The sequence below is a fragment of the Staurois parvus genome, unplaced genomic scaffold (assembly GCF_062004578.1).
Source record: "Staurois parvus isolate SC_StPar_1 unplaced genomic scaffold, SC_StPar_1.0 ptg003284l, whole genome shotgun sequence".
In the NCBI taxonomy this organism is placed as follows: domain Eukaryota; kingdom Metazoa; phylum Chordata; class Amphibia; order Anura; family Ranidae; genus Staurois; species Staurois parvus.
Window position 1 is genome coordinate 1 of NW_028321080.1, and position 101,738 is coordinate 101,738.

General features: G+C 54.7%; 2 protein-coding genes across 3 annotated transcripts; one reads left to right on the forward strand and one right to left on the reverse strand.

The window, feature by feature from the left end:
- Nucleotides 1-6: 6 nt before the first annotated feature.
- LOC149428377 (uncharacterized) lies at nucleotides 7-26,325 on the reverse strand. 2 transcript variants are annotated; one of them, XM_089667485.1, is made up of 9 exons: nucleotides 26,232-26,325; nucleotides 17,355-18,795; nucleotides 15,433-15,461; nucleotides 15,284-15,351; nucleotides 12,816-13,503; nucleotides 9,234-9,336; nucleotides 8,716-8,813; nucleotides 2,009-2,080; nucleotides 7-985 (listed from the first exon to the last, which is right to left on the reverse strand). In XM_089667485.1, exons 1-9 carry the CDS (start codon nucleotides 26,285-26,287, stop codon nucleotides 730-732), a joined length of 2,811 nt encoding a protein of 936 aa, XP_089523611.1. In that variant the 5' UTR covers nucleotides 26,288-26,325; the 3' UTR covers nucleotides 7-729. The 2 variants fall into 2 exon arrangements, with proteins under 2 accessions (XP_089523611.1, XP_089523612.1); XM_089667486.1 differs by lacking the exon at nucleotides 9,234-9,336 and having other exon boundaries at nucleotides 818-985.
- A 32-nt stretch (nucleotides 26,326-26,357) lies between these two features.
- On the forward strand, nucleotides 26,358-99,257 carry LOC149428378 (RUS family member 1-like). Its single transcript, XM_089667488.1, has 10 exons — nucleotides 26,358-26,451; nucleotides 27,650-27,824; nucleotides 29,246-29,323; nucleotides 30,062-30,176; nucleotides 30,259-30,304; nucleotides 30,579-30,611; nucleotides 34,397-34,502; nucleotides 95,460-95,561; nucleotides 95,892-95,962; nucleotides 98,972-99,257. The coding sequence occupies exons 2-10, from the start codon at nucleotides 27,696-27,698 to the stop codon at nucleotides 99,240-99,242; spliced, it is 951 nt and encodes a 316-aa protein (XP_089523614.1). The 5' UTR covers nucleotides 26,358-26,451; nucleotides 27,650-27,695; the 3' UTR covers nucleotides 99,243-99,257.
- The last annotated feature ends 2,481 nt before the right edge of the window (nucleotides 99,258-101,738 follow it).

The following is a 101,738-nucleotide window of genomic DNA, read 5'->3' on the forward strand; positions in this document are numbered from 1 at the left end:
GGTGGATAGGTGACTGCCATGTCAATCGGCCCCAGAGGATAGACAACTAACATTTCTACCGGCCCCGGAGGATAGGCAACTACCACGTCAACCGGCCCCAGAGGATAGGCAACTACCACGTCAACCGGCCCCAGAGGATAGGCAACTACCACGTCAACCGGCCCCAGAGGATAGGCAACTACCACGTCAACCGGCCCCAGAGGATAGGCAACTACCACGTCAACCGGCCCCAGAGGATAGGCAACTACCACGTCAACCGGCCCCAGAGGATAGGCAACTACCACGTCAACCGGCCCCAGAGGATAGGCAACTACCACGTCAACCGGCCCCAGAGGATAGGCAACTACCACGTCAACCGGCCCCAGAGGATAGGCGACTACCACTTCAACCAGCCCCGGTGGATAGGCGACTACCACTTCAACCAGCCCCGGTGGATAGGCGACTACAATTTCAACCGGCCCAGGAGGATAGGCAACTACCACGTCAACCAGCCCCGGTGGATAGGCAACTACCACTTGAACTGACCCAGGAGGATAGGCGACGACCACTTCAACCAGCCCCGGTGGATAGGCGACTACCATTTCAACCGGCCCCGGAGGATAGGCAACTACCACTTCAGCCGGCTCCAGGAGACAGATGACCACCAGATATGGCAGCCCCAGAAGACAAATGACTACAAGATGAGCCGGCCCCAGCAGAACGATAAGGCCGTAGTCGCGGTGACATCATCTAGTGCAGCTCCACCTCCTCCTCCTGTAGTTCCGCCTCCAGCTGCTCCAGTTTGTGTTGCAGTAACAGTTCGAAGTTCACACTTTCTTTGTTGTCCACACAGCTGCGGGTGCGCCCACCTCCCCGCCCTTTCTTCTTCCTCCTACGTGGGGCGCTGCTGTCCTTAAACACCATAATCCTCCTCAGCGGGCGCTGGCTTGTAAGGATGAGAGATCCACCCTTCATTACCGGCTCCTCGAATATGGTCTCAAATTTTCTGTATGGAGGGAAGAGACACGGATCATTCTACCGCAGCAACATACGTGGATCATTCCACCGCAGCAACACACACGGATCCTTCCACCGCAGCAACACACACGAATCATTCCGCCGCAGAAAAACACAGATCGTTCCGCCGCAGCAACACGCGGATCGTTCCGCCGCAGCAACACGCGGATCGTTCCCCCGCAGCAACACGCGGATCCTTCCCCCGCAGCAACACACGCGAATCCTTCCCCCGCAGCAACACACGCGAATCCTTCCCCCGCAGCAACACACGCGAATCCTTCCCCCGCAGCAACACACGCGAATCCTTCCGACGCAGCAACACACGCGAATCCTTCCGACGCAGCAACACACGCGAATCCTTCCACCACAGCAACACACGCGAATCCTTCCACCACAGCAACACACGCGAATCCTTCCACCACAGCAACACACGCGAATCCTTCCACCACAGCAACACACGCGAATCCTTCCACCACAGCAACACACGCGAATCCTTCCACCACAGCAACACACGCGAATCCTTCCACCACAGCAACACACGCGAATCCTTCCACCACAGCAACACACGCGAATCCTTCCACCACAGCAACACACGCGAATCCTTCCACCACAGCAACACACGCGAATCCTTCCACCACAGCAACACACATATTGGTCCATCTCCTCTGCTGCTTCCAAATTTTTGTAAACTGTACTGCCCTAGTGACTGGGCTCATACCTCTCAACCCCTGACCACACTGGTGACTGGGCTCGCACCCCTCCCCGACCACACTGGTGACTGGGCTCGCACCCCTCCCCGACCACACCGATCACTGGGCTTGCACCCCTCCCCGACCACACCGGTCACAAGGCTCACACCCCTCCCCGGCCACACCGTTCACTAGGCTCGCACCCCTCCCCGACCACACCGATCACTGGGCTCGCACCCCTCCCCGACCACACCGGTCACAAGGCTCACACCCCTCCAGCTTCCTTTCCAGAGACCATGGTGACATGAAGGCCATCTGCTGACCTCTTCTCAGTGGGTGTACGGTAATTCTTGTTGGTGTAGATCTCTTCCAGGCTGAAGTCGTCTTTTTGCAATCTGTAGAAGACAGACAGACAGACATCAGATTGCAGATCTAAGACCCTCGCAGGGGTCCCGGTGTATGAGGCCGTGTTTGGACCGCAATGTAAACCTGACAGAGACTGTAACCTTTCCACCCAGCAGGAGGTCACAGGTTCCCATGTACATGGGCAGCCTGGGAGGAGGTCACAGGTTCCCATGTACATGGGCAGCCTAGGAGGAGGTCACAGGTTCCCTCGTCCATGGGCAGCCTGGGAGGAGGCCGCATGTTCCCTCGTCCATGGGCAGCCTGGGAGGAGGCCGCATGTTCCCTCGTCCATGGGCAGCCTGGGAGGAGGTCGCATGTTCCCTCGTCCATGGGCAGCCTGGGAGGAGGTCGCATGTTCCCATGTACATGGGCAGACTGGGAGGAGGTCGCATGTTCCCTCATACATTAGCAGCCTGGGAGGAAGTCGCATGTTCCCTCATCCATGGGCAGCCTGGGAGGAGGTCGCATGTTCCCTCGTACATGGGCAGACTGGGAGGAGGTCGCATGTTCCCTCATACATTAGCAGCCTGGGAGGAAGTCGCATGTTCCCTCGTCCATGGGCAGCCTGGGAGGAGGTCGCATGTTCCCTCGTACATGGGCAGCCTGGGAGGAGGTCACATGTTCCCTCGTATATTGGCAGCCTGGGAGGAGGTTGCGTGTTCCCTCATCCATGGGCAGCCTGCACACTGTAGCACACACTGCTCCCGGACTCCATACTACATGGCGGGTGTAGAGGTATATCAGACAATGTAGCGCACACTGCTCCCGGACTCCATACTACATGGCAGGTGTAGAGGTATTGAGGATGTTTCCCTTCACCTCCTTCCCCAGAAACACAACAGGAAGTTGGAGGACATCTCACAAAGTGAGGTGGAATTCTCCTCTTCCCTCACTTCCTGTTCTGGGGACAGAAATGTTGGATTTCCTCTCTTTATTTCTCAGTCACAATAGCAGATCGGGGGAGGGGTGAATCTCCCCAATGGGGACACACAGCACTGAAGGTCTAACCTTCCCCAAGTCCTGGTGATTCTCCGTGACACCAATGTCACCTACCATTGTACCAGGAGATGCCAGTCTGACCATAAGGAACGGCCCGGAATGTAGGACTTCTAGCTGACCTTCCAATTCATCAGAAGGAAGGATTTCCCGGTATCCAGCATCTGAATGGATATCCACCACTCCAGAACCAATCCGATCTTAGGAGTCGGACACACAGGCAGATCCAAGGACTCCCGATGTTTGTCCCACGCCGAGATGATAGGAGACCACATCTAACACACCAACCACGTTCCCCCATCTTGTGTAACCATACAGGATGGTAATGCCGATCAATACCCAAATATGTGCTGATAATAATCAATAAATGAGAAAAATATATATCCAAATTGGTGATAAAAAAAAACAAAAAAAGTCTGTGCAAAATTATTCAAATGTGTGTCCTTCGATCATTAAATAAATATTCAATAAAATAATAAATATCAAAAATAAAAATCGAAAAAAAAAGGTAAAAATTCAATGAATTTTGTGCAAAAACGCAAAACAAACTTGGTGCAGAGGTGAGCGGGGATGAAATATCTGAGTGCTCTCCGTCCAATCAGCCGGAGGTGATGCAGGTGAAGGGTGCAGATAGATGGCTACTATGTGAGCCGGAACGGTCCTACGGATCTCTCCCTCCTCAGATCTTCCCTTGATCCCGCCCATAAAGCATCCCTCATACGGATCTCTCCCTCCTCAGATCTTCCCTTGATCCCGCCCATAAAGCATCCCTCATACGGATCTCTCCCTCCTCAGATCTTCCCTTGATCCCGCCCATAAAGCATCCCTCATACGGATCTCTCCCTCCTCAGATCTTCCCTTGATCCCGCCCATAAAGCATCCCTCATACGGATCTCTCCCTCCTCAGATCTTCCCTTGATCCCGCCCATAAAGCATCCCTCATACGGATCTCTCCCTCCTCAGATCTTCCCTTGATCCCGCCCATAAAGCATCCCTCATACGGATCTCTCCCTCCTCAGATCTTCCCTTGATCCCGCCCATAAAGCATCCCTCATACGGATCTCTCCCTCCTCAGATCTTCCCTTGATCCCGCCCATAAAGCATTCCTCATACGGATCTCTCCCTCCTCGGATCTTCCCTTGATCCCGCCCATAAAGCATCCCTCATACGGATCTCTCCCTCCTCGGATCTTCCCTTGATCCCGCCCATAAAGCATCCCTCATACGGATCTCTCCCTCCTCAGATCTTCCCTTGATCCCGCCCATAAAGCATCCCTCATACGGATCTCTCCCTCCTCAGATCTTCCCTTGATCCCGCCCATAAAGCATCCCTCATACGGATCTCTCCCTCCTCGGATCTTCCCTTGATCCCGCCCATAAAGCATCCCTCATACGGATCTCTCCCTCCTCGGATCTTCCCTTGATCCCGCCCATAAAGCATCCCTCATACAGATCTCTCCCTCCTCAGATCTTCCCTTGATCCCGCCCATAAAGCATCCCTCATACGGATCTCTCCCTCCTCGGATCATCCCTTGATCCCGCCCATAAAGCATCCCTCATCCGGATCTCTCCCTCCTCAGATCTTCCCTTGATCCCGCCCATAAAGCATCCCTCATACGGATCTCTCCCTCCTCGGATCATCCCTTGATCCCGCCCATAAAGCATCCCTCATCCGGATCTCTCCCTCCTCAGATCTTCCCTTGATCCCGCCCATAAAGCATCCCTCATCCGGATCTCTCCCTCCTCAGATCTTCCCTTGATCCCGCCCATAAAGCATCCCTCATACGGATCTCTCCCTCCTCGGATCATCCCTTGATCCCGCCCATAAAGCATCCCTCATCCGGATCTCTCCCTCCTCAGATCTTCCCTTGATCCCGCCCATAAAGCATCCCTCATACAGATCTCTCCCTCCTCAGATCTTCCCTTGATCCCGCCCATAAAGAATCCCTCATACGGATCATGTAGAGAAAAGTGCAGAGTGCTTTATCGTGGATAATAATCAACACTCTAATATGCGCTCACATTGATTAGACACAATCTGCACTTTGTATAAAGCGGTGGAGAGCAGCCTCTCGGGGGCGCTCACATACACTACCAGTGCTCGCCGTGTAAGCGTGGTGACGTCACTGCCCCTCCCCAACACGTATCTCCACAGGGATTCCTGGCTTCGTCCGGGGGATGTAGTATGACAATCACAACACCCAACTCCCTATATAGTGTTAGGGCGCCATTTTCTTGTAGTTCTAACTGGTTCCTCCATCTTTTTGGGGTCATAACCGTTTATCTCTCCTGAGAGCTATTAATGACAATATAACTCTTTTGTAGCAATGACATGTAATTTATCAGAGTGTATCATGTATCAGATACCGTGTATGTCCCAGGATCCTCATGTAGCATGTACTCTCCACATGCTCTATATCAACATATGACAATACAAACATCATTCAAATGACAAATCCATTGTAAACAATCCATGGATGATGGACCATTCATTGCTATAGAAAATGATACATCTGCAGAAAATTTATTGTAACAAAATAAGAACAATGAAAATATCTCATCAAAATACCCAAAATGACCTAAATCTATTGATGATAAATGAATTGCTGCCTTCATATCATAAACTACCCGATACAAATCTATTGTGTGCCATTGTAATAACATGCGTCTATCAGCAACGCATGTCAGAAAAAGAGACCTTTCCAAATATACTCACCTGACTGTTATCTGAGGGACATTGTAGATGGATTGAACCTAGAATGTATTAGAGACCGGCATTTCTCCTGTGGAAGAAGTTCCTTCAGACCTGTGCCATGTCTTGGTCGAAGATAAAATTGTGTCGGAACCCGAGCGAACTTCAGAAGGTTCAGCACATGACTGAATCTTTCTAGGACCTGTCCCATCTGCTGGGCATTTGAAGTCCATGTCTGAGCACTTTGCCATTTAGGTCCCCCACAATGGGAATCTCAACAACCCCAGAGCTGGGGCCTACACATAGAAAAGTGACAGCAGAAAAAGACCGAGTGCTCCATCGAGGCCGCCCCTTTTTTTTTGGGTGGGGAATAAATATGGAAAGGCCAAATATCAACCACCACATACTGGTAGTGGCGACCCTCCATGGAGACCTGCAGAATCCATTGGTGAGGCTGGAGAACCATAGTGTGTGTCATCCTTGATATCCACGGACACTAGGAAGTCCCCCTAATGAAGCAAAGAAAACACGGACTGGGTAGATCCCACCCGGAATGTTTGTCCCAGGCCAGAAGTCCCTGTTAGGATTCAGGTTGGAGTAGAAGCCGTGAGACCTCTTCTCCTCCAGCACGCGAGCAGGGACCCCCTTGGACAGCCTCAGAGACCATCAGACGTCCCCTCACCCTACCTCATAGAAGGACTAGGAAGTCCTCCTCTCTGCCATGGCTTTCTGAGGGACAGGAGGCCTGTAACCCAACAAGGAAGCAGCCAACCAGCTCAGAGGAGTCTTTGCCAAGGCCAGACAGCCAAGTGACTCCTGGTCACCCCCGACACCCCCCAAGTCACTCCCTGAACATGTACCCCAATACTTGAAGAGACTGCGGCTGTGCCCAGAGGCTGCAGATTGCATGTTTTCATGACTGGGGGATTAAACATGGCTGACCAGTGTGAAGAACCAAGGGAAACGGCCAAATATTCCACCATCGAGGACCACCATTCCTTACCAGCAGACCAAAAGGCCACACCCTCATACAGGAGGGTCTTCAGGTACTCCATCCCCCCCATCCCCAGGTGACCATCACCCTGGACCTGTGGAGCACACTGACAGCGAGTACCCCGGGGGTCTGCAGGATCAACATTAGAGGCTGTCCCCACTCACATGGGGTCTGGGTACAGTTCCTCTCAGACTCAGGTGACCAATCAAGGCAGAAGAGACCATGAACTGTGACTCACACCATGAAGTGGGACTGAACAGACCATGAAGTGGGACTGACACCATGAAGTGGGACTGAACAGACCATGAAGTGGGACTGACACCATGAAGTGGGACTGAACAGACCATGAAGTGGGACTGAACAGACCATGAGTGGGACTGAACAGACCATGAAGTGGGACTGAACAGACCATGAAGTGGGACTGAACAGACCATGAAGTGGGACTGAACAGACCATGAAGTGGGACTGAACAGACCATGAAGTGGTCTGAGAGAAATCTTCAGAGAGTCATCATGGACACATCTATCACTCAAGGACACTACCGAAAAACAGAGCCTTAGTGGAGGTGGGAGGGGCTATGTGTGGGCGGGGATTCCTGCCTTTTCCTGGCCAATGTCCATTCACCTGAAGGTGGCAGCATAGCCCAAGTAGTCATACATATGAAGCACTTTGTGTCCTGTGACGTGTAATGTGTCCCCCGTGACGTGTGACCTGTGACATGTAACGTGTGACCTGTGATGTTCGATTGAGAAATCACACAACTTACATGATAACAGCCGCAAAATGTGCTCCTCCACCTCACTATTCATCCCAGTGGGGGCCCCGTCAATGTGGAGTCATTGTGGAGGCCCCGTCAATGTGGAGGACCCGTCAATGTGGATTCATTGTGGAGGCCCCGTCAATGTGGAGTCATTGTGGAGGACCCGTCAATGTGGATTCATTGTGGAGGCCCCGTCAATGTGGAGTCAATGTGGAGGACCCGTCAATGTGGAGTCATTGTGGAGGCCCCGTCAATGTGGAGGCCCTGTCAATGTGGATTCATTGTGGATGCCCCGTCATTGTGGAGTCATTGTGGAGGCCCCGTCAATGTGGAGGACCCATCAATGTGGAGGACCCCGTTAATGTGGAGGACCCCGTTAATGTGGAGGACCCCGTCAATGTGGAGGACCCCGTCAATGTGGGGTCATTGTGGAGGCCCCGTCAATGTGGAGGCCCCGTCATTGTGGAGGACCCCGTCAATGTGGAGGACCCCGTCAATGTGGAGGACCCCGTCAATGTGGAGGACCCCGTCAATGTGGAGTCATTGTGGAGGCCCCGTCATTGTGGAGTCATTGTGGAGGCCCCGTCAATGTGGAGTCATTGTGGAGGCCCCGTCAATGTGGAGTCATTGTGGAGGCCCCGTCAATGTGGAGGACCCATCAATGTGGAGGACCCCGTTAATGTGGAGGACCCCGTCAATGTGGGGTCATTGTGGAGGCCCCGTCAATGTGGAGTCATTGTGGAGGCCCCGTCATTGTGGAGTCATTGTGGAGGCCCCGTCAATGTGGAGTCATTGTGGAGGCCCCGTCATTGTGGAGTCATTGTGGAGGCCCCGTCATTGTGGAGTCATTGTGGAGGCCCCGTCAATGTGGAGTCATTGTGGAGGCCCCGTCAATGTGGAGTCATTGTGGAGGCCCCGTCATTGTGGAGTCATTGTGGAGGCCCCGTCAATGTGGAGTCATTGTGGAGGCCCCGTCATTGTGGAGTCATTGTGGAGGCCCCGTCATTGTGGAGTCATTGTGGAGGCCCCGTCATTGTGGAGTCATTGTGGAGGCCCCGTCATTGTGGAGGCCCCGTCATTGTGGAGGCCCCGTCAATGTGGAGGACCCCGTCAATGTGGAGTCATTGTGGAGGCCCCGTCAATGTGGAGTCATTGTGGAGGCCCCACCTTTGGCATTCTCTTACCGGAGACGTTTGGGGAGGCCCATCGGCGTGAGAGTCCCTTCTTGCCTCGCCACTCTCTTCCGTATCTGAATGTTGGACACTTTGCACTCCTTGGTCTCCTGTAAGAGAAGTCAGAGCTCGTTGTGACTCCCTGAAAGTCCCGCAAGGTCCAGCATTAAAGGAGAACTCCAGGCCAGAGATCGGGGATCCCCATTACACGCCTGTCCTACCAAAGAGCCCCCCAATGGTCCATATGGTGGGGACTACAGGAAGAGACGCTGAAGTTCTGCTCCCTTGGTCCCCCCCCCCCCCCCACACTAGGAATAAAGTACCAGCAGCATATTGGGGGGTTCCGGGGTACACCATCCTCTCTGGTAGGTTTCCCCCCATTGGCCAACACTGAGAGGTAACAGAGCCCCAATTTCGCCTTCCAGGTACAGGGGAGTGCAGGAGGGGAACATAGAGACACATGGGGGCAATTATCCATTTCACTGACTACTGTCTGCCTGGAGTTCCCCTTTAAATGTCCATCTTCTCACCTTACACTGAGAGAGAGGATCAGATTCCCCTGCAGTGTCAGCGCCCCCGAGATTCCCCTCCTCCGTCCCTGTCACTGCATCCAAACACCGGCCAGGCGGGGAGCTGGAGGGAAGGAAAACATGACAAGCGGGATGAGGGACAACCATGAGGAAGGAAGACAGCCACACTGAGGGACCCCCGCACCGAGAGAGACCCCCCGCACCGAGAGAGACCCCCCGCACCGAGGGAGACCCCCCGCACCGAGAGAGACCCCCCGCACTGAGAGGGAGACCCCCCGCACCGAGGGAGACCCCCCGCACCGAGAGAGACCCCCCGCACTGAGAGGGAGACCCCCCGCACCGAGAGGAAGACCCTTGAACCGAGAGACACCACCCCGCACTGAGAGGGAGACCCCCCGCACTGAGAGGGAGACCCCCCGCACCGAGAGGAAGACCCTTGAACCGAGAGACACCACCCCGCACTGAGAGAGACCCCCCGCACTGAGAGGGAGACCCCCCGCACTGAGAGGGAGACCCTTGAACCGAGAGACACCACCCCGCACCGAGAGAGAGACACCACCCCGCATTGAGAGAGACACCACCCCGCATTGAGAGAGACACCACCCCGCACCGAGAGAGAGACACCGCACCGAGAGAGAGACCCCCCGCACTGAGAGGGAGACCCCCCGCACCGAGAGGAAGACCCTTGAACCGAGAGACACCACCCCGCACTGAGAGAGACCCCCCGCACTGAGAGGGAGACCCTTGAACCGAGAGACACCACCCCGCACCGAGAGAGAGACACCACCCCGCATTGAGAGAGACACCACCCCGCACCGAGAGAGAGACACCGCACCGAGAGAGAGACCCCCCGCACTGAGAGGGAGACCCTTGAACCGAGAGAGACCCCCCGCACCGAGAGGGAGACCCCCCGCACCGAGGGAGACCCCCCGCACCGAGAGGGAGACCCTTGAACCGAGAGGGAGACCCTTGAACCGAGAGGGAGACCCTTGAACCGAGAGACACCACCCCGCACCGAGAGACACCACCCCGCACCGAGAGAGAGACACCACCCCGCACCGAGAGAGACACCACCCCGCACCGAGAGAGAGACACCACCCCGCATTGAGAGGGAGACCCCCCCGCACTGAGAGGGAGACCCCCCGCACCGAGAGGAAGACCCTTGAACCGAGAGACACCACCCCGCACTGAGAGAGACCCCCCGCACTGAGAGGGAGACCCCCCGCACTGAGAGGGAGACCCTTGAACCGAGAGACACCACCCCGCACCGAGAGAGAGACACCACCCCGCATTGAGAGAGACAAAACCCCGCACCGAGAGAGAGACACCGCACCGAGAGGGAGACCCCCCGCACCGAGGGAGACCCCCCGCACCGAGAGGGAGACCCCCCGCACCGAGAGGGAGACCCCCCGCACCGAGAGGGAGACCCCCCGCACCGAGAGGGAGACCCTTGAACCGAGAGGGAGACCCTTGAACCGAGAGGGAGACCCTTGAACCGAGAGACACCACCCCGCACCGAGAGACACCACCCCGCACCGAGAGAGAGACACCACCCCGCACCGAGAGAGACACCACCCCGCACCGAGAGAGAGACACCACCCCGCATTGAGAGGGAGACCCCCCCGCACTGAGAGGGAGACCCCCCGCACCGAGAGGAAGACCCTTGAACCGAGAGACACCACCCCGCACTGAGAGAGACCCCCCGCACTGAGAGGGAGACCCCCCGCACTGAGAGGGAGACCCTTGAACCGAGAGACACCACCCCGCACCGAGAGAGAGACACCACCCCGCATTGAGAGAGACACCACCCCGCACCGAGAGAGAGACACCGCACCGAGAGGGAGACCCCCCGCACCGAGGGAGACCCCCCGCACCGAGAGGGAGACCCCCCGCACCGAGAGGGAGACCCCCCGCACCGAGAGGGAGACCCCCCGCACCGAGAGGGAGACCCTTGAACCGAGAGATACCACCCCGCACCGAGAGAGAGACACCACCCCGCACCGAGAGAGAGACACCACCCCGCAACGAGAGAGAGACACCACCCCGCACCGAGAGAGAGACACCACCCCGCACCGAGAGAGAGACCTCCCCCCGCACCGAGAGAGAGACCCCCCCCGCACCGAGAGAGACCTCACCAGGGGCAGACAACGACCCCACCGTACACACGTGGGCAGACAACGACCCCACCGTACACACGTGGGCAGACAACGACCCCACCGTACACACATGGGCAGACAACGACCCCACCGTACACACGTCGGCAGACAACGACCCCACCGTACACACATGGGCAGACAACGACCCCACCGTACACACGTCGGCAGACAATACCTCACCGTACACACGTGGGCAGACAACGACCCCACCGTACACACGTGGGCAGACAACGACCCCACCGTACACACGTGGGCAGACAATACCTCACCGTACACACGTGGGCAGACAACGACCCCACCGTACACACGTGGGCAGACAACGACCCCACCGTACACACGTGGGCAGACAACGACCCCACCGTACACACGTGGGCAGACAACGACCCCACCGTACACACGTGGGCAGACAACGACCCCACCGTACACACGTGGGCAGACAATACCTCACCGTACACACATGGGCAGACAACGACCCCACCGTACACACATGGGCAGACAACGACCCCACCGTACACACATGGGCAGACAACGACCCCACCGTACACACATGGGCAGACAACGACCCCACCGTACACACATGGGCAGACAACGACCCCACCGTACACACATGGGCAGACAACGACCCCACCGTACACACATGGGCAGACAACGACCCCACCGTACAAACATGGGCAGACAACGACCCCACCGTACACACATGGGCAGACAACGACCCCACCGTACACACATGGGCAGACAACGACCCCACCGTACACACATGGGCAGACAACGACCCCACCGTACACACATGGGCAGACAACGACCCCACCGTACACACATGGGCAGACAACGACCCCACCGTACACACATGGGCAGACAACGACCCCACCGTACAAACATGGGCAGACAACGACCCCACCGTACACACACGGGCAGACAATACCTCACCGTACACACACGGGCAGACAACGACCCCACCGTACACACATGGGCAGACAACGACCCCACCGTACACACATGGGCAGACAACGACCCCACCGTACACACATGGGCAGACAACGACCCCACCGTACACACATGGGCAGACAACGACCCCACCGTACACACATGGGCAGACAACGACCCCACCGTACAAACATGGGCAGACAACGACCCCACCGTACACACATGGGCAGACAACGACCCCACCGTACACACATGGGCAGACAACGACCCCACCGTACACACATGGGCAGACAACGACCCCACCGTACACACATGGGCAGACAATACCTCACCGTACACACACGGGCAGACAACGACCCCACCGTACACACATGGGCAGACAACGACCCCACCGTACACACATGGGCAGACAATGGTTCTGGTCTCGGTAGCAGATCATAGGCATGGACTGTGAGTCGTTCAGATGAAGGGACCGATCTATGGTGGATTGGTGGCTCCATACCTAATGGCATACTGCAGAACACTTTCCGGCTGGCAGTTTGTCCAGAGGGCAGACGGGTGCTTCTCCTTTTTCAGGCAGGATAAGGAGATGGGTGACAACGGCAATTTGCGGCATTCCTCTATGGTGCCCACACTGTGCCTCCTTTTCCTGGAGACCTTGGCTTTGCAGGAACACACTGGGACATCCGGCTCTGCTGCCTCCAGGCTGTACCTCCGTGGCCGATGGGGCAGTAAGGGGCAGGACAGACAGCGCTGGAGGGGCGGGCGGTGCAACGTGGAAACAGGACTGGAGATCTCAATCTTCAGCTGAAGGTTCATGTCTGTTCTGGAGGCCGGAGAAAGGGACTTTCCGTTCTCCTCGGCCTGATATCGGGATGGAGTGTCAGAAGATCTGGAAGGATGTCCTTCAGAGTGCAGAGACTGATGGGAATCTCCATCTGCAGCAGAATTCTCCTCTCTAGTGGAGACACTGGGTGACTGAGGCTCCTCCACATTTTGTGTCTCCGGACGACTCTTCTTGGGGGAAAAAAAAATTTCAGCAAAGCTCTCCAGCTTAGTACGGACGCTCTGGAAGAGCGGGACCAGGCCCCATCTAGGCACCTTCGCAGGAGGAGACAGAAGAGGTGGTGCAGGACTGGAGGCGAGAAAATCAGGTGGGAGCTCTGTGGTTCCTGACAGGATGGGAACATCTGTAGACAAGGAAATAAAAGCAGTGACACGGAGAACGTCTGGAATTTACCAAGCAGAGAACACCCTCTGACACGGAGAACGTCTGGAATTTACCAAGCAGAGAACACCCTCTGACACGGAGAACGTCTGGAATTTACCAAGCAGAGAACACCCTCTGACACGGAGAACGTCTGGAATTTACCAAGCAGAGAACACCCTCTGACATGGAGAACGTCTGGAATTTACCAAGCAGAGAACACCCTCTGACACGGAGAACGTCTGGAATTTACTAAGCAGAGAACCCCCTCTGACACGGAGAACGTCTGGAATTTACTAAGCAGGACACACCCTCTGACATGGAGAACGTCTGGAATTTACCAAGCAGAGAACACCCTCTGACACGGAGAACGTCTGGAATTTACCAAGCAGAGAACACCCTCTGACACGGAGAACGTCTGGAATTTACCAAGCAGAGAACACCCTCTGACACGGAGAACGTCTGGAATTTACTAAGCAGAGAACCCCCTCTGACACGGAGAACGTCTGGAATTTACTAAGCAGAGAACCCCCTCTGACACGGAGAACGTCTGGAATTTACTAAGCAGAGAACCCCCTCTGACACGGAGAACGTCTGGAATTTACTAAGCAGGACACACCCTCTGACATGGAGAACGTCTGGAATTTACCAAGCAGAGAACACCCTCTGACACGGAGAACGTCTGGAATTTACCAAGCAGAGAACACCCTCTGACATGGAGAACGTCTGGAATTTACCAAGCAGAGAACACCCTCTGACACGGAGAACGTCTGGAATTTACCAAGCAGAGAACCCCCCCTGACACGGAGAACGTCTGGAATTTACTAAGCAGGACACACCCTCTGACACGGAGAACGTCTGGAATTTACTAAGCAGGACACACCCTCTGACACGGAGAACGTCTGGAATTTACTAAGCAGAGAACACCCTCTGACACGAAGAACGTCTGGAATTTACTAAGCAGAGAACCCCCCCTGACACGGAGAACGTCTGGAATTTACTAAGCAGGACACACCCTCTGACACGGAGAACGTCTGGAATTTACTAAGCAGGACACACCCTCTGACACGGAGAACGTCTGGAATTTACTAATCAGAGAACACCCTCTGACACGGAGAACGTCTGGAATTTACTAAGCAGGACACACCCTCTGACACGGAGAACCTCTGGAATTTACTAAGCAGGACACACCCTCTGACATGGAGAACGTCTGGAATTTACTAAGCAGGACACACCCTCTGACATGGAGAACGTCTGGAATTACTAGGCAGAGAACCCCCTATGACATGGAGAACGTCTGGAATTACTAGGCAGAGAACCCCCTCTGACATGAAGAACGTCTGGAATTACTAGGCAGAGAACCCCCTCTGACATGGAGAACGTCTGGAATTACTAGGCAGAGAACCCCCTCTGACATGGAGAACGTCTGGAATTACTAGGCAGAGAACCCCCTCTGACATGGAGAACGTCTGGAATTACTAGGCAGAGAACCCCCTCTGACATGGAGAACGTCTGGAATTACTAGGCAGAGAACCCCCTCTGACATGGAGAACGTCTGGAATTACTAGGCAGAGAACCCCCTCTGACATGGAGAACGTCTGGAATTACTAGGCAGAGAACCCCCTCTGACATGGAGAACGTCTGGAATTACTAGGCAGAGAACCCCCTCTGACATGGAGAACGTCTGGAATTACTAGGCAGAGAACCCCCTCTGACATGGAGAACGTCTGGAATTACTAAGCAGAGAACCCCCTCTGTCCTACCTTGGACATCAGGCTGGCCCGGAGGACTGACACGGCTGAGCACAGCACAATCGGCAGTTACCGGCATCCTGAAATCAAGCAGAAAACAGAGGAAAGAACAACGGCCATTCACACACAGCATGGATGAGCCAGCATATCTGTGTACATACCGGTCAGTGGGCGGAGCCTGTGTACGAACCTACAGAAAGGAGAACCACAGAAAGACGGTTAGTCACAGGAGAAGTGTTGTGCTACTGCGACCTCCTCCATTCACCAATATTACTGTCAGTCCTGACACTGTGCAACCTCCTCCATTCACAGGAACCACCCTCACCCCTGACACTGTACAACCTCCTCCATTCACTAATATTACTGTCAGTCCTGACACTGTGCAACCTCCTCCATTCACAGGAACCACCCTCACCCCTGACACTGTACAACCGCCTCCATTCACTAATATTACTGTCAGTCCTGACACTGTGCAACCTCCTCCATTCACAGGAACCACCCTCACCCCTGACACTGTACAACCGCCTCCATTCACAGGAACCACCCTCACCCCTGACACTGTACAACCTCCTCCATTCACTAATATTACTGTCAGTCCTGACACTGTGCAACCTCCTCCATTCACAGGAACCACCCTCACCCCTGACACTGTACAACCACCTCCATTCACAGGAACCACCCTGACACTGTAGAACCTCCTCCATTCACAGGAACCACCCTCACCCCTGACACTGTACAACCTCCTCCATTCACAGGAACCACCCTCAACCCCGATACTGTACAACCTCCTACATTCACAGGAACCACCCTCATCCCCAATACTGTACAACCTCCTCCATTCACAGGAACCACCCTCACCCCTGACACTGTAGAACCTCCTCCATTCACAGGAACCATCCTCATCCCTGATACTGTGCAACCTCCTCCATTCACAGGAACCACCCTCACCCCTGACACTGTACAACCTCCTCCATACACAGGAACCATCCTCACCCCTGACACTGTACAACCTCCTCCATACACAGGAACCATCCTCATCCCTGACACTGTACAACCTCCTCCATTCACAGGAACCATCCTCATCCCCGATACTGTGCAACCTCCTCCATTCACAGGAACCATCCTCATCCCCGATACTGTGCAACCTCCTCCATTCACAGGAACCACCCTCACCCCTGACACTGTACAACCTCCTCCAGTCACAGGAACCACCCCCACCCCTGACACTGTACAACCTCCTCCATTCACAGGAACCATTCTCATCCCTGACACTGCACAACCTCCTCCATTTACAAGAACCACCCCCACCCCTGGCACTATAGAACCTCCTCCATTCACAGGAACCACCCCCAAACCTGACACTATACAACCTCCTCCATTCACAGGAACCGCCCCCACCCCAACACTGTACAACCTCCTCCATTCACAGGAACCACCCCCACCCCTGGCACTATAGAACCTCCTCCATTCACAGGAACCACCCCCACCGCTGGCACTATAGAACCTCCTCCATTCACAGGAACCACCCCCAAACCTGACACTATACAACCTCCTCCATTCACAGGAACCACTCCCACCCGACACTATACAACCTCCTCCATTCACAGGAACCGCCCCCACCCCAACACTGTACAACCTCCTCCATTCAGAAACCATTCTTACCTCTGACACTGCACAACCTCCTCCATTCACAGGAACCACCCGCACCCCGACAGTATACAACCTCCTCCATTCACAGGAACCACCCCCACCCCTGGCACTATAGAACCTCTTCCATTCACAGGAACCACCCCTGGCACTATACAACCTCCTCCATTCACAGGAACCACCCCCACCCCAACACTGTACAACCTCCTCCATTCAGCAGTCAATCCTGATCAGCTTGGAGTGTAATCTGCCGATGTGGACCTCCAGTTCTGTACGGAGTACTATGGTTCAGTTGGGTGGTCCTGCTTTCACCTCAGATCACGGAGTCTGCCATGGTGGGGGGATTTGTGTCAATGTGACCTTCAGGAAATATCTGCTGTTCTGCCACCCAGTGACCCCAATCCTGCACTGCGGACTGCAATACTCCTCCACTCACCTGGCATGCAACATCGTGGAGTTCCACAAACAGGACCCTGTTAGCCGTCCTCTCCAAAGGTGATGCCAACAGACAAGCAAGATCCTCATTCCGAGGTCTGCAGTATCTGGATGGAGTGGTCTGGAACTGGGGTCCATGCTGGGCTCTAGACCTGTGATTTCTGCAAGTGGGAGTCTGTATTGGGGGTCCTTGCTGGGCTATTACCCCATAATCACTGAAAGGAGGAGTCTGTATTCGGGCTCCATGCTGGACTGTGTCCTTGTGAGTTCTGAAAGAAGGGGTCTGTAATGGGGCTCCACGCTGGGCTATTTCCTTGTGGTCAGTGAAAGAAGGGGTCTGTAATGGGGCTCCACGCTGGGCTATTTCCTTGTGGTCAGTGAAAGAAGGGGTCTGTAATGGGGCTCCACGCTGGGCTATTTCCTTGTGAGCTCTGGACGGGGAAGTCTGTAACGGGGCTCCACTCTGGGCTATTTGCTTGTGGTCAGTGGAAGAAGGGGTCCATAATGGGGCTCCATGCTGGGCTATTTCCTTGTGGTCAGTGGAAGAAGGGGTCAGTAATGGGGCTCCACGCTGGGCTATTTCCTTGTGGTCAGTGGAAGAAGGGGTCAGTAATGGGGCTCCACGCTGGGCTATTTCCTTGTGACCTCTGGACGGGGAAGTCTGTAATGGGGCTCCATGCTGGGCTATTTCCTTGTGGTCAGTGGAAGAAGGGGTCCATAATGGGGCTCCATGCTGGGCTATTTCCTTGTGGACAGTGGAAGAAGAGGTCCATAATGGGGCTCCATGCTGGGCTATTTCCTTGTGGACAGTGGAAGAAGGGGTCCATAATGGGGCTCCACGCTGGGCTATTTCCTTGTGGTCAGTGGAAGAAGGGGTCAGTAATGGGGCTCCACGCTGGGCTATTTCCTTGTGAGCTCTGGACGGGGAAGTCTGTAATGGGGCTCCACTCTGGGCTATTTCCTTGTGGACAGTGGAAGAAGGGGTCCATAATGGGGCTCCACGCTGGGCTATTTCCTTGTGGTCAGTGGAAGAAGGGGTCAGTAATGGGGCTCCACGCTGGGCTATTTCCTTGTGGTCAGTGGAAGAAGGGGTCAGTAATGGGGCTCCACACTGGGCTATTTCCTTGTGGTTAGTGGAAGAAGGGGTCAGTAATGGGGCTCCACGCTGGGCTATTTCCTTGTGACCTCTGGATGGGGGAGTCTGTAATAGGTGCTCATTCTGGGCTACATTCCCCCGATCTGCAGAACGATTGGTTCGTATCAGGGGCTCACGCTGCTGTACTTTGATCTGTCCTCTAGTAGGCGTGCTCCTTAACCAAGGATTGTGCTGGAGTGCTCTTCCTTGATATCCGGAAGCAGAGGTCTGTGAGGAGGGCTCAGTGTCTGGGGTCACCTCTTTCTCCTGGAGGGGCGGTGTAGTCTGCAGCTCATTGGGCGAAGGACTGCAACACAAAAAACGGTTAATGTGATATTTGTGGGTATGAAATGATCCCATTCCTGAGCTCCATCTAATCCCTCCTGAGAGATCTGCTGCCTCAAGTACAACCACGTGCCACGGTACAGGTAGGTGTGAATGCAGACACGGGGACAATTCATTAAAGGGTATGGCATGCGTTATGCCGGTCACGTGCCCACATAATGCATGGGATGCTGAAAATGCCGGTCACGTGACCACATATCGCCTGGGATGCTGAAAATGCCGGTCACGTGACCACATATCGCCTGGGATGCTGAAAATGCCGGTCACGTGCCCACATAATGCATGGGATGCTGAAAATGCCGGTCACGTGCCCACATATCGCATGGGATGCTGAAAATGCCGGTCACGTGACCACATATCGCATGGGATGCTGAAAATGCCGGTCACGTGACCACATATCGCATGGGATGCTGAAAATGCCGGTCACGTGACCACATATCGCATGGGATGCTGAAAATGCCGGTCACGTGACCACATATCGCATGGGATGCTGAAAATGCCGGTCACGTGACCACATATCGCATGGGATGCTGAAAATGCCGGTCACGTGACCACATATCGCATGGGATGCTGAAAATGCCGGTCACGTGACCACATATCGCATGGGATGCTGAAAATGCCGGTCACGTGACCACATATCGCATGGGATGCTGAAAATGCCGGTCACGTGACCACATATCGCCTGGGATGCTGAAAATGTCAATTCACTATTGCTAGTATTGCTGTTGAAGGCAAGCAGCCCAGCAGGTCAGAAAAGGGGAAGGGATGAGGTGAGTGCCTGCCAAACCCCCCCCCCCCCCCCGAACCATGTCAGGTCACATGCCCTTAATGGGGGGGATACTTTGGGGTAGGGGGGCTTTGTCCCCCCCCCCCCAAAGCCCTTTGTCCCCATGCCCTTGGCCTCTCCCCCACAATCCTGGCCAGTGGTGAGGGGCTGTGATGAACCGCATGTCACCCCACCTGGGTGCTTCTGTTGGAGAACCACTTCCTCACGGCTGAGACCCAGGACTGAGCTATTATAGCCGGGCATCGCACCCCAGACTAGACGGGAAGGGACGGGACTAGATGGGACTAGACAGGACGAGAAGGGACTAGACAGGACGAGAAGGGACGGGACTAGACGGGACTAGACAGGACGAGAAGGGACTAGACAGGACGAGAAGGGACGGGACTAGATGGGACTAGATGGGACTAGACGGGACGAGAAGGGACGGGACTAGACGGGACTAGATGGGACTAGACAGGACGAGAAGGGACGGGACTAGACGGGAATGGACGGGACTAGATGGGACTAGACAGGACGAGAAGGGACGGGACTAGATGGGACTAGACGGGACGAGAAGAGACGGGACTAGACGGGACTAGATGGGACTAGACAGGACGAGAAGGGACGGGACTAGACGGGAATGGACGGGACTAGATGGGACTAGACAGGACGAGAAGGGACGGGACTAGATGGGACTAGACAGGACGAGAAGGGACGGGACTAGATGGGACTAGACAGGACGAGAAGGGACGGGACTAGATGGGACTAGACGGGACTAGATGGGATGGGACGAGAAGGGACGGGACAAGACTGGACGAGAAGGGACGGGACTAGAAGGGACGGGACGAGAAGGGACGGGACTAGACGGGACGAGAAGGGACGGGACGAGAAGGGACGGGACGAGAAGGGACGGGACGAGAAGGGACGGGACTAGACGGGACGAGAAGGGACGGGACGAGAAGGGACGGGACGAGAAGGGACGGGACGAGAAGGGACGGGACGAGAAGGGACGGGACGAGAAGGGACGGGACGAGACGGGACGAGAAGGGACGGGACTAGACGGGACGAGAAGGGACGGGACGAGAAGGGACGGGACGAGAAGGGACGGGACTAGACGGGACGAGAAGGGACGGGACGAGAAGGGACGGGACTAGACGGGACGGGACAAGAAGGGACGGGACTAGACGGGACGAGAAGGGACTAGACGGGACGAGAAGGGACTAGACGGGACGAGAAGGGACGGGACTAGACGGGACGAGAAGGGACGAGACGAGAAGGGACGGGACTAGACGGGACGAGAAGGGACTAGACGGGACGAGAAGGGACTAGACGGGACGAGAAGGGACGGGACTAGACGGGACGAGAAGGGACGGGACTAGACGGGACGAGACGAGAAGAGACGGGACGAGAAGGGACGAGACTAGACGGGACGAGACGAGAAGGGACGGGACTAGACGGGACGGGACTAGACGGGACGAGACGAGAAGGGACGGGACTAGACGGGACGAGACGAGAAGGGACGGGACTAGACGAGAAGGGACGGGACTAGACGGGACGAGACGAGAAGGGACGGGACGGGACTAGACGGGACGAGAAGGGACGGGACTAGACGGGACGAGAAGGGACGGGACTAGACGGGACGAGAAGGGACGGGACTAGACGGGACGAGAAGGGACGGGACTAGACGGGACGAGAAGGGACGGGACTAGACAAGACTGGACGAGAAGGGACGGGACTAGACGGGACGGGACGAGAAGGGACGGGACGAGAAGGGACGGGACGAGAAGGGACGGGACGAGAAGGGACGGGACGAGACGGGACGGGACTAGAAGGGACGGGACTAGACGGGACGAGAAGGAACGGGACTAGACGGGACGAGAAGGGACGGGACTAGACGGGACGAGAAGGGACGGGACGAGAAGGGACGAGAAGGGACGGGACTAGACGGGACGAGAAGGGACGGGACTAGACGGGACGGGACTAGACGGGACGAGAAGGGACGGGACTAGACGGGACGAGAAGGGACGGGACTAGACGGGACGAGAAGGGACGGGACTAGACGGGACGGGACTAGACGGGACGAGAAGGGACGGGACTAGACGGGACGAGAAGGGACGGGACTAGACGGGACGAGAAGGGACGGGACTAGACGGGACGAGAAGGGACGGGACTAGACGGGACGAGAAGGGACGGGACTAGACGGGACGAGAAGGGACGGGACTAGACGGGACGAGAAGGGACGGGACTAGACGGGACGAGAAGGGACGGGACTAGACGGGACGAGAAGGGACGGGACTAGACGGGACGAGAAGGGACGGGACTAGACGGGACGAGAAGGGACGGGACTAGACGGGACAAGAAGGGACGGGACACCATACAGTGTTTCACCCCCCTGTAGCCGCCTCCTCCTCTCCATACAGTGCTCCACCCCCCCTGCAGTCTCCTCCTCCTCTCCATACAGTGCTCCACCCCCCCTGCAGTCTCCTCCTCCTCTCCATACAGTGCTCCACCCCCCCTGCAGTCTCCTCCTCCTCTCCATACAGTGCTCCGCCCCCCTGTAGCCACCTCCTCCTCTCCATACAGTGCTCCACCCCCCTGCAGCCGCCTCCTCCTCCTCTACATACAGTGCCCCACCCCTCTGCAGCCTCCTCCTCTCCATACAGTGCTTCCCCCCCTGTAGCCTCCTCCTCCTCTCCATACAGTACTCCCCCCCCCTTGTAGCCTCCTCCTCCTCTCCATACAGTACTCCCCCCCCCCCCTTGTAGCCTCCTCCTCTCCATACAGCGTGCCACCCCCCTGTAGCCGCCTCCTCCTCTCCATACATTGCTCCACCCCCCTGTAGCCTCCTCCTCCTCTCCATACAGTGCTCCACCCCCCTGTAGCCTCCTCCTCCTCTCCATACAGTGCTCCACCCCCCTGTATTCTCCTCCACCTCTCCATACAGTGCTCCACCCTCTGTAGCCTCCTCCTCCTCCTCTCCATACAGTGCTCCACCCCTCTGCAGCCTCCTCCTCTCCATACAGTGCTCCACCCCCCTGCACCCTCCTCCTCTCCATACAGTGCTCCACCCCCGTAGCCTCCTCCTCTCCATACAGTGCTCCACCCCCTGTAGCCTGCTCCTCTCCATACAGTGCTCCACCCCTCTGCACCCTCCTCCTCTCCATACAGTGCTCCACCCCCCTGTAGCCTCCTCCTCTCCATACAGTGCTCCACTCCCCTGTAGCCTCCTCCTCTCCATACAGTGCTCCACCCCCCTGTAGCCTCCTCCTCTCCATACAGTGCTCCACCCCCCTGTAGCCTCCTCTCCATACAGTGCTCCACCCCCCTGTAGCCTCCTCTCCATACAGTGCTCCACCCCCTGTAGCCTCCTTCTCCTCTCCATACAGTGCCCCACCCCCTGTAGCCTCCTCCTCCTCTCCATACAGTGCTCCACCCCCTGTAGTCTCCTCCTCTCCATACAGTGCTCCACCCCCCTGTAGCCTCCTCCTCTCCATACAGTGCTCCACCCCCCTGTATTCTCCTCCAACTCTCCATACAGTGCTCCACCCCCCGTAGCCTCCTCCTCTCCATACAGTGCTCCACCCCCCTGTAGTGTCCTCCTCCTCTCCATACAGTGCTCCACCCCCTGTAGCCTCCTCCTCTCCATACAGTGCTCCACCCCCTGTAGCCTCCTCCTCTCCATACAGTGCTCCACCCCCCTGTAGCCTCCTCCTCTCCATACAGTGCTCCACCCCCCTGTAGCCTCCTCTCCTTACAGTGCTAAACCCCCCTGTAGCCTCCTCCACCTCTCCATACAGTGCTCCACCCCCCCTGTAGTCTCCTCCTCCTTCTCTCCATACGGTGCTCCACCCCCCTATAGCCTCCTCCTCTCTATACAGTGCCCCACCCCCTGTAGCCTCCTCCTCTCCATACGGTGCTCCACCCCCTGTAGCCTCCTCCTCTCCATACGGTGCTCCACCCCCCCTGTAGTCTCCTCCTCCTCTACATACAGTGCTCCACCCCCCTGTAGCCTCCTCCTTCTCTCCATACGGTGCTCCACCCCCCTGTAGCCTCCTCCTCTCTATACAGTGCCCCATCCCCTGTAGCCTCCTCCTCTCCATACGGTGCTCCACCCCCTGTAGCCTCCTCCTCTCCATACAGTGCTCCACCCCCTTGTAGCCTCCTCCTCCTCTCCATACAGTGCTCCACCCCCCTGTAGTCTCCTCCTCCTCTACATACAGTGCTCCACCCCCCTGTAGTCTCCTCCTCCTCTACATACAGTGCTCCACCCCCCTGTAGCCTCCTCCTTCTCTCCATACGGTGCTCCACCCCCCTGTAGCCTCCTCCTCTCTATACAGTGCCCCACCCCCTGTAGCCTCCTCCTTCTCTCCATACGGTGCTCCACCCCCCTGTAGCCTCCTCCTCTCTATACAGTGCCCCACCCCCTGTAGTCTCCTCCACTCCATACAGTGCCCCCCCCCCCTGTAGCCTCCTCCTCCTCTCCATACAGTGCTCCACCCCCCTGTAGCCTCCTCTCCTTACAGTGCTAAACCCCCCTGTAGCCTCCTCCTCCTCTACATACGGTGCTCCACCCCCCTGTAGCCTCCTCCTTCTCTCCATACGGTGCTCCACCCCCCTGTAGCCTCCTCCTCTCTATACAGTGCCCCACCCCCTGTAGTCTCCTCCACTCCATACAGTGCTCCACCCCCCTGTAGCCTCCTCCTCCTCTCCATACAGTGCTGCACCCCCCTGTAGTCTCCTCCTCCTCTACATACAGTGCTCCACCCCCCTGTAGCCTCCTCCTTCTCTCCATATGGTGCTCCACCCCCTGTAGCCTCCTCCTCTCTATACAGTGCCCCACCCCCTGTAGTCTCCTCCTCTCCATACAGTACTCCACCCCCCTGTAGCCTCCTCCTCCTCCTCCTCCTCTCCATACAGTGCTCCACCCCCCTGTAGCCTCCTCCTCCTCTCCATACAGTGCTCCACCCCCCTGTAGCCTCCTCCTCCTCTCCATACAGTGCTCCACCCCCCTGTAGCCTCCTCCTCCTCTCCATACAGTGCTCCACCCCCTGTAGCCTCCTCCTCCTCTCCATACAGTGCTCCATCCCTCTCTCTGTATTCCCCTCCCTATCTTTGTAGTCTCCTTCCCCTCTCTGTAGCCCCCTCTCTAGAGTCTCCTCCTCCCTCTCTGTAGCCCTTCCTCCTCTCTATAGTCTCCTCCCTCTCTGTAGCCCCTCCCCCTCTCTAGTCTCCTCCTCCCTCTCTGTAGCCCCCTCTCTATAGTCTCCTCCTCCACTCTGTAGCTCCTCCCCCTCTCTAGCCCCTCCCCCTCTCTTTAGTCTCCTCCTCACTCTCTGTAGCCCACTCTCTATAGTCTCCTCCTCCTCTCTGTAGCCCCTCCCTCTCTCTGTAGCCCCCTCTCTATAGTCCCCTCCCTCTCTATAGTCCCCTCCCTCTCTCTGTAGCCCCCACTCTATAGTCCCCTCCTCCTCTCTGTAGCCCTTCCTCCACCATATACTCTCCTCCTCCCTCTCTGGAGCCCCTTCCCCTCTCTGTAGCCCTTCCTCTTCCATATAGTCTCCTCCTCCCTCTCTGTAGCCCCTCCCCCTCTATAGTCTCCTCCTGTGTAGCCCCTCCCCCTCTCTAGTCTCCTCCTCCTGTGTAGCCCCTCCCCCTCTCTATAGTCTCCTCCTCCCTCCCTGTAGCCCCCTCTCTAGAGTCTCCTCCTCCCTCTCTGTAGCCCTTCCTCCTGTCTATAGTCTCCTCCCTCTCTGTAGCCCCTCCCCCTCTCTAGTCTCCTCCTCCCTCTCTGTAGCCCCCTCTCTATAGTCTCCTCCTCCACTCTGTAGCCCCTCCCCCTCTCTAGTCTAATCTCTGTAGCCCCTCCCCCTCCTCTCTGTAGCCCCCTCCCCCTCTCTATAGTCTCCTCTTGCCTCTCTGTAGCCCCTCCCCCTCTGTAGCCCCCTCTCTATAGTCTTTTGCTCCTCTCAGTAGCCCCTCCCCCCTCTATAGTCTCCTCCTCCTCTCTGTAGCCCCTCCCTCTCTCTGTAGCCCCCTCCCTCTCTATAGTCCCCTCCCTCTCTATAGTCCCCTCCCTCTCTCTGTAGCCTCCACTCTATAGTCTCCTCCTCCTCTCTGTAGCCCCTCCCTCTCTCTGTAGCCCCCTCTCTATAGTCTCCTCCTCCTCTCTGTAGCCCCCTCCCTCTCTATAGTCCCCTCCCTCTCTATAGTCCCCTCCCTCTCTCTGTAGCCCCCTCTCTATAGTCTCCTCCTCCTCTCTGTAGCCCCTTCCTCTCTCTGTAGCCCCCTCTCTCTAGTCCCCTCCCTCTCTCTGTAGCCCCCACTCTATAGTCTCCTCCTCCTCTCTGTAGCCCCTCCCTCTCTCTGTAGCCCCCTCTCTATAGTCTCCTCCTCCTCTCTGTAGCCCCCTCTCTATAGTCTCCTCCTCCTCTCTGTAGCCCCTCCCTCTCTCTGTAGCCCCCTCTCTATGTACATTCAGCTGTGTAATGTGAAGCGGACCACCTGTGTGTGAAGGATCTGGTAGAAGTTGCCAGACTTCCGGGTTGGAGGACCAGAATATGTATCAGCTTCTATCAGACACTTCTCACATCGGCGTCCCAACCCCCGCCCCGGAGTCCTCCCCCCTCACTGACCGGTATACCAGCAGCCGCCGCCTGTGCAACCGCCGATCCCCCGCATCACGTGACATGTCTGTTATGTCGCCACTCACTTCCGGCGTTGGATGATGACGCGATTTGAATTTTCCGAAAGCCACGTGACACCGGCAACCAATCAGCGAATTCATGAGGAGACACGTTGTTAGCTGAAATCACATGACAGAGGCGGCCAATCAGAGGACGGGAAAGCTGACAGGTCAGTGTGTATGTGTGTGTGTGTATATGGGGTAGGGGGTGTATGCGGGGGAAGGGGTTGGTGGGGTGTGTATGGGGAATGTTGTGTACATTAGAGTGCGGGGGTCAGGGGAACGGCGTGTACATTAGAGTGCGGGGGTCAGGGGAACGGCGTGTACATTAGAGTGCGGGGGTCAGGGGAACGGCGTGTACATTAGAGTGCGGGGGTCAGGGGAACGGCGTGTACATTAGAGTGCGGGGGTCAGGGGAACGGCGTGTACATTAGAGTGCGGGGGTCAGGGGAACGGCGTGTACATTAGAGTGCGGGGGTCAGGGGAACGGCGTGTACATTAGAGTGCGGGGGTCAGGGGAACGGCGTGTACATTAGAGTGCGGGGGTCAGGGGAACGGCGTGTACATTAGAGTGCGGGGGTCAGGGGAACGGCGTGTACATTAGAGTGCGGGGGTCAGGGGAACGGCGTGTACATTAGAGTGCGGGGGTCAGGGGAACGGCGTGTACATTAGAGTGCGGGGGTCAGGGGAACGGCGTGTACATTAGAGTGCGGGGGTCAGGGGAACGGCGTGTACATTAGAGTGCGGGGGTCAGGGGAACGGCGTGTACATTAGAGTGCGGGGGTCAGGGGAACGGAGTGTACATTAGAGTGCGGGGGTCAGGGGAACGGCGTGTGCATTAGAGTGCGGGGGTCAGGGGAACGGCGTGTGCATTAGAGTGCGGGGGTCAGGGGAACGGCGTGTGCATTAGAGTGCGGGGGTCAGGGGAACGGCGTGTGCATTAGAGTGCGGGGGTCAGGGGAACGGCGTGTGCATTAGAGTGCGGGGGTCAGGGGAACGGCGTGTGCATTAGAGTGCGGGGGTCAGGGGAACGGCGTGTGCATTAGAGTGCGGGGGTCAGGGGAACGGCGTGTGCATTAGAGTGCGGGGGTCAGGGGAACGGCGTGTACATTAGAGTGCGGGGGTCAGGGGAACGGCGTGTGCATTAGAGTGCGGGGGTCAGGGGAACGGCGTGTGCATTAGAGTGCGGGGGTCAGGGGAACGGCGTGTGCATTAGAGTGCGGGGGTCAGGGGAACGGCGTGTGCATTAGAGTGCGGGGGTCAGGGGAACGGCGTGTGCATTAGAGTGTGGGGGTCAGGGGAACGGCGTGTGCATTAGAGTGCGGGGGTCCTAACACGCAGTCTCTCCTTTCTGTCATTCTCTCACAGATTCCGTGTCACAGTCACATCCCGGCACACGGAGTTGTCGGCAGACATGGCTGTTGTGTGTACAGAGCGATACGGCACTGGAGACATTCAGAAATATCTGCGGGATAAAGACGGCCACATCTCCTGTCAGAGGGAGACTCGGGATACCTACGGGTCCCTGCGGGACTGCCTGGTGGTGAGACGTCTGTTTAGGGTGACAGCCCCCCATATTGGTCAGGGTGGGGTGCTGGGAGCTGTGTAGGAATCCGTTGTTGGCCTCCTCCTGCCTCCAGTCATACTGATGTCCTGTATCCTCTGGCATCTCCTCCTCCTATGTGGGTGCGTGGCTTGGGTTGTGAGGAGTGCACTGCGGGTCGGGTAGCGTGGGCTGCGGGTCGGGTAGCGTGGGCTGCGGGTCGGGTAGAGTGGGCTGCGGGTCGGGTAGCGTGGGCTGCGGGTCGGGTAGCTTGGGCTGCGGGTCGGGTAGCGTGGGCTGCGGGTCGGGTAGCGTGGGCTGCGGGTCGGGTAGCGTGGGCTGAGGGTCGGGTAGCGTGGGCTGAGGGTCGGGTAGCGTGGGCTGCGGGTCGGGTAGCGTGGGCTGCGGGTCGGGTAGCGTGGGCTGCGGGTCGGGTAGCGTGGGCTGCGGGTCGGGTAGCTTGCATTGTGGGTTGTGAAGAGTGTGCTGCAGGTCGGGTAGCGTGAGCTGCGAGTCGGGTAGCGTGGGCTGCGGGTCGGGTAGCTTGGGCTGCGGGTCGGGTAGCGTGGGCTGCGGGTCGGGTAGCGTGGGCTGCGGGTCGGGTAGCGTGGGCTGCGGGTCGGGTAGCTTGGGCTGCGGGTCGGGTAGCGTGGGCTGCGGGTCGGGTAGCTTGGGCTGCGGGTCGGGTAGCGTGGGCTGCGGGTCGGGTAGCGTGGGCTGCGTGTTCTGGGTGTTGCTGTAGGGAACCAGCTCCCCCTCTCCTTGATTGTCTGGTGATCGGGGAACCCTCCCTTGGGTAGGATGGGGATTCTCGCACAACCCAACGCAGAGTCATTGCTCTCCCTCACTTACGGAGATCAGCTTCCTACACCCACCAATCGGATTCAGAGCTGCCTGGTGATTGGTGGGAGCTTCAGGAAGGGCCGTCCCATGACCCTGTGAGGTGCTCTGTGATTGGAGGAGCCCTCGTGATGTCAGCACAATGCAGTATTAGCAGCTGATTGGTGCTGTGGCTGGGGGGGGGGGGGGCACTTTTTGGCCCCTCAGACATCCATGTGTAGATCAGCATCGTTGAGTCCAGTCCGGATGGCGCACAGAACACGCTTACTACATGTGTAGCAGTGAGCAATGCAGACGTGTGGAGGAGGAACATGGGTGCGGATTGCCTGTTACATTCTACAATGTATAGTGGGGGGGAGGGGCGGGGCACAAAGAGTATTGGGGTCACTGCATGGAATAGGGGGAGGGGCCTGGGGCTGGGGGGAAGTAGGCTATTAGTGGGGTGGGGGGAGGGGTTGGGTAGTCCATGGTGCTGAGCAGTGATTGGTTCCATGTATTGTATGTTGCTCCGTGTCAGGGTTCCGGATACTTGGGGGTTCCGGCTCTCTCAGGACGGATCTCTGTCTCTGTTTGTCTTCCAGTCTCTGTTCCTTCCACACGGATTCCCGGACAGTGTGAGTGACGACTACGTGGCCTATCAGCTGTGGGATACTGTGCAGGTATAGCTGTGTGTGGGGGGGGGATTGGTGGGGGGGAGGGGGTGTCGTGGTGTATCTGCCTTATACTGCAAAGGAGAGGCAGTCTGTCCCCCCCCCCCCTCTCCTCGGTCGGTCCATCTTCGGTCGGTGGCCCCCTCTCCTCGGTCGGTCCATCTTCGGGCGGTCGCCCCCTCTCCTCGGTCGGTCCATCTTCGGTCGGTGGCCCCCTCTCCTCGGTCGGTCCATCTTCGGTCGGTGGCCCCCTCTCCTCGGTCGGTCCATCTTCGGTCGGTGGCCCCCTCTCCTCGGTCGGTCCATCTTCGGTCGGTGGCCCCCTCTCCTTGGTCACCCCCTCTCCTCGGTCGGTCCATCTTCGGTCGGTGGCCCCCTCTCCTCGGTCGGTCCATCTTCGGGCGGTGGCCCCCTCTCCTCGGTTGCCCCCTCTCCTTGGTCGGTCCATCTTCGGGCGGTGGCCCCCTCTCCTCGGTCGGTCCATCTTTGGTCGGTGGCCCCCTCTCCTCGGTTTGTGGCCCCCTCTCCTCGGTGGCCCCCTCTCCTCGGTTCCCCCCTCCTCGGTCGGTGGCCCCCTCTCCTCGGTCGGTCCATCTTCGGTCGGTGGCCCCCTCTCCTTGGTGGCCCCCTCTCCTCGGTCGCCCCCTCTCCTCGGTTTGTGGCCCCCTCTCCTCGGCCCCCCCTCCTCGGTTGGTGGCCCCCTCCTCGGTTCCATTCTGCCTGATCGCATCTTTCTCTCCTTCCCAGGCCTTTGCTAGCAGTGTGACTGGTTCGTTGGCTACTCATTCCCTCCTGCGTGGATCGGGTGTGGGGGACAGTTCAGCCACCGTCGCAGCTGCCACAGTCACGTGGATCCTGAAAGGTGCGCAGAGCTCGCCTCGTACTGTTGCCTTGTCTGCCTTTTCTTGTATCCCCCGACAATCACCAATCTCTGTTCTCTGCAGACGGCACCGGGATGGTGGGACGGATTCTCTTCGCATGGATTAAAGGGTATGAAGGTCCCGACCACACATCCACAATCCACCATTAGTAGTCGTCTGTGGTCACCATCGGGGGTGGGAGATGTCTGTCAGTGAAGGGGGAGGGGCAGCAATGTTTTGGGGTCTGACATTTTGGTGTGGATTGTGGGGGTGTGTCGGCTTCTATTCTGTCATCTCTGGTACCATGATGGTGGTGAGTCAGTGGGACCATTGTCTGCCAATCAGGGAGCTGGACTGCCGAAACCCCTCCCTGACATTCATGGCGGCTGTTTTCTGTCCAATAGGAGTCAGCTGGACTGTGACGCCAAGAGATGGAGGTAAGATCCTGAGAACAGACACCCCTCCCCCAATCCTCTCCCCGGCCTCCCCTTCACCCCTCCCCCAATCCTCTCCCCGGCCTCCCCCAATCCTCTCCCCGGCCCCCCCTTCACCCCTCCCCCAATCCTCTCCCCGGCCCCCCCTTCACCCCTCCCCCAATCCTCTCCCCGGCCTCCCCTTCACCCCTCCCCCAATCCTCTCCCCGGCCTCCCCTTCACCCCTCCCCCAATCCTCTCCCCGGCCTCCCCCAATCCTCTCCCCAGCCCCCCCTTTACCCCTCCCCCAATCCTCTCCCCAGCCCCACCTTTACCCCTCCCCCAATCCTCTCCCCGGCCTCCCCCAATCCTCTCTTTGGCCCCCCCTTCACCCCTCCCCCAATCCTCTCCCCGGACCCCCCTTCACCCCTCCCCCAATCCTCTCCCCGGCCTCCCCTTCACCCCTCCCCCAATCCTCTCCCCGGCCTCCCCTTCACCCCTCCCCCAATCCTACCAGTATGGCCAAACGGGCATAAAACTCTCCACCTGCCAATCGTTTGTCCTCTGAACTCCACCCCCCCCCCCCCCACCTTCCCTCCACCCCCCAGCCTCCCCTCTACTCTACCAATCTGAGCTCTCCTGACCCCCAACTACAGTGGGGATGGAAAGTTTGGGCCCCCCAGCTACAAATGTGTATTAATGTGCATAAAGAAGCCAAGGAAAGATGGAAAAATCTCCAAAAGGCATCAAATTACAGATTAGACATTCTTATAATATTTCAACAAAAGTTAGATTTTATTTCCATCATTTACACTTTCAAAATAACAGAAAACAAAAAAATGGCGTCTGCAAAAGTTTGGGCCCCCTGCAGAGTTAATATCTTGTACTGCCCCCTTTGGCAAGTATCACGGCTTGTAAACGCTTTTTGTAGCCAGCCAAGAGTCTTTCAGTTCTTGTTTGAGGTATCTTTGCCCATTCTTCCTTACAAAAGTCTTCCAGTTCTTTGAGATTTCTGGGCTGTCTGTCACGCACGGCTCTTTTAAGGTCCATCCATAGATTTTCAATGATGTTGAGGTCAGGAGATTGTGAAGGCAAAACCTTCAGTTTACGCCTCTTGATGTAATCCCCCGTGGATTTCCAGGTGTGTTTAGGATCATTATCCATTTGTAGAAGCCATCCTCTCTTTAACTTCAGCTTTTTCACAGATGGCATCAAGTTACCATCCAAAATTTGCTGAAATTTTATTGAATCCATTTTTCCTTCTACTCGTGAGATGTTCCCTGTGCCACTGGCTGCAACACAACCCCAAAGCATGATTGATCCAACCCCATGCTTCACAGTTGGGCAGGTTCTTTTCATTCAATTCTGTGCCCCTTCTTCTCCAAACGTACCTTTGCTCATTTCGGCCAAAAAGTTCAATTTTAACCTCATCGGTCCACAGAACTTGTTTCCAAAATGCATCAGGCTTGTCTATATGTTCATTTGCAAAGTTCAAATGATGATTTTTGTGGTGAGGACGTAGAAGAGGTTTTCTTCTGATGACTCTTCCATGAAGACCATATTTGTACAAGTATCTCTTTATAGTGGAATAGTGACCACAACTCCAGTGTCTGCCAGATCTTTCTGGAGGGATCGTGCCGTCAAACGTGGGTTTTGAATTGTTTTTCTCACAATCCTGCGAGCTGTTCTGTCTGATATTTTTCTTGGTCTTCCAGATCTTGCTTTAACTTCCACTGTTCCTGATGACTGCCATTTCTTAATGACATTCCGAACAGAGGATATTGACATCTGAAAACACTTTGCTATCTTCTTATAGCCTTCTCCAGCTTTGTGAGCGTCAACTATTTTCAGTTTCAGTTTTCTAGACAACTGCTTAGAAGAACCCATGGTGCTGATTGTTGGGGCAAGGTCAGATGAGTCGGGGCATTTAAAACCTTTGAGATTGACATCACCTGGTCTTCCCAGACGATGATTGAGAACAATCCATGACACTGGCAGGTCTCAGCTTGGCAAAGGGGGCAGTGCATGCTATAAACTCTGCAGGGGGCCCAAACTTTTGCAGACGCCATTTTTTTGTTTTCTGTTATTTTGAAAGTGTAAATGATGGAAATAAAATCTAACTTTTGTTGACATATTATAAGAATGTCTAATCTGTAATTTGAGGCCTTTTGGAGATTTTTCCATCTTTCCTTGGCTTCTTTATGCACATTAATACACATTTTTAGCTGGGGGGCCCAAACTTTCCATCCCCACTGTACATACCTCATGTTTGGGGACCTCCACACCCGCTGGGTCACTTACATACCTCATGTTTGGGGACCTCCACACCTGCTGGGTCACTGTACATACCTCATGTTTGGGGACCTCCACACCCGCTGGGTCACTTACATACCTCATGTTTGGGGACCTCCACACCCGCTGGGTCACTGTACATACCTCATGTTTGGGGACCTCCACACCCGCTGGGTCACTTACATACCTCATGTTTGGGGACCTCCACACCTGCTGGGTCACTTACATACCTCATGTTTGGGGACCTCCACACCCGCTGGGTCACTTACATACCTCATGTTTGGAGACCTCCACACCTGCTGGGTCACTGTACATACCTCATGTTTGGGGACCTCCACACCCGCTGGGTCACTGTACATACCTCATGTTTGGGGACCTCCACACCCGCTGGGTCACTGTACATACCTCATGTTTGGGGACCTCCACACCCGCTGGGTCACTTACATACCTCATGTTTGGGGACCTCCACACCCGCTGGGTCACTTACATACCTCATGTTTGGGGACCTCCACACCCGCTGGGTCACTTACATACCTCATGTTTGGGGACCTCCACACCCGCTGGGTCACTTACGTACCTCATGTTTGGGGACCTCCACACCCGCTGGGTCACTGTACATAGCTCATGTTTGGGGACCTCCACACCCGCTGGGTCACTTACATACCTCATGTTTGGGGACCTCCACACCCGCTGGGTCACTTACATACCTCATGTTTGGGGACCTCCACACCCGCTGGGTCACTGTACATACCTCATGTTTGGGGACCTCCACACCCGCTGGGTCACTTACATACCTCATGTTTGGGGACCTCCACACCCGCTGGGTCACTTACATACCTCATGTTTGGGGACCTCCACACCCGCTGGGTCACTTACATACCTCATGTTTGGGGACCTCCACACCTGCTGGGTCACTGTACATACCTCATGTTTGGGGACCTCCACACCCGCTGGGTCACTTACATACCTCATGTTTGGGGACCTCCACACCCGCTGGGTCACTGTACATACCTCATGTTTGGGGACCTCCACACCTGCTGGGTCACTGTACATACCTCATGTTTGGGGACCTCCACACCCGCTGGGTCACTTACATACCTCATGTTTGGGGACCTCCACACCCGCTGGGTCACTTACATACCTCATGTTTGGGGACCTCCACACCCGCTGGGTCACTTACATACCTCATGTTTGGGGACCTCCACACCCGCTGGGTCACTGTACATACCTCATGTTTGGGGACCTCCACACCCGCTGGGTCACTTACATACCTCATGTTTGGGGACTTCCACACCCGCTGGGTCACTTACATACCTCATGTTTGGGGACCTCCACACCCGCTGGGTCACTTACATACCTCATGTTTGGGGACCTCCACACCCGCTGGGTCACTTACATACCTCATGTTTGGGGACCTCCACACCCGCTGGGTCACTTACATACCTCATGTTTGGGGACCTCCAGGTCACTTGGTCTTCATTGTCCGTTTGATTCTCCTCACTTCTCACCTCCTTTAGGCTGTTTGCTGATGTGTTGAATGATATGGCAATCTTCATGGAGATCGTAGCTCCTGTCTTCCCATCATGCTTCACTCTGATGGTGTGCACTGCTGGACTCTTCAAGGTCAGGAGCCAACGGTGTAGATGGGCAATTGAGAAGGCTTTGGAGAGGTAGTGCAGGGGGCGGGGCAATGGACAGACTCTGCGGAGGTAGTGCAGGGGGAGGTGCAATGGACAGAGACTCTGCGGAGGTAGTGCAGGGGGAGGGGCAGTGGACAGAGAGGCTCTGTGGAAGTAGTGCAGGGGGAGGGGCAATGGACAGAGAGAGGCTCTGTGGCGGGAGTGCAGGGGGAGGGGCAATGGACAGAGAGAGGCTCTGTGGAGGGAGTGTAGGGGGATGGGCAATGGACAGAGTGAGGCTCTGCGGAGGGAGTGTAGAGGGAAGGGCAATGGACTGAGAGAGGCTCTGCGGAGGGAGTGCAGGGGGAGGGGCAATGGACAGAGTGAGGCTCTGCGGAAGGAGTGCAGGGGGAGGGGCAATGGACAGAGTGAGGCTCTGCGGAAGAAGTGCAGGGGGAGGGGCAATGGACAGAGTGAGGCTCTGCGGAAGGAGTGCGGGGGGGGGGGGGCAATGGACAGAGTGAGGCTCTGCGGAAGAAGTGCAGGGGGAGGGGCAATGGACAGAGTGAGGCTCTGCGGAAGAAGTGCAGAGATAGGTGGGGAAGGGCTAGACTCCGAGGGACAGAAGTAGATGGGGAGATATAGGCTCTGCAGAGACAGTGCAGGAAAGGAACATAGAGCAGATATAGGATCTGTGAAGGATAGGCTGAGTGGAAGTCGTACAGAGAAGGATGGGACTAGGATAGGCTGGGTGGCACTCGTACAGAGGAGGAGGATGGGACTAGGATAGGCTGGGTGGAAGTCATACAGAGGAGGAGGATGGGACTAGGATAGGCTGGGTGGAAGTCGTACAGAGGAGGAGGATGGGACTAGGATAGGCTGGGTGGAAGTCGTACAGAGGAGGAGGATGGGACTAGGATAGGCTGGGTGGAAGTCGTACAGAGGAGGAGGATGGGACTAGGATAGGCTGGGTGGAAGTCATACAGAGGAGGAGGATGGGACTAGGATAGGCTGGGTGGAAGTCGTACAGAGGAGGAGGATGGGACTAGGATAGGCTGGGTGGAAGTCGTACAGAGGAGGAGGATGGGACTAGGATAGGCTGGGTGGAAGTCGTACAGAGGAGAAGGATGGGACTAGGATAGGCTGGGTGGAAGTCGTACAGAGGAGGAGGATGGGACTAGGATAGGCTGGGTGGAAGTCATACAGAGGAGGAGGATGGGACTAGGATAGGCTGGGTGGAAGTCGTACAGAGGAGAAGGATGGGACTAGGATAGGCTGGGTGGAAGTCGTACAGAGGAGAAGGATGGGACTAGGATAGGCTGCGTGGAAGACGTACAGAGGAGGAGGATGGGACTAGGATAGGCTGGGTGGAACTCGTACATTGAAGGATGGGACTAGGATAGGCTGGGTGGAACTCGTACATTGAAGGATGGGACTAGGATAGGCTGGGTGGAAGTCATACAGAGGAGGAGGATGGGACTAGGATAGGCTGGGTGGAAGTCGTACAGAGGAGGATAGGACTAGGATAGGCTGGGTGGAAGTCGTACAAAGGAGGAGGATGGGACTAGGATAGGCTGGGTGGAAGTCGTACAGAGGAGGATAGGACTAGGATAGGCTGGGTGGAAGTCATACAGAGAAGGATGGGACTAGGATAGGCTGGGTGGAAGACGTACAGAGGAGGAGGAGGGGACTAGGATAGGCTGGGTGGAAGTCATACAGAGAAGGATGGGACTAGGATAGGCTGGGTGGAAGACGTACAGAGGAGGAGGAGGGGACTAGGATAGGCTGGGTGGAAGTCATCCAGAGAAGGATGGGACTAGGATAGGCTGGGTGGAAGTCGTACAGAGGAGGAGGATGGGACTAGGATAGGCTGGGTGGAGGACGTACAGAGGAGGAGGAGGGGACTAGGATAGGCTGGGTGGAAGTCATACAGAGAAGGATGGGACTAGGATAGGCTGGGTGGAAGACGTACAGAGGAGGAGGATGGGACTAGGATATGCTGGGTGGAACTCGTACAGAGGAGGAGGATGGAACTAGGATAGGCTGGGTGGAAGTCGTACAGAGGAGGAGGATGGGACTAGGATAGGCTGGGTGGAAGTCGTACAAAGGAGAAGGATGAGACTAGGATAGGCTGGGTGGAACTCGTACAGAGGAGGAGGATGGGACTAGGATAGGCTGGGTGGAAGTCATACAGAGAAGGATGGGACTAGGATAGGCTGGGTGGAAGTCATACAGAGAAGGATGGGACTAGGATAGGCTGGGTGGAAGTCGTACAGAGGAGGAGGATGGGACTAGGATAGGCTGGGTGGAAGTCATCCAGAGAAGGATGGGACTAGGATAGGCTGGGTGGAAGTCGTACAGAGGAGGAGGATGGGACTAGGATAGGCTGGGTGGAAGTCATCCAGAGAAGGATGGGACTAGGATAGGCTGGGTGGAAGTCGTACAGAGGAGGAGGATGGGACTAGGATAGGCTGGGTGGAAGTCGTACAGAGGAGGAGGATGGGACTAGGATAGCCTGGGTGGAAGTTGTACAGAGGAGGAGGATGGGACTAGGATAGGCTGGGTGGAAGTCGTACAGAGGAGGAGGATGGGACTAGGATAGGCTGGGTGGAAGTCGTACAGAGGAGGAGGATGGGACTAGGATAGGCTGGGTGGAAGTCGTACAAAGGAGGAGGATGAGACTAGGATAGGCTGGGTGGAACTCGTACATTGAAGGATGGGACTAGGATAGGCTGGGTGGAAGTCATACAGAGAAGGATGGGACTAGGATAGGCTGGGTGGAAGTCGTACAGAGGAGGAGGATGGGACTAGGATAGGCTGGGTGGAAGACGTACAGAGGAGGAGGATGGGACTAGGATAGGCTGGGTGGAAGTCGTACAGAGGAGGAGGATGGGACTAGGATAGGCTGGGTGGAGGACGTACAGAGGAGGAGGAGGGGACTAGGATAGGCTGGGTGGAACTCGTACAGAGGAGGAGGATGGAACTAGGATAGGCTGGGTGGAAGTCGTACAGAGGAGGAGGATGGGACTAGGATAGGCTGGGTGGAAGTCGTACAAAGGAGAAGGATGAGACTAGGATAGGCTGGGTGGAACTCGTACAGAGGAGGAGGATGGGACTAGGATAGGCTGGGTGGAAGTCATACAGAGAAGGATGGGACTAGGATAGGCTGGGTGGAAGTCATACAGAGAAGGATGGGACTAGGATAGGCTGGGTGGAAGTCGTACAGAGGAGGAGGATGGGACTAGGATAGGCTGCGTGGAAGTCATACAGAGAAGGATGGGACTAGGATAGGCTGGGTGGAAGTCGTACAGAGGAGGAGGATGGGACTAGGATAGGCTGGGTGGAAGTCATACAGAGAAGGATGGGACTAGGATAGGCTGGGTGGAAGTCGTACAGAGGAGGAGGATGGGACTAGGATAGGCTGGGTGGAAGTCATCCAGAGAAGGATGGGACTAGGATAGGCTGGGTGGAAGTCGTACAGAGGAGGAGGATGGGACTAGGATAGGCTGGGTGGAAGTCGTACAGAGGAGGAGGATGGGACTAGGATAGGCTGGGTGGAAGTCGTACAGAGGAGGAGGATGGGACTAGGATAGTGTCTTGGAAATTCGCTTTAACGAATTTCTCCTTACCGTGAGTACTCGCAGTTGGATGCGCAGAAATCCCCCAAAAAGCTGTGCGAATCTCGCTTACCACGACTGCAGCCAAACTACACGATTCCTGCCCATCCAAATACTTTGGTTCTGTTGAATTTGTGGGTGATGGAGCTCCGTTACCCTAGAATGATCACACGACACTCTAAGGCTGGTTGCAACTCACATAAGGGCCGGCTTTAGGCTCAGCTCTCTGTTTTTATTAAAAATACACACATGCCCCCCACATGAATAAAGTCAAACCCTCCCACCGAACAATGCAATGGGGATTGCCTATACAGAGGATATACATTCCAATTGGAGCATAGCCTTTGCTATTATCTATCACTGGTCCTCCCCCATGAGTCTTCTGAGGTCAGCAGACTTCCTCCCCTTCCCCCCTATGAGCCATCTGAGGTCATATTTCCTGTCCTACTAGCTTCTATTGGTATGTAAAATTCTCTGCACAAGCACTCCCTAAAAATATCAGTCTGTACCTGGATGGGCCCGATACGATCTTTATTAAAACACATCCATCCAAGATACAGTTTCAAGTTGGTAATGGGTTGTAAGATATGCATAAGCCTACACGTGGAGTTCACACCGCTTGCGCATTGCGTTATGAAGCCCACGTGGTACCATGCTGCTGATATGTGGATACAGGCCCACGGTCTACTGACAGCAGCATTCGCATGGAATGCCGTGGTGGTATACACGCCGGTCTATAAGCGCAGATCTGCCATCTCATCCATTACCAAGCTGAGTACTGTAATACATACATTGTACATGCGCATGGCCCAATTGCAGCCTTCAGAGCTTTAATTAAGCCACACGAGAGACATATGAATAACACGAATATATGACACATTTAAAGTTCGACCAACAATACAAAATTTCCATGACATTCCCTCCTGTTTTATCATATTCTCCTCGTGTCCCTTCTTGATCTTCTTCAGCTTGATGGGTGTAGTCTCAAACTTCAAAGAGTTCCTGTAGTTGTCCCTGAGAATAAAGCTCCACGGGGTACCTGAAACAACAAGACCCGACGCAGACTCGACGCAAACAGGCTTGATTGAAGCGATGATCCTCAAGAGCGTTGGAACCTTCACTACAGGAAGGCTCTTGCAAAAACCACAAACAGACTTGTGGTATGAATAAAGCTTGTGATCCCACGGTGGTCTGGGGAGATCCAGCAATAGATTCTCAAATTGCCCCTGCAGACGGGGCCACACAAGGCTGGTCTCGACCCAGACAGTTTTCCAAATCGCAGACACAAACAATGATGAGGCTTGAAGCTTGCTTGAAGGTCTTGGAGAATGTGGTCTTCAGAGAGATAACTTAGAGGGAAGCCAGGACGTAATCTGTAGAGAAGGTGGTTGGTTGGTGAGGTCTTCCCCCGATCAGTGGTTGGAGTGGGATCCCCGGAGCGGGCATGGAGATGTGGTCGTCTGCCCGAGCTTGGCTTACACGGTCGATGAGGCAACAGGAACATCTCACCGCGGCATATAAAAGGCAGATGAAAAAGAGAAGCATCAGGATATACACCCCCACTTCCTTCAACCAAGATCCGATGGAGAACAGGAAATCTCCCAATCCTCCCAAACCCTTGAACGGATTCCAACCCTCACTAGCTATAGCTCTAGCTTTTCCCTGTAGTTCACTAACTTTGTCCATATGGGCCTGGACCTTGTCATCGGTGTCTTCTATCCAAGTACAACAATCCTCTCCGATGAACTCACAGAACCCCCCTTTGGCGGCTAAAAGATAATCAAGGGCCATCTTCTCCTGAAGCACTAAAATTCCCATCTGCCGTTGTTCTTGGGCAATTTCTCTGACAGCCTCTACGGTCTCGTTAAACATACTATCCACGATGACAGAAAAATTGTTCAGGCGCTTCATAAGTTCTATTCCCCATCCTGTCCATGAGGGGAACCAAGCCCATGCCTGGTCGCCCTCAGAGAACAGCTCCCTGCGAACTCTCCCTGCCATCCTTACCTTCTTGTGGACCATCAACTCTTCATGGTCCATCACTACATAGGATGCGGGGACTAGCTTTATGAGGGCACACGAACCTTTCGCGTTCTGGGGGAATGTTCTATAGGCTGCCGAACCACACAGAAAATAGTATGGACCTGTCAGAGCAGAACAGGAGGAGTTCCTCGTTCGGCCTCTGGTACTGAGCAACAGTTGCACAGACTGGGGGATTGCTCCCTCAGTCTGCACATCACATCCGTCCTTCCAACACACGTGGTCTGGTCGGTCAGTGTGGTTACTCAGAAAGGAAGTCTGGTTAGTCAGATTGACAGTTATACCTCCCTCGCAGGTGGTAGTCCCAACAAACTTGTTACCTGTGCCAAAGCTGATGTTAAAGCACACCTGAGGGCTGCCTAGCTGCCCAGTTACCCATAATGGACTGACGAGGGCCCTACAGGAGCTAGAGCTAATATTGGTGCTGAAACTGATGTTACCTGCTAAAAATGTGTCATTAAGTTCTACCGACAAATGTCTACGTGGGGGCTGACCAGGGGTCCCTTGCTTTTTCATGCCGACGCGGATGTCATATAGGGCATGAACAGCGGCCATTGCGGACATGTGATGACTGGGTGGGGGCTTAGAGCATACCCAACAGTTGGTTTTGTTGGCGGTTCTGGCTAAACGTAGGTGCATTTTAAATAAAAGGTTGGGGTATCTGCCATCTTTTCCTCCGTTCACACACATGTAAGACATACAAACAAAAAGAAAAAGGAAAATGACACCCCTCATTCTCTGGTGTAGCTGAGAAGCTTCTTGCAGTGGCTTGCGTGCACCCAGTTGTCTCGTCCCTCGAGCTTGAGTGAGGTAGGTGTCGTCAGCTGGACTTGGTATGGTCCGGTGAACCGTGGCTCGAGTCCGGTTCTTTGATGTTTCTTTAGGACGACCCAATCACCTGGCTCAATAGAAAGAACACCTGTTATTGTATTTGGATCGGGGAGCGATTCGCGAACCCGATGGTGTATCTTCTGCAGCTCCCGTTGCAGAGATTGCACATAACCTGTAAGCTGTGAATGCAAAGACGACAACTGTTGAGGAAAGTACAACCCTGTTTTGGGAGGTCCCCCAAACAACACCTCGTAGGGTGACAGCCCATGTGGTTGCCGAGGGGCATTCCGGATGGAATAGGGGGCAATGGGGAGACACTCAGGCCAAGGTTTTTGGGTATCGGAAGACGTTCAACCTTACCGCTACTCTCGGGGTGATATGGGGTGTGTCGCCGCTGACTCCAGTTCCACCAAAGAGATGCAGTCGTGTCCTTTGGAAGAGAGATTAGTAGTGGACAAAGAAGACATGTTAGCAGAAGAGGTGTTAGTATTGTTAGTCGTGTTGCAAAATTCAGCACTGTCATTGCTGTCCTCCCCCCCCTTCTCATCTTCCGACACAGGAAGAAGAGAAGCTGGGTTAAGAATAGTGCATCGTTTGATAGTGAGGTTAGTAGGGGTTAGGAGGGTTTTCCCCTGAGAGGGGTACCTTGCCTTGGATGTCCTGTTTTCGCAGGACCGTTCTTGCTGCACTGGTGTCGGTGAGGCAAGGGAGGGGATATTTTAATTCCTCTAGAAAAAGATGGATCTGGGCCGACACCGATTTGTCAACTTCCTATGAGAATTCATAGGAGTTACTTACCATGGTGGTCATAGGGGCGGAGGACTCATCAGGAATGAACTGCCACCGACCTTTAGGTAATTGGGGACAGCTCCTCCTCATGTGCCCCGTTTGGTGGCACTGGAAGCACCTGGGTGGGGGCCTATCCTTCCTGTGACCCAGATCCCTTGGTTTTTCGTGTGGGGTCTGGGACATAAGAACTTTGGCCTTGTCTTGTTTTCTTCTATCCATTTCCCTCTCTATTGCCGCAAGAGTGGAAAGGATAGCAGGGATAGACATCTCATTATATTCGGGTCGGGCCAGAACCAGCCTTTCCCGAATTTTAGTATCGATGCCTTCCAAAAATTTGGCCCGCAACAGAATGTGCGTCGCGGTCACCTTTACCCCTTCAGTTGGAGCATCAGGTCCAACTTCCAGATCCGCATCCAGTGCCGTCTGCTTGAGACGGCGCCAGAAGCAGGCGCTTTCCTCATTAGGACCCTGGGTGAGCTTCATCATGTCCGTAGTAGAGGTAGCACCATACATTTCTGGAAGCTTTGCCTTTAGCTGTGTACAGAACTCTTTGCCCCCTGAAGTCATCTCCTCATGCGTGGTTATAGAGCACCCTGCAATCACTGTACTGGCCACTTCCATGCCCACCTTTGCCCGTAGGATCTGTGCACAATCTGACCCGCTCATACCATAGCTGAACTGGTTTTGTCCAAACATTCGAGCAAATCCTCTCGGATTGACTCGATAGTCCGGGAGCTCAGCCAGAATAGTGCGGATCTCTGCCGGGGTGAAGGGGACATGCCAAACTACCCGTTCCCCTAAAGTCCGTTCCCCCTGTGCATTGGGAGGACCTTCAAATTGCTGCACCCTGACTGGATAGGCCTCGGTCCGGGAAGAGTGCAAGGGCTGGCCCAGCATCATCGGTGGGCTTAGATTAACCACCTCGCTTACTGCACCTTCAGGTTTGAGGTCCCTCAGATCAGGGTATAGCTGGGGGGCAGGGGTCTGATCAGTGGTTCGTAGCGCTTTGATGCAATCCGCCCTGTTTTTTAACCGGGTGTCTATTCCCCTTGATTCACAGATAGTCTGCAAATCGGTTGTTGAGTAGGCTTCATAGTTGGAAACAGAAGGAGCTGGGGTGAAGCAGGGAGAAGGGAGAGGTAGAGGCAGAGGCTGAGGCATAGAGACAGAAGACACAGAAGGTATGTCAAGAGTGACGTCACTAACAGAAGAGACAGGTGCAGTTATACTTATCTCAGCCACTGTTGGTTGTTGGGGAACCCCAGCAGACCCTGATCCTGCCTGCCTTAGTAGAGTCAGCCCTGAAAGAGCTTCCTCCACCTCTGACACCGGATCCTCCTGTTTTATTCCCTCTGGAGGCCAGGTATACATCACCAGGTTCTTCCGGACAGACACCAGTTTATGTATGCCTTGCTTCCCTAATCGGATTGACCTGTGAAGCCATAGCTGTGCGATCTCTAGTTCTGACGCCTGCATCCGTGGTCCAAATTCAGAGATGAATTTTTCCCACCTCCATGCGTCAAATGTACCTTCCCGGGGAATTTCCCATCTGGTACCCTTCGACCATTTATTCCACCTTTTGAGGGGTTCTGTAGACTTCCCCCCCAAACTCACCTTCATCAGTTGTGCAGCTGTCCTTACCCTGAAGAGGGCTGGTTCCCCCTCTCTCTTCATGGACTGACTACTGCCCATCGTGACTAGTCACTGGTATATATCCCGCGTCCGGGTACCTGTTTACCCCCTGGAGCACTCGGTGGGATCCTACCGAGAGGCCTGATTCCACCACTTTCCCAGCACAGCGTAATTTATGTGATACTTATCGATCACCCGAAGCGCATCAAGTGGCGGTCAGACTGAGAGCACACCTCCCACTCCCACAGCGCAATTTGTGTGATCCTGACCACCCGAAGTGTTTGTGGTAACCAGGATTTCCCTGGACCGCCCACTCACACAGCGTAATTTATGTGGTTCTCATCACCCACTGTGTTTGGCAGGCCACACCGCACAATGATGAAAGTGGCTTTTCTCTCCCTGCACACAGTAGCTAACACAAGTCAAAACAAAAAGAGGGGTTCTTGGATGTTACTTAGGGGTCACTGGTTGGGCAGAAACCTGCTAACTGACCTTTAGGAAATTTGTGTAAAGAAAAAAACTTTCCTAATACACACAGAAAAACCCTTTTTCAACCTGAAAAACTGTTAAAAAGGACAAAGTGGATCCTTATGAAAAACACGGGACGTTTCACAGTAAAACAATTACACAGAGGTAAACCGAAAAACTGCGCCAAAAGTAACCTTGTTGCTGACGCAAAAATCACTCCTATCAGCACCGCTAAACGATCTGCGCTACACACGCAATCTTTACTGCAACCACCTAGAACCGTTTACACAAAAAGTCTGCTGGACGTGAAACACGCGACACAGCAGCTTAAAACAAACCCGCTTTACAATAAGGAACTACTTTTAACAGGAAAAACACAAGAAAAACATAATCACTATACAAGAAATCTATGTGCAAAAACCCAGACTACACCGCGCTCATTAAATGTGGAACACGTGAGGGGAAAACTCGCTTAATACACTTTAAATTGGCTGGCAATACGCAAATTTAAAGCTAAAAGCAAACAAATGAAACTGTAAAAAATTTGGATTAAAAACACAATATGGGTCAAATGCATATAGGAAACTTCATGCACATTGCATAGAGATTACTGCACATTTGGTAGCCAACAAAATGGCCACCAAACAAAAGGAGTCCATGTGGTTTAGTCAAGAAAATGACCCCCCACAGAGGAGCACATGGCAGATACTAGAATGACCCCCCACAGGGAAACACACAGCAGACTCTAGCCTCAAAATTGCCTCTTACATAAAACAGACTTTTAGACAGAACATACACTGGACAATTACACAACAATATACAGCACACATACAACACAATTTGGGCACAATCACAGAACGGACATAAAACACCAACATATCACACTAACATGCACATGTAACAGAAAGGACCCCCTGCTGCATGCTTGCTGGGAGCAGTAGTACCACAAAACATTGTACAGACTACATACACACAGAGATCTTACAACAGTTAACAATTAACCTAAGCCTTTCAGCACTGTAATAATTACCTCACGTGGAGGGGGTAAAGCAATCACCACAGTACCTACAGCCCACAAATACTTACCTAACACTATGCAACAACTTTTACCCACTAAAACATATACCCGTTTAATTTTTGGTTGGAAGATTTTTAAACTTGACCAAATCCAGCCAACCAAAACCCACCCCTCTGCTGCTCTCAGCAGAGACAAACCCTCGTCTTTTCACCCACAAATCAAGAGTTTAGGACAAAAAACGAGGTCCTTGTTAAGCGGTATTTCTTGTTAGCTAACAGAGAGCGAAATCAGCCACACGAACGTGCAAAAAGCGATCCTCTTAATGGCAGAGAGACCTGAAATGTGCCGGCATACTTTTTGCTAGTTCATGATGGCCATTCCCCCCTCGTTCTAGGTTAGCTACGCAAGAATACGCGTTAGTATCCACCAGGCTCGCCAAACTGTCTTGGAAATTCGCTTTAACGAATTTTTCCTTACCGTGAGTACTCGCAGTTGGATGCGCAGAAATCCCCCAAAAAGCTGTGCGAATCTCGCTTACCACGACTGCAGCCAAACTACACGATTCCTGCCCATCCAAATACTTTGGTTCTGTTGAATTTGTGGGTGATTGGAGCTCCGTTACCCTAGAATGATCACACGACACTCTAAGGCTGGTTGCAACTCACATAAGGGCCGGCTTTAGGCTCAGCTCTCTGTTTTTATTAAAAATACACACATGCCCCCCACATGAATAAAGTCAAACCCTCCCACCGAACAATACAATGGGGATTGCCTATACAGAGGATATACATTCCAATTGGAGCATAGCCTTTGCTATTATCTATCACTGGTCCTCCCCCATGAGTCTTCTGAGGTCAGCAGACTTCCTCCCCTTCCCCCCTATGAGCCATCTGAGGTCATATTTCCTGTCCTACTAGCTTCTATTGGTATGTAAAATTCTCTGCACAAGCACTCCCTAAAAATATCAGTCTGTACCTGGATGGGCCCGATACGATCTTTATTAAAACACATCCATCCAAGATACAGTTTCAAGTTGGTAATGGGTTGTAAGATATGCATAAGCCTACACGTGGAGTTCACACCGCTTGCGCATTGCGTTATGAAGCCCACGTGGTACCATGCTGCTGATATGTGGATACAGGCCCACGGTCTACTGACAGCAGCATTCGCATGGAATGCCGTGGTGGTATACACGCCGGTCTATAAGCGCAGATCTGCCATCTCATCCATTACCAAGCTGAGTACTGTAATACATACATTGTACATGCGCATGGCCCAATTGCAGCCTTCAGAGCTTTAATTAAGCCACACGAGAGACATATGAATAACACGAATATATGACACATTTAAAGTTCGACCAACAATACAAAATTTCCATGACAATAGGCTGGGTGGAAGTCGTACAGAGGAGGAGGATGGGACTAGGATAGGCTGGGTGGAAGTCGTACAGAGGAGGAGGATGGGACTAGGATAGGCTGGGTGGAAGTCGTACAGAGGAGGATGGGACTAGGATAGGCTGGGTGGAAGTCGTACAGAGGAGGAGGATGGGACTAGGATAGGCTGGGTGGAAGTCGTACAGAGGAGGAGGATGGGACTAGGATAGGCTGGGTGGAAGTCGTACAGAGGAGGAGGATGGGACTAGGATAGGCTGGGTGGAAGTCATACAGAGGAGGAGGATGGGACTAGGATAGGCTGGGTGGAAGTCGTACAGAGGAGGAGGATGGGACTAGGATAGGCTGGGTGGAAGTCGTACAAAGGAGAAGGATGGGACTAGGATAGGCTGGGTGGAAGTCGTACAGAGGAGGATGGGACTAGGATAGGCTGGGTGGAAGTCATACAGAGGAGGAGGATGGGACTAGGATAGGCTGGGTGGAACTCGTACATTGAAGGATGGGACTAGGATAGGCTGGGTGGAAGTCGTACAGAGAAGGATGGGACTAGGATAGGCTGGGTGGAAGTCGTACAGAGGAGGTAGATGGGACTAGGATAGGCTGGGTGGAAGTCGTACAGAGGAGGAGGATGGGACTAGGATAGGCTGGGTGGAAGTCATACAGAGGAGGAGGATGGGACTAGGATAGGCTGGGTGGAAGTCGTACAGAGGAGGATGGGACTAGGATAGGCTGGGTGGAAGTCGTACAGAGGAGGATGGGACTAGGATAGGCTGGGTGGAAGTCATACAGAGAAGGATGGGACTAGGATAGGCTGGGTGGAAGTCCTACAGAGAAGGATGGGACTAGGATAGGCTGGGTGGAAGACGTACAGAGGAGGTAGATGGGACTAGGATAGGTTGGGTGGAAGTCGTACAGAGGAGGAGGATGGGACTAGGATAGGCTGGGTGGAAGTCATACAGAGGAGGAGGATGGGACTAGGATAGGCTGGGTGGAAGTCGTACAGAGGAGGATGGGACTAGGATAGGCTGGGTGGCACTCGTACAGAGGAGGAGGATGGGACTAGGATAGGCTGGGTGGAAGTCATACAGAGGAGGAGGATGGGACTAGGATAGGCTGGGTGGAAGTCGTACAGAGGAGGAGGATGGGACTAGGATAGGCTGGGTGGAAGTCGTACAGAGGAGGAGGATGGGACTAGGATAGGCTGGGTGGAAGTCGTACAGAGGAGGAGGATGGGACTAGGATAGGCTGGGTGGAAGTCATACAGAGGAGGAGGATGGGACTAGGATAGGCTGGGTGGAAGTCGTACAGAGGAGGAGGATGGGACTAGGATAGGCTGGGTGGAAGTCGTACAGAGGAGGAGGATGGGACTAGGATAGGCTGGGTGGAAGTCGTACAGAGGAGAAGGATGGGACTAGGATAGGCTGGGTGGAAGTCGTACAGAGGAGGAGGATGGGACTAGGATAGGCTGGGTGGAAGTCATACAGAGGAGGAGGATGGGACTAGGATAGGCTGGGTGGAAGTCGTACAGAGGAGAAGGATGGGACTAGGATAGGCTGCGTGGAAGACGTACAGAGGAGGAGGATGGGACTAGGATAGGCTGGGTGGAACTCGTACATTGAAGGATGGGACTAGGATAGGCTGGGTGGAACTCGTACATTGAAGGATGGGACTAGGATAGGCTGGGTGGAAGTCATACAGAGGAGGAGGATGGGACTAGGATAGGCTGGGTGGAAGTCGTACAGAGGAGGATAGGACTAGGATAGGCTGGGTGGAAGTCGTACAAAGGAGGAGGATGGGACTAGGATAGGCTGGGTGGAAGTCGTACAGAGGAGGATAGGACTAGGATAGGCTGGGTGGAAGTCATACAGAGAAGGATGGGACTAGGATAGGCTGGGTGGAAGACGTACAGAGGAGGAGGAGGGGACTAGGATAGGCTGGGTGGAAGTCATACAGAGAAGGATGGGACTAGGATAGGCTGGGTGGAAGACGTACAGAGGAGGAGGAGGGGACTAGGATAGGCTGGGTGGAAGTCATCCAGAGAAGGATGGGACTAGGATAGGCTGGGTGGAAGTCGTACAGAGGAGGAGGATGGGACTAGGATAGGCTGGGTGGAGGACGTACAGAGGAGGAGGAGGGGACTAGGATAGGCTGGGTGGAAGTCATACAGAGAAGGATGGGACTAGGATAGGCTGGGTGGAAGACGTACAGAGGAGGAGGATGGGACTAGGATATGCTGGGTGGAACTCGTACAGAGGAGGAGGATGGAACTAGGATAGGCTGGGTGGAAATCGTACAGAGGAGGAGGATGGGACTAGGATAGGCTGGGTGGAAGTCGTACAAAGGAGAAGGATGAGACTAGGATAGGCTGGGTGGAACTCGTACAGAGGAGGAGGATGGGACTAGGATAGGCTGGGTGGAAGTCATACAGAGAAGGATGGGACTAGGATAGGCTGGGTGGAAGTCATACAGAGAAGGATGGGACTAGGATAGGCTGGGTGGAAGTCGTACAGAGGAGGAGGATGGGACTAGGATAGGCTGGGTGGAAGTCATCCAGAGAAGGATGGGACTAGGATAGGCTGGGTGGAAGTCGTACAGAGGAGGAGGATGGGACTAGGATAGGCTGGGTGGAAGTCATCCAGAGAAGGATGGGACTAGGATAGGCTGGGTGGAAGTCGTACAGAGGAGGAGGATGGGACTAGGATAGGCTGGGTGGAAGTCGTACAGAGGAGGAGGATGGGACTAGGATAGCCTGGGTGGAAGTTGTACAGAGGAGGAGGATGGGACTAGGATAGGCTGGGTGGAAGTCGTACAGAGGAGGAGGATGGGACTAGGATAGGCTGGGTGGAAGTCGTACAGAGGAGGAGGATGGGACTAGGATAGGCTGGGTGGAAGTCGTACAGAGGAGGATGGGACTAGGATAGGCTGGGTGGAAGTCGTACAAAGGAGGAGGATGAGACTAGGATAGGCTGGGTGGAACTCGTACATTGAAGGATGGGACTAGGATAGGCTGGGTGGAAGTCATACAGAGAAGGATGGGACTAGGATAGGCTGGGTGGAAGTCGTACAGAGGAGGAGGATGGGACTAGGATAGGCTGGGTGGAAGACGTACAGAGGAGGAGGATGGGACTAGGATAGGCTGGGTGGAAGTCGTACAGAGGAGGAGGATGGGACTAGGATAGGCTGGGTGGAGGACGTACAGAGGAGGAGGAGGGGACTAGGATAGGCTGGGTGGAACTCGTACAGAGGAGGAGGATGGAACTAGGATAGGCTGGGTGGAAGTCGTACAGAGGAGGAGGATGGGACTAGGATAGGCTGGGTGGAAGTCGTACAAAGGAGAAGGATGAGACTAGGATAGGCTGGGTGGAACTCGTACAGAGGAGGAGGATGGGACTAGGATAGGCTGGGTGGAAGTCATACAGAGAAGGATGGGACTAGGATAGGCTGGGTGGAAGTCATACAGAGAAGGATGGGACTAGGATAGGCTGGGTGGAAGTCGTACAGAGGAGGAGGATGGGACTAGGATAGGCTGCGTGGAAGTCATACAGAGAAGGATGGGACTAGGATAGGCTGGGTGGAAGTCGTACAGAGGAGGAGGATGGGACTAGGATAGGCTGGGTGGAAGTCATACAGAGAAGGATGGGACTAGGATAGGCTGGGTGGAAGTCGTACAGAGGAGGAGGATGGGACTAGGATAGGCTGGGTGGAAGTCATCCAGAGAAGGATGGGACTAGGATAGGCTGGGTGGAAGTCGTACAGAGGAGGAGGATGGGACTAGGATAGGCTGGGTGGAAGTCGTACAGAGGAGGAGGATGGGACTAGGATAGGCTGGGTGGAAGTCGTACAGAGGAGGAGGATGGGACTAGGATAGGCTGGGTGGAAGTCGTACAGAGGAGGAGGATGGGACTAGGATAGGCTGGGTGGAAGTCGTACAGAGGAGGAGGATGGGACTAGGATAGGCTGGGTGGAAGTCGTACAGAGGAGGATGGGACTAGGATAGGCTGGGTGGAAGTCGTACAGAGGAGGAGGATGGGACTAGGATAGGCTGGGTGGAAGTCGTACAGAGGAGGAGGATGGGACTAGGATAGGCTGGGTGGAAGTCGTACAGAGGAGGAGGATGGGACTAGGATAGGCTGGGTGGAAGTCATACAGAGGAGGAGGATGGGACTAGGATAGGCTGGGTGGAAGTCGTACAGAGGAGGAGGATGGGACTAGGATAGGCTGGGTGGAAGTCGTACAAAGGAGAAGGATGGGACTAGGATAGGCTGGGTGGAAGTCGTACAGAGGAGGATGGGACTAGGATAGGCTGGGTGGAAGTCATACAGAGGAGGAGGATGGGACTAGGATAGGCTGGGTGGAACTCGTACATTGAAGGATGGGACTAGGATAGGCTGGGTGGAAGTCGTACAGAGAAGGATGGGACTAGGATAGGCTGGGTGGAAGTCGTACAGAGGAGGTAGATGGGACTAGGATAGGCTGGGTGGAAGTCGTACAGAGGAGGAGGATGGGACTAGGATAGGCTGGGTGGAAGTCATACAGAGGAGGAGGATGGGACTAGGATAGGCTGGGTGGAAGTCGTACAGAGGAGGATGGGACTAGGATAGGCTGGGTGGAAGTCGTACAGAGGAGGATGGGACTAGGATAGGCTGGGTGGAAGTCATACAGAGAAGGATGGGACTAGGATAGGCTGGGTGGAAGTCCTACAGAGAAGGATGGGACTAGGATAGGCTGGGTGGAAGACGTACAGAGGAGGTAGATGGGACTAGGATAGGTTGGGTGGAAGTCGTACAGAGGAGGAGGGTGGGACTAGGATAGGCTGGGTGGAAGTCATACAGAGGAGGAGGATGGGACTAGGATAGGCTGGGTGGAAGTCGTACAGAGGAGGATGGGACTAGGATAGGCTGGGTGGCACTCGTACAGAGGAGGAGGATGGGACTAGGATAGGCTGGGTGGAAGTCATACAGAGGAGGAGGATGGGACTAGGATAGGCTGGGTGGAAGTCGTACAGAGGAGGAGGATGGGACTAGGATAGGCTGGGTGGAAGTCGTACAGAGGAGGAGGATGGGACTAGGATAGGCTGGGTGGAAGTCGTACAGAGGAGGAGGATGGGACTAGGATAGGCTGGGTGGAAGTCATACAGAGGAGGAGGATGGGACTAGGATAGGCTGGGTGGAAGTCGTACAGAGGAGGAGGATGGGACTAGGATAGGCTGGGTGGAAGTCGTACAGAGGAGGAGGATGGGACTAGGATAGGCTGGGTGGAAGTCGTACAGAGGAGAAGGATGGGACTAGGATAGGCTGGGTGGCACTCGTACAGAGGAGGAGGATGGGACTAGGATAGGCTGGGTGGAAGTCATACAGAGGAGGAGGATGGGACTAGGATAGGCTGGGTGGAAGTCGTACAGAGGAGGAGGATGGGACTAGGATAGGCTGGGTGGAAGTCGTACAGAGGAGGAGGATGGGACTAGGATAGGCTGGGTGGAAGTCGTACAGAGGAGGAGGATGGGACTAGGATAGGCTGGGTGGAAGTCGTACAGAGGAGGAGGATGGGACTAGGATAGGCTGGGTGGAAGTCGTACAGAGGAGGAGGATGGGACTAGGATAGGCTGGGTGGAAGTCGTACAGAGGAGGAGGATGGGACTAGGATAGGCTGGGTGGAAGTCGTACAGAGGAGAAGGATGGGACTAGGATAGGCTGGGTGGAAGTCGTACAGAGGAGGATGGGACTAGGATAGGCTGGGTGGAAGTCATACAGAGGAGGAGGATGGGACTAGGATAGGCTGGGTGGAAGTCGTACAGAGGAGAAGGATGGGACTAGGATAGGCTGCGTGGAAGACGTACAGAGGAGGAGGATGGGACTAGGATAGGCTGGGTGGAACTCGTACATTGAAGGATGGGACTAGGATAGGCTGGGTGGAACTCGTACATTGAAGGATGGGACTAGGATAGGCTGGGTGGAAGTCATACAGAGGAGGAGGATGGGACTAGGATAGGCTGGGTGGAAGTCGTACAGAGGAGGATAGGACTAGGATAGGCTGGGTGGAAGTCGTACAAAGGAGGAGGATGGGACTAGGATAGGCTGGGTGGAAGTCGTACAGAGGAGGATAGGACTAGGATAGGCTGGGTGGAAGTCGTACAAAGGAGGAGGATGGGACTAGGATAGGCTGGGTGGAAGTCATACAGAGAAGGATGGGACTAGGATAGGCTGGGTGGAAGACGTACAGAGGAGGAGGAGGGGACTAGGATAGGCTGGGTGGAAGTCATCCAGAGAAGGATGGGACTAGGATAGGCTGGGTGGAAGTCGTACAGAGGAGGAGGATGGGACTAGGATAGGCTGGGTGGAGGACGTACAGAGGAGGAGGAGGGGACTAGGATAGGCTGGGTGGAAGTCATACAGAGAAGGATGGGACTAGGATAGGCTGGGTGGAAGACGTACAGAGGAGGAGGATGGGACTAGGATAGGCTGGGTGGAAGTCATACAGAGGAGGAGGATGGGACTAGGATAGGCTGGGTGGAAGTCATACAGAGGAGGAGGATGGGACTAGGATATGCTGGGTGGAACTCGTACAGAGGAGGAGGATGGAACTAGGATAGGCTGGGTGGAAGTCGTACAGAGGAGGAGGATGGGACTAGGATAGGCTGGGTGGAAGTCGTACAAAGGAGAAGGATGAGACTAGGATAGGCTGGGTGGAACTCGTACAGAGGAGGAGGATGGGACTAGGATAGGCTGGGTGGAAGTCATACAGAGAAGGATGGGACTAGGATAGGCTGGGTGGAAGTCATACAGAGAAGGATGGGACTAGGATAGGCTGGGTGGAAGTCGTACAGAGGAGGAGGATGGGACTAGGATAGGCTGGGTGGAAGTCATCCAGAGAAGGATGGGACTAGGATAGGCTGGGTGGAAGTCGTACAGAGGAGGAGGATGGGACTAGGATAGGCTGGGTGGAAGTCGTACAGAGGAGGAGGATGGGACTAGGATAGCCTGGGTGGAAGTTGTACAGAGGAGGAGGATGGGACTAGGATAGGCTGGGTGGAAGTCGTACAGAGGAGGAGGATGGGACTAGGATAGGCTGGGTGGAAGTCGTACAGAGGAGGAGGATGGGACTAGGATAGGCTGGGTGGAAGTCGTACAGAGGAGGATGGGACTAGGATAGGCTGGGTGGAAGTCGTACAAAGGAGGAGGATGAGACTAGGATAGGCTGGGTGGAACTCGTACATTGAAGGATGGGACTAGGATAGGCTGGGTGGAAGTCATACAGAGAAGGATGGGACTAGGATAGGCTGGGTGGAAGTCGTACAGAGGAGGAGGATGGGACTAGGATAGGCTGGGTGGAAGACGTACAGAGGAGGAGGATGGGACTAGGATAGGCTGGGTGGAAGTCGTACAGAGGAGGAGGATGGGACTAGGATAGGCTGGGTGGAAGTCGTACAAAGGAGAAGGATGAGACTAGGATAGGCTGGGTGGAACTCGTACAGAGGAGGAGGATGGGACTAGGATAGGCTGGGTGGAAGTCATACAGAGAAGGATGGGACTAGGATAGGCTGGGTGGAAGTCATACAGAGAAGGATGGGACTAGGATAGGCTGGGTGGAAGTCGTACAGAGGAGGAGGATGGGACTAGGATAGGCTGCGTGGAAGTCATACAGAGAAGGATGGGACTAGGATAGGCTGGGTGGAAGTCGTACAGAGGAGGAGGATGGGACTAGGATAGGCTGGGTGGAAGTCATACAGAGAAGGATGGGACTAGGATAGGCTGGGTGGAAGTCGTACAGAGGAGGAGGATGGGACTAGGATAGGCTGGGTGGAAGTCATCCAGAGAAGGATGGGACTAGGATAGGCTGGGTGGAAGTCGTACAGAGGAGGAGGATGGGACTAGGATAGGCTGGGTGGAAGTCGTACAGAGGAGGAGGATGGGACTAGGATAGGCTGGGTGGAAGTCGTACAGAGGAGGAGGATGGGACTAGGATAGGCTGGGTGGAAGTCGTACAGAGGAGGAGGATGGGACTAGGATAGGCTGGGTGGAAGTCGTACAGAGGAGGAGGATGGGACTAGGATAGGCTGGGTGGAAGTCGTACAGAGGAGGATGGGACTAGGATAGGCTGGGTGGAAGTCGTACAGAGGAGGAGGATGGGACTAGGATAGGCTGGGTGGAAGTCGTACAGAGGAGGAGGATGGGACTAGGATAGGCTGGGTGGAAGTCGTACAGAGGAGGAGGATGGGACTAGGATAGGCTGGGTGGAAGTCATACAGAGGAGGAGGATGGGACTAGGATAGGCTGGGTGGAAGTCGTACAGAGGAGGAGGATGGGACTAGGATAGGCTGGGTGGAAGTCGTACAAAGGAGAAGGATGGGACTAGGATAGGCTGGGTGGAAGTCGTACAGAGGAGGATGGGACTAGGATAGGCTGGGTGGAAGTCATACAGAGGAGGAGGATGGGACTAGGATAGGCTGGGTGGAACTCGTACATTGAAGGATGGGACTAGGATAGGCTGGGTGGAAGTCGTACAGAGAAGGATGGGACTAGGATAGGCTGGGTGGAAGTCGTACAGAGGAGGTAGATGGGACTAGGATAGGCTGGGTGGAAGTCGTACAGAGGAGGAGGATGGGACTAGGATAGGCTGGGTGGAAGTCATACAGAGGAGGAGGATGGGACTAGGATAGGCTGGGTGGAAGTCGTACAGAGGAGGATGGGACTAGGATAGGCTGGGTGGAAGTCGTACAGAGGAGGATGGGACTAGGATAGGCTGGGTGGAAGTCATACAGAGAAGGATGGGACTAGGATAGGCTGGGTGGAAGTCCTACAGAGAAGGATGGGACTAGGATAGGCTGGGTGGAAGACGTACAGAGGAGGTAGATGGGACTAGGATAGGTTGGGTGGAAGTCGTACAGAGGAGGAGGATGGGACTAGGATAGGCTGGGTGGAAGTCATACAGAGGAGGAGGATGGGACTAGGATAGGCTGGGTGGAAGTCGTACAGAGGAGGATGGGACTAGGATAGGCTGGGTGGCACTCGTACAGAGGAGGAGGATGGGACTAGGATAGGCTGGGTGGAAGTCATACAGAGGAGGAGGATGGGACTAGGATAGGCTGGGTGGAAGTCGTACAGAGGAGGAGGATGGGACTAGGATAGGCTGGGTGGAAGTCGTACAGAGGAGGAGGATGGGACTAGGATAGGCTGGGTGGAAGTCGTACAGAGGAGGAGGATGGGACTAGGATAGGCTGGGTGGAAGTCATACAGAGGAGGAGGATGGGACTAGGATAGGCTGGGTGGAAGTCGTACAGAGGAGGAGGATGGGACTAGGATAGGCTGGGTGGAAGTCGTACAGAGGAGGAGGATGGGACTAGGATAGGCTGGGTGGAAGTCGTACAGAGGAGAAGGATGGGACTAGGATAGGCTGGGTGGAAGTCGTACAGAGGAGGAGGATGGGACTAGGATAGGCTGGGTGGAAGTCATACAGAGGAGGAGGATGGGACTAGGATAGGCTGGGTGGAAGTCGTACAGAGGAGAAGGATGGGACTAGGATAGGCTGCGTGGAAGACGTACAGAGGAGGAGGATGGGACTAGGATAGGCTGGGTGGAACTCGTACATTGAAGGATGGGACTAGGATAGGCTGGGTGGAAGTCGTACAGAGGAGGAGGATGGGACTAGGATAGGCTGGGTGGAAGTCATCCAGAGAAGGATGGGACTAGGATAGGCTGGGTGGAAGTCGTACAGAGGAGGAGGATGGGACTAGGATAGGCTGGGTGGAAGTCATCCAGAGAAGGATGGGACTAGGATAGGCTGGGTGGAAGTCGTACAGAGGAGGAGGATGGGACTAGGATAGGCTGGGTGGAAGTCGTACAGAGGAGGAGGATGGGACTAGGATAGCCTGGGTGGAAGTTGTACAGAGGAGGAGGATGGGACTAGGATAGGCTGGGTGGAAGTCGTACAGAGGAGGAGGATGGGACTAGGATAGGCTGGGTGGAAGTCGTACAGAGGAGGAGGATGGGACTAGGATAGGCTGGGTGGAAGTCGTACAGAGGAGGATGGGACTAGGATAGGCTGGGTGGAAGTCGTACAGAGGAGGAGGATGGGACTAGGATAGGCTGGGTGGAAGTCGTACAAAGGAGGAGGATGAGACTAGGATAGGCTGGGTGGAACTCGTACATTGAAGGATGGGACTAGGATAGGCTGGGTGGAAGTCATACAGAGAAGGATGGGACTAGGATAGGCTGGGTGGAAGTCGTACAGAGGAGGAGGATGGGACTAGGATAGGCTGGGTGGAAGACGTACAGAGGAGGAGGATGGGACTAGGATAGGCTGGGTGGAAGTCGTACAGAGGAGGAGGATGGGACTAGGATAGGCTGGGTGGAAGTCGTACAAAGGAGAAGGATGAGACTTGGATAGGCTGGGTGGAACTCGTACAGAGGAGGAGGATGGGACTAGGATAGGCTTGGTGGAAGTCATACAGAGAAGGATGGGACTAGGATAGGCTGGGTGGAAGTCATACAGAGAAGGATGGGACTAGGATAGGCTGGGTGGAAGTCGTACAGAGGAGGAGGATGGGACTAGGATAGGCTGCGTGGAAGTCATACAGAGAAGGATGGGACTAGGATAGGCTGGGTGGAAGTCGTACAGAGGAGGAGGATGGGACTAGGATAGGCTGGGTGGAAGTCATACAGAGAAGGATGGGACTAGGATAGGCTGGGTGGAAGTCGTACAGAGGAGGAGGATGGGACTAGGATAGGCTGGGTGGAAGTCGTACAGAGGAGGAGGATGGGACTAGGATAGGCTGGGTGGAAGTCGTACAGAGGAGGAGGATGGGACTAGGATAGGCTGGGTGGAAGTCGTACAGAGGAGGATGGGACTAGGATAGGCTGGGTGGAAGTCGTACAGAGGAGGAGGATGGGACTAGGATAGGCTGGGTGGAAGTCGTACAGAGGAGGAGGATGGGACTAGGATAGGCTGGGTGGAAGTCGTACAGAGGAGGAGGATGGGACTAGGATAGGCTGGGTGGAAGTCATACAGAGGAGGAGGATGGGACTAGGATAGGCTGGGTGGAAGTCGTACAGAGGAGGAGGATGGGACTAGGATAGGCTGGGTGGAAGTCGTACAAAGGAGAAGGATGGGACTAGGATAGGCTGGGTGGAAGTCGTACAGAGGAGGATGGGACTAGGATAGGCTGGGTGGAAGTCATACAGAGGAGGAGGATGGGACTAGGATAGGCTGGGTGGAACTCGTACATTGAAGGATGGGACTAGGATAGGCTGGGTGGAAGTCGTACAGAGAAGGATGGGACTAGGATAGGCTGGGTGGAAGTCGTACAGAGGAGGTAGATGGGACTAGGATAGGCTGGGTGGAAGTCGTACAGAGGAGGAGGATGGGACTAGGATAGGCTGGGTGGAAGTCATACAGAGGAGGAGGATGGGACTAGGATAGGCTGGGTGGAAGTCGTACAGAGGAGGATGGGACTAGGATAGGCTGGGTGGAAGTCGTACAGAGGAGGATGGGACTAGGATAGGCTGGGTGGAAGTCATACAGAAAAGGATGGGACTAGGATAGGCTGGGTGGAAGTCCTACAGAGAAGGATGGGACTAGGATAGGCTGGGTGGAAGACGTACAGAGGAGGTAGATGGGACTAGGATAGGTTGGGTGGAAGTCGTACAGAGGAGGAGGATGGGACTAGGATAGGCTGGGTGGAAGTCATACAGAGGAGGAGGATGGGACTAGGATAGGCTGGGTGGAAGTCGTACAGAGGAGGATGGGACTAGGATAGGCTGGGTGGAAGTCGTACAGAGGAGGAGGATGGGACTAGGATAGGCTGGGTGGAAGTCGTACAGAGGAGGAGGATGGGACTAGGATAGGCTGGGTGGAAGTCGTACAGAGGAGGAGGATGGGACTAGGATAGGCTGGGTGGAAGTCATACAGAGGAGGAGGATGGAACTAGGATAGGCTGGGTGGAAGTCGTACAGAGGAGGAGGATGGGACTAGGATAGGCTGGGTGGAAGTCGTACAAAGGAGAAGGATGAGACTAGGATAGGCTGGGTGGAACTCGTACAGAGGAGGAGGATGGGACTAGGATAGGCTGGGTGGAAGTCATACAGAGAAGGATGGGACTAGGATAGGCTGGGTGGAAGTCATACAGAGAAGGATGGGACTAGGATAGGCTGGGTGGAAGTCGTACAGAGGAGGAGGATGGGACTAGGATAGGCTGGGTGGAAGTCATCCAGAGAAGGATGGGACTAGGATAGGCTGGGTGGAAGTCGTACAGAGGAGGAGGATGGGACTAGGATAGGCTGGGTGGAAGTCATCCAGAGAAGGATGGGACTAGGATAGGCTGGGTGGAAGTCGTACAGAGGAGGAGGATGGGACTAGGATAGGCTGGGTGGAAGTCGTACAGAGGAGGAGGATGGGACTAGGATAGCCTGGGTGGAAGTCGTACAGAGGAGGAGGATGGGACTAGGATAGGCTGGGTGGAAGTCGTACAGAGGAGGAGGATGGGACTAGGATAGGCTGGGTGGAAGTCGTACAGAGGAGGAGGATGGGACTAGGATAGGCTGGGTGGAAGTCGTACAGAGGAGGATGGGACTAGGATAGGCTGGGTGGAAGTCGTACAGAGGAGGAGGATGGGACTAGGATAGGCTGGGTGGAAGTCGTACAAAGGAGGAGGATGAGACTAGGATAGGCTGGGTGGAACTCGTACATTGAAGGATGGGACTAGGATAGGCTGGGTGGAAGTCATACAGAGAAGGATGGGACTAGGATAGGCTGGGTGGAAGTCGTACAGAGGAGGAGGATGGGACTAGGATAGGCTGGGTGGAAGACGTACAGAGGAGGAGGATGGGACTAGGATAGGCTGGGTGGAAGTCGTACAGATTAGGAGGATGGGACTAGGATAGGCTGGGTGGAGGACGTACAGAGGAGGAGGAGGGGACTAGGATAGGCTGGGTGGAACTCGTACAGAGGAGGAGGATGGAACTAGGATAGGCTGGGTGGAAGTCGTACAGAGGAGGAGGATGGGACTAGGATAGGCTGGGTGGAAGTCGTACAAAGGAGAAGGATGAGACTAGGATAGGCTGGGTGGAACTCGTACAGAGGAGGAGGATGGGACTAGGATAGGCTGGGTGGAAGTCATACAGAGAAGGATGGGACTAGGATAGGCTGGGTGGAAGTCATACAGAGAAGGATGGGACTAGGATAGGCTGGGTGGAAGTCGTACAGAGGAGGAGGATGGGACTAGGATAGGCTGCGTGGAAGTCATACAGAGAAGGATGGGACTAGGATAGGCTGGGTGGAAGTCGTACAGAGGAGGAGGATGGGACTAGGATAGGCTGGGTGGAAGTCATACAGAGAAGGATGGGACTAGGATAGGCTGGGTGGAAGTCGTACAGAGGAGGAGGATGGGACTAGGATAGGCTGGGTGGAAGTCATCCAGAGAAGGATGGGACTAGGATAGGCTGGGTGGAAGTCGTACAGAGGAGGAGGATGGGACTAGGATAGGCTGGGTGGAAGTCGTACAGAGGAGGAGGATGGGACTAGGATAGGCTGGGTGGAAGTCGTACAGAGGAGGAGGATGGGACTAGGATAGGCTGGGTGGAAGTCGTACAGAGGAGGAGGATGGGACTAGGATAGGCTGGGTGGAAGTCGTACAGAGGAGGATGGGACTAGGATAGGCTGGGTGGAAGTCGTACAGAGGAGGAGGATGGGACTAGGATAGGCTGGGTGGAAGTCGTACAGAGGAGGAGGATGGGACTAGGATAGGCTGGGTGGAAGTCATACAGAGGAGGAGGATGGGACTAGGATAGGCTGGGTGGAAGTCGTACAGAGGAGGAGGATGGGACTAGGATAGGCTGGGTGGAAGTCGTACAAAGGAGAAGGATGGGACTAGGATAGGCTGGGTGGAAGTCGTACAGAGGAGGATGGGACTAGGATAGGCTGGGTGGAAGTCATACAGAGGAGGAGGATGGGACTAGGATAGGCTGGGTGGAACTCGTACATTGAAGGATGGGACTAGGATAGGCTGGGTGGAAGTCGTACAGAGAAGGATGGGACTAGGATAGGCTGGGTGGAAGTCGTACAGAGGAGGTAGATGGGACTAGGATAGGCTGGGTGGAAGTCGTACAGAGGAGGAGGATGGGACTAGGATAGGCTGGGTGGAAGTCATACAGAGGAGGAGGATGGGACTAGGATAGGCTGGGTGGAAGTCGTACAGAGGAGGATGGGACTAGGATAGGCTGGGTGGAAGTCGTACAGAGGAGGATGGGACTAGGATAGGCTGGGTGGAAGTCATACAGAGAAGGATGGGACTAGGATAGGCTGGGTGGAAGTCCTACAGAGAAGGATGGGACTAGGATAGGCTGGGTGGAAGACGTACAGAGGAGGTAGATGGGACTAGGATAGGTTGGGTGGAAGTCGTACAGAGGAGGAGGATGGGACTAGGATAGGCTGGGTGGAAGTCATACAGAGGAGGAGGATGGGACTAGGATAGGCTGGGTGGAAGTCGTACAGAGGAGGATGGGACTAGGATAGGCTGGGTGGCACTCGTACAGAGGAGGAGGATGGGACTAGGATAGGCTGGGTGGAAGTCATACAGAGGAGGAGGATGGGACTAGGATAGGCTGGGTGGAAGTCGTACAGAGGAGGAGGATGGGACTAGGATAGGCTGGGTGGAAGTCGTACAGAGGAGGAGGATGGGACTAGGATAGGCTGGGTGGAAGTCGTACAGAGGAGGAGGATGGGACTAGGATAGGCTGGGTGGAAGTCGTACAGAGGAGGAGGATGGGACTAGGATAGGCTGGGTGGAAGTCGTACAGAGGAGGAGGATGGGACTAGGATAGGCTGGGTGGAAGTCGTACAGAGGAGAAGGATGGGACTAGGATAGGCTGGGTGGAAGTCGTACAGAGGAGGAGGATGGGACTAGGATAGGCTGGGTGGAAGTCATACAGAGGAGGAGGATGGGACTAGGATAGGCTGGGTGGAAGTCGTACAGAGGAGAAGGATGGGACTAGGATAGGCTGCGTGGAAGACGTACAGAGGAGGAGGATGGGACTAGGATAGGCTGGGTGGAACTCGTACATTGAAGGATGGGACTAGGATAGGCTGGATGGAAGTCGTACAGAGGAGGAGGATGGGACTAGGATAGGCTGGGTGGAAGTCATCCAGAGAAGGATGGGACTAGGATATGCTGGGTGGAAGTCGTACAGAGGAGGAGGATGGGACTAGGATAGGCTGGGTGGAAGTCATCCAGAGAAGGATGGGACTAGGATAGGCTGGGTGGAAGTCGTACAGAGGAGGAGGATGGGACTAGGATAGGCTGGGTGGAAGTCGTACAGAGGAGGAGGATGGGACTAGGATAGCCTGGGTGGAAGTTGTACAGAGGAGGAGGATGGGACTAGGATAGGCTGGGTGGAAGTCGTACAGAGGAGGAGGATGGGACTAGGATAGGCTGGGTGGAAGTCGTACAGAGGAGGAGGATGGGACTAGGATAGGCTGGGTGGAAGTCGTACAGAGGAGGATGGGACTAGGATAGGCTGGGTGGAAGTCGTACAGAGGAGGAGGATGGGACTAGGATAGGCTGGGTGGAAGTCGTACAAAGGAGGAGGATGAGACTAGGATAGGCTGGGTGGAACTCGTACATTGAAGGATGGGACTAGGATAGGCTGGGTGGAAGTCATACAGAAAAGGATGGGACTAGGATAGGCTGGGTGGAAGTCCTACAGAGAAGGATGGGACTAGGATAGGCTGGGTGGAAGACGTACAGAGGAGGTAGATGGGACTAGGATAGGTTGGGTGGAAGTCGTACAGAGGAGGAGGATGGGACTAGGATAGGCTGGGTGGAAGTCATACAGAGGAGGAGGATGGGACTAGGATAGGCTGGGTGGAAGTCGTACAGAGGAGGATGGGACTAGGATAGGCTGGGTGGAAGTCGTACAGAGGAGGAGGATGGGACTAGGATAGGCTGGGTGGAAGTCGTACAGAGGAGGAGGATGGGACTAGGATAGGCTGGGTGGAAGTCATACAGAGGAGGAGGATGGGACTAGGATAGGCTGGGTGGAAGTCGTACAGAGGAGGAGGATGGGACTAGGATAGGCTGGGTGGAAGTCGTACAGAGGAGGATGGGACTAGGATAGGCTGGGTGGAAGTCATACAGAGAAGGATGGGACTAGGATATGCTGGGTGGAACTCGTACAGAGGAGGAGGATGGAACTAGGATAGGCTGGGTGGAAGTCGTACAGAGGAGGAGGATGGGACTAGGATAGGCTGGGTGGAAGTCGTACAAAGGAGAAGGATGAGACTAGGATAGGCTGGGTGGAACTCGTACAGAGGAGGAGGATGGGACTAGGATAGGCTGGGTGGAAGTCATACAGAGAAGGATGGGACTAGGATAGGCTGGGTGGAAGTCATACAGAGAAGGATGGGACTAGGATAGGCTGGGTGGAAGTCGTACAGAGGAGGAGGATGGGACTAGGATAGGCTGGGTGGAAGTCATCCAGAGAAGGATGGGACTAGGATAGGCTGGGTGGAAGTCGTACAGAGGAGGAGGATGGGACTAGGATAGGCTGGGTGGAAGTCATCCAGAGAAGGATGGGACTAGGATAGGCTGGGTGGAAGTCGTACAGAGGAGGAGGATGGGACTAGGATAGGCTGGGTGGAAGTCGTACAGAGGAGGAGGATGGGACTAGGATAGCCTGGGTGGAAGTTGTACAGAGGAGGAGGATGGGACTAGGATAGGCTGGGTGGAAGTCGTACAGAGGAGGAGGATGGGACTAGGATAGGCTGGGTGGAAGTCGTACAGAGGAGGAGGATGGGACTAGGATAGGCTGGGTGGAAGTCGTACAGAGGAGGATGGGACTAGGATAGGCTGGGTGGAAGTCGTACAGAGGAGGAGGATGGGACTAGGATAGGCTGGGTGGAAGTCGTACAAAGGAGGAGGATGAGACTAGGATAGGCTGGGTGGAACTCGTACATTGAAGGATGGGACTAGGATAGGCTGGGTGGAAGTCATACAGAGAAGGATGGGACTAGGATAGGCTGGGTGGAAGTCGTACAGAGGAGGAGGATGGGACTAGGATAGGCTGGGTGGAAGACGTACAGAGGAGGAGGATGGGACTAGGATAGGCTGGGTGGAAGTCGTACAGAGGAGGAGGATGGGACTAGGATAGGCTGGGTGGAGGACGTACAGAGGAGGAGGAGGGGACTAGGATAGGCTGGGTGGAACTCGTACAGAGGAGGAGGATGGAACTAGGATAGGCTGGGTGGAAGTCGTACAGAGGAGGAGGATGGGACTAGGATAGGCTGGGTGGAAGTCGTACAAAGGAGAAGGATGAGACTAGGATAGGCTGGGTGGAAGTCGTACAGAGGAGGAGGATGGGACTAGGATAGGCTGGGTGGAAGTCATACAGAGAAGGATGGGACTAGGATAGGCTGGGTGGAAGTCATACAGAGAAGGATGGGACTAGGATAGGCTGGGTGGAAGTCGTACAGAGGAGGAGGATGGGACTAGGATAGGCTGCGTGGAAGTCATACAGAGAAGGATGGGACTAGGATAGGCTGGGTGGAAGTCGTACAGAGGAGGAGGATGGGACTAGGATAGGCTGGGTGGAAGTCATACAGAGAAGGATGGGACTAGGATAGGCTGGGTGGAAGTCGTACAGAGGAGGAGGATGGGACTAGGATAGGCTGGGTGGAAGTCATCCAGAGAAGGATGGGACTAGGATAGGCTGGGTGGAAGTCGTACAGAGGAGGAGGATGGGACTAGGATAGGCTGGGTGGAAGTCGTACAGAGGAGGAGGATGGGACTAGGATAGGCTGGGTGGAAGTCGTACAGAGGAGGAGGATGGGACTAGGATAGGCTGGGTGGAAGTCGTACAGAGGAGGAGGATGGGACTAGGATAGGCTGGGTGGAAGTCGTACAGAGGAGGATGGGACTAGGATAGGCTGGGTGGAAGTCGTACAGAGGAGGAGGATGGGACTAGGATAGGCTGGGTGGAAGTCGTACAGAGGAGGAGGATGGGACTAGGATAGGCTGGGTGGAAGTCGTACAGAGGAGGAGGATGGGACTAGGATAGGCTGGGTGGAAGTCATACAGAGGAGGAGGATGGGACTAGGATAGGCTGGGTGGAAGTCGTACAGAGGAGGAGGATGGGACTAGGATAGGCTGGGTGGAAGTCGTACAAAGGAGAAGGATGGGACTAGGATAGGCTGGGTGGAAGTCGTACAGAGGAGGATGGGACTAGAATAGGTTGGGTGGAAGTCATACAGAGGAGGAGGATGGGACTAGGATAGGCTGGGTGGAACTCGTACATTGAAGGATGGGACTAGGATAGGCTGGGTGGAAGTCGTACAGAGAAGGATGGGACTAGGATAGGCTGGGTGGAAGTCGTACAGAGGAGGTAGATGGGACTAGGATAGGCTGGGTGGAAGTCGTACAGAGGAGGAGGATGGGACTAGGATAGGCTGGGTGGAAGTCATACAGAGGAGGAGGATGGGACTAGGATAGGCTGGGTGGAAGTCGTACAGAGGAGGATGGGACTAGGATAGGCTGGGTGGAAGTCGTACAGAGGAGGATGGGACTAGGATAGGCTGGGTGGAAGTCATACAGAGAAGGATGGGACTAGGATAGGCTGGGTGGAAGTCCTACAGAGAAGGATGGGACTAGGATAGGCTGGGTGGAAGACGTACAGAGGAGGTAGATGGGACTAGGATAGGTTGGGTGGAAGTCGTACAGAGGAGGAGGATGGGACTAGGATAGGCTGGGTGGAAGTCATACAGAGGAGGAGGATGGGACTAGGATAGGCTGGGTGGAAGTCGTACAGAGGAGGATGGGACTAGGATAGGCTGGGTGGCACTCGTACAGAGGAGGAGGATGGGACTAGGATAGGCTGGGTGGAAGTCATACAGAGGAGGAGGATGGGACTAGGATAGGCTGGGTGGAAGTCGTACAGAGGAGGAGGATGGGACTAGGATAGGCTGGGTGGAAGTCGTACAGAGGAGGAGGATGGGACTAGGATAGGCTGGGTGGAAGTCGTACAGAGGAGGAGGATGGGACTAGGATAGGCTGGGTGGAAGTCATACAGAGGAGGAGGATGGGACTAGGATAGGCTGGGTGGAAGTCGTACAGAGGAGGAGGATGGGACTAGGATAGGCTGGGTGGAAGTCGTACAGAGGAGGAGGATGGGACTAGGATAGGCTGGGTGGAAGTCGTACAGAGGAGAAGGATGGGACTAGGATAGGCTGGGTGGAAGTCGTACAGAGGAGGAGGATGGGACTAGGATAGGCTGGGTGGAAGTCATACAGAGGAGGAGGATGGGACTAGGATAGGCTGGGTGGAAGTCGTACAGAGGAGAAGGATGGGACTAGGATAGGCTGCGTGGAAGACGTACAGAGGAGGAGGATGGGACTAGGATAGGCTGGGTGGAACTCGTACATTGAAGGATGGGACTAGGATAGGCTGGATGGAAGTCGTACAGAGGAGGAGGATGGGACTAGGATAGGCTGGGTGGAAGTCATCCAGAGAAGGATGGGACTAGGATAGGCTGGGTGGAAGTCGTACAGAGGAGGAGGATGGGACTAGGATAGGCTGGGTGGAAGTCATCCAGAGAAGGATGGGACTAGGATAGGCTGGGTGGAAGTCGTACAGAGGAGGAGGATGGGACTAGGATAGGCTGGGTGGAAGTCGTACAGAGGAGGAGGATGGGACTAGGATAGCCTGGGTGGAAGTTGTACAGAGGAGGAGGATGGGACTAGGATAGGCTGGGTGGAAGTCGTACAGAGGAGGAGGATGGGACTAGGATAGGCTGGGTGGAAGTCGTACAGAGGAGGAGGATGGGACTAGGATAGGCTGGGTGGAAGTCGTACAGAGGAGGATGGGACTAGGATAGGCTGGGTGGAAGTCGTACAGAGGAGGAGGATGGGACTAGGATAGGCTGGGTGGAAGTCGTACAAAGGAGGAGGATGAGACTAGGATAGGCTGGGTGGAACTCGTACATTGAAGGATGGGACTAGGATAGGCTGGGTGGAAGTCATACAGAGAAGGATGGGACTAGGATAGGCTGGGTGGAAGTCGTACAGAGGAGGAGGATGGGACTAGGATAGGCTGGGTGGAAGACGTACAGAGGAGGAGGATGGGACTAGGATAGGCTGGGTGGAAGTCGTACAGAGGAGGAGGATGGGACTAGGATAGGCTGGGTGGAGGACGTACAGAGGAGGAGGAGGGGACTAGGATAGGCTGGGTGGAACTCGTACAGAGGAGGAGGATGGAACTAGGATAGGCTGGGTGGAAGTCGTACAGAGGAGGAGGATGGGACTAGGATAGGCTGGGTGGAAGTCGTACAAAGGAGAAGGATGAGACTAGGATAGGCTGGGTGGAAGTCGTACAGAGGAGGAGGATGGGACTAGGATAGGCTGGGTGGAAGTCATACAGAGAAGGATGGGACTAGGATAGGCTGGGTGGAAGTCATACAGAGAAGGATGGGACTAGGATAGGCTGGGTGGAAGTCGTACAGAGGAGGAGGATGGGACTAGGATAGGCTGCGTGGAAGTCATACAGAGAAGGATGGGACTAGGATAGGCTGGGTGGAAGTCGTACAGAGGAGGAGGATGGGACTAGGATAGGCTGGGTGGAAGTCATACAGAGAAGGATGGGACTAGGATAGGCTGGGTGGAAGTCGTACAGAGGAGGAGGATGGGACTAGGATAGGCTGGGTGGAAGTCATCCAGAGAAGGATGGGACTAGGATAGGCTGGGTGGAAGTCGTACAGAGGAGGAGGATGGGACTAGGATAGGCTGGGTGGAAGTCGTACAGAGGAGGAGGATGGGACTAGGATAGGCTGGGTGGAAGTCGTACAGAGGAGGAGGATGGGACTAGGATAGGCTGGGTGGAAGTCGTACAGAGGAGGAGGATGGGACTAGGATAGGCTGGGTGGAAGTCGTACAGAGGAGGATGGGACTAGGATAGGCTGGGTGGAAGTCGTACAGAGGAGGAGGATGGGACTAGGATAGGCTGGGTGGAAGTCGTACAGAGGAGGAGGATGGGACTAGGATAGGCTGGGTGGAAGTCGTACAGAGGAGGAGGATGGGACTAGGATAGGCTGGGTGGAAGTCATACAGAGGAGGAGGATGGGACTAGGATAGGCTGGGTGGAAGTCGTACAGAGGAGGAGGATGGGACTAGGATAGGCTGGGTGGAAGTCGTACAAAGGAGAAGGATGGGACTAGGATAGGCTGGGTGGAAGTCGTACAGAGGAGGATGGGACTAGGATAGGTTGGGTGGAAGTCATACAGAGGAGGAGGATGGGACTAGGATAGGCTGGGTGGAACTCGTACATTGAAGGATGGGACTAGGATAGGCTGGGTGGAAGTCGTACAGAGAAGGATGGGACTAGGATAGGCTGGGTGGAAGTCGTACAGAGGAGGTAGATGGGACTAGGATAGGCTGGGTGGAAGTCGTACAGAGGAGGAGGATGGGACTAGGATAGGCTGGGTGGAAGTCATACAGAGGAGGAGGATGGGACTAGGATAGGCTGGGTGGAAGTCGTACAGAGGAGGATGGGACTAGGATAGGCTGGGTGGAAGTCGTACAGAGGAGGATGGGACTAGGATAGGCTGGGTGGAAGTCATACAGAGAAGGATGGGACTAGGATAGGCTGGGTGGAAGTCCTACAGAGAAGGATGGGACTAGGATAGGCTGGGTGGAAGACGTACAGAGGAGGTAGATGGGACTAGGATAGGTTGGGTGGAAGTCGTACAGAGGAGGAGGATGGGACTAGGATAGGCTGGGTGGAAGTCATACAGAGGAGGAGGATGGGACTAGGATAGGCTGGGTGGAAGTCGTACAGAGGAGGATGGGACTAGGATAGGCTGGGTGGCACTCGTACAGAGGAGGAGGATGGGACTAGGATAGGCTGGGTGGAAGTCATACAGAGGAGGAGGATGGGACTAGGATAGGCTGGGTGGAAGTCGTACAGAGGAGGAGGATGGGACTAGGATAGGCTGGGTGGAAGTCGTACAGAGGAGGAGGATGGGACTAGGATAGGCTGGGTGGAAGTCGTACAGAGGAGGAGGATGGGACTAGGATAGGCTGGGTGGAAGTCATACAGAGGAGGAGGATGGGACTAGGATAGGCTGGGTGGAAGTCGTACAGAGGAGGAGGATGGGACTAGGATAGGCTGGGTGGAAGTCGTACAGAGGAGGAGGATGGGACTAGGATAGGCTGGGTGGAAGTCGTACAGAGGAGAAGGATGGGACTAGGATAGGCTGGGTGGAAGTCGTACAGAGGAGGAGGATGGGACTAGGATAGGCTGGGTGGAAGTCATACAGAGGAGGAGGATGGGACTAGGATAGGCTGGGTGGAAGTCGTACAGAGGAGAAGGATGGGACTAGGATAGGCTGCGTGGAAGACGTACAGAGGAGGAGGATGGGACTAGGATAGGCTGGGTGGAACTCGTACATTGAAGGATGGGACTAGGATAGGCTGGATGGAAGTCGTACAGAGGAGGAGGATGGGACTAGGATAGGCTGGGTGGAAGTCATCCAGAGAAGGATGGGACTAGGATAGGCTGGGTGGAAGTCGTACAGAGGAGGAGGATGGGACTAGGATAGGCTGGGTGGAAGTCATCCAGAGAAGGATGGGACTAGGATAGGCTGGGTGGAAGTCGTACAGAGGAGGAGGATGGGACTAGGATAGGCTGGGTGGAAGTCGTACAGAGGAGGAGGATGGGACTAGGATAGCCTGGGTGGAAGTTGTACAGAGGAGGAGGATGGGACTAGGATAGGCTGGGTGGAAGTCGTACAGAGGAGGAGGATGGGACTAGGATAGGCTGGGTGGAAGTCGTACAGAGGAGGAGGATGGGACTAGGATAGGCTGGGTGGAAGTCGTACAGAGGAGGATGGGACTAGGATAGGCTGGGTGGAAGTCGTACAGAGGAGGAGGATGGGACTAGGATAGGCTGGGTGGAAGTCGTACAAAGGAGGAGGATGAGACTAGGATAGGCTGGGTGGAACTCGTACATTGAAGGATGGGACTAGGATAGGCTGGGTGGAAGTCATACAGAGAAGGATGGGACTAGGATAGGCTGGGTGGAAGTCGTACAGAGGAGGAGGATGGGACTAGGATAGGCTGGGTGGAAGACGTACAGAGGAGGAGGATGGGACTAGGATAGGCTGGGTGGAAGTCGTACAGAGGAGGAGGATGGGACTAGGATAGGCTGGGTGGAAGTCGTACAGAGGAGGAGGATGGGACTAGGATAGGCTGGGTGGAAGACGTACAGAGGAGGAGGATGGGACTAGGATAGGCTGGGTGGAAGTCGTACAGAGGAGGAGGATGGGACTAGGATAGGCTGGGTGGAGGACGTACAGAGGAGGAGGAGGGGACTAGGATAGGCTGGGTGGAACTCGTACAGAGGAGGAGGATGGGACTAGGATAGGCTGGGTGGAAGTCATACAGAGAAGGATGGGACTAGGATAGGCTGGGTGGAAGTCATACAGAGAAGGATGGGACTAGGATAGGCTGGGTGGAAGTCGTACAGAGGAGGAGGATGGGACTAGGATAGGCTGGGTGGAAGTCATCCAGAGAAGGATGGGACTAGGATAGGCTGGGTGGAAGTCGTACAGAGGAGGAGGATGGGACTAGGATAGGCTGGGTGGAAGTCATCCAGAGAAGGATGGGACTAGGATAGGCTGGGTGGAAGTCGTACAGAGGAGGAGGATGGGACTAGGATAGGCTGGGTGGAAGTCGTACAGAGGAGGAGGATGGGACTAGGATAGCCTGGGTGGAAGTTGTACAGAGGAGGAGGATGGGACTAGGATAGGCTGGGTGGAAGTCGTACAGAGGAGGAGGATGGGACTAGGATAGGCTGGGTGGAAGTCGTACAGAGGAGGAGGATGGGACTAGGATAGGCTGGGTGGAAGTCGTACAGAGGAGGATGGGACTAGGATAGGCTGGGTGGAAGTCGTACAAAGGAGGAGGATGAGACTAGGATAGGCTGGGTGGAACTCGTACATTGAAGGATGGGACTAGGATAGGCTGGGTGGAAGTCATACAGAGAAGGATGGGACTAGGATAGGCTGGGTGGAAGTCGTACAGAGGAGGAGGATGGGACTAGGATAGGCTGGGTGGAAGACGTACAGAGGAGGAGGATGGGACTAGGATAGGCTGGGTGGAAGTCGTACAGAGGAGGAGGATGGGACTAGGATAGGCTGGGTGGAGGACGTACAGAGGAGGAGGAGGGGACTAGGATAGGCTGGGTGGAACTCGTACAGAGGAGGAGGATGGAACTAGGATAGGCTGGGTGGAAGTCGTACAGAGGAGGAGGATGGGACTAGGATAGGCTGGGTGGAAGTCGTACAAAGGAGAAGGATGAGACTAGGATAGGCTGGGTGGAACTCGTACAGAGGAGGAGGATGGGACTAGGATAGGCTGGGTGGAAGTCATACAGAGAAGGATGGGACTAGGATAGGCTGGGTGGAAGTCATACAGAGAAGGATGGGACTAGGATAGGCTGGGTGGAAGTCGTACAGAGGAGGAGGATGGGACTAGGATAGGCTGCGTGGAAGTCATACAGAGAAGGATGGGACTAGGATAGGCTGGGTGGAAGTCGTACAGAGGAGGAGGATGGGACTAGGATAGGCTGGGTGGAAGTCATACAGAGAAGGATGGGACTAGGATAGGCTGGGTGGAAGTCGTACAGAGGAGGAGGATGGGACTAGGATAGGCTGGGTGGAAGTCATCCAGAGAAGGATGGGACTAGGATAGGCTGGGTGGAAGTCGTACAGAGGAGGAGGATGGGACTAGGATAGGCTGGGTGGAAGTCGTACAGAGGAGGAGGATGGGACTAGGATAGGCTGGGTGGAAGTCGTACAGAGGAGGAGGATGGGACTAGGATAGGCTGGGTGGAAGTCGTACAGAGGAGGAGGATGGGACTAGGATAGGCTGGGTGGAAGTCGTACAGAGGAGGAGGATGGGACTAGGATAGGCTGGGTGGAAGTCGTACAGAGGAGGATGGGACTAGGATAGGCTGGGTGGAAGTCGTACAGAGGAGGAGGATGGGACTAGGATAGGCTGGGTGGAAGTCGTACAGAGGAGGAGGATGGGACTAGGATAGGCTGGGTGGAAGTCGTACAGAGGAGGAGGATGGGACTAGGATAGGCTGGGTGGAAGTCATACAGAGGAGGAGGATGGGACTAGGATAGGCTGGGTGGAAGTCGTACAGAGGAGGAGGATGGGACTAGGATAGGCTGGGTGGAAGTCGTACAAAGGAGAAGGATGGGACTAGGATAGGCTGGGTGGAAGTCGTACAGAGGAGGATGGGACTAGGATAGGCTGGGTGGAAGTCATACAGAGGAGGAGGATGGGACTAGGATAGGCTGGGTGGAACTCGTACATTGAAGGATGGGACTAGGATAGGCTGGGTGGAAGTCGTACAGAGAAGGATGGGACTAGGATAGGCTGGGTGGAAGTCGTACAGAGGAGGTAGATGGGACTAGGATAGGCTGGGTGGAAGTCGTACAGAGGAGGAGGATGGGACTAGGATAGGCTGGGTGGAAGTCATACAGAGGAGGAGGATGGGACTAGGATAGGCTGGGTGGAAGTCGTACAGAGGAGGATGGGACTAGGATAGGCTGGGTGGAAGTCGTACAGAGGAGGATGGGACTAGGATAGGCTGGGTGGAAGTCATACAGAGAAGGATGGGACTAGGATAGGCTGGGTGGAAGTCCTACAGAGAAGGATGGGACTAGGATAGGCTGGGTGGAAGACGTACAGAGGAGGTAGATGGGACTAGGATAGGTTGGGTGGAAGTCGTACAGAGGAGGAGGATGGGACTAGGATAGGCTGGGTGGAAGTCATACAGAGGAGGAGGATGGGACTAGGATAGGCTGGGTGGAAGTCGTACAGAGGAGGATGGGACTAGGATAGGCTGGGTGGCACTCGTACAGAGGAGGAGGATGGGACTAGGATAGGCTGGGTGGAAGTCATACAGAGGAGGAGGATGGGACTAGGATAGGCTGGGTGGAAGTCGTACAGAGGAGGAGGATGGGACTAGGATAGGCTGGGTGGAAGTCGTACAGAGGAGGAGGATGGGACTAGGATAGGCTGGGTGGAAGTCGTACAGAGGAGGAGGATGGGACTAGGATAGGCTGGGTGGAAGTCATACAGAGGAGGAGGATGGGACTAGGATAGGCTGGGTGGAAGTCGTACAGAGGAGGAGGATGGGACTAGGATAGGCTGGGTGGAAGTCGTACAGAGGAGGAGGATGGGACTAGGATAGGCTGGGTGGAAGTCGTACAGAGGAGAAGGATGGGACTAGGATAGGCTGGGTGGCACTCGTACAGAGGAGGAGGATGGGACTAGGATAGGCTGGGTGGAAGTCATACAGAGGAGGAGGATGGGACTAGGATAGGCTGGGTGGAAGTCGTACAGAGGAGGAGGATGGGACTAGGATAGGCTGGGTGGAAGTCGTACAGAGGAGGAGGATGGGACTAGGATAGGCTGGGTGGAAGTCGTACAGAGGAGGAGGATGGGACTAGGATAGGCTGGGTGGAAGTCATACAGAGGAGGAGGATGGGACTAGGATAGGCTGGGTGGAAGTCGTACAGAGGAGGAGGATGGGACTAGGATAGGCTGGGTGGAAGTCGTACAGAGGAGGAGGATGGGACTAGGATAGGCTGGGTGGAAGTCGTACAGAGGAGAAGGATGGGACTAGGATAGGCTGGGTGGAAGTCGTACAGAGGAGGATGGGACTAGGATAGGCTGGGTGGAAGTCATACAGAGGAGGAGGATGGGACTAGGATAGGCTGGGTGGAAGTCGTACAGAGGAGAAGGATGGGACTAGGATAGGCTGCGTGGAAGACGTACAGAGGAGGAGGATGGGACTAGGATAGGCTGGGTGGAACTCGTACATTGAAGGATGGGACTAGGATAGGCTGGGTGGAACTCGTACATTGAAGGATGGGACTAGGATAGGCTGGGTGGAAGTCATACAGAGGAGGAGGATGGGACTAGGATAGGCTGGGTGGAAGTCGTACAGAGGAGGATAGGACTAGGATAGGCTGGGTGGAAGTCGTACAAAGGAGGAGGATGGGACTAGGATAGGCTGGGTGGAAGTCGTACAGAGGAGGATAGGACTAGGATAGGCTGGGTGGAAGTCGTACAAAGGAGGAGGATGGGACTAGGATAGGCTGGGTGGAAGTCATACAGAGAAGGATGGGACTAGGATAGGCTGGGTGGAAGACGTACAGAGGAGGAGGAGGGGACTAGGATAGGCTGGGTGGAAGTCATCCAGAGAAGGATGGGACTAGGATAGGCTGGGTGGAAGTCGTACAGAGGAGGAGGATAGGACTAGGATAGGCTGGGTGGAGGACGTACAGAGGAGGAGGAGGGGACTAGGATAGGCTGGGTGGAAGTCATACAGAGAAGGATGGGACTAGGATAGGCTGGGTGGAAGACGTACAGAGGAGGAGGATGGGACTAGGATATGCTGGGTGGAACTCGTACAGAGGAGGAGGATGGAACTAGGATAGGCTGGGTGGAAGTCGTACAGAGGAGGAGGATGGGACTAGGATAGGCTGGGTGGAAGTCGTACAAAGGAGAAGGATGAGACTAGGATAGGCTGGGTGGAACTCGTACAGAGGAGGAGGATGGGACTAGGATAGGCTGGGTGGAAGTCATACAGAGAAGGATGGGACTAGGATAGGCTGGGTGGAAGTCATACAGAGAAGGATGGGACTAGGATAGGCTGGGTGGAAGTCGTACAGAGGAGGAGGATGGGACTAGGATAGGCTGGGTGGAAGTCATCCAGAGAAGGATGGGACTAGGATAGGCTGGGTGGAAGTCGTACAGAGGAGGAGGATGGGACTAGGATAGGCTGGGTGGAAGTCGTACAGAGGAGGAGGATGGGACTAGGATAGCCTGGGTGGAAGTTGTACAGAGGAGGAGGATGGGACTAGGATAGGCTGGGTGGAAGTCGTACAGAGGAGGAGGATGGGACTAGGATAGGCTGGGTGGAAGTCGTACAGAGGAGGAGGATGGGACTAGGATAGGCTGGGTGGAAGTCGTACAGAGGAGGATGGGACTAGGATAGGCTGGGTGGAAGTCGTACAAAGGAGGAGGATGAGACTAGGATAGGCTGGGTGGAACTCGTACATTGAAGGATGGGACTAGGATAGGCTGGGTGGAAGTCATACAGAGAAGGATGGGACTAGGATAGGCTGGGTGGAAGTCGTACAGAGGAGGAGGATGGGACTAGGATAGGCTGGGTGGAAGACGTACAGAGGAGGAGGATGGGACTAGGATAGGCTGGGTGGAAGTCGTACAGAGGAGGAGGATGGGACTAGGATAGGCTGGGTGGAAGTCGTACAAAGGAGAAGGATGAGACTAGGATAGGCTGGGTGGAACTCGTACAGAGGAGGAGGATGGGACTAGGATAGGCTGGGTGGAAGTCATACAGAGAAGGATGGGACTAGGATAGGCTGGGTGGAAGTCATACAGAGAAGGATGGGACTAGGATAGGCTGGGTGGAAGTCGTACAGAGGAGGAGGATGGGACTAGGATAGGCTGCGTGGAAGTCATACAGAGAAGGATGGGACTAGGATAGGCTGGGTGGAAGTCGTACAGAGGAGGAGGATGGGACTAGGATAGGCTGGGTGGAAGTCATACAGAGAAGGATGGGACTAGGATAGGCTGGGTGGAAGTCGTACAGAGGAGGAGGATGGGACTAGGATAGGCTGGGTGGAAGTCATCCAGAGAAGGATGGGACTAGGATAGGCTGGGTGGAAGTCGTACAGAGGAGGAGGATGGGACTAGGATAGGCTGGGTGGAAGTCGTACAGAGGAGGAGGATGGGACTAGGATAGGCTGGGTGGAAGTCGTACAGAGGAGGAGGATGGGACTAGGATAGGCTGGGTGGAAGTCGTACAGAGGAGGAGGATGGGACTAGGATAGGCTGGGTGGAAGTCGTACAGAGGAGGAGGATGGGACTAGGATAGGCTGGGTGGAAGTCGTACAGAGGAGGATGGGACTAGGATAGGCTGGGTGGAAGTCGTACAGAGGAGGAGGATGGGACTAGGATAGGCTGGGTGGAAGTCGTACAGAGGAGGAGGATGGGACTAGGATAGGCTGGGTGGAAGTCGTACAGAGGAGGAGGATGGGACTAGGATAGGCTGGGTGGAAGTCATACAGAGGAGGAGGATGGGACTAGGATAGGCTGGGTGGAAGTCGTACAGAGGAGGAGGATGGGACTAGGATAGGCTGGGTGGAAGTCGTACAAAGGAGAAGGATGGGACTAGGATAGGCTGGGTGGAAGTCGTACAGAGGAGGATGGGACTAGGATAGGCTGGGTGGAAGTCATACAGAGGAGGAGGATGGGACTAGGATAGGCTGGGTGGAACTCGTACATTGAAGGATGGGACTAGGATAGGCTGGGTGGAAGTCGTACAGAGAAGGATGGGACTAGGATAGGCTGGGTGGAAGTCGTACAGAGGAGGTAGATGGGACTAGGATAGGCTGGGTGGAAGTCGTACAGAGGAGGAGGATGGGACTAGGATAGGCTGGGTGGAAGTCATACAGAGGAGGAGGATGGGACTAGGATAGGCTGGGTGGAAGTCGTACAGAGGAGGATGGGACTAGGATAGGCTGGGTGGAAGTCGTACAGAGGAGGATGGGACTAGGATAGGCTGGGTGGAAGTCATACAGAGAAGGATGGGACTAGGATAGGCTGGGTGGAAGTCCTACAGAGAAGGATGGGACTAGGATAGGCTGGGTGGAAGACGTACAGAGGAGGTAGATGGGACTAGGATAGGTTGGGTGGAAGTCGTACAGAGGAGGAGGATGGGACTAGGATAGGCTGGGTGGAAGTCATACAGAGGAGGAGGATGGGACTAGGATAGGCTGGGTGGAAGTCGTACAGAGGAGGATGGGACTAGGATAGGCTGGGTGGCACTCGTACAGAGGAGGAGGATGGGACTAGGATAGGCTGGGTGGAAGTCATACAGAGGAGGAGGATGGGACTAGGATAGGCTGGGTGGAAGTCGTACAGAGGAGGAGGATGGGACTAGGATAGGCTGGGTGGAAGTCGTACAGAGGAGGAGGATGGGACTAGGATAGGCTGGGTGGAAGTCGTACAGAGGAGGAGGATGGGACTAGGATAGGCTGGGTGGAAGTCATACAGAGGAGGAGGATGGGACTAGGATAGGCTGGGTGGAAGTCGTACAGAGGAGGAGGATGGGACTAGGATAGGCTGGGTGGAAGTCGTACAGAGGAGGAGGATGGGACTAGGATAGGCTGGGTGGAAGTCGTACAGAGGAGAAGGATGGGACTAGGATAGGCTGGGTGGAAGTCGTACAGAGGAGGAGGATGGGACTAGGATAGGCTGGGTGGAAGTCATACAGAGGAGGAGGATGGGACTAGGATAGGCTGGGTGGAAGTCGTACAGAGGAGAAGGATGGGACTAGGATAGGCTGCGTGGAAGACGTACAGAGGAGGAGGATGGGACTAGGATAGGCTGGGTGGAACTCGTACATTGAAGGATGGGACTAGGATAGGCTGGGTGGAAGTCGTACAGAGGAGGAGGATGGGACTAGGATAGGCTGGGTGGAAGTCATCCAGAGAAGGATGGGACTAGGATAGGCTGGGTGGAAGTCGTACAGAGGAGGAGGATGGGACTAGGATAGGCTGGGTGGAAGTCATCCAGAGAAGGATGGGACTAGGATAGGCTGGGTGGAAGTCGTACAGAGGAGGAGGATGGGACTAGGATAGGCTGGGTGGAAGTCGTACAGAGGAGGAGGATGGGACTAGGATAGCCTGGGTGGAAGTTGTACAGAGGAGGAGGATGGGACTAGGATAGGCTGGGTGGAAGTCGTACAGAGGAGGAGGATGGGACTAGGATAGGCTGGGTGGAAGTCGTACAGAGGAGGAGGATGGGACTAGGATAGGCTGGGTGGAAGTCGTACAGAGGAGGATGGGACTAGGATAGGCTGGGTGGAAGTCGTACAGAGGAGGAGGATGGGACTAGGATAGGCTGGGTGGAAGTCGTACAAAGGAGGAGGATGAGACTAGGATAGGCTGGGTGGAACTCGTACATTGAAGGATGGGACTAGGATAGGCTGGGTGGAAGTCATACAGAGAAGGATGGGACTAGGATAGGCTGGGTGGAAGTCGTACAGAGGAGGAGGATGGGACTAGGATAGGCTGGGTGGAAGACGTACAGAGGAGGAGGATGGGACTAGGATAGGCTGGGTGGAAGTCGTACAGAGGAGGAGGATGGGACTAGGATAGGCTGGGTGGAGGACGTACAGAGGAGGAGGAGGGGACTAGGATAGGCTGGGTGGAACTCGTACAGAGGAGGAGGATGGAACTAGGATAGGCTGGGTGGAAGTCGTACAGAGGAGGAGGATGGGACTAGGATAGGCTGGGTGGAAGTCGTACAAAGGAGAAGGATGAGACTTGGATAGGCTGGGTGGAACTCGTACAGAGGAGGAGGATGGGACTAGGATAGGCTGGGTGGAAGTCATACAGAGAAGGATGGGACTAGGATAGGCTGGGTGGAAGTCATACAGAGAAGGATGGGACTAGGATAGGCTGGGTGGAAGTCGTACAGAGGAGGAGGATGGGACTAGGATAGGCTGCGTGGAAGTCATACAGAGAAGGATGGGACTAGGATAGGCTGGGTGGAAGTCGTACAGAGGAGGAGGATGGGACTAGGATAGGCTGGGTGGAAGTCATACAGAGAAGGATGGGACTAGGATAGGCTGGGTGGAAGTCGTACAGAGGAGGAGGATGGGACTAGGATAGGCTGGGTGGAAGTCATCCAGAGAAGGATGGGACTAGGATAGGCTGGGTGGAAGTCGTACAGAGGAGGAGGATGGGACTAGGATAGGCTGGGTGGAAGTCGTACAGAGGAGGAGGATGGGACTAGGATAGGCTGGGTGGAAGTCGTACAGAGGAGGAGGATGGGACTAGGATAGGCTGGGTGGAAGTCGTACAGAGGAGGAGGATGGGACTAGGATAGGCTGGGTGGAAGTCGTACAGAGGAGGATGGGACTAGGATAGGCTGGGTGGAAGTCGTACAGAGGAGGAGGATGGGACTAGGATAGGCTGGGTGGAAGTCGTACAGAGGAGGAGGATGGGACTAGGATAGGCTGGGTGGAAGTCGTACAGAGGAGGAGGATGGGACTAGGATAGGCTGGGTGGAAGTCATACAGAGGAGGAGGATGGGACTAGGATAGGCTGGGTGGAAGTCGTACAGAGGAGGAGGATGGGACTAGGATAGGCTGGGTGGAAGTCGTACAAAGGAGAAGGATGGGACTAGGATAGGCTGGGTGGAAGTCGTACAGAGGAGGATGGGACTAGGATAGGCTGGGTGGAAGTCATACAGAGGAGGAGGATGGGACTAGGATAGGCTGGGTGGAACTCGTACATTGAAGGATGGGACTAGGATAGGCTGGGTGGAAGTCGTACAGAGAAGGATGGGACTAGGATAGGCTGGGTGGAAGTCGTACAGAGGAGGTAGATGGGACTAGGATAGGCTGGGTGGAAGTCGTACAGAGGAGGAGGATGGGACTAGGATAGGCTGGGTGGAAGTCATACAGAGGAGGAGGATGGGACTAGGATAGGCTGGGTGGAAGTCGTACAGAGGAGGATGGGACTAGGATAGGCTGGGTGGAAGTCGTACAGAGGAGGATGGGACTAGGATAGGCTGGGTGGAAGTCATACAGAAAAGGATGGGACTAGGATAGGCTGGGTGGAAGTCCTACAGAGAAGGATGGGACTAGGATAGGCTGGGTGGAAGACGTACAGAGGAGGTAGATGGGACTAGGATAGGTTGGGTGGAAGTCGTACAGAGGAGGAGGATGGGACTAGGATAGGCTGGGTGGAAGTCATACAGAGGAGGAGGATGGGACTAGGATAGGCTGGGTGGAAGTCGTACAGAGGAGGATGGGACTAGGATAGGCTGGGTGGAAGTCGTACAGAGGAGGAGGATGGGACTAGGATAGGCTGGGTGGAAGTCGTACAGAGGAGGAGGATGGGACTAGGATAGGCTGGGTGGAAGTCGTACAGAGGAGGAGGATGGGACTAGGATAGGCTGGGTGGAAGTCATACAGAGGAGGAGGATGGAACTAGGATAGGCTGGGTGGAAGTCGTACAGAGGAGGAGGATGGGACTAGGATAGGCTGGGTGGAAGTCGTACAAAGGAGAAGGATGAGACTAGGATAGGCTGGGTGGAACTCGTACAGAGGAGGAGGATGGGACTAGGATAGGCTGGGTGGAAGTCATACAGAGAAGGATGGGACTAGGATAGGCTGGGTGGAAGTCATACAGAGAAGGATGGGACTAGGATAGGCTGGGTGGAAGTCGTACAGAGGAGGAGGATGGGACTAGGATAGGCTGGGTGGAAGTCATCCAGAGAAGGATGGGACTAGGATAGGCTGGGTGGAAGTCGTACAGAGGAGGAGGATGGGACTAGGATAGGCTGGGTGGAAGTCATCCAGAGAAGGATGGGACTAGGATAGGCTGGGTGGAAGTCGTACAGAGGAGGAGGATGGGACTAGGATAGGCTGGGTGGAAGTCGTACAGAGGAGGAGGATGGGACTAGGATAGCCTGGGTGGAAGTCGTACAGAGGAGGAGGATGGGACTAGGATAGGCTGGGTGGAAGTCGTACAGAGGAGGAGGATGGGACTAGGATAGGCTGGGTGGAAGTCGTACAGAGGAGGAGGATGGGACTAGGATAGGCTGGGTGGAAGTCGTACAGAGGAGGATGGGACTAGGATAGGCTGGGTGGAAGTCGTACAGAGGAGGAGGATGGGACTAGGATAGGCTGGGTGGAAGTCGTACAAAGGAGGAGGATGAGACTAGGATAGGCTGGGTGGAACTCGTACATTGAAGGATGGGACTAGGATAGGCTGGGTGGAAGTCATACAGAGAAGGATGGGACTAGGATAGGCTGGGTGGAAGTCGTACAGAGGAGGAGGATGGGACTAGGATAGGCTGGGTGGAAGACGTACAGAGGAGGAGGATGGGACTAGGATAGGCTGGGTGGAAGTCGTACAGATTAGGAGGATGGGACTAGGATAGGCTGGGTGGAGGACGTACAGAGGAGGAGGAGGGGACTAGGATAGGCTGGGTGGAACTCGTACAGAGGAGGAGGATGGAACTAGGATAGGCTGGGTGGAAGTCGTACAGAGGAGGAGGATGGGACTAGGATAGGCTGGGTGGAAGTCGTACAAAGGAGAAGGATGAGACTAGGATAGGCTGGGTGGAACTCGTACAGAGGAGGAGGATGGGACTAGGATAGGCTGGGTGGAAGTCATACAGAGAAGGATGGGACTAGGATAGGCTGGGTGGAAGTCATACAGAGAAGGATGGGACTAGGATAGGCTGGGTGGAAGTCGTACAGAGGAGGAGGATGGGACTAGGATAGGCTGCGTGGAAGTCATACAGAGAAGGATGGGACTAGGATAGGCTGGGTGGAAGTCGTACAGAGGAGGAGGATGGGACTAGGATAGGCTGGGTGGAAGTCATACAGAGAAGGATGGGACTAGGATAGGCTGGGTGGAAGTCGTACAGAGGAGGAGGATGGGACTAGGATAGGCTGGGTGGAAGTCATCCAGAGAAGGATGGGACTAGGATAGGCTGGGTGGAAGTCGTACAGAGGAGGAGGATGGGACTAGGATAGGCTGGGTGGAAGTCGTACAGAGGAGGAGGATGGGACTAGGATAGGCTGGGTGGAAGTCGTACAGAGGAGGAGGATGGGACTAGGATAGGCTGGGTGGAAGTCGTACAGAGGAGGAGGATGGGACTAGGATAGGCTGGGTGGAAGTCGTACAGAGGAGGATGGGACTAGGATAGGCTGGGTGGAAGTCGTACAGAGGAGGAGGATGGGACTAGGATAGGCTGGGTGGAAGTCGTACAGAGGAGGAGGATGGGACTAGGATAGGCTGGGTGGAAGTCATACAGAGGAGGAGGATGGGACTAGGATAGGCTGGGTGGAAGTCGTACAGAGGAGGAGGATGGGACTAGGATAGGCTGGGTGGAAGTCGTACAAAGGAGAAGGATGGGACTAGGATAGGCTGGGTGGAAGTCGTACAGAGGAGGATGGGACTAGGATAGGCTGGGTGGAAGTCATACAGAGGAGGAGGATGGGACTAGGATAGGCTGGGTGGAACTCGTACATTGAAGGATGGGACTAGGATAGGCTGGGTGGAAGTCGTACAGAGAAGGATGGGACTAGGATAGGCTGGGTGGAAGTCGTACAGAGGAGGTAGATGGGACTAGGATAGGCTGGGTGGAAGTCGTACAGAGGAGGAGGATGGGACTAGGATAGGCTGGGTGGAAGTCATACAGAGGAGGAGGATGGGACTAGGATAGGCTGGGTGGAAGTCGTACAGAGGAGGATGGGACTAGGATAGGCTGGGTGGAAGTCGTACAGAGGAGGATGGGACTAGGATAGGCTGGGTGGAAGTCATACAGAGAAGGATGGGACTAGGATAGGCTGGGTGGAAGTCCTACAGAGAAGGATGGGACTAGGATAGGCTGGGTGGAAGACGTACAGAGGAGGTAGATGGGACTAGGATAGGTTGGGTGGAAGTCGTACAGAGGAGGAGGATGGGACTAGGATAGGCTGGGTGGAAGTCATACAGAGGAGGAGGATGGGACTAGGATAGGCTGGGTGGAAGTCGTACAGAGGAGGATGGGACTAGGATAGGCTGGGTGGCACTCGTACAGAGGAGGAGGATGGGACTAGGATAGGCTGGGTGGAAGTCATACAGAGGAGGAGGATGGGACTAGGATAGGCTGGGTGGAAGTCGTACAGAGGAGGAGGATGGGACTAGGATAGGCTGGGTGGAAGTCGTACAGAGGAGGAGGATGGGACTAGGATAGGCTGGGTGGAAGTCGTACAGAGGAGGAGGATGGGACTAGGATAGGCTGGGTGGAAGTCGTACAGAGGAGGAGGATGGGACTAGGATAGGCTGGGTGGAAGTCGTACAGAGGAGGAGGATGGGACTAGGATAGGCTGGGTGGAAGTCGTACAGAGGAGAAGGATGGGACTAGGATAGGCTGGGTGGAAGTCGTACAGAGGAGGAGGATGGGACTAGGATAGGCTGGGTGGAAGTCATACAGAGGAGGAGGATGGGACTAGGATAGGCTGGGTGGAAGTCGTACAGAGGAGAAGGATGGGACTAGGATAGGCTGCGTGGAAGACGTACAGAGGAGGAGGATGGGACTAGGATAGGCTGGGTGGAACTCGTACATTGAAGGATGGGACTAGGATAGGCTGGATGGAAGTCGTACAGAGGAGGAGGATGGGACTAGGATAGGCTGGGTGGAAGTCATCCAGAGAAGGATGGGACTAGGATATGCTGGGTGGAAGTCGTACAGAGGAGGAGGATGGGACTAGGATAGGCTGGGTGGAAGTCATCCAGAGAAGGATGGGACTAGGATAGGCTGGGTGGAAGTCGTACAGAGGAGGAGGATGGGACTAGGATAGGCTGGGTGGAAGTCGTACAGAGGAGGAGGATGGGACTAGGATAGCCTGGGTGGAAGTTGTACAGAGGAGGAGGATGGGACTAGGATAGGCTGGGTGGAAGTCGTACAGAGGAGGAGGATGGGACTAGGATAGGCTGGGTGGAAGTCGTACAGAGGAGGAGGATGGGACTAGGATAGGCTGGGTGGAAGTCGTACAGAGGAGGATGGGACTAGGATAGGCTGGGTGGAAGTCGTACAGAGGAGGAGGATGGGACTAGGATAGGCTGGGTGGAAGTCGTACAAAGGAGGAGGATGAGACTAGGATAGGCTGGGTGGAACTCGTACATTGAAGGATGGGACTAGGATAGGCTGGGTGGAAGTCATACAGAAAAGGATGGGACTAGGATAGGCTGGGTGGAAGTCCTACAGAGAAGGATGGGACTAGGATAGGCTGGGTGGAAGACGTACAGAGGAGGTAGATGGGACTAGGATAGGTTGGGTGGAAGTCGTACAGAGGAGGAGGATGGGACTAGGATAGGCTGGGTGGAAGTCATACAGAGGAGGAGGATGGGACTAGGATAGGCTGGGTGGAAGTCGTACAGAGGAGGATGGGACTAGGATAGGCTGGGTGGAAGTCGTACAGAGGAGGAGGATGGGACTAGGATAGGCTGGGTGGAAGTCGTACAGAGGAGGAGGATGGGACTAGGATAGGCTGGGTGGAAGTCATACAGAGGAGGAGGATGGGACTAGGATAGGCTGGGTGGAAGTCGTACAGAGGAGGAGGATGGGACTAGGATAGGCTGGGTGGAAGTCGTACAGAGGAGGATGGGACTAGGATAGGCTGGGTGGAAGTCATACAGAGAAGGATGGGACTAGGATATGCTGGGTGGAACTCGTACAGAGGAGGAGGATGGAACTAGGATAGGCTGGGTGGAAGTCGTACAGAGGAGGAGGATGGGACTAGGATAGGCTGGGTGGAAGTCGTACAAAGGAGAAGGATGAGACTAGGATAGGCTGGGTGGAACTCGTACAGAGGAGGAGGATGGGACTAGGATAGGCTGGGTGGAAGTCATACAGAGAAGGATGGGACTAGGATAGGCTGGGTGGAAGTCATACAGAGAAGGATGGGACTAGGATAGGCTGGGTGGAAGTCGTACAGAGGAGGAGGATGGGACTAGGATAGGCTGGGTGGAAGTCATCCAGAGAAGGATGGGACTAGGATAGGCTGGGTGGAAGTCGTACAGAGGAGGAGGATGGGACTAGGATAGGCTGGGTGGAAGTCATCCAGAGAAGGATGGGACTAGGATAGGCTGGGTGGAAGTCGTACAGAGGAGGAGGATGGGACTAGGATAGGCTGGGTGGAAGTCGTACAGAGGAGGAGGATGGGACTAGGATAGCCTGGGTGGAAGTTGTACAGAGGAGGAGGATGGGACTAGGATAGGCTGGGTGGAAGTCGTACAGAGGAGGAGGATGGGACTAGGATAGGCTGGGTGGAAGTCGTACAGAGGAGGAGGATGGGACTAGGATAGGCTGGGTGGAAGTCGTACAGAGGAGGATGGGACTAGGATAGGCTGGGTGGAAGTCGTACAGAGGAGGAGGATGGGACTAGGATAGGCTGGGTGGAAGTCGTACAAAGGAGGAGGATGAGACTAGGATAGGCTGGGTGGAACTCGTACATTGAAGGATGGGACTAGGATAGGCTGGGTGGAAGTCATACAGAGAAGGATGGGACTAGGATAGGCTGGGTGGAAGTCGTACAGAGGAGGAGGATGGGACTAGGATAGGCTGGGTGGAAGACGTACAGAGGAGGAGGATGGGACTAGGATAGGCTGGGTGGAAGTCGTACAGAGGAGGAGGATGGGACTAGGATAGGCTGGGTGGAGGACGTACAGAGGAGGAGGAGGGGACTAGGATAGGCTGGGTGGAACTCGTACAGAGGAGGAGGATGGAACTAGGATAGGCTGGGTGGAAGTCGTACAGAGGAGGAGGATGGGACTAGGATAGGCTGGGTGGAAGTCGTACAAAGGAGAAGGATGAGACTAGGATAGGCTGGGTGGAAGTCGTACAGAGGAGGAGGATGGGACTAGGATAGGCTGGGTGGAAGTCATACAGAGAAGGATGGGACTAGGATAGGCTGGGTGGAAGTCATACAGAGAAGGATGGGACTAGGATAGGCTGGGTGGAAGTCGTACAGAGGAGGAGGATGGGACTAGGATAGGCTGCGTGGAAGTCATACAGAGAAGGATGGGACTAGGATAGGCTGGGTGGAAGTCGTACAGAGGAGGAGGATGGGACTAGGATAGGCTGGGTGGAAGTCATACAGAGAAGGATGGGACTAGGATAGGCTGGGTGGAAGTCGTACAGAGGAGGAGGATGGGACTAGGATAGGCTGGGTGGAAGTCATCCAGAGAAGGATGGGACTAGGATAGGCTGGGTGGAAGTCGTACAGAGGAGGAGGATGGGACTAGGATAGGCTGGGTGGAAGTCGTACAGAGGAGGAGGATGGGACTAGGATAGGCTGGGTGGAAGTCGTACAGAGGAGGAGGATGGGACTAGGATAGGCTGGGTGGAAGTCGTACAGAGGAGGAGGATGGGACTAGGATAGGCTGGGTGGAAGTCGTACAGAGGAGGATGGGACTAGGATAGGCTGGGTGGAAGTCGTACAGAGGAGGAGGATGGGACTAGGATAGGCTGGGTGGAAGTCGTACAGAGGAGGAGGATGGGACTAGGATAGGCTGGGTGGAAGTCGTACAGAGGAGGAGGATGGGACTAGGATAGGCTGGGTGGAAGTCATACAGAGGAGGAGGATGGGACTAGGATAGGCTGGGTGGAAGTCGTACAGAGGAGGAGGATGGGACTAGGATAGGCTGGGTGGAAGTCGTACAAAGGAGAAGGATGGGACTAGGATAGGCTGGGTGGAAGTCGTACAGAGGAGGATGGGACTAGAATAGGTTGGGTGGAAGTCATACAGAGGAGGAGGATGGGACTAGGATAGGCTGGGTGGAACTCGTACATTGAAGGATGGGACTAGGATAGGCTGGGTGGAAGTCGTACAGAGAAGGATGGGACTAGGATAGGCTGGGTGGAAGTCGTACAGAGGAGGTAGATGGGACTAGGATAGGCTGGGTGGAAGTCGTACAGAGGAGGAGGATGGGACTAGGATAGGCTGGGTGGAAGTCATACAGAGGAGGAGGATGGGACTAGGATAGGCTGGGTGGAAGTCGTACAGAGGAGGATGGGACTAGGATAGGCTGGGTGGAAGTCGTACAGAGGAGGATGGGACTAGGATAGGCTGGGTGGAAGTCATACAGAGAAGGATGGGACTAGGATAGGCTGGGTGGAAGTCCTACAGAGAAGGATGGGACTAGGATAGGCTGGGTGGAAGACGTACAGAGGAGGTAGATGGGACTAGGATAGGTTGGGTGGAAGTCGTACAGAGGAGGAGGATGGGACTAGGATAGGCTGGGTGGAAGTCATACAGAGGAGGAGGATGGGACTAGGATAGGCTGGGTGGAAGTCGTACAGAGGAGGATGGGACTAGGATAGGCTGGGTGGCACTCGTACAGAGGAGGAGGATGGGACTAGGATAGGCTGGGTGGAAGTCATACAGAGGAGGAGGATGGGACTAGGATAGGCTGGGTGGAAGTCGTACAGAGGAGGAGGATGGGACTAGGATAGGCTGGGTGGAAGTCGTACAGAGGAGGAGGATGGGACTAGGATAGGCTGGGTGGAAGTCGTACAGAGGAGGAGGATGGGACTAGGATAGGCTGGGTGGAAGTCATACAGAGGAGGAGGATGGGACTAGGATAGGCTGGGTGGAAGTCGTACAGAGGAGGAGGATGGGACTAGGATAGGCTGGGTGGAAGTCGTACAGAGGAGGAGGATGGGACTAGGATAGGCTGGGTGGAAGTCGTACAGAGGAGAAGGATGGGACTAGGATAGGCTGGGTGGAAGTCGTACAGAGGAGGAGGATGGGACTAGGATAGGCTGGGTGGAAGTCATACAGAGGAGGAGGATGGGACTAGGATAGGCTGGGTGGAAGTCGTACAGAGGAGAAGGATGGGACTAGGATAGGCTGCGTGGAAGACGTACAGAGGAGGAGGATGGGACTAGGATAGGCTGGGTGGAACTCGTACATTGAAGGATGGGACTAGGATAGGCTGGATGGAAGTCGTACAGAGGAGGAGGATGGGACTAGGATAGGCTGGGTGGAAGTCATCCAGAGAAGGATGGGACTAGGATAGGCTGGGTGGAAGTCGTACAGAGGAGGAGGATGGGACTAGGATAGGCTGGGTGGAAGTCATCCAGAGAAGGATGGGACTAGGATAGGCTGGGTGGAAGTCGTACAGAGGAGGAGGATGGGACTAGGATAGGCTGGGTGGAAGTCGTACAGAGGAGGAGGATGGGACTAGGATAGCCTGGGTGGAAGTTGTACAGAGGAGGAGGATGGGACTAGGATAGGCTGGGTGGAAGTCGTACAGAGGAGGAGGATGGGACTAGGATAGGCTGGGTGGAAGTCGTACAGAGGAGGAGGATGGGACTAGGATAGGCTGGGTGGAAGTCGTACAGAGGAGGATGGGACTAGGATAGGCTGGGTGGAAGTCGTACAGAGGAGGAGGATGGGACTAGGATAGGCTGGGTGGAAGTCGTACAAAGGAGGAGGATGAGACTAGGATAGGCTGGGTGGAACTCGTACATTGAAGGATGGGACTAGGATAGGCTGGGTGGAAGTCATACAGAGAAGGATGGGACTAGGATAGGCTGGGTGGAAGTCGTACAGAGGAGGAGGATGGGACTAGGATAGGCTGGGTGGAAGACGTACAGAGGAGGAGGATGGGACTAGGATAGGCTGGGTGGAAGTCGTACAGAGGAGGAGGATGGGACTAGGATAGGCTGGGTGGAGGACGTACAGAGGAGGAGGAGGGGACTAGGATAGGCTGGGTGGAACTCGTACAGAGGAGGAGGATGGAACTAGGATAGGCTGGGTGGAAGTCGTACAGAGGAGGAGGATGGGACTAGGATAGGCTGGGTGGAAGTCGTACAAAGGAGAAGGATGAGACTAGGATAGGCTGGGTGGAAGTCGTACAGAGGAGGAGGATGGGACTAGGATAGGCTGGGTGGAAGTCATACAGAGAAGGATGGGACTAGGATAGGCTGGGTGGAAGTCATACAGAGAAGGATGGGACTAGGATAGGCTGGGTGGAAGTCGTACAGAGGAGGAGGATGGGACTAGGATAGGCTGCGTGGAAGTCATACAGAGAAGGATGGGACTAGGATAGGCTGGGTGGAAGTCGTACAGAGGAGGAGGATGGGACTAGGATAGGCTGGGTGGAAGTCATACAGAGAAGGATGGGACTAGGATAGGCTGGGTGGAAGTCGTACAGAGGAGGAGGATGGGACTAGGATAGGCTGGGTGGAAGTCATCCAGAGAAGGATGGGACTAGGATAGGCTGGGTGGAAGTCGTACAGAGGAGGAGGATGGGACTAGGATAGGCTGGGTGGAAGTCGTACAGAGGAGGAGGATGGGACTAGGATAGGCTGGGTGGAAGTCGTACAGAGGAGGAGGATGGGACTAGGATAGGCTGGGTGGAAGTCGTACAGAGGAGGAGGATGGGACTAGGATAGGCTGGGTGGAAGTCGTACAGAGGAGGATGGGACTAGGATAGGCTGGGTGGAAGTCGTACAGAGGAGGAGGATGGGACTAGGATAGGCTGGGTGGAAGTCGTACAGAGGAGGAGGATGGGACTAGGATAGGCTGGGTGGAAGTCGTACAGAGGAGGAGGATGGGACTAGGATAGGCTGGGTGGAAGTCATACAGAGGAGGAGGATGGGACTAGGATAGGCTGGGTGGAAGTCGTACAGAGGAGGAGGATGGGACTAGGATAGGCTGGGTGGAAGTCGTACAAAGGAGAAGGATGGGACTAGGATAGGCTGGGTGGAAGTCGTACAGAGGAGGATGGGACTAGGATAGGTTGGGTGGAAGTCATACAGAGGAGGAGGATGGGACTAGGATAGGCTGGGTGGAACTCGTACATTGAAGGATGGGACTAGGATAGGCTGGGTGGAAGTCGTACAGAGAAGGATGGGACTAGGATAGGCTGGGTGGAAGTCGTACAGAGGAGGTAGATGGGACTAGGATAGGCTGGGTGGAAGTCGTACAGAGGAGGAGGATGGGACTAGGATAGGCTGGGTGGAAGTCATACAGAGGAGGAGGATGGGACTAGGATAGGCTGGGTGGAAGTCGTACAGAGGAGGATGGGACTAGGATAGGCTGGGTGGAAGTCGTACAGAGGAGGATGGGACTAGGATAGGCTGGGTGGAAGTCATACAGAGAAGGATGGGACTAGGATAGGCTGGGTGGAAGTCCTACAGAGAAGGATGGGACTAGGATAGGCTGGGTGGAAGACGTACAGAGGAGGTAGATGGGACTAGGATAGGTTGGGTGGAAGTCGTACAGAGGAGGAGGATGGGACTAGGATAGGCTGGGTGGAAGTCATACAGAGGAGGAGGATGGGACTAGGATAGGCTGGGTGGAAGTCGTACAGAGGAGGATGGGACTAGGATAGGCTGGGTGGCACTCGTACAGAGGAGGAGGATGGGACTAGGATAGGCTGGGTGGAAGTCATACAGAGGAGGAGGATGGGACTAGGATAGGCTGGGTGGAAGTCGTACAGAGGAGGAGGATGGGACTAGGATAGGCTGGGTGGAAGTCGTACAGAGGAGGAGGATGGGACTAGGATAGGCTGGGTGGAAGTCGTACAGAGGAGGAGGATGGGACTAGGATAGGCTGGGTGGAAGTCATACAGAGGAGGAGGATGGGACTAGGATAGGCTGGGTGGAAGTCGTACAGAGGAGGAGGATGGGACTAGGATAGGCTGGGTGGAAGTCGTACAGAGGAGGAGGATGGGACTAGGATAGGCTGGGTGGAAGTCGTACAGAGGAGAAGGATGGGACTAGGATAGGCTGGGTGGAAGTCGTACAGAGGAGGAGGATGGGACTAGGATAGGCTGGGTGGAAGTCATACAGAGGAGGAGGATGGGACTAGGATAGGCTGGGTGGAAGTCGTACAGAGGAGAAGGATGGGACTAGGATAGGCTGCGTGGAAGACGTACAGAGGAGGAGGATGGGACTAGGATAGGCTGGGTGGAACTCGTACATTGAAGGATGGGACTAGGATAGGCTGGATGGAAGTCGTACAGAGGAGGAGGATGGGACTAGGATAGGCTGGGTGGAAGTCATCCAGAGAAGGATGGGACTAGGATAGGCTGGGTGGAAGTCGTACAGAGGAGGAGGATGGGACTAGGATAGGCTGGGTGGAAGTCATCCAGAGAAGGATGGGACTAGGATAGGCTGGGTGGAAGTCGTACAGAGGAGGAGGATGGGACTAGGATAGGCTGGGTGGAAGTCGTACAGAGGAGGAGGATGGGACTAGGATAGCCTGGGTGGAAGTTGTACAGAGGAGGAGGATGGGACTAGGATAGGCTGGGTGGAAGTCGTACAGAGGAGGAGGATGGGACTAGGATAGGCTGGGTGGAAGTCGTACAGAGGAGGAGGATGGGACTAGGATAGGCTGGGTGGAAGTCGTACAGAGGAGGATGGGACTAGGATAGGCTGGGTGGAAGTCGTACAGAGGAGGAGGATGGGACTAGGATAGGCTGGGTGGAAGTCGTACAAAGGAGGAGGATGAGACTAGGATAGGCTGGGTGGAACTCGTACATTGAAGGATGGGACTAGGATAGGCTGGGTGGAAGTCATACAGAGAAGGATGGGACTAGGATAGGCTGGGTGGAAGTCGTACAGAGGAGGAGGATGGGACTAGGATAGGCTGGGTGGAAGACGTACAGAGGAGGAGGATGGGACTAGGATAGGCTGGGTGGAAGTCGTACAGAGGAGGAGGATGGGACTAGGATAGGCTGGGTGGAAGTCGTACAGAGGAGGAGGATGGGACTAGGATAGGCTGGGTGGAAGACGTACAGAGGAGGAGGATGGGACTAGGATAGGCTGGGTGGAAGTCGTACAGAGGAGGAGGATGGGACTAGGATAGGCTGGGTGGAGGACGTACAGAGGAGGAGGAGGGGACTAGGATAGGCTGGGTGGAACTCGTACAGAGGAGGAGGATGGGACTAGGATAGGCTGGGTGGAAGTCATACAGAGAAGGATGGGACTAGGATAGGCTGGGTGGAAGTCATACAGAGAAGGATGGGACTAGGATAGGCTGGGTGGAAGTCGTACAGAGGAGGAGGATGGGACTAGGATAGGCTGCGTGGAAGTCATACAGAGAAGGATGGGACTAGGATAGGCTGGGTGGAAGTCGTACAGAGGAGGAGGATGGGACTAGGATAGGCTGGGTGGAAGTCATACAGAGAAGGATGGGACTAGGATAGGCTGGGTGGAAGTCGTACAGAGGAGGAGGATGGGACTAGGATAGGCTGGGTGGAAGTCATCCAGAGAAGGATGGGACTAGGATAGGCTGGGTGGAAGTCGTACAGAGGAGGAGGATGGGACTAGGATAGGCTGGGTGGAAGTCGTACAGAGGAGGAGGATGGGACTAGGATAGGCTGGGTGGAAGTCGTACAGAGGAGGAGGATGGGACTAGGATAGGCTGGGTGGAAGTCATACAGAGGAGGAGGATGGGACTAGGATAGGCTGGGTGGAAGTCGTACAGAGGAGGAGGATGGGACTAGGATAGGCTGGGTGGAAGTCGTACAAAGGAGAAGGATGGGACTAGGATAGGCTGGGTGGAAGTCGTACAGAGGAGGATGGGACTAGGATAGGCTGGGTGGAAGTCATACAGAGGAGGAGGATGGGACTAGGATAGGCTGGGTGGAACTCGTACATTGAAGGATGGGACTAGGATAGGCTGGGTGGAAGTCGTACAGAGAAGGATGGGACTAGGATAGGCTGGGTGGAAGTCGTACAGAGGAGGTAGATGGGACTAGGATAGGCTGGGTGGAAGTCGTACAGAGGAGGAGGATGGGACTAGGATAGGCTGGGTGGAAGTCATACAGAGGAGGAGGATGGGACTAGGATAGGCTGGGTGGAAGTCGTACAGAGGAGGATGGGACTAGGATAGGCTGGGTGGAAGTCGTACAGAGGAGGATGGGACTAGGATAGGCTGGGTGGAAGTCATACAGAGAAGGATGGGACTAGGATAGGCTGGGTGGAAGTCCTACAGAGAAGGATGGGACTAGGATAGGCTGGGTGGAAGACGTACAGAGGAGGTAGATGGGACTAGGATAGGCTGGGTGGAAGTCGTACAGAGGAGGAGGATGGGACTAGGATAGGCTGGGTGGAAGTCATACAGAGAAGGATGGGACTAGGATAGGCTGGGTGGAAGTCCTACAGAGAAGGATGGGACTAGGATAGGTTGGGTGGAAGTCGTACAGAGGAGGAGGATGGGACTAGGATAGGCTGGGTGGAAGTCGTACAGAGGAGGATGGGACTAGGATAGGCTGGGTGGAAGTCGTACAGAGGAGGAGGATGGGACTAGGATAGGCTGGGTGGAAGTCGTACAGAGGAGGATGGGACTAGGATAGGCTGGGTGGAAGTCATACAGAGAAGGATGGGACTAGGATAGGCTGGGTGGAAGACGTACAGAGGAGGAGGATGGGATGGAAGTCGTACAGAGGAGGATGGGACTAGGATAGGCTGGGTGGAAGTCGTACAGAGGAGGAGGATGAGACTAGGATAGGCTGGGTGGAAGTCGTACAGAGGAGGAGGATGGGACTAGGATAGGCTGGGTGGAAGTCGTACAGAGGAGGAGGATGGGATGGAAGTCGTACAGAGGAGGAGGATGGGATGGAAGTCGTACAGAGGAGGATGGGACTAGGATAGGCTGGGTGGAAGTCGTACAGAGGAGGAGGATGGGACTAGGATTGGCTGGGTGGAAGTCATACAGAGAAGGATGGGACTAGGATAGGCTGGGTGGAAGTCGTACAGAGGAGGAGGATGGGACTAGGATAGGCTGGGTGGAAGTCGTACAAAGGAGGAGGATGAGACTAGGATAGGCTGGGTGGAACTCGTACATTGAAGGATGGGACTAGGATAGGCTGGGTGGAAGTCATACAGAGAAGGATGGGACTAGGATAGGCTGGGTGGAAGTCGTACAGAGGAGGAGGATGGGACTAGGATAGGCTGGGTGGAAGACGTACAGAGGAGGAGGATGGGACTAGGATAGGCTGGGTGGAAGTCGTACAGAGGAGGAGGATGGGACTAGGATAGGCTGGGTGGAAGTCGTACAGAGGAGGAGGATGGGACTAGGATAGGCTGGGTGGAAGACGTACAGAGGAGGAGGATGGGACTAGGATAGGCTGGGTGGAAGTCGTACAGAGGAGGAGGATGGGACTAGGATAGGCTGGGTGGAGGACGTACAGAGGAGGAGGAGGGGACTAGGATAGGCTGGGTGGAACTCGTACAGAGGAGGAGGATGGGACTAGGATAGGCTGGGTGGAAGTCATACAGAGAAGGATGGGACTAGGATAGGCTGGGTGGAAGTCATACAGAGAAGGATGGGACTAGGATAGGCTGGGTGGAAGTCGTACAGAGGAGGAGGATGGGACTAGGATAGGCTGCGTGGAAGTCATACAGAGAAGGATGGGACTAGGATAGGCTGGGTGGAAGTCGTACAGAGGAGGAGGATGGGACTAGGATAGGCTGGGTGGAAGTCATACAGAGAAGGATGGGACTAGGATAGGCTGGGTGGAAGTCGTACAGAGGAGGAGGATGGGACTAGGATAGGCTGGGTGGAAGTCATCCAGAGAAGGATGGGACTAGGATAGGCTGGGTGGAAGTCGTACAGAGGAGGAGGATGGGACTAGGATAGGCTGGGTGGAAGTCGTACAGAGGAGGAGGATGGGACTAGGATAGGCTGGGTGGAAGTCGTACAGAGGAGGAGGATGGGACTAGGATAGGCTGGGTGGAAGTCATACAGAGGAGGAGGATGGGACTAGGATAGGCTGGGTGGAAGTCGTACAGAGGAGGAGGATGGGACTAGGATAGGCTGGGTGGAAGTCGTACAAAGGAGAAGGATGGGACTAGGATAGGCTGGGTGGAAGTCGTACAGAGGAGGATGGGACTAGGATAGGCTGGGTGGAAGTCATACAGAGGAGGAGGATGGGACTAGGATAGGCTGGGTGGAACTCGTACATTGAAGGATGGGACTAGGATAGGCTGGGTGGAAGTCGTACAGAGAAGGATGGGACTAGGATAGGCTGGGTGGAAGTCGTACAGAGGAGGTAGATGGGACTAGGATAGGCTGGGTGGAAGTCGTACAGAGGAGGAGGATGGGACTAGGATAGGCTGGGTGGAAGTCATACAGAGGAGGAGGATGGGACTAGGATAGGCTGGGTGGAAGTCGTACAGAGGAGGATGGGACTAGGATAGGCTGGGTGGAAGTCGTACAGAGGAGGATGGGACTAGGATAGGCTGGGTGGAAGTCATACAGAGAAGGATGGGACTAGGATAGGCTGGGTGGAAGTCCTACAGAGAAGGATGGGACTAGGATAGGCTGGGTGGAAGACGTACAGAGGAGGTAGATGGGACTAGGATAGGCTGGGTGGAAGTCGTACAGAGGAGGAGGATGGGACTAGGATAGGCTGGGTGGAAGTCATACAGAGAAGGATGGGACTAGGATAGGCTGGGTGGAAGTCCTACAGAGAAGGATGGGACTAGGATAGGTTGGGTGGAAGTCGTACAGAGGAGGAGGATGGGACTAGGATAGGCTGGGTGGAAGTCGTACAGAGGAGGATGGGACTAGGATAGGCTGGGTGGAAGTCGTACAGAGGAGGAGGATGGGACTAGGATAGGCTGGGTGGAAGTCGTACAGAGGAGGATGGGACTAGGATAGGCTGGGTGGAAGTCATACAGAGAAGGATGGGACTAGGATAGGCTGGGTGGAAGACGTACAGAGGAGGAGGATGGGATGGAAGTCGTACAGAGGAGGATGGGACTAGGATAGGCTGGGTGGAAGTCGTACAGAGGAGGAGGATGAGACTAGGATAGGCTGGGTGGAAGTCGTACAGAGGAGGAGGATGGGACTAGGATAGGCTGGGTGGAAGTCGTACAGAGGAGGAGGATGGGATGGAAGTCGTACAGAGGAGGAGGATGGGATGGAAGTCGTACAGAGGAGGATGGGACTAGGATAGGCTGGGTGGAAGTCGTACAGAGGAGGAGGATGGGACTAGGATTGGCTGGGTGGAAGTCATACAGAGAAGGATGGGACTAGGATAGGCTGGGTGGAAGTCGTACAGAGAAGGATGGGACTAGGATAGGCTGGGTGGAAGTCGTACAGAGGAGGATGGGACTAGGATAGGCTGGGTGGAAGTCGTACAGAGGAGGAGGATGGGATGGAAGTCGTACAGAGGAGGATGGGACTAGGATAGGCTGGGTGGAAGTCGTACAGAGGAGGAGGATGGGACTAGGATAGGCTGGGTGGAAGTCGTACAGAGGAGGAGGATGGGACTAGGATTGGCTGGGTGGAAGTCATACAGAGAAGGATGGGACTAGGATAGGCTGGGTGGAAGTCGTACAGAGAAGGATGGGACTAGGATAGGCTGGGTGGAAGTCGTACAGAGGAGAAGGATGGGACTAGGATAGGCTGGGTGGAAGTCGTACAGAGGAGGAGGATGGGACTAGGATTGGGTCTGTAGTGATGGGACAAGATGGTCTTTGCACAGGATGACCTCGTCTCGTCTTCGTAGATCTGGCTGCATATATGACTTGGCCTTATGATGTATTTTCTTTTGCAGTGCATTGTGGGGGTTGCTGGGGGGGCGACACGTGCCGCTCTTACAGTTCACCAAGCCAGAAGAGACAACATGGCTGATGTCTGTGCCAAGGACGGGAGCCAGGTCAGTGCTGAACCCCGGTGCTCTCGGGGACTTTGTGATGTGGAGATCTGTTGCCTGGATAATCGATGTCATTGGGGGACATTGTTCAGGTCCTTCACATTGTGGGCATGTGCTCATACTTATTGGGGTTTTTTCGGGGACTAGTCCTTAAGATGGTGTCATGGATGGATGAAAAGGTTCCTCAGTCTACCAGTGTAGGGCTGCCTGTCTGTTCTGTGTGTTGCACCTCATTACATCCCTCAGCCAATCATTTGAAGGGTTCGTTCTCTGTTCCTGACGTGTACACATCGCTTTCTCGGCTGTCTCTCTAATGCTGAGTTCTTCATGCAGGAAACGCTGGTGAATCTCGCGGGGTTACTCATCAGCCTTCTGGTTGTCCCTATGGTGTCAGAAAATCTGTGGTAAGTGCAGAAAATGTTTTTCTATAGTCTGTAAACATGACAAACCGAAGTGTGGAAGAGAATGTTCCAGATGTGAGAAGGGCAGAGAAGGCGATCAATAAACGTAACCGAACGGGAGAAAGTCAGCTGGAGTAGAGGGAACAAATGAGGATCATCAGAGGTCGGGAAAGATGGGAACAAGCAGGATGGAGGAAGAAGACATTCTATACTATGTATTGAGACTTGTACAGGATCAGAGGGGACATCACGTGGGACTGAGGAGAGCTATGAGATGTGGAGGATCAGAGGAGACATCAGGACAGATCTGTAGGACTAGGATTGGAGGATCAGAGGGGACGTCACGTGGGACTGAGAAGAGCTATGAGATGTGGAGGATCAGAGGAGACATCAGGACAGATCTGTAGGACTAGGATTGGAGGATCAGAGGGGACATCACATGGGACTGAGAAGAGCTATGAGATGTGGAGGATCAGAGGAGACATCAGGACAGATCTGTAGGACTAGGGTTGGAGGATCAGAGGGGACATCACGTGGGACTGAGGAGAGCTATGAGATGTGGAGGATCAGAGGAGACATCAGGACAGATCTGTAGGACTAGGGTTGGAGGATCAGAGGGGACATCACGTGGGACTGAGAAGAGCTATGAGATGTGGAGGATCAGAGGAGACATCAGGACAGATCTGTAGGACTAGGATTGGAGGATCAGAGGGGACATCACATGGGACTGAGAAGAGCTATGAGATGTGGAGGATCAGAGGAGACATCAGGACAGATCTGTAGGACTAGGGTTGGAGGATCAGAGGGGACATCACGTGGGACTGAGGAGAGCTATGAGATGTGGAGGATCAGAGGAGACATCAGGACAGATCTGTAGGACTAGGGTTGGAGGATCAGAGGGGACATCACATGGGACTGAGGAGAGCTATGAGATGTGGAGGATCAGAGGAGACATTAGGACTGATCTGTAGGACTAGGGTTGGAGGATCAAAGGGGACATCACGTGGGACTGAGGAGAGCTATGAGATGTGGAGGATCAGAGGAGACATCAGGACAGATCTGTAGGACTAGGGTTGGAGGATCAGAGGGGACATCACATGGGACAGAGGAGAGCTATGAGATGTGGAGGATCAGAGGAGACATCAGGACTGATCTGTAGGACTAGGGTTGGAGGATCAAAGGGGACATCACGTGGGACTGAGGAGAGCTATGAGATGTGGAGGATCAGAGGAGACATCAGGACAGATCTGTAGGACTAGGATTGGAGGATCAGAGGGCACATCACATGGGACTGAGGAGAGCTATGAGATGTGGAGGATCAGAGGAGACATCAGGACAGATCTGTAGGACTAGGATTGGAGGATCAAAAGGGACATCACATGGGACTGAGAAGAGCTATGAGATGTGGAGGATCAGAGGAGACATCAGGACAGATCTGTAGGACTAGGATGGGAAGAGATGTGGAGGATCAGAGGGGACATCACATGGGACTGAGGAGGAGATCCATGAGATGTAAGGAAGACCAGAGGAGACATCAGACAGGACAGACCTGTAGGACTAGGATGGGAAGAGATATGGAGGATCGGAGGGGACATCAGGCAGGACAGATCTGTAGGACTAGGCTGGGAAGAAGTATGGAGGATCGGAGGGGACATCAGACAGGACAGATCTGTAGGACTAGGCTGGGAAGAAGTATGGAGGATCGGAGAGGACATCAGACAGGACAGATCTGTAGGACTAGGCTGGGAAGAGGTATGGAGGATCGGAGGGGACATCAGACAGGACAGATCTGTAGGACTAGGCTGGGAAGAAGTATGGAGGATCGGAGAGGACATCAGACAGGACAGATTGGAGGGGACTAGGATGGGAAGAGGTATGGAGGATCGGAGGGGACATCAGGCAGGACAGATCTGTAGGACTAGGCTGGGAAGAAGTATGGAGGATCGGAGAGGACATCAGACAGGACAGATCTGTAGGACTAGGCTGGGAAGAAATATGGAGGATCGCAGAGGACATCAGGCAGGACAGATCGGAGGGGACTAGGATGGGAAGAGGTATGGAGGATCGGAGGGGACATCAGGCAGGACAGATCGGTAGGACTAGGCTGGGAAGAAGTATGGAGGATCGGAGAGGACATCAGACAGGACAGATCTGTAGGACTAGGCTGGGAAGAAGTATGGAGGATCGGAGAGGACATCAGGCAGGACAGATCTGTAGGACTAGGCTGGGAAGAGGTATGGAGGATCGGAGGGGACATCAGACAGGACATATCTGTAGGACTAGGCTGGGAAGAAGTATGGAGGATCGGAGAGGACATCAGGCAGGACAGATCTGTAGGACTAGGCTGGGAAGAAGTATGGAGGATCGGAGAGGACATCAGGCAGGACAGATCTGTAGGACTAGGCTGGGAAGAGGTATGGAGGATTGGAGGGGACATCAGACAGGACAGATCTGTAGGACTAGGCTGGGAAGAAGTATGGAGGATCGGAGGGGACATCAGACAGGACAGATCTGTAGGACTAGGCTGGGAAGAGGTATGGAGGATCGGAGAGGACATCAGGCAGGACATATCTGTAGGACTAGGCTGGGAAGAGGTATGGAGGATCGGAGAGGACATCAGGCAGGACAGATCTGTAGGACTAGGCTGGGAAGAGGTATGGAGGATCGGAGGGGACATCAGGCAGGACAGATCTGTAGGACTAGGCTGGGAAGAGGTATGGAGGATCGGAGAGGACATCAGGCAGGACAGATCTGTAGGACTAGGCTGGGAAGAGGTATGGAGGATCGGAGGGGACATCAGGCAGGACAGATCTGTAGGACTAGGCTGGGAAGAGGTATGGAGGATCGGAGAGGACATCAGGCAGGACAGATCGGAGGGGACTGGTCTGCAGAACTATATAGGGCGTAGAGGCTTTGTCATGTCATACAACCTGTCCTCCTTGTCACACAGATATGACGATTTCGTATTTTTAGTATCTGATCAAAGTCTGTTTTCTCTTTTTGTATTTTAAGGGTAACCTACCTTCTCTTTCTTTTCCTCACCTCCCTCCACCTTTATGCAAATTACAGAGCTGTCCGCTCTGTTGTCATGGAGACTCTGAACCAGTCACGGCTTAGTATCATCCTGGAACATTTTTTGCAAGAGGGACGGATTCTTAGACCAGCTGAAGCTAATTGCATGGAGCCGCTTTTTCCTGGTAGGTCATTATTGAAGGGCAGAGCCCACCGTATGATTGGCACATTTATCAGCTCTGAGCAAGTGTACTGGTGTGGTAGGTCATGAGATTCTTCTCTCCAGTCATGGTGGTGTGGTAGGTCATGATGTTCTTCTCTCCAGTCATGGTGGTGTGGTAGGTCATGATGTTCTTCTCTCCAGTCATGGTGGTGTGGTAGGTCATGAGATTCTTCTCTCCAGTCATGGTGGTGTGGTAGGTCATGAGATTCTTCTCTCCAGTCATGGTGGTGTGGTAGGTCATGATGTTCTTCTCTCCAGTCTTGGTGGTGTGGTAGGTCATGATGTTCTTCTCTCCAGTCGTGGTGGTGTGGTAGATCACGAGGTTCTTCTCTCCAGTCGTGGTGGTGTGGTAGGTTATGATGTTCTTCTCTCCAGTCGTGGTGGTGTGGTAGGTCATGATGTTCTTCTCTCCAGTCGTGGTGGTGTGGTAGGTCATGATGTTCTTCTCTCCAGTCATGGTGGTGTGGTAGGTCATGATGTTCTTCTCTCCAGTCGTGGTGGTGTGGTAGGTTATGATGTTCTTCTCTCCAGTCGTGGTGGTGTGGTAGGTCATGGTGTTCTTCTCTCCAGTCATGGTGGTGTGGTAGGTCATGATGTTCTTCTCTCCAGTTGTGGTGGTGTGGTAGGTCAGGATGTTCTTCTCTCCAGTCATGGTGGTGTGGTAGGTCACGAGGTTCTTCTCTCCAGTCATGGTGGTGTGGTAGGTCATGATGTTCTTCTCTCCATTCATGGTGGTGTGGTAGGTCATGATGTTCTTCTCTCCAGTCTTGGTGGTGTGGTAGGTCATGATGTTCTTCTCTCCAGTCTCGGTGGTGTGGTAGGTCATGATGTTCTTCTCTCCAGTCTTGGTGGTGTGGTAGATCACGAGGTTCTTCTCTCCAGTCGTGGTGGTGTGGTAGGTTATGATGTTCTTCTCTCCAGTCGTGGTGGTGTGGTAGGTTATGATGTTCTTCTCTCCAGTCGTGGTGGTGTGGTAGGTAATGATGTTCTTCTCTCCAGTCATGGTGGTGTGGTAGGTCACGAGGTTCTTCTCTCCAGTTGTGGTGGTGTGGTAGATTATGATGTTCTTCTCTCCAGTCGTGGTGGTGTGGTAGGTCACGATGTTCTTCTCTCCAGTCATGGTGGTGTGGTAGGTCATGATGTTCTTCTCTCTAGTTGTGGTGGTGTGGTAGGTTATGATGTTCTTCTCTCCAGTCGTGGTGGTGTGGTAGGTCATGGTGTTCTTCTCTCCAGTCATGGTGGTGTGGTAGGTCATGATGTTCTTCTCTCCAGTTGTGGTGGTGTGGTAGGTCACGAGGTTCTTCTCTCCAGTCATGGTGGTGTGGTAGGTCAGGATGTTCTTCTCTCCAGTCATGGTGGTGTGGTAGATTATGATGTTCTTCTCTCCAGTCATGGTGGTGTGGTAGGTCACGAGGTTCTTCTCTCCAGTCATGGTGGTGTGGTAGGTCATGATGTTCTTCTCTCCAGTCATGGTGGTGTGGTAGGTCATGATGTTCTTCTCTCCAGTCATGGTGGTGTGGTAGGTCATGATGTTCTTCTCTCCAGTTGTGGTGGTGTGGTAAGTCACGAGGTTCTTCTCTCCAGTCATGGTGGTGTGGTAGGTCATGATGTTCTTCTCTCCAGTCATGGTGGTGTGGTAGGTCATGATGTTCTTCTCTCCAGTTGTGGTGGTGTGGTAGGTCATGATGTTCTTCTCTCCAGTTGTGGTGGTGTGGTAGGTCACTAGGTTCTTCTCTCCAGTCATGATGGTGTGGTAGGTCAGGATGTTCTTCTCTCCAGTCATGGTGGTGTGGTAGGTCACGATGTTCTTCTCTCCAGTCATGGTGGTGTGGTAGGTCACGAGGTTCTTCTCTCCAGTTGTGGTGGTGTGGTAGATTATGATGTTCTTCTCTCCAGTCATGGTGGTGTGGTAGGTCATGATGTTCTTCTCTCCAGTTGTGGTGGTGTGGTAGGTCATGATGTTCTTCTCTCCAGTCATGGTGGTGTGGTAGGTCATGATGTTCTTCTCTCCAGTTGTGGTGGTGTGGTAGGTCATGGTGTTCTTCTCTCCAGTCATGGTGGTGTGGTAGGTCATGATGTTCTTCTCTCCAGTTGTGGTGGTGTGGTAGGTCACGAGGTTCTTCTCTCCAGTCATGGTGGTGTGGTAGGTCAGGATATTCTTCTCTCCAGTCATGGTGGTGTGGTAGGTCACGAGGTTCTTCTCTCCAGTCATGGTGGTGTGGTAGGTCATGATGTTCTTCTCTCCAGTCATGGTGGTGTGGTAGGTCATGATGTTCTTCTCTCCAGTCGTGGTGGTGTGGTAGGTCATGATGTTCTTCTCTCCAGTTGTGGTGGTGTGGTAGGTCATGATGTTCTTCTCTCCAGTTGTGGTGGTGTGGTAGGTCACTAGGTTCTTCTCTCCAGTCATGGTGGTGTGGTAGGTCAGGATGTTCTTCTCTCCAGTCATGGTGGTGTGGTAGGTCACGATGTTCTTCTCTCCAGTCATGGTGGTGTGGTAGGTCACGATGTTCTTCTCTCCAGTTGTGGTGGTGTGGTAGGTCACGA

Coding starts and splice junctions, on each gene's coding strand:
- LOC149428377 (XM_089667485.1), bottom strand. CDS start 26,287: ATGTCACGTGATGCGGGGGATCGGCGGTTGCACAGGCGGCGGCTGCTG. Junction 15,462..17,354: donor TCCACGATGTTGCATGCCAG/GTGAGTGGAGGA, acceptor TCCTTTCTGTAG/GTTCGTACACAGGCTCCGCC. Junction 986..2,008: donor CGTACACCCACTGAGAAGAG/GTCAGCAGATGG, acceptor CCCTCCATACAG/AAAATTTGAGACCATATTCG.
- LOC149428378 (XM_089667488.1), top strand. CDS start 27,696: ATGGCTGTTGTGTGTACAGAGCGATACGGCACTGGAGACATTCAGAAA. Junction 27,825..29,245: donor CCCTGCGGGACTGCCTGGTG/GTGAGACGTCTG, acceptor TTTGTCTTCCAG/TCTCTGTTCCTTCCACACGG. Junction 30,612..34,396: donor TGTGACGCCAAGAGATGGAG/GTAAGATCCTGA, acceptor CACCTCCTTTAG/GCTGTTTGCTGATGTGTTGA.